Source organism: Colias eurytheme, chromosome 26, assembly GCF_061535395.1.
Source record: "Colias eurytheme isolate Ceu_HAF_F1 chromosome 26, ilColEury1 Martin Lab GWU primary, whole genome shotgun sequence".
Classification (NCBI taxonomy): domain Eukaryota; kingdom Metazoa; phylum Arthropoda; class Insecta; order Lepidoptera; family Pieridae; genus Colias; species Colias eurytheme.
In genome coordinates, this window is record NC_143005.1 from 1,434,692 (window position 1) to 1,578,870 (window position 144,179).

The 144,179-nt window shown below is 33.1% G+C and overlaps 5 protein-coding genes across 6 annotated transcripts; 3 read left to right on the forward strand and 2 right to left on the reverse strand.

Annotated features, from left to right (window-relative positions):
- The first annotated feature begins 31,607 nt into the window (after positions 1-31,607).
- LOC149897023 (uncharacterized) lies at positions 31,608-35,460 on the forward strand. The gene has a single exon (XM_090116948.1). It carries the CDS (start codon positions 32,211-32,213, stop codon positions 33,726-33,728), a length of 1,518 nt encoding a protein of 505 aa, XP_089973074.1. The 5' UTR covers positions 31,608-32,210; the 3' UTR covers positions 33,729-35,460.
- Positions 34,097-84,848, forward strand: LOC149897024 (uncharacterized). Its single transcript, XM_090116945.1, has 2 exons — positions 34,097-36,035; positions 83,964-84,848. Exons 1-2 carry the CDS (start codon positions 34,097-34,099, stop codon positions 83,978-83,980), a joined length of 1,956 nt encoding a protein of 651 aa, XP_089973071.1. The 3' UTR covers positions 83,981-84,848.
- On the forward strand, positions 64,407-107,440 carry LOC149897025 (uncharacterized). 2 transcript variants are annotated; one of them, XM_090116946.1, is made up of 2 exons: positions 64,407-64,521; positions 105,169-107,440. In XM_090116946.1, the coding sequence occupies exon 2, from the start codon at positions 105,204-105,206 to the stop codon at positions 106,953-106,955; it is 1,752 nt and encodes a 583-aa protein (XP_089973072.1). In that variant the 5' UTR covers positions 64,407-64,521; positions 105,169-105,203; the 3' UTR covers positions 106,956-107,440. The 2 variants fall into 2 exon arrangements, with proteins under 2 accessions (XP_089973072.1, XP_089973073.1); XM_090116947.1 differs by lacking the exon at positions 64,407-64,521 and adding an exon at positions 99,339-99,435.
- A 15,458-nt stretch (positions 107,441-122,898) lies between these two features.
- Positions 122,899-125,113, reverse strand: LOC149897026 (uncharacterized). Its single transcript, XM_090117021.1, has 2 exons — positions 123,640-125,113; positions 122,899-122,921 (listed from the first exon to the last, which is right to left on the reverse strand). Exons 1-2 carry the CDS (start codon positions 125,111-125,113, stop codon positions 122,899-122,901), a joined length of 1,497 nt encoding a protein of 498 aa, XP_089973147.1.
- A 10,741-nt stretch (positions 125,114-135,854) lies between these two features.
- On the reverse strand, positions 135,855-141,061 carry LOC149897027 (uncharacterized). The gene is made up of 4 exons (XM_090116950.1): positions 140,975-141,061; positions 140,348-140,505; positions 136,457-136,582; positions 135,855-135,950 (listed from the first exon to the last, which is right to left on the reverse strand). Exons 1-4 carry the CDS (start codon positions 141,042-141,044, stop codon positions 135,858-135,860), a joined length of 447 nt encoding a protein of 148 aa, XP_089973076.1. The 5' UTR covers positions 141,045-141,061; the 3' UTR covers positions 135,855-135,857.
- Between the last annotated feature and the right edge of the window lie 3,118 nt (positions 141,062-144,179).

The window sequence follows — 144,179 nt, forward strand, 5'->3', positions numbered from 1 at the left end:
TTTCGTCTTGAAGAAAAAAAACTACAAGGTTGATGAATTCGGAGATTTTTATGTATATTATTTTTAATAGCAGAGTTGCGGGCAGAAAGCTAGGTGACGATACTACATGTATAAAGGTTTATAACGAGGTAATTTATGACTTTGTTTTTGCTAGAATTTTATAACCTATCGAGGCTTGATTATACAGTCAAGATTTATGATCAATAATATTTTTTATTGTTTTATTGTATAGGAAAAGATCTATAATTATTATTGTTAACACCATGTCAAGGCAATAACAAAAATATGAGATTTTTGTAAGCTTTTAATGTTAAACATTTTCATTATAATATAGAGGTCCACCCCGGTTTCGCTCGTGGTACATGTAAACGTTTTCTGTTCATAAGGACCATCCTCGTACTTCAAGGAATATTATAAATAAATCAACGAAATCGGTTCAGCCGTGCTCGAGTTTTGCGCTTAACAACACATTTGTCGATTATTTTTTGTTATGTAGAAGATGTTACCTTCAATGAGCTTTCCCGGGCAATGAATGAAATAAAGATACACAAAAATTAGACATTATTTTTATTGAGAATGTCGTATCGTATGTACAATGCATTTCCAGAAAAGATTTATATTTAATTTTGTTTACAGAAGAGGTACAGCGACATACTTCCGAATATACGATAGCCAAGACGATAGCTCGAGCTTTTTTCCTCAAAAAGCCTTACAACGTCAAGCTCGTGTACCATTTTCTCAACGAACAGAGGCGTGGAAGGAAAAATTAATTTCGCCATTTACAAAATGTCCTTAAAATTTCGTAATTAAGAATTTTTCTTCGTTACCTCCATCTACTAAATCAGTAGATTTACAGCTTGAATTATGGAGGTCGCCTTAGAAAAAGGCTACCAAATAATTTTATTTTGTAGTAAATTTAAAAGGCCTTATCTAAAGAGGTCCACGTTTAAGACGGTGTTTTTCGCTGAATTTAATTCTAGCGTCTGATTTAGGCATTTTTGGGGTGATTCAATTTGAAGATTTTTGTAAGGGCTTTAATAATTTCGATTATGAGAACTTGACAAATAGAAACTCGGAGTTTTTCTTTCTGTTAACATTTTACGAAGTGTGTATATTTATGATTATGGCTTGGCTCCGAAATTAATCAATTTGAATGGTGTTTTGCCGTTAATTCGAAAGTATTTTTGCCAGGCAGGTTCTTTGGTGTTTTTGATTAACATAGAAGAAGTCTTGAACATATTTAGTTTTTAACAGTTGTTATAAATTATGAAATTGCTTCTAAAATGTGGTCATAACAATGTATATACCTAGCGATAATGCCGCATACATACTTGTGTCTGTTTGTGTTTCTATCTGTGTTTTATGTAAATCTTGTGTGTGCAATAAAGAATTATCTATCTATTTATCTTTATATTTATTTCCTTTATATACATTTATTGATGTTATTATGAATACTGTTTACGCAAACGTCTTGAATCTCTAGAGATCTATCTGTTAGGACTTATCAACGCAGTTAAGCGCTAGAAGTCCTACAGACTACATAAGCTGGCGATCAGTTATGCATAAGTAAGTTTAGCTTCTGCATGTTAAGCTAGTCGTAGACTATAGACTTCCTTAATAAATGGGATTGCAATGTTAAACCAGTTTCGTACCAGAGGTATATTATAGAGAGAGATTGATGATTGTTTCTTTGTTTGAATTGTATAGGCTGAGAAACTACTGAACCGATTTAAAATGATCTTTCAATTTTAGATAGGTATTCTTTTAATAATATTCTAGGTACATATTATCCCTGGGTGACATAAGCGATACTTTGTTTTTATTCAGAGTCTAAGGGCACAGGCACACGATGCGTTGCGGCGCCGCACCGCAAAGATTTCACCGTGTCAGTGGGCACACGAGCGGTGCGGCGCCGTAACGTTGTTATGTCGCAGCGGCGTCGTAGCAGCGTTGCACAGCGTGTCCTTCCTTGTGACGCAAAACAACTGAGCGGTGCCGCTCCGACGTCGCACCGCATTCACCCCTCCCCGCCTCGTCTTGGTGGTTACAAGTCCGATGCGGCGCCGGAGCGCATCGTGTGACATGCCACAGATATTTCTATGTAAGATGACGCAGTGACACCGCTCCGGCGCCGCTTCGCTGCCGCAACGCATCGTGTGCCCCCGCTCTTACTGAGTGAATCAGGGATGAGCGAGTATGACTTCAAAGTTACATATAAAAATCATTTTTCTTTGCAAATTAATGTGAAGAGAGTCATATACAACCACATATACAACAATACTTCAACTGCAACTTGCAAGTCAAACTCAAAAATCCATTAATCATGTACCTAAAGTTGTTTTAAATAGTCAGCAACTTTTTTATTACGTTTAAAATAATTAGTGACTTCCGAATTTTACTACGTAATTAGGACAATCCAGTCGCACAACAATAAACTGCCTACGTTGCTCGTGTATACCGGGCCTTATGCTAATAAGGGAGTTTTACATGAAGCGGCCCAGCTGCGGGTTACTGCGTATTTACATAAATATTGCAGGTCCCACCATTGCGTTGTTTCATGCTCACAGGTATTTAGAATAAATTGTGGCTGTGTAATTGAAGTTTCAAGTCCAATTGGACTGTGGAATTTTAGTGAATCTACTTGGATGATATTTTGAAAATGCTAACACATTACAAAATATTTTTCAAGTGGACATGCAGCTTAGCTTTTGTTATTTCTCTTATATGTTATAGTCTTACAAATGTGTAGGAGATAGACGTTGTATTGACCGTCGTTATATTATTTTTGCTAGAATAATATGTTCCACCAGTTCCAGTTCCACTTACATTTGTATTAATCAAACAGCAGTCTATTCCAATTTATAAGTCAGCTTTGTTAAAATTCTGCGTATAAAATAACAATAAGTGATAGGTATACAGCTACCTGCGTGTCACCATTGCGATCACTGCACAGAGAAATATCTAAAACTAGCTGTTCCCCGCGGTTTCACCCGCAGTGCTCCGCTTCTGTTGGTCTTAGCGTGATGATATATAGCCTACAGCCTTCCTCGATAAAGGAACTATCTAACACCGAAAGAATTTTTCAAATCGGACCAGTAGTTCCCGAGATTAACGCGTTCAAACAAACAAACTCTTCAGCTTTATAATATTAGTAAGTATAGATTAGTATAGATAAGTACGAGAAGACAGTTCCTATTAATCTATATAATTATATAAAACTCAAAGGTGACTGATATAGTGATCTATCAACGCACAGCCCAAACCACTGGACGTATTGGGCTGAAATTTGGCATGCAGGTAGATGTCATAACGTAGGCGTCCCCTAAGAAAGGATTTTGATCAATTCTACGCCCAAGGGGATAAAATAGGGGATGAAAATTATTACCATGAAAACTTTTCTTTTCCACGCAGGCGAAGCTGCGGGCAAAAGCTAGTATAAAATATATGGAGTATCATTAAACAATACAGAAGAAAACATATTAGAAAAACAACAACCATGACGTCACTACTGTACGGAAAATTTCAACGTTAGTTCCCATTTTTCCTCATACACGATTTACTCATGCATGGAATTAATTAGGTACTTTATTTATCCCAAAGGTCCTGCCAATTTAATCGGACGAATTGACAATTGAGTCATTTCACGGTCCAATTGAGAAAAGCCGAAATCGGGCTATTTGGAAGATCCCCACATCATAATTTAAACCGATTGATTGGTGATTAATTGCAATTTTATCGTGAGTCATTGTTCTTTTTGTATAATAATAAATGGAATGCGTTTTAAATGTTTAAAACTACGCAACGGATTTTGATGCGGTTTTTATAATAGATAGAGTGATTCAAGAGGAAGTTATATAATTTATTAGTTTTGGGACAAAGCGGGCGGAACCGTGGGCGGAAAGTTAGTCATGATTAAAATAAATAGCAAGCTCTGTTTTCTTGACGTTTACGTGTTTAAATTAAAAGAAAAATGCTCCAAACCCACATAAAAGTAAAATGAAAAAAAGAACACAATAACATTACGTAATTTAGCACAAACGCTGATATTTTTCGATTGTTATTACACCGAAATCAAACGCCACAGTTGGAAATTAGTGTCCCTAATGAAAAGCACTAGTTACAGACATTTGCATCTAAAAGGATGGACCGTGGAATTTGCGAACGGTGTATAAATTTATACGAAACTTTTAACAATATTAAGTACGAAATTATATAGCTTTATGCCGAATTGGAGATAGCTAATGACGTACCTTTAGTTATTTGAATTATGCAAATTTATAAAATGAATTGTTTAAGTTTGCAAGGGAATTGGATTATTTAACTTCTAACTGTGCCCAGTGGTTTTACCATTGCTCCGCTCCTATTGGTCTATGTGATGATATATAGCCTATGCATTGACTCAACCTGTTAGTAATATTCATATTATAAAAAAAATTGGGTGTTATCAATAATCATCACTTCAATAATAACGTTATTGATCAATTTTATTTCGGAAAAATACAATTAATAGCTGTGTTTTACCTGAAAATAAAACACATATTAAATACTTACCTATATTTGAAGCTTACTTCATTGAGAAGGTACCTAGCTTTTTCCGCCTATTTTGCCCTCTCTTTCCGTTGTATATATGCTATCTCTCTCGCACACCTCTCCACCAGGTGGCGGGGCGCACGATAATGTGCGGGCGCTGGATGTTTTTTCATTGAGTCGAAATCCACAACAGGTGGACGTTAAGTGTAAGCTTCAAATATAGGTAAGTATTTAATATGTGTTTTATTTTCAGGTAAAACACAGCTATTAAACACTTGACCGTAATTTGAAGCTTACTTCATTGAGACCTGTTTGTTACCCACCTGGTGTACAATGTGACGCCAATGTGAATTTGAATACATAAGTAATTACTTATTTCTTTATTTGAAAGAGTAAGGTGTGCAGATAGTATACCTACTAATAAATCACACAAATTTTTATATTATATAATATATTAACAATCCCAGATGAAAAGTTAATCAAATAAGAACCAAAAAGTTAATCATAATGATTAAAAGTATTAGAACGTATGAGATTGGTTCAAGCGTACCTTAGTTAACCTTTTGGGCTTGAAAAGTTAAAGTTACTACAATTTTCACTATCTTTAGCGTAAATCTGCGAAAGCGCCAGTACCTAACGACTTTCAATTACGCATTTAGATTTTACTTACAAAATGAAGCAACAGCTGATCCCGACGAGGCAAAAATACCTCAAACTCAAACCTTTATTTATTCAATTAGAACTCTGCAGAAGCATCATTGAATCATCTTAACATAGAATTACCAAATGTCTCAACTCACACAGTTTTAACCCAACCTGCTACAAGCGGACAAGAAGAGACCTTGGTCCTTACTTTTGGGGTCAGAAGTAAATTTAAAAGGTCACCCCTTGAATAAGGCAATAAAATAACAAAACAGGTAAATGGTTTAAATTATAATACAGATTTTTAACATCCAACTAAACCGTGCGGTATCTTTTAATGTTTAGAGCCAACGTCGCAATCATAATCTAAACATGGCTGGTACTTTCAGTACAATGCATGAATTATTTATTTAAAACTGATAGGTCATAAACTCTGTACTGGAAACAAATATACTGAACTCAAGAGACTAAAATGATAAAGAGCTTATCTGTGTCCCAAAACTGCAATTACTACAGCTAAGTACGTTACTTTTAATCAATTCAGTTTTAAGATATAATTATGATTTACATCAGAACTTATATACCGAAAGTCTCGGGACTACATAACGTGACTTATTTATAATAGTGTTTGTGCATAACACTAGGCAGTCAACAGCTATACGAACGTCAGATAGGAAAAGAGCCAAATTTATCCAGTCAGTAATAAAGGATTTTAACTATACTTATTATAATTCAACCAACTACTACTAGCTACTCCGTACGTCTTTTGGGTAGACGGAGGCAAATAGGATTTTTATTCCAACTATATCATTTGATATTTTGAAAATGTACTCCACATTTTCATACCGTCAGAGTCATTTTGCAGATTATAGTGGTGCAGCACTGAACACTGTCTATTAGGTGACTGGTGCTGCTGACCGGGCCTTCAGTTCCGCTTTCCAGAATACCTTCACCCTTCTAGGTGCTACTACTACTGAAATAGCGGTACTCTATCGCGTCGTTCAGGTCTCTAACTGACAGGATTTCTCATATTATCGTAACAACCTCGCTCGTTCTAATGCTGGGGCCACACTAACGGGAAATGCCATTAATTAACGCGATAATGGACGTTAACTTTAGGTGTAGCCAGTATTATTTAACAACGGCATTAACATTGCCGTTTGGCGAGGCGATAGCTTTATCGCGAGAATTAACGCAATGAAGCGGTCACACTACGTCCATCTTGCTAGAATTTTAGTAAAATTAACGCTGTTTTTATCGCCAACAATCGGCATTCACGTTGACCGTTCAAGTGTAGCCACTCACTTAACGCCTTAAAAATTATCGGAATAATTATCGCGATAAAGGGCATTAGACGTTAGACGTTAGTGTGGCCCCAGCATTACGAGAACAAATTATCGCCAAGGAATTCTGCTGCAGGATAATGGCAAGAGAGATTATAAGCTTAACTATGCATTATTATGCTCGGGAATACGGTGGATTTTGAATACTATCGTCGTCTGAAAGTATCTCCTTTCGATTAACTTCATTAAGGATGCAGATCTGATCCCATCTTTGTTCCGTAGGAATGCTACGACAGTCTAAACGTTACACTGGACAAAGAAAATTGCCCTAAATATAGTCGGTTGTTCCAACATCCGTAATATGGCTAGCCTACCTTGCTAGCCCTTGATTGTAACTGCTACCAATGCAGGCATTGCTCTCGTGTTGTCCACAGTTGTGCGAGTGCAAAAATGAAGAACAGAGCTCGTGGGGAGCTATGTCCAATGAATCTGTGTTAAGATTATGACAGTATAGGACAGTTAGCTGTGGATGCGAAGACAGGACATTACTTTATTCATCCGTAAACACGCGAGGCAGCCACGGACAGCGATATAGCAAGAACTAAACTAGCAAAGTTTAGTTCGCTTACCAGACTTATATTTTAAAAGCCGTATAGTCTGTACCTACTGCATTTCATTTATTGCCCCCCCCCCCCCCCTCAAAGCAAAGAAATGAACAGTCATTTGGCAGAGCTTTCTCGTTAGGGTAGGGGTTCCAAGTAATATCTAATAATAAGAGGCTTTTGTTTAGATAGATTGACTTTCCGTTATTTATCCTCTATCCTATGTAACTCAACAGTCAGTATTCTCAGTATTCGTTGAGTACTTAAACGTTTTACGTAAATAGTTGTATATAACTTTATTATACAATAAAATAATCCTGGTGGGATGACAAGAAACTTGTCTAAAAAAACGATTATCCTAATCCCTCAGCGATTTATTGTTTGAGCCCTGAAGAAAAATCTCATGGGTGCAATAATGAGGTCAAATGGGTTGAAAAACGAGTCAAATAAATTGCCTACAAGACCGGGCAACTAAAATAGGCCTATGAGAGGTCAAATATACGTAATCAATCGTTTGAAATTTGAAATTTGATTTTGAATCAATCGTCATTTGTTACATTCAATCGCTTTGCGATTAAAAAATCTCTTCCGATGTTTTTATATGAAAATTGGTCGGCTAGTGCCATTGAATGACGATACCAAACATACCGTTGACACAAGGCTTGGTGACAATCCTCGAAACCACCGCCACAAATCATCTGCGAGATGATATTTGATCCGACTCGCCTTCCTTTGTTGTGAATAGGCTTTACATTGGTAAATACGATTTGTTCAATTCCAATTTCCATAATTGGTAAACCAATGGTGGTTTCCTGATTCCTGAAGCGTAAACTTTTAGGATACGAAGTATCAATTTCATGCGCCCATTATTTGACGTCTCTAACCTTTATTGTATTTATTAGGTCATATTACTATACTGCCCACTGTGAAGAAGATTTCAAAACCTTTTTTCTACCTACCTTAGAAAAGTGAAGATCCGATACGGTCATATCCAAAACTTCTTTCGTGGGTCCTCGTTGACGAAAGCAAATATCTATGATCATTTTAATGATCAATCCTTTGTATATTTGCACCAATCGCCATCAAAGCCCCGCGAGGGCTGATATATATTTGCACCATGTCTCCGTGAGGTACTGTTGTAGTCAAAGCCCCGCGAGGGCTGATATATATTTGCACCATTTCTCCGTGAGGGACGGTTGTAATCAAAGCCCCGCGAGGGCTGATATATATTTGCACCATTTCCCTGCGAGCGACAGCTGCGCGAGGGATGTTTGTAACTAGAAATAAGTACGGCCTGCCAAAAAATGCTTAAGAGACACCCTGCGAGGGTGGATTTGACCTGGCTAACCCCTGCGAGGAGTAGTGGCCACATTTATGTATTCTGCTTCGAGCAAGAATACACCTTAGTGCTAATATAAAATTAGCAGTAAATAATCATTTAAATAATATAGCAATTAACAAGGTCCTTTAACTTATTTTCCAATGTTAGCGACAACTGTCCAGGATGAATTAATAAGAATTGATTTGACAATGGTAATTAATTATTATGTTTATATAAAAAAGAACTAACTATTTAATAAATTCATAATTCAAATCAATTCACTAAATTTTAAAATGAACTTCGATTCATATTTATTTTTGTTCATGCAATCGATGTAACATTTAGTTGCTTTATATCCGTTAACATTCCTTACGAACGCAACCATACCGTCGTAGGACGTTATATTTAATTGAACAAAATATTCTCCACTCACCCGCAATTTTTTACTTTTTGTCAAGGTGTACAAGTTTATAATATTATTCTAAAACGTTAGAAGTGAATTGTAAATCCTTTGAAATAAATGTATCTAAATCTAATTTATATTAAGGTATCTCGATAATTATTATACGATAACCCTTTCAGCACAAGTTCAGTAAACCAAAGAATTTAATTGTAAAATTTTGGTACTTACTCGTTTAAACAAAAAAGTTGCATCATTTGAATTCATTTGATTCTGTTTAAATTGTGTAAATTGTTTAAATTGTTTAAATTCATGGTACGTATCTACTATACATGAGCGAATCCATCATTATTCAGTTGAGCGGTAACTCCCGTACGATTTATAAAATAATATCACAACATGTTCTGACCTGTCGTGACTCGTGACTTCTTGGAGCTGACTCATCTCGTTCGATAATTTTTAGTAATAAACTATTATAGGAATTCCGAACCGTTCCTAGTGATAACGACAATGTAATAAAGTCGTAGCAATGGATTGTATGCCTGTAAAGCTTTGAGTTGGCTCATATCCATACTAAGTAGGTATTAATTGTAATTTTTCCAAGAAAAATTCACTTGTAACCTTGTAATAAAAACACATTATTAAAAATGACATAAATAATTAAAAATATCTATATACAAGAGAGGGTATTTGATATATCTAGTAATATCAAATAATCACAAAAGTAATATTAACGATTCGAGTAAAGCCGAACGGTAACACCGTTAAAATAGCTTTACTCACAGTATTAAAAATTCAAATATTAATTAGTACATATTGCATAATGAAATATTTCAAAAGAAAAGTTACTATTTCAAGTAAAATGTAACGGTTGTATCGTTAATTTTAAATATCTTTATTCATGCTATTAAGTATTTAAGCATATTGAAAAATAAACTATTGCTGAAGGATTCATTAAAAACCTCAGCATTTTAAATAAAGTCCAACGATTATACCGTTGACTTTAAAGATTTTTACTCATTTTTAAGTAAAATATTATTAGAATAGATGTAAAAATAACTCACTGTACCGATCCGACGGGATACACTTTTTAACACTTTTAGCACTTGCTTTAAGCAATACTTAATAGCACCAAGGTTGTAGTCTTGTAGACAACCTTCTCGCGGCGGAAGCTAGACGCCAATGAAAAAACATCCAGCGCCCGCACATTATCGTGCGCCCCGCCACCTGGTGGAGAGGTGTGCGAGAGAGATAGCATATATACAACGGAAAGAGAGGGCAAAATAGGCGGAAAAAGCTAGGTACCTTCTCAATGAAGTAAGCTTCAAATTACGGTCAAGTGTTTAATATACTATAATATACATGCTATAGATAACTCCATCATGGTATGGCATGTACCTATTTCACTATCACTCACAAAAATGAGTATGGAATATGGATTCAACTGAAAATTTTAAACGAATTATTACGCATACAAAGTTATACTATCTCTAATCTCTATATATCTACAATAAACATACCTACTAGGCTACTTAGTAGTCATACTTATTATTATCTATACTAATATTATAAAGAGGAAAGGTTTGTATGTATGTATGTATGGTTTTCACGCATAAACTACTGGACCGATTTTGATGAAATTTGGCACAGACAATCTTTAGACCCTGAGAAAGAACATAGGCTACCTTTTATTGCGAAATATGTACCACGGGCGAAGCCGGGGCGGACCGCTAGTAATATGTATAATATAATGAAACTATTCCACGCAAATTGCCAACAAAGAAGTAACTCAGCGAAAATTATTTGCACAGTAAGTATTTGTATTACAAATTGTTGTCTGAGTATATTACAGTACAATATACGAAATATAAGTTAAACGAACTCTAGACAATAATAGAGCTGTGTTTTATAGACCTCGCTGAATTTACGCAGTTTAATTTAGCCCCGAAATGAAAATAGCTTTGTATATTTTTATTGTGGAAGTTATAAAAAATGACATAATTTTTGTTAATTATACTTATGTTATTAAACAAGATTGTATGTTATAAAGAATCAGAATTTAAATAAATTGCTCAGAATTATGTTTTATGTTATGGCGCTGCGCCTCTATGCAGTATATTTGTTCGACTCTATTAAATTGAATCTGACCTCTGTTAATTACTAGCAATGTTTAAACTTAAGAATATAAAAGTTATTATTCCTTTATGTCTATAAATACAAAAAACTACGCAATCGATACTAAAATTATTGTCTCTATTTCTACTCAGTTGAACTACTAAAAGCCCGCCTTCTCTATACCTTCTTAACTCTATACAAACGTCAAACACTGCATTACTTGTTGCACACATAAGAGCATGTCAAACAGAGAAGCCTCGCTAGCGGTCGACAAAGGCCTCGAATTGCTGTCAAATTGTTTGCTCTACAATGAACTATAATTTAATATTACCTCTAGGTTGTAGGGTTCACGTGGTACATGGGTAAATGTTCCCCATGAATCCCAACTCATACATACAAAGTACATAGTACATACTTACTATTTATTAAAGTGAAACAATTATTACATTGTCTCAAACTTTTTCGCCTGTGTGTTGCATCACTACATAGTATAAAACAAAGTCGCTTTCTCTGTCCCTATGTTCCTTTGTATGCTTAAATCATTAAAACTACTCAACGGATTTTGATGCGGTTTTTTTAATAGATAGAGTGATTCAAGAGGAAGGTTTTAGTATATAATTTATTAGGTTTTAGACAAAGCGGGCGAAGCCGCAGGCGGTAAGCTAGTGTAGAAATATAACATAAAAATTTTGTACCCTTGTGTTTAAATTTTCAGTTAAATGTCTATAATGTAAAAATAATTTGGAAAATCCAAAAGTGCACGCCTCATAATTTTTTTTTAATAAATATTTATTAATTATTATTTTTGTTTATTTAATAACAATTAAACCACATCGAATCAGACCCTGAAAAATGAAAGGGTTCTATTCCTGAGCATACTCAAGCGTAAGAGAAAAAAAAAGACTCGATTAGTAAAGTATTTCGGTCGCTATCGTGTTAACAAGAAAAAGGATCCGCACATACAGACACACGGACGTCCAAGACAGAACTTTTTTAAACTGTTTTTTAACTAGTTTAAATAACAAAAATGACATCAAAAATATCATGAACGTTAAAAATAGTGTTTTTTCTTAATATGTGTGTGTATGTATTATCTTACAAGTGCAATGTATGATACATAAAGACATTTTAAGTTTGAAAAATCAGATGTTTTGCGCGAAGTGACAGTAGTACCCACCTCAACGCTTCGCTTATGAGGCGTGCAAAAAGTTTCACTTTTAGCGTGGTTTCATTAACCCACACTTCTTTTAATAATAAGCATTTTCTAGTTCTGAGCTATCATCGACACATATTTTTTATTTATTAGTCTCATCATCGCACTTTTGACTTTTCAATCATAATACCCATACTCTACAATAGAGAAGGCTTATCAAAACCTCACTTCAAAGAACATTTAATTTCATATAATAAATAAATAAATAAATAAATATTATAGGACATTATTACACATATCGACCTAGTCCCACAGTAAGCTCAATTAAGGCTTGTGTTGTGGGTACTAGGCGACGATAAATATAATATTTAATTTAATAAATACATATATATAGATAATAACACCCAGACCCAAGAACAAATAATTGAGTTCATCACACAATTATTTGCCCTGACCGGGGATCGAACCCGGGACCGTCGGCTCAGTAGGCAATTTCTTTACCACTGCGCCAACCGCGTCGTCAAATAATATCCTAGATAGATAATATCCTATACCAATAACTTTTCCTATAATAAACCTCTCCACTAAATCATTCTCGTTTAATAGCTTATTAAGAACTTCCATACAGTTTCAAAATGCTCCTTTTGCCTTACAAATGAACGATATAGCTGACTGGACAAACCCCTTAGTGACCACGCGGTAAGCTCGGCTTGCAAATTTTGTTGGCATGAATCTGGACGTAATAGCTTATAACACGGGAATATAGGAAACACTATACTCAGCGATATTGTGCACTTTGGGCACAAAAATGTGGAAGAAGATTTAATTTGGGATAGATATTGTTTTATGCCTTTTTAGATGGGTGCTTTTATTCTAGGTATTTTTGTGGACGTGAGTAATGGAGAGTATTTAACATAATATAATAAGTGGTTTTTGCTAATTTACCTTCTTCAGTGGTTGCCTGGAAGAGATCGCTACTAAGTGATAAGGCCGCCAAATAAGTTGTTCTGTCTTTTTCTGTAAATAGTTCTAAGGTTTCCTGTCCGTATGACTTTATTGAAGTGTTAAATAAATAAATATTTTGCTATATAACTACTACATATTGAGATATTAAATAATACCTGCGAAGGTTCGCGTGTACTTCACAATATGCTTTAACAAAAAGGTATTAAATAATTTCGAAATTTTAATATGTTTGTGTTGGCTGTAACTGTCTACTAAAAAATAAACACACCAGTTTTCATCTTCACGCAATACTTTAATATTTTTTTCTTCATGCAAGTAAACATTTATCAATATTTATTAAGAGTCAAACGCTCACTGGCCATACCATTAATCGCACGGTGTCACAGTTAAGAATTATTTTACAGAGCTGCCAAAACTTTCTGAACATGGAGATAAAAAATACTTTGAACAGCCAAGAAACAAAGATAAATAAAGAGGATCTTGCGGTTGATAAGGATTCGGATCGTGTTAACTATTAGTTTGCGATAGAAAAAATCCGAACTTTATTTAGAGAATTTTCCAATTTTTGAAGTGAAACTTCTGTGCGCGTAAAGAGTAAAATTTCAAGGTCGTGTCACGGCAATACAGTCACGTCATGGAGTAAGGCGGAAATTTTGACATCTTTAAATTTTGCGAACGAAGTTTCAGTTCTGACACTTGTGCTCGGCACACACGCTCTTTTTTAAAATGCGTTTTTTAACCAAAAAGTCGAATAAGGCATTTATTAAGCGTTATATAAAATCAATAAGAACTCAATATTTTAATATTCCAGATAATTCCAGAAAACTTAATTTACCCCTATAATTAGCAAACTTGAAATACGTACGCTTTACGTATTTCAAGTTTGCTAATTATAGGGCTTTAACTCATTTGCGAAATAACTTCCTTTAGTACGGGATATCCGATAGTTTGAATAGTTTTAGATTCGTAAACAACTTTAAGAAAAATGTTCGTTACGCAGTCAGCGAGTTCGAATCTTCGGAGATAACTTGTTTTATTATGTAGATATATGTTTGCTTTGTTTATGCACAGTGATATTGTCGTATGAATTTGTTTATTCGGATAATTTATTCGGATAAAGTACGAAAATTTATTCATTTTCGCTCATTATTAACTACAATTTACAAGCGTACCTATTGCAGCGGCTTCGTCAATCTATAACGTTAATACATTCTTAATACACACGTGTGTCGTAGGCCTCTGAGACAGAAAATATTTTAAATATAAAAGTCAGTTATATGTATACGAGTTGGAGTCGCGAGTTGCAAATAAGAGAATTATTCATAATGTACTTATTAGTCAAACCTTGTGGCGTGTACTTTTTTATTTTAAATTCGGCTGTGGTCCAGTGCGCCTCGAGGCCGCCTTCCGCCGCCTCTGCTTGATACAATACCATCACAGTATATTTGCTACAAAAATACCTACGTCTTTATAACAAACTGTTCTTAGTATACACTTTTACGTATCAATTTTAGAACTCCATACGTAAATTGAGAGAGAAAATTGATATGCGCAATATTTTTGGAATTCCAGAAATATTTACGTTCTATTCGTCGAACTAAATTCTGCTCGATTTACGTTCATTGCGTACGGAGTTCGAAAGCAAAGCATTAACCTGATTCTGTATCAGTTTCTAGTAAACTACAGAAAACTATGACAAAAGTTTTATTGTGTGTTATTCAGGGTACAAATATTTATTACCATGTGTTCACATTATGTAAAATTATAATGTAATTAGCTGTTGCCCGCAGCTTCACCTACGCGGAAATGATAAATTTTCATGGTACAAATTTAATTGATCAAAATCTTTCCTTATCGGATGCCTACGTCCTAATATCTACCTGCATGCCTAATTTCAGCCCGATCCGTTCAGTGGTTTGGGCTGTGCTTTGATAGATCACTATGTCAGTAACCTTTGAGTTTTATATGTTTAGATATTATTTTAAAAGAGCATTTACGCGGTTTCTTACCGATTCTTCTCCGCAGAAGCTTTCCAAATCGGTGGTAATTGGAAAAACTATGTTATGACGTTTAAAGTGCTTCTAGAAACAACTAATTGAATAAATAAAAATTTGAGTTTTAGAATGTTTGAATAGGACACGTACCATGTCTGCAGTAAATTTAATACAATGAATCGTGAACCATTAGCTTGTGAATTTGTAATCAAGTACTCCGTTTGCGGTGTGAAATTACTCTGTCATTTGCATTAGTTGATTAATGTTGATAGTTCGATCGATTGAATTGTTTTAGGTCACCTGCGATTAAGAAATGAACGGGAGTTATTCTAATAAAATAAAACGCTTGATCGACAGACAAGAACAAGAACTATATTTTTAAAAACCGAACATATCAAAACCTAACACACATCTTGCTACATGTCGCTACTAAATAGTTCGTATATGAGTGATATTGTCGATATAAAATAACACCCCTACTTATCGCAATATTCACTAAACAATCATATACAAAATTATTCTATACAAACTATGCCAAGAAGCAACATAAATTTATAATGTTTTGCTGAACATAAACTTTTAGTAAGAATATCAGCTGGCATATCAGCTGTTGGCAAATACAGCACCTTAACAATTTTATCTCTTACTAGATCACAACAAAAATGATATTTAATATCGATATGCTTTGTACGTTTATGAAATGCTGGATTTGCACACAGCTTCTGCGCACCTTGGTTATCATTAAATATGCAAATAGTGTACATCTTATTGGTTATTTCATATTGTAATTCCTTAAGATATAATGCTTCTCTACATGCTTCAGATAGACCAATATACTCTGATTCAGTGCTAGAGAGGGCTACACATTTCTGTTTTCTACACTCCCATGATATTACACCATCAGATAACAAAAAACACATTCCAGTATATGATCTCCTATCTTCAGAGTTAGAAGCCCAATCAGCATCTACATAGCCTGTTATTTCTGAATTACCTTCTTTACAATATTTTATTCCATAACATTTAGTTCGTTTTAAATATCTTAATACTCTTTTTGCATATTCCCAATGCTCTTTTGTGTGACAATTATTAAACTGACTTAAAAAAACTTATAGAGTAACTAATATCTGGCCTAGTTAAGACTGACAAGTACATCAAACTACCAATTAGTTGTTGATAGGGCACATGACTATTTGCCCCTACTGGACCTTTATTTACATTTAATTTGACCTCCATCGGAGTATCAACAGTCTTACAATCACTTAAATTAAATCTGCTTAAAAGTTGATCAATATAAGCTTCCTGACTCAAAGTTACATATCCTTTATCTTTATTGAAGATTACATTCATTCCAAGACATAATTTAGCTTCACCTAAGTCCTTAATGCTGAAATTATTAGATAAAATCTGTTTCAAGTTATTAGTTTCAATTATATCATTGGAAAATATAAAGAAATCGTCGACATAGACTGTCACAATGGTCTTACAATTATTAATATTCTTTGTATACATACATGGTTCTATTTTTGACCTTTTGTAACCATTACTGATCAAACAATTATCAACCTTTTTATTCCAAGCTCTAGAGGCTTGCTTAAGTCCATAAATGGCCTTTTTAAGTTTCAATACTTTATGATCTGAACTACTACTATTATAACAATCTGGCATTTTCATGTAAATGGTTTCCTCTAAATCACCATTCAAGAAAGCAGTCTTGACATCTAAATGGTGAACATCCATACCTAACTTTACAGACAACGCAAATTTTTTTACAGGGATTGACACTTGATAGTAAGACTGATATATCAAAGTCATCATGTGTTGCATGCTGTGAGGGGAAGCAGAGCCGCTTACCTTTTCCCAAAGAAGGTAACAGAAGTACTGAGTTGCTACATATTGTGCATACTGATCTCTGCGGACCAATGGAAAACCTATCTCTAGGTGGTTCTAGATACTTTATGCTGTTCATAGACGATTTTAGTCGTATGACATACATTTATTTTTTGAAAAGTAAAGATGAGGCATTAACATGTTTTCAACAGTATAAAGCAGAGGTTGAGAATCAACTTAATTGCAGCATAAAGATCTTGAGAAGTGACAACGGGACAGAATTCTGCAACAGTAAGTTTGACAATTTTTTGAAGTCGCATGGGATCGTACATCACAAAACGAACCCATACACTCCCGAACAGAATGGCCTCTCGGAACGATATAATCGGACTGTCGTTGAGAAAGCCAAGTGTCTACTGTTTGATGCAGGTCTCGAGAAAAGGTTTTGGGCAGAGGCGGCACACACAGCAGTGTACTTACAGAACAGGACTGTGACCGCATCATTAAATTATAAAACTCCTTTCGAGATATGGACAGGCAGAAAGCCTGATGTAAGTCATCTTCGTGTTTTCGGTAGTACAGTCATGGTACATGTGCCGAAACAAAAGAGATTAAAGTGGGACAGAAAGTCTGATAAATGTATCCTTGTCGGCTATTCCAATGAGGTCAAAGGGTACAGAATTTACAACCCGAAGACTAATGCCATTACTACCAGTCTCAGAGCTATCTAATGTGTCTTCTTCACAAGGTACATATAGTTCACTGCTGTCATCTGTGTTCGAGCTCTCTGATTGTTCAAGTGAATCTTCCTGAGGTGTCAAGTCTTTTTCCTCCACTGGAACCATATTCACTTCATCTGAACAATTTTCCTGTACCTTCAGATCACTCTCTGTCTCCATCTTGACATGACCTAGACGTCGATGCCAAACTTCACTGGACACCATCACTGCAGCCAATGAACAACACTCAGGCATGTTTAGTTTATACACACCATTCAACAGACTCGCTGTAGCCACTAATACTCCAGCTTGGTTGAAAATCTGACATCCATTATTGTTGAATGAAACTTTGTTTCCTTTTGATATAAGTTGACTAACAGACAACAGATTTGTAGTCAACTTCGGCACGCATAATACATCTTTCACTGTAATATCGTATTCACAGGCATGCGTCTTTGTCGTAATCTGCACATCTCCAGTACATACTACTGGTATTTTATCTTTATTTGCCACGACAATTTCTTTGATCATAACATCTCGCGACACATTTGACAACCATTCTTCGTTCGCGGTAAGATGAACACTCGCCCCGGAGTCAATATACCAGTCACTTTTACAAAATTCACCATTCAGGAACACGGCGCTAAACGCGTTACTTCTTGTGCGTTCATTTTTATTTGTATTCGACGCATTTTTGTCCGAAAATGTACACTGATTGCGATAATGTCCTGTTTGTTTACATTTGTAGCATCTAATGACTTTTAGTTTTGACTTTGACAAGTTTGACATCTGTTCAGTGTTACCAACATTCCGTTTCATCTTATAACTCGCAAATGCTCCACTGGAATTGGAAGCGCTACTGTCTTTGCCATTTCCACTTTCTTCCATGTCCAATAATTTTGTTTTAATGGCGTCTGATGTCAATGGTATGCCGCAATGCTCAATCGCCATTATCATAGGGGAATATTTTTCTGTTAATCCCGCTAACAAAAGCGATGCGACCCACTCATCATTGATATTAAAGCCCGTACCGCTTAATTTTTGGCTTGTTTCAATGATTTGTGTCACGTACGAAGTCATTGAAGCACTATTTTCGAGTCGTATTGAAATCAAACTCCTCAGCAAACTGATTCTTCTCGTGAATCCTGAGTCATCAAATAGGTTCTTCAATTTCTTCCACAGCTCATGTGTCGTTTGTACACTTTTTATATGCACATAAAGCGACGAATCTATTGTCATGATCAGCTTAGCTCTGGTTTTCGCGTCACCTGCTGCTCCTATTTCTGCTGGTACAGTCTCCGACTTGATGCAATCAGACAATCCCTCCAGCACCAGAAAATTCTCAGCCGCAAAAGCCCATTCGCTGTAGTTTTCACGTCCTTTCAATTTAGGCACACTAACAAGATAATTCGTCGTCATTTTCAACTAAAAAATCTGGGCCCATAACCTCTAATAAAATAAAACGCTTGATCGACAGACAAGAACAAGAACTATATTTTTAAAAACCGAACATATCAAAACCTAACACACATCTTGCTACATGTCGCTACTAAATAGTTCGTATATGAGTGATATTGTCGATATAAAATAACAGTTATGGCTTTTAATCATGTTTACGGATATAATGGAATATGGGTTAGGTTATATTATAAAACTGAAGAGTTTGTTTGTTTGTTTGAACGCGCTAATCTCAGGAACTACTGGTCCGATTTGAAAAATTCTTTGGGTTTTAGATAGCCCATTCATCGAGGAAGGCTATATATCATCACGCTCAGACCAACAGGAGCGGAGCCACGTGGGTGAAACCGCGGTTGAGGTCACAAGCAAATAGCAAAACACAAATAATAATAATTGCCACCAATTCGGATCACAGTACCTACAATGAAGACCCCGCAAGAAACTATGTAGTTGCTCATTTCATCAAATCGATAATATAACATTTTTCGTTTAAGTAGACAATCAATCCAAAAGCTCCAATGAGAATTATAAAACAAAATGAGATTATTGGCCCACAGTACCTTATGGGCCCACTTCACAATGGGCAGCGTTGGGCGAGTAGAGACAATCACAATAGCGTAGAGACCTATGATCGGCCGTCATTGTAGATGTATATTCATAATCACCCTAATGGTGGCAAAGGTCGATCATTTATTGGGCCAAAGTTGCCCAGTGTGAAAAGGGTCTCTTACGCGGATTACATCACCGCGATAATTGACCAGGGGATTAGGTTCGAAGCCTGCTAATATAAAGGTAGATTACGACCTAAATTAATGTTTTCCTCCGATCGTTTTCTACGTATTGACCTGTTATAGTTTAACTTTCATTGGAATATTTATAATTGGATATAACGGTTAAAGGTATAATGGAATCTTATTTCGCCTGAAGAGATTGATAAAATTAATTTATGTTTCTAGAGAATATTGTTTCTCATTTTTTAATATTTAGTTTTACAGCATTCATATGCTTTGATTTTTAAATAATTGCTCAGAGATCATGGGTGGCCGAGGCGTTGCCCCGGTTTGGCAAAAAGTTGTGGGTTCAAATCCCAGCAAATGATCGATTTTTTTTATATTCTTTAAAAATTTATCATTTATATTGTCACACAATGTTATATATGTTTAAAATAAAAATTGTATGTTTATACAATCATAAAAAGCTCCTCTTTTTTATTCTTTTGAAGATTCTAACTCTTACATTATACGAGTACTCGAGGACGACAGGACTAGATGCCGTATCTAGTCCTGTCTATCAAGATACAAAAACCTTCAAAGCTAGTAGCTTTTTAAAATAAGTCCATCCGTATATTACATCCACGTTTAACTTATATAATCCAACAAAGGATATCGTTCTCTATTCGCTTTAATAAAACGATATTCACAATTGAGCTGAAAAATTAGATCTCGAGACGGAGTATTGACTTCGAGATCACACCAGCCGACATTTGAAATAGATTTCTATTGAAATACGATTTGTTTGAGTGGAAGGGATCGTTCGCTATGTAATATTGGTCAATCGTCTGATTATTGTGGAAAATTAGTTTATTTTTAGCCTTTGTCGCGTGTGGTTTCGTTTTCTATTTTTAAACTTATTCTATAATTCAACTTAAATAATACTTTGTGTTCACAAAATTGTGTTCTAAACTATAATTACCTAAAGTTATTCCTATAATGTATTGATGACACTAACAATAAAAAAAATAGTTTTTTTTTTCAGTTACATTACGAGCGGATATGCAGTTAGCGTGGAAAGGGCGTATAGCATCATAATAATTGTATAGTTATCATTCTAACAATTATATGAATATTAAATTTATCTGAAATAAATTAAATAAATAATATTATTATGTATTTTTCCCTCATTTCCATTTCTAAATTTCATCGAAATCGGTGATGTGGTTGTGACTTGCGTATGGTCGTAAATATTATGTACTTTCGCATTTATAACAATATTAAGTATAGATGTTGTTAGCAAAATACCAAATGCACTTATTCCATTGAACTTAAGTAATAATTATTCCAATTCAAGTGAAATTCACTTCTCACTTTACAGAATCCGTTTTTACGTGAACTTTCGCGAAGTTTTCAATTTAAAAATGCTCCTAATTAAATTGGATTTAGCTCAAGTATGATAACCTTCGTTTTCGCTATTTAAACCCGTGGAGAGATTAATTAATTTCCTAGTATTTGTAATTGGGTCAATTCAGACTGGATGAAGTTTAGACTAATGAGAGCATGATACTAATGATATTTGATGTTAGCCTTTTATTGTAACTAGCGGTCCGCCCCAGCTTCGCCCGTGGTACCTACATGTTTAAACTATCCTATCTCTCAAGTTGGATCGAACTGCACATGGTGTGCGAATTTTATTATAATCGGTTAAGTGGTTTAGGAGTCCATTGAGGACAAACATTGTGACACGAGATTTATATATATTAAGATTATAAAATTGAAGCTGAATTACTGAAATAATTATTATATTATGTTAGCTTTCATAATGATTATACTATTTTGGATATATTATAAGACTAGCTTACCGCTCGCGGTTTCATCCCCATTGTCTATGTAGTGATGTGTTTTACGCAACGATAGATGATTCGGTTTTTAAATAGATAAAGCGATTCAAGAGGAAGGTTTTAGTATATTATAATTTATAAGGTTTTAGACAAAGTGGGCGAAGCCGCGGGCGATATGCTAGTCATCTATAAAATATCATCAGCATCTTTATCGAAATCTTCGCAATTTCATTTCACACTTTAGCAGAAAAATCACTTATTTAAATCGCTTAATTGTAAATTAAAAGGATGAAGCGAACAAGAATAATTTTGCATACAAATGCAATATCTACGAACTATTCTTGCGACGTTTTAGTTATTAGTTGAATAGTTCGATAATGGCTCTGCCATTTTCCGTAATATTTCGCACTTTGATAGAAACGCTCATCACATTAATAAAGGCAATTAGGAAAATTACTAAGACTGACGAAGTAACCGTATTTATAGACGCGACTTGAAGTGTTATTATTAAGGTAGAGTAATTGAAAACCAAGACGGCGTCTATTTATTATTAATAATGAAGTAACACAAATAACGTATCTTCTATTAAAACACTAATGAGATTAATACATTACTAATCAAGGGTATTAATTATTAGTATTATTTAATTAATATATATATCATTAATATATCCGCCTTATAAAGTATGAGTTGTTTTGCAGGAAAACAGTAAAAATTAAATAACACAAAATATAGTAGCTGGCAATGCTCTGCTACTCATAATCATTACGCATAATAAAATATCATATGGAATGAAAACATAATTATTTTATAAACACATTAATACATTCAATAAACTGTTCAAACTTTAAAACAGAAGAATAATACAAAGAAACACGTACAAGAACATTCAATTTAAAATCACATATAAACAAGATTAGAAAATGAAATACCCTCAACCAGACACTCAGCACAAGCTTTCAGCCTACAACAAGAACAATTTATTACTTAATATAATATTCAAGAGCCTGGACTATAAATACGGAGCACATTACGGGGACGCCTAAATGATAAATGGCTCAAATGTATTATATTTCACACATTACGAACACTACCGCTATCCTAACTATCTCTAATTTTGCTTACATCTTCTACGTCTGTGATCTTACTATTATACCGCTATTATTACATCGATAGGTATATATATCTACCACTATCTGTTTTCCGCGGTTTTACCCACAGTGCTCAGCTTCTGTTAGTCTTAGCGTGATGATAAAATATATTATATTATAGCCTATAAGCCTTCCTCGATAAATGGGCTATCTTAAACGGAAAGAATTTTTCAAATCGGACCAGTAGTTCCTGAGATTATCGCGATCAAAGAAACAAACTCTTCAGCTTTATAATATTAGTATAGATTAATCTAACACGTATTCCACACTTACCCAATATTTACAAGATTCAAGATTGAAAAGGCCGTTAGTTTAAAACGTTTTTCGCACAAACGCCGTTTTTATACAAAGTAAGAGCGACTCTCCAGCGCAGAGTACAATATTTTAAAAATATTTTTCGAAGCCACATTTTTTGTTATCTGCATTGGCTTTCCATACAATTTAGCCTCTCTGATGTAACGATGTCGCAAAAATACGTATTTCCCGAACATTCTCGAAATCGTGTGAAGCGTCGAATATGAACTGATTTTTGTTCTAATCGAGGTTGGTTTGATTTTGTTTGAACTAAGGTTTGAATGCTTTTATCTTTTTGGTAGACAGTAATTGTGCACGAAATGAATGCTGTATTTTTGTTACATTTTTATGTTTGATTGTCGCGTTATAAACAGTTAGGGAGCATAATTTCTTTAGAAACCGTTATATGCTTCCAAGTTCCATTTAGACTTATTTTTTTCATTGAAAAACATTTATGTACTGTCATCAGATTGTCTCAAAGAATATCATGTTATTTATTCAATAAATCTGACGATAGCCCATGATTAGTTATATCATCATTCATTTAGTTATTAAGCTATTGCATAGCTTCTATCGCGGGCCTTGAGCGCGGGGACCGAATCGAGAAATTCCGTAACGAAAAAACCTCACGCTCTCCTCTCCAACGGGCACGGAGGTGTGGCTTGAAGGCATAGCTTGCAATAGCTTTACCGCGGCAGTCCCCGAGTGCCAGAGGTCTTTTTTTAAATTTATATCCTGTCTTTCCAACTTAGGTTTAAGTCTAGACTAGTGTTTAGTCCTGTGTCTAGTCTATAATATTAATAATCACTTAGCAGCTACTTGCAAGCGCTATATTACTGCTTGAAAAAGCCTTAATAAAAATATCCGATGCCCTAATGACTGATCCTGTTTCAAAGACCTTTGTAATTTCATGCCTTCTAATATAAAATATAACATTGTTTGATGACTAGTGAGTCCTCCCAGCTTTGCTTTTAAATATAATTATTATGTAAGTACTTTCTTTCCACGGTTTTGCCCGTGAAGACAAAGGCAGCATAATTTCTCGTTCCCATGATATTTCCGGGATAAAAAATCTTATATCATTTATCAGACCTGAAACTATCTTCGTACCAAATTTTTATCCAAATGTGTTCATTTGCTTAGGCGTCATGAAGACAGACAGAGAGAGTTACTTTCCCATATATAATACACATTAAGTATAGGTTAGAAACATTAAATATATATTGCCAATATTGACAGACTTGTTGCTTTAGCTTCTAAAGACATTTAGGTCACGCAGCGATGGATTTCCCTGACATCATATTTCATGGGAAAATGTTTCGGCAGCAAAAACTAGGCTAAATGATAAGCAGCTGTCTTTTAGGATGAATTATTGGCAAAATGTATTCAAACGTTGACTGTATTAAGTGTTAAAATATCGACAGTTTACGCATATTTATATATTTAAAATATTGCTAAGTAACTATAGCTTTAAAAGCTCACATCGTTAGTTACGTAATAGTCATAATGAGAGATAATCCCTACTATATTAATATTATAAATGCGAAAGTAACTCTGTCTGTCTGTCTGTGTCACAGACAATCTTTAGACACTGAGAAGTAACATAGGCTACCTTTTATCAAAACACCTCGCGAGCGAAGCCGCGGGCGGAAGCTAGTATGTAATAAAAGTTATGTTTCTAACTAACATATTGAGATAGAGCAAAATTTATGGCAGGACTCTTAATCCAATTAATTGGCAAAAGTTTTGTTCTATACGTACCTATTAATTTTTTTATTCAAGAACTTTGAAATTCAAAGCATGTAAAAAATAAGTTTTCTAAAAATACAAGCAAATCTAGAGTAAAAGCAATTGATTATTTTGATGTGAAACTTCTTTAATTTCAATGTTGTCATGGCAATGCCGTCACGTCATGAAGTAATGCGACGATTTTGGTACCTTAGAATCTTGCCAAAGAAGTTTCCCTTCACGACATGTGTGCTCGGCACACACGCTCTGTGCTCTAAAATCTATTGTATATTATGACGTCATCGTTTACTAAACGCATACATACATAATCAAAACACTCAAAAACATATTCTAGCGAAATCGGTAAAGAGATTTAATACTTCCATGATGCATTACCACTGTACGAATGTTATTATTCTACACGAGTTTCATTTCGAGCATTTTTTGTGACGTCCCAAGAGACGGGGCCTTTTTATGAAAAACTTATGAAGTATTTCAATGTACATCCGAAATGGTCGGCTTTAATTTTTGGGGCGTGTATTTTTTGCTAGCTTTCGCCCGTTGCTTTTTCCGTGGTTTTTCGAATAGATTGTTTGTGATGGATGTGGTATTTAGCTTTGAAGTAGTTTTTGGGCAACATCACGTTTTATAGTTGTTCTTTTTAAAGAATATTATTAATTTTCAATCCTTAGTTTAAACTTATTAAACTACCATTTCAAAAATGTATTCTAATTGCTCCTATTTGACAGTTTACAGGTGACATATTAATATTATCATGTAAAACTTTATTGGACGGGTATATTTTAACTAAAGATTGAAAAATCCAAAGAGGAATATTTTTTTGTTTTTTTTACGATTTAACTGATTGATTTAAACATTATTTTATGATTTAAAAGCTAGTTACATGTTTTCCGAATTACATACGTGAAGTAAAAGCAAGGAGCTAGTTATCTAGGTATAAATACTATATACTTAAACATTTTCAACACCAGTTTAATGAATGTTGCTGAAAACATTTAAGTATTTTGAAAAATGTAGATAAACATCAAACGAGTGAATGTGATGTAAATAAATAATAAATAATAAATATTATAGGACATTATTACACAAATCAACCTAGTCCCACAGTAAGCTCAATTAAGGCTTGTGTTGTGGGTACTAGGCGACGATAAATATAATATTATTATAAATACATATATAGATAATAACACCCAGACCCAAGAACAAAATAATTGAGTTCATCACACAAATATTTGCCCTGACCGGGGATCGAACCCGGGACCGTCGGCTCAGTAGGCAGTTACTTTACCACTGCGCCAACCGTGTCGTCAAATATCACCCAAATATAAATAAAATATCACCCAAGACTCGTAATCTCTTATATATAAAATTCTCGTGTCACAATGTTAGTCTGCATACTCCTCCGAAACGGGTGGACCGATTCTCATGAAATTTTCTGTGCATATCGGGTAAGTCTGAGAATCGGCCAACATCTATTTTTCATATGTACCACGGGCGAAGCCGGGGCGGACCGCTAGTCTAAATATAAAATGACGTGATTTGAAGAGATACTGTAAAGCAAAGTTATTTCAATACAGGCCTATTTACAATTTACTGCCTGATTACAAGGGAATTACGAATATGTCCTTCAAGTGAAATATTAATTTTCAAACTGAAATAGTATTGACTTAATAATATTCATAATATAATAATTATACTAGCTGTGTCCCGTGGATTTACCCGCATTGCTCCTCTGCTATTGGTCTAATCGTGATGATAATATAAAGCCGATGCCTTCCTCGATAGATGGACTATCTAACAGTGAAATATTTTTTCAAATCGGTCCCGTGGTTCCTGAGATTGCGCGATCAAACAAACAACTTCTCCAGCTTTATTTTATTAGTACAGATCCTCGAAGGAAATTCTCAGTAGGAATCGCGAATACAATACAAGTTTATATTTAGATAACGGTATTAATTCCGCACCGCATTTTCACCTAAACAGTTCGGTTGAAGCTATAAACAGGAGTTAAAGACTTTGTTTCGGTATAATAGAAAGAAATCTGGTTAAATAACAGCGGGGAGGAAATCTGCGAGACAACCTAAATCCAGTATGACGTGGCTAATGCTGGCGACATTGAAAAACTGTAAGGTGGGTTTGAGGTGAGGGTACACTGAGTTATTATATTTTAATAAATTTATACTACTAACATAAAGCGCATCACACACGGTGAAGATACTATGTATAATATTTTATGTTAAGATTCTCTAATATAAAATATTACAGTATCTTAAGGTATCCGGTATCAGCGTTCTGACCATCATTTTTCTTTTTGTCATTGCGTACTAAGACCTCTGTAGAACCGCCATCCTGTTACAAATGACCCGAAACACTGACACAAAATTTCGGGTCATTTGTAACAGGATGGTGTGATGTGCTTTAATGTATGTGAGGATGGGATTTTGTTACTCTTTCAACCAAAGCGGCTTTCTATAAATTCAGTACAGATATTATGGATTTTAATTTCGATAAGCATACTTTTATTCTCTAATGCTTAACTCTAGCTAGTTACTTTATAATGAAGGTCTTTCTCTACGGTATTTGTGTACTTAAACTTACAATAAGCAATTAAGCATGTACGTTTTGAACGAAGAGAAGGATTCTATTCTCTGGTAGAATGATACATTTTCGGTTTAATAATGATCCATTGATAGAAATCCGAGTGCTAGTGTCTATTTTAGATTGTCGAGTGCTATTGTCTATTTTAGATTGTGTCATATTGCTAAATTAGGTATAATTGTGTACCGCAAAAAATATTATTGATGTTAAAAAAATGCCCATTGTACCCAAAACCTAATGCGTCAAACCTTATTACGGCCTCACGCATGTTGAATACATTCGCAAAGTTTACATGACGTTCAATGGAGTTATATATTTATGTCATTTCGGTAACTGACTTTGTACATGAACAAATAAAATATGTTAGCCATAGCGCCTAATGTTGTTTGCTTCGAAACTTGTCGAATGTTTTTTGTAATAAAAATATATCGAAATGTACTGGAAGGCTGTATTTCTAGGTATTTTACTTATGAATTTTGTAGATTGGATTAGGGTTTGCAAATTGGTGAAAAAACGATCGTGATTTTTTTTTTGTTTTCTTTTTGAAGATATTGTTATGCTCTTCAGCGATGAAAATGATTATTTCTAATGTGGACTAGATTATGGAATATAATGTAATACAATTTACCCTTGGGTTTTGTTAAATGAGAAAAGAGAAAGTGAGATACAACGGAGAAAAAATTAAAAGCTATATGATATATGAAGCTTAATTTATTTAAAATGTGGATATTTCAGTATACTCAATACTCATCTTTCTTTACTATCAAATGCAAAAGTGACTGACTGACTGGTCTATCAACGCACAGCCCAAACTACTGGACCGATTGGGCTGAAATTTGGCATGCAGATAGACACGTAGGCATCCGCTAGGATTTTAATAAATTCAATCTCTAAGGACATAAAACAAGGGATGAAATTTTTTACGACGAATTTTTTTTGACTACGTGGGTAAAGCTGCAGGCAACAGCTAGTTTATAATAATATTTCAATCCACAAACGTGTCTTAAATCAACTTTTTATAAAGGTAACATAAGTATGCCTAAGTAATATCGTAACTTATTCATGTAGCCTTGTTTGACTTTCTCAATTAGAATGGCCCGTAACAATGGCTGTAAACATTAGTTTAGTACGTATAACTGTTGCTTTTTATTCCACTTACGTATAATTTACCTTTGGAAAAATATAAGTTAAATAAAATAAAAACCTACATTATCTATTACATTAGAGAATCTATGTAAAATAAATGAATTTGACTTTTTTAATGTTAGATAGTAGGTATAGTAGATGTTAGTAGTTGTACCTAATTAAAAAAAGACGATCAAACTATGCTTAGTTTGATGTGGTTTTTTTTTATTAGATTTCGGTAGACTGGACATTTAGGTACCTTCTTCACGGAAAATATAAATCAGTGGCTATGAGAAATATTTTTCGTAATTGAATCCACATAATAAACCTAAACACAAATAATAAATGCGTTAATTAAAAATGACAAGCAATTTAGACATAAATAAGAACCTCATAAAATCAAATTCGACTTACAGAAACATTATTACAAAAATGATTCCGTAATTCATTCATAAGTTTTCACCAACATCGATTCGCGTATCAGACAGTAATTAAGGTTAAACGCCACAGTAATTTATATTTAAATTTAAGCTTTGGTTATAATTTCGATGTAATTTCGTAGCATATTAAGCCAATCATAATTTAATGTCACTTTGATAAAATTATGCGAACGAAATTGTTTTATAGCGAAAATGTGTGATATTAAATTAATAAAATATGAAAGATTCTCTGTTTTTTTAAAGGTAGAAATTTGATTTTGGTCGTGAAGGATTTGAAATAAGGATTCATTACTTGAAAGAAGAGATCAATTTGTATACAGGTTAGATATTAAATTTCAATAAAAAAAAACATACACTAATTAATATCTCTATTGAGAATTTCTTGTCAAATTACAAGTACCTAAATCATAAACACTCATAAAACTGTTCTTATTTAATTTCCTAGAACACACATTGAAAATATTACGAAATATCACAGATTCTCGACTAAGACCGTTGTCATTCCATCTTATAACGAATACAAAATTCAAGTTCTAGATCACTGTTCAGTATAATAACGTTCCTAATCGTTCCTAAAATTCACGAATTTCATGCGTAAGTTGTATAAAATTATAACAAAGGTCTGGCAGATCTTGGAAGGATGTTATATTAAAAAATCGGTCAAGTGCAAGTCGGACTCGCGATTTAGGGTTACGTGGAAATAAGCTACAGAGCAACTGCAAAAAATGGGTCCGCCATCCAATTTATGACCATGCCAACCGTTGTTTAAGCTTTATCTCTTATTATTATTATTTGTTGATATAGGGTCAGCAGAAATACATTATACATCACTTTCATGAGATACAGCCTGGTAATAGATGGACAAGCAGAGAAGTCTCAATAGGTTTGCGTTTTTACTCTTTCATCACGGAACCTTAAAAAAGTACTAACTCTGACATGACAATGACATCGGTCTGGCATGTATGGCCTGTCGACAATCTGACCTCTTGCCTTGAGGTCTCGAAGGGCACGGGTTTATGATGGCGTGTCACTTTCGACTGATTTACCAAAGATGTTGGCTTAGAGATTTTTTCCTTCTTTATATACGTACGATATATTTTTTGGTGATTAAAAAGTTCTTTGGTTTGGTTTTTTTATGTATGCTTCTTTGGATTTAGGTTGAGTTTTGATAGTTTTGTAAGGCACATATTAGAATACAAGCCCGCATAGGACAAAAATATGGGTCAAATGAACCACCAGGGGATATATCTAGAACGATAGCAGAGCAAAAAATAATAAGATTCATCACTATGCCGACACTTGTAAGCTGTCCAACTGAGTGCAGATGAGAATTGAAAAGTACAGGTAGACTCGGTAAATTTTGGTCATATATTTTTGTACGGCATTCTTAACCATCGATAGATCCATTAAAAATAATAAGAAACCGCTCAGTGCCGTACAAAAATGGTAGTCCACCAAGTCGGAATTTTTATTTAATTTTCGAGAGTTACCGGGGGTAAATTTGGTCATTTGACCATGTACGGCATCTGTGTCATACTATTGCTATACTGCTTTTAATCCATTATTCCGCAACGCCGTACAAAAATCATGGGGACAAGGGGAAAAATCGAGAGTTGTAATCCCCTCTCTTTCCCCACTCCAGGGGGTCATTTGACTAAGTACGGCTTCGGTTCCAAAACATTATCTAGCACTCAAAAGTACTATTAAAAGCAATGCCGTCAAAAAATAATTGTTCTTTTAAATGTATACCAATAATCATCTTAATTTCATCGAATTCTTAATATAAAGAGCTGTAAGGTCATTTGACCCTGTACGGGAACTTTTTTTTTAACATGATATTGTAAAATTCAATTGTTGTATAGTATTGCCGTTCAAAAGAAACCGTTCTAAAAAAAGTTATAGAGAAATGCAAAACCAGAAATTTTGTTAAAGTTTAAACATCGTAGATTAATGAAATATAATAGTTTTCTACACTTTATCAGTTGTTTTAAATAGTATTAACATAGATAAATTAGGAAAAAACGATGCCGTACATTTTTGTGCAGACCACATCTTTTAGGCTGATGAAAGCGACGAAAGCTACAATTTTAAGGGTGCTTTATGGCCATTTGATACAGTACGGCATTAACATATTTTTACCCAACTACGGCAAAGCAAAAGGAGGGTTATGGTTGTTTACAGGTCATGTATGTATGTTCATCTATTCCCTCGTAACTTCTAAACTACTTATCAGAATTCGACAAATGACATATCATTAGAAGCGTCTGAATTGTTCACTGGATAACCAGCGACTAGCTAGCTAAAGGCTATATGGGGTTTCACAAAATCTAATGTGGCGCCCTCTAGCGGACAAAACATACAGAGTAAAAAAATAAAGTTAAGATAAATATGCAGTGTTTGGTACCATTTGAAAGCGCTTTACTTGTACATTTTGAATATGTAAATATTACTAGCATTTGCTTGTGACTTTACCTGTATTCATGGACTGATTGCATATAATTCACATCTTTTCGTTCATAGCTTTTTTATTAGTTCATCAATTTAACGGAGTCCATTCCACCTGACTGTCAATTTCCAAGGTGATAATTAACCACCTCGAGCTTCTTAATATTAATGTATATTTATATTTTATTATTAAAATATAAAGCAAACATTTCGTTATATGGATTTTTTTCAACAGATGTCAACAGCTGAGTGAATATCAGCTCCTTAGTTTTAAATTCAAAAATCATATTAAATTCAATAATTACTTGTAAAAACAGTATAAATTAGTAATAGTTAACTATCTTATCAACGTACAAGTGTTATTTAATGTGAAATACGTATAATTACGTGACTGAAGCTGCGTTTTGTATAACGTGGATGTCAACGGCAACGGAAATTCAAATTCGAATTTCTTCTTGGATAAAACCAGGGGAGTACTAGTTTTAATATATCTTATTTATAGATACACACAACATTCACATTCATTTAAAGTTTAAACTAATAACACTGCTCATATTTTATGAGTAACGTCACAATAAATACATGAGCGCATAGTTATCGTCTCACTTTGCTTGACAAGTTGGAAGCAATTTAGAGGACAAAAACTAATAGCTCCAGACAAAATATACTTCAGTTCTAATACAAAACCTATATCTTATCCATTCACTATCTACTCTTTTCTTATAATTAAACCATATTAAGCCTATCTAACACAAGCAAAATTGTTTTAATTTTGTATCATATTATTATATATACAATTTTTAACATCTATTTCACCTGTTTCAGCAACTAAAATTACAACATGCTGACCCGCAAGGCAGTGGCCAAAGATATGGAAAACAAACTAAAGGCCACACTACAGGATTTAAAGGCTTCTCAATCCCTGTGTGAACAACTCTTGCTGGAGAGAGAGGAACATGAGGTAGAAATCCAGCAAATAATAAACAAGAATACTAGTCTGAAGGCCGAGCTAGCTGAACTCCACACTCAATATATGGACAGCCAAAACAAATGCACAGCCCTTCAAGACCTTGTTGACAGCTTCCAACAGTGTTCCAATGACCACGAGAAGGCTCTCAGTCGTATCGCTGAACTGGAATGCAGTTTAATGGAGGTTCAGGAGGATAACTCCAAGCGGCTATGCAATTCATCCAACAGTCTTTTTGGTGAACTGCTTGAATGTGGACAGTTAAGTGGTTTTGAAAACAGTAGAAACATTAAGTTCAATTCACACAACAAATTGAAAAAATATCTTAGATTAAGTAAGTTTATAAAACGTACAAAATCAATTATTAGAAATAGATTTTCATGGAAAAATGTAGTACAATTACAAAATAAAAATAACAGTCTTGTGAAAGAGTTAGATAGATATCATAGGGACTTAGAACATTATAGAATGATATATGAAGTGGAAACTACTGAACTGAAGGAGAAAATAGACTCATTAAATGATACATTACTTGACCTCAACCAAAAATATTCTGCTGCCCAGTTACAAATTAATGAACACATAAAAGAGGCAGATTACCTAATTAAGTTAAGCAATGAAAATATGGATCGTTTCGAATCTCTAACCAATAACTATGTATGTAAGTGTTCAATAAGTGACAATAAGCAACAGTCGCCCCATAAGCTAATTGACTGCACTGATATACATAGTATTCAATCAACGGCAACAATTCCATCTACTAAAACGAAACATCTTTCCACGCAGGAAATTATTGTGTTGTCAGACAATATTGGTCAGGGATTTGGCGCTTTGCTTAACAATTTGGGGCATAAAGTAACTAATTTTTGTACTCCTAATAGTTCATTTACATATATCATGAATTCATTAGATAGTTTTACTTTTAATGAAAATAGTATTGTTATTATATTATATGGAGATAGTTTTAAATTAAAAAAACATGACATAGATATAGGATTTCAAAAAATGTTAAAAATTAGTAGTGAGACAAAATGCAAATTTATGTTGTGTACATTACCATATTTGCCTGGTTTGACACAAAATCAATATAAATTTATCTATAATATTAACTTGAAATTATATAATTTAACAAATCATCATAGTGATGCATTTATATATTTTGACATAAATTCTTGTATTAAATCTTTTTGTTTGACAAAGAATACAGTGTATCTGCCATTTAGATATAAGAGAGAACTTGCTATGTTAATAGCATATAAAATTATTAACCAGTCTGGTACATGTTTAGTATCAGACCCTGGATCTACTATAATTTTATGTAGTAGTAATTATATACATCAACCTAGTTTAAGTGTTGACAGACAATCTAGCCCTAAGCTAGATTTAAACTAGTTTATAAGACAACAGCTAAGCAGTCTTTTTCTATTGTGCATCAAAATATTCAAGGCTTGGCTAGCAAATTATTAGAAATAGAATTATTTTTAAATCATAATAGAATTAAAATATTTTGTGTAACAGAACATTGGCTTAAACAATGTCAGTTGTTAATAAATATTGATAATTATAAATTAAAAAGTATATACTTTAGAACAAACGCTATTCATGGAGGTTCTCTTATTTTTGTACACAATAGTTTAAAATGCAAGGAACGAACTGACATTGTTAGCCTTTCTGTAGAACGGACCATTGAACTGTCCTGTGTGGAGCTGGAGCGTTATATTATTGTTTGCGTTTATAGACCCCCTTCCAGTGACTATAATATGTTTGAGACAGTCATGGAAGAAATATTAAAGCGTTTAAGTAGGAGTAAAAAAAAAGTTATAGTATGTGGTGATTTTAATATTGATATACTTTTACAAACACAAACGGCAACACGAATTGTTAATTTGTTTCAGTCATTTAATCTGTATAAACTTTTTAATGAACCCACACGAATTACACCTACTTCTGCAACCTGTATTGATAATATATACTGCGACTGCAACTGTTTAGAGAAAAATATTCTCAATACACTCACTTCGGATCACTGTGGCCAGAAAGTAGTTTTTGAATGGGATTGTTTACCTGAATTTAAAAGAATTAATGTTAGGCCTATAACTAAAAAAGGCATTAATAAATTTAGAGATAATATTAATAAAAGCCTGCCCGTACTGAATGATCAATCCTGTCATAATAATCCTTGTGAAATGTTTAAAAATCTTTTTAATTTAGTGCATAATGAATTTGAAAAAATATTTAAAGTTAAATCTTTAAATATTACCAAGGATTTACCATTTAGTAAATGGGCGACACCTAGCATACATAGGTGTAGGATCGTTCTTTATGAGTTATATGGTATGAAGCAATATAATAAAGACCCATCTTTTCTTAGTTATGTTAGAAATTACTCAAAAACTTTTAAAATTGTTTGTTTTACTGCGAAGCGTTTGTATATCAGAGATAAAATACGCGACTCCGATAATAAAGTTAAAACAGTTTGGTCTATTATTAATGGTGAAATGGGTAAAAGCAAATCAAGTAATACCATAAAACTTGTTAATAATGGCATGGTTATTGACAAAAATGCTGATGTTGCGCTTGCATTTGAAGATTTCTTTAGTAGTGTCCCTGCTAGCATTACTAATAATTTAAATTCGTCTTCAGCACTTGCAGAGACCTTTTTGAGGGACCATGTTGCGGGGTGCAGCACATTATTTGAATTGCGACACGTAACTGCTAATGATATTGTTACAGCCTTTAAGACACTAAATTTAAAAAATACTTGTGATCTTTGGGGAATGTCCGTAAATTTAGTTAATAATATAATAGAAAATATTGCGAACAATTTAGCTTTTATATTTAATAAGTGTTGTGACTATGGTACATTTCCTAATTTATTAAAGCTTAGTAAAGTTATACCTCTATTTAAGAAAGGCGATCAAGAAGACTGTAACAACTATAGACCTATCTCGATTTTACCAACATTAAGTAAGGTATTCGAAAAGTTAATATTAAACCAATTGACTAGTCACTTTGCATCTAATAATTTGCTGCACACCAAACAGTTTGGTTTCACAAAGGGGCGCTCAACCACAGATGCTGGAGTTGCACTACTAACACATATATATAAGGCATGGGAAAACTCAAAAAATGCTTTGGGGATATTTTGTGACCTCTCCAAGGCATTTGACTGCGTTGAACATTGTACCTTATTGCGTAAACTTAATCACTATGGGATTAAAGGACAAGCTCAGAACCTCATAGCCTCATACCTGCATGATAGGATACAAACTGTAGTTGTTAATGGAGAACGTTCTAGCGGTGCGTCAATTAACATTGGTGTTCCACAGGGATCTATTTTAGGACCCTTCTTGTTCTTGGTATATATCAATGATCTACCTTATTATTTACAGGATAGGTGTGAAATAGTTCTGTTTGCAGATGATACCTCATTAATATTTAATGTGGATAGGCATGACCCAAATGTTGACGAAGTGAACAGTGCTCTTTTACACATATCCGACTGGTTTACTGCTAATAATTTATTATTAAATGCCAAAAAAACAACTTGTGTTGAATTTTTACTACCAAACGTTAAAAAGTTAAGCAGAAATATTACCTTGAACGGGGAGGTATTACACCCTACAGAATCGACTGTATTTCTTGGGTTAACATTGGACGAGAAACTACAGTGGGGAGCCCATGTCAACACCGCTGCAGGTAAGCTCAGTTCAGCAGCATATGCAGTCCGAAAGGTAAGGCATCTCACCGATGAAGATACAGCTAGATTGGTTTATTTCAGCTACTTTCATAGTATTATGTCCTATGGAATTCTACTATGGGGCAGGGCAGCAGATATAGAAACTATATTTATCTTACAGAAAAGAGCCATTCGTTCTATATATAATTTACGTGCTCGGGACTCACTAAGAGATCTCTTTAAGAATACTGGTATCCTTACTGTACCATCACAGTATATATTTAATAATATTTTGCATGTACACAAAAACGCCGACTTACACACAAGAGTAGGAGATAGACACTGTTATGGCACAAGGAACAGAAATAGAATTGAAATGCCATTTTTCCGATTAGCTAAAGTTAAAAATTCATTTATGGGTCAAGGTATACGCTTTTACAATAGAATTCCTCATAATATTAAAGAGTTTAGTAGTTCTAAATTTAAAACTTATATAAAAAATGTACTAGTTCAGAGAGCGTACTACAGTATTCAGGAATATATGGACGATAAAAACCCATGGAGGGTTGTCGCGTAAAAACCACAGGACAGTTCTTTGGCATGTTATTACAATACTTATATGTTGTTACATATGTATTTTGTAAAATTGTAAAACTGACATGATTTAAAAGAGCAACTATGGAGTTTCTTGCCGGTTCTTCTCCGTAGATACTGCTTTCCGAATCGGTGGTAAATTTTAAAATATGTAATGACGTTTCAAAAGTGCTTCTTTAAGAAGTCTAATTGAATAAATAAATGTTTGAGTTTGAGTTTGAGTTTGAGTTTTCTTTTTCAGATTTTTCCCCTTTGAACCAACGAAAATGTACGGCACATGAAAAAATATTATCTATGCATAAAATACTTTAAAAATAAATTTATTTCGTGTTGTGTCAAATGACCCCCTGGAGTGGGGAAAGAGAGGGGATTACAACTCTCGATTTTTCCCCTTGTCCCCATGATTTTTGTACGGCGTTGCGGAATAATGGATTAAAAGCAGTATAGCAATAGTATGACACAGATGCCGTACAGGGTCAAATGACCAAATTTACCCCCGGTAACTCTCGGAAATTAAATAAAAATTCCGACTTGGTGGACCACCATTTTTGTACGGCACTGAGCGGTTTCTTATTATTTTTAATGGATCTATCGATGGTTAAGAATGCCGTACAAAAATATATGACCAAAATTTACCGAGTCTACCTGTACTTTTCAATTCTCATCTGCACTCAGTTGGACAGCTTACAAGTGACGGCATAGTGATGAATCTTATTATTTTTTGCTCTGCTATCGTTCTAGATATGTCCCCTGGTGGTTCATTTGACCCATATTTTTGTCCTATGCGGGCTTGTAGTCTATATGTTTTTGGGTTAAGTATGTTGATGTAAAATGTTAATTAGATTAACAAATATATGAAAACTTATATACGTTCTCATGTAACTTCGCAAAAATGTAGGTAAATAATGTTTTCTTTAACAGTTTTGACAAATTAAATTCATGAAAAGGAGCTCAGCAAACCTTTTCAATTCCGGCTTTTCATTTACTTTAGTCTTCTTTTAAATGTTTTGATCTAGTTTTTGCTAAATAAAATAATAACAAGTAAAGTTTGTTTCAATTAACAAGAATTAAGTATTATTTTAAGTAGTTATGAATTTATCAAAGAATTTTTTTTCTCATTTCTAAATAGTAGTTAGGTTAATTTATAAACAAAATAAAGAATAATAATAGTTGAAAAAAACTAAAAAACACGCTTTTTATAGAAAACCGAACTAAAAAATAGAAAATTTTATCAAATTAGTGTATTGTCATCGGTCCTCAATAAATCTACAAAGTTTGAACGAAATCTGGCCGTTTAAAGTGGGTCAAAATCGCGCCCAAAGAAGTCGGTTACAAACAAACATACAGGTGAAGCTAATATAAAGCGTGTAAAATGGAATGTTGTTTCAAAATTTATATTTTGTGCATAACATCACTTTGATTATAATAATATTATTTTCCACAATATTGTACAACTAAAATATTTCGGTATGAAAAAATACAACACATCAAAAATTCTTGTTTATAAAAATACGAATAGAGGCAATAAAAATTTTTTGAATATCAAATATCTGACATGAATTCTAACATCATCGTTGATATATAATATTATATAATTATGATAATAGCTGCGCTTCGCGGTTTCACCCGCTTAGCACCGCTCCTGTTGGTCTTAGCATGATGATATAATATAGCCTTCCTCGATAAATGGGCTATCTAACACCGAAATACTTTTTCAAATCGGAACAGTTGTTCCTGAGATTAGCGCGTTCAAACAAACAAACTCTTCTTCTTTATAATATTAAGTATAGATAATTAACATGCTAAATGTTGATATTATAAGACTAACATGTATATTCAGATCTCTATGTTTTAAATTCCGTTTGACATGTCCCTAATTTGGGTCATGGTTTTTTCACTAATTACATGTAGTTCCTATCGGACAGAAACATATTATAGTAACTAAGGGATAAGGTCCCAATCCCCACTCGGTCAAAAGTCAATGCACGGTCCCTTTTCGCTCCATTAAATGATTGCCAAGTATCAAGACATCGGTCGACCTTTAGGGTACCTATTGTTTTGGAAAAATACAGACGATGTGTACTAGATTCTGATTCTAAATGAAAAACGTTAGATGCGGGATATTTTGTGTTAAAGGAATAGCAAAGACAGATTAAAAAATAAGTCAACAGGGTGTTTTTGAAAATTAATTATTAACAATACGTATTAAATAGCGTTTATATACACACAATTTGGTTCGAAAATTAATACATTATTACTTAATGTTCAATTACTTAATGCTATTTTAAAAATAGAGATAAAATTACGCACAATAGACGAATCGAGATGTTGTCTTAAAGGTTTAGTTTAAAATATTGGACAACACTTCAACTAAATATCTTATCTTTCTGAAATATTTAGTTTCTTAATTTCTTTAGTACCTCAAATACAGAAATTGTTGTTACCATACACTTTCAGTCCATTTGACCAAGGGTTTAAGGAAGTGCGATCTTTATTCATAACCCCTGGCATTGTTTTTGTTTCGGAAAACTTTCTTTAAGGCCAACTTTCGTGTGCAGTTGTTTTGTCATTTTGAGGTAGTTAATATTTTCTTGGCGAAAGGTAATCTACGTCTCTAGATATACCTAATCAAAAAGAATCATTATGATTTCTTGTTGTATTACTAAATCGTATTGTATTTCTTTTTATATATTTTATTTAGACAATGTGATAAGAGATTTAGATTACACCAGCATTCCACCCGTGGCTTCGCTCGCTTTGTTTAAAAACCTTCCTCTTGAACCACTCTATCTATTAAAAGAACTGCATCAACATCCGCTGTGTAGTTTTAAAGATTTAAGCATATTACAGGGACAGAGAAAGCAACTTTTTATTATTTATGTGGAGTGTTTTTTGGTGATGTTTTTATACGAGTAGTTGCATAAAAATATTAACAAGGCAATTAATTTGAAATACGTAATGTATGTACGTATTTAAATAGCGAATCTTTTTTTTTTTTTATGTCAGAGCAAGCAAAGGGGCAGGTGGGCCACCTGATGGTAAGTGGTCACCACCGCCCATAAACACTTGCAACACTAGAAGTGTTGCAGGTGCTTTGCCGGCCTTTTATGGACAAATAAGCTCTTTTCTTGAAGGCCCCACTGTCGTAGTTGTTCGGAAACACCGCAGGTGGCAAATTGTTAAACAGTTTCACCGTACGCGGAAGGAAGTTGCGGGTGAAGCGGACAGTGGTGGAGCGCCAACCATCCAGATGGTGCGGATGGAACAGATTTTTACGGCGTGTGGTCCGGTGGTGGAACTGTGCGGCTGGTAGTAGATGGAACAATTCCTCAGAGCACTCCCCATAGTAGATTATGTACAGTATACAGAGAGACGCAACGTCTCTTCGCACTGACAGTAAAATGAAACTGTTCGTAAAATGGAGGTATATGAATTATTCAATTGTTTCTAGGCACCAAAATGTTGCCCTCAATGAATAAATAATGCGTTTGAAATATTATACGTAATATTTTTTATCTCGTAGCAACGCAGTGGATAGGAGTTAAAAATAAGACTCTTTACTGGTTTATTTAATCCTCAGTTTAAAGTATGTTCAAATGGTCAGAACAGGACAAAGTATAAATAGAACAAACGGGAAGTAATTGCTACTCAAATTAAAAAAGAAATCAAATCAGTCAAACGACTGTTCACCTCCTCGAAAGTTGTGAGACAGAAAACCGAAAAATACAGTTGTACTTATTAAGAACCTTCTTTTATTGAAGTCGGTTGAAACCTCATCTTTGTGCAAGGATTGGTTCAATAAACTTAGCACTAGTACGTGACCGTACAAATCAGAAGATCAGGACTGCATAGCTGTCGGAAACAAAAATGCAGCTCTGCTTAAGCAAGACGCACGCATTGACCAAACGAATATAGCACTTACGTCACACATCCCACGGTTCAATTTTACCACAAAATCTTCGAGTGTAACCGATCCAGGTCTACGCATCTAGACTTACCTCAGTTCACCGAACGTATTGATCATAAACCCCGTTTTACATTTGTTGATTAGAAAATGACCCTAAGGGAGTACCCTCATTAGTTACGACCTCAGAGTGGTTAGCATGTGGGTCATACCTCTTGAGAGCCTAATGACACTCATTAAACACAAGGTTATTCTTTACAAAGATTTTAAGTAGTGTATTGTTGAACCTCGAGGTCTTTTATACTTCTGTTTTAAATAACACGGTGTTTAAGGTTTTCCAGTATTATAATTTAAACTCAATGGTACACAATTTTTGTAGGTACTTAAAAGTAGTACAACGTTCTTACTGACTGGTTCAAGTACTTCTTAATTACAGTACAATAAATTTTCATTTTGTGGAATTTATGTTTATTCCAGGTTTTGATAAACATCTTTTTATTGGATAATCTTTAAGCGCCATATGTTTACCATGTGTTTCTTTTCCTGTGACATAAAAAGAGTTAAATTTCTTGTTTAGTTTCGTTAAAGCGTGATGGTAAGTTTAATCTTGTACTACTTATAGATGAAGCCAAGTTGAAAGTTTCTCAATGATTTGACTCACGGTAAATAACCACTCGATAAAAACTTTTTCCAATTTATAGGTCCTTGACCGCCAATTTTAACAGCGTTGTGCGTGTAAGCCATTAAAAAAGAAGGTCCTGGGTTAAAAAAAGGTTTCCTTCAGTACTGAAGATTGATCACTATTTGTCAGCACAAAATTGATTAGTGTGACATAATATATGAAATAGCAATATCTAAAAAGCAGATTTTAAACCATGCTCAAAAGAGACAAAATAGAAACGAAGTAAATTCAAAAGTACGAAACTCAGAGCAATAAACCTATAGAGTACTTGTATCGAGCGTATACAATTTACATATATTTGTTTCTCTCTATCTAAAGAAAACGTCGTATGAAAGAATGAGATAGCTATAGACTACAAGCTACGTTTCAACATAGTCATGGCACCATTTTTACTATAGGTACGTATTTAGATAGATAGAAGGTGATAGTGATGGGATGTGCTTCAATCGATGAAATCGTGAATGCATTTTGCATTTACGGTTTCGTGAAATAATAAATAATAAAAAAAAATTAATCATAAATTTCAGTTGAATACATTATTTGTTTAATCCTACGAATATAATAAATGCGAAATTATGCGAGAATGGATAACTTTCTCTTTCACTGCTGAACCGATTACAATGAAATTTTGTACATACACACATAGGATAGGTTTTATACCGGAAATCCCACATGAACGGGAACTGTACGGGATTTTCTTTAAAAACGCGGGCGGAAAGCTAGTATATTTTAAAATCAAATTTAAAACTTGAAATGTAACTAATTTAAAATAAAGATCAATAAAGTTAAAGGAGTGAGGAGATAGGCACAGTCAGCATGAATTTTAACAAGTTCATAAAAGGACAGTCTTAAAGAAAAACATTTTCCTTACATCCTACTAATAAAGCGAAAGTTTGTGAGGATGGATGTTTGTTACTCTTTCACGCGAATACTACTAAACCGATTACAATGAAATTTGGAAAAATTACTTTTGATCCCGTAAATCCCGCAGGAATGGGAACTATGCGGGTTTTTCTTTGAAAACGCATGTATATTAAGTATGTATTTCAATAGTAGTTTCTCATCTATGAGAACTGTCATTTAATCAACCGTTTAATTTTCACATAGTTACACATTTAAAGTAAATGTGTAAAAAAATTTCCAAATAAAAATTCACTTACACACAAATGTATTTATTATCTAAAGGAACAAAAAAAAACGTAAGCGTAAGATTGCACAATTCTTCTAGAGTATCTATCCATCTTGATAACATCATATTGATAACATGCAGGCTCGACACGACGGCGTCCGATCTACACGTCTCATGTTTTATACCCATTTTTTATTTAGCTCTGGAAATCTAAAACAAAATGAATTTATTAATAATCTAAAAGAGAAACAACAAACTAAACAGATAAGTCAAATAAAACAACCACGTGGTATTTTTTATTTTCCTGCTGTAGAAAATTTACATCTATTATTTGCTACAACAACTACATATAAATCTGATATAAGAAACAAAATAAATAAATCAACGTTAATATGAAATAGATTTTTTGTCATAAATCGATAATATACGCTAGATGTGTTACAACACTACGGTGGTAAACAAAATGCCAAACGTGATAATATTGTGACATTTTTTAAAAATTATTTAATTCTTTTGTATTCCACAACCCCATAAAGTGGGTAAATGTTACAGTTACAACATAAACTTCTAAAAAAGCGCTTGATAAAACCTTCAAATAGGGTTAGAACATAAATATTTATCAATTTGCTGAAAATCACTTACCGATGGAAAGATATTTTTTCATTGTTTTCATCCAAAACTCCCATTCGACTAGTAATAGCCGATAGCTAAACATACAATAGTCATTTTAGCACACTGACAAATAAAAAGAAACACTATACACTTTATATTTTCTAAATATTTCGTTAAAAACACTTGACGCACTGAGCCCACCAGCTGGTTGGAAAACAAACTGACTGCCGGCGCGCTACGTTTGAAGACAGTGCAGATACTCTATCGCTATCTCAATCTGACTTATGCTGTTATTGACTAAGAGTAAGTAGATTAGAAAATATGTATTTTGTTCTGTCTCAATATAAGAACTCTATAGGTTTATTCCTCTGAGGTACGAAACATAAACAACCATAAAGAACATGTAATTACAGAGTAAAAATAAAACCGGCCAAGTGCGAGTCGGGCTCGCGCACAAAGGGTTCCGTAGCAGCAAATATAATAAATTATAGTACGACATAAAAGAGATGAAATTAATTATTTTGGAACTAATTCGTTTTTCATTATCTGGCAACCCTGAATTGGCAATGTAGCTGTCAAGTTGAATAAAAATTTGTTGTTTTTTTCGTGAAGTGGAGAATTATTGAGATAAAATTGTTATTTAGAACAAGAAATTTAAATAAAAAAGGAGACATCATGAAAAAGGTTAAACGTAGCGGTGTCCGTGATGTGGTGTATAAAGTTTTTATTCGGTGTTTGTCCGAATTTCAAGCTGGAAATTTATTGACTGATTTGGAAAACGTTTAAAAACGTACAGCAGAATATACCGGTGAGATTCCATTTATTTTTGCTCAGTACTACGTAAAATAGAATATTCCATTAGTGACGAGTGTTTAATGTATGTATGTATGGCGATTATTACGTTTTCGCAATTTAATTTGAGGTTATTTGTATGTAAACAAAAACTAGTTTTTATAGTGCGACCAGCACAATTTGAGTCAAGAAGTTATATCCAATCCAACCAGCCTCAAATAAAGTACCTAGTTTAGATTTTACTACATAGTATAGTGATAACTGTTTTCATACAGGTATTAATCAATCAAACCATATGAAAAAAAATCATATTTACTGTATCATATTTACAGATACTGAAGATGCCCCGTACCCTCTTGCCAGTACTTCGAAACAGAGTGATGATCAGTCCTTTGAAGGAGTAGAATATTTAGATTTTGATTAATTATATTAATGTACAAAATTTATCTACAAAAAAAATAAAAATATGTGGTTTTCAAATCGCCTTGTTTTTTTCTACCCGACGGACCCAGAAAGACGGTAATGTGTTTGAGCTGCATGTATGCTTGTTTGTTTGTATGTTTGATTCTATGTGCGCCTCTGCAGTCTAAACACTTGACCGATTTTTATAAAATAACTAATTCCAAATACATTTAAGTAAAATTTGACCTAGGTAGGTCAATTAAAATACTAATGTATTTTTGTCTTAAATTTACACTATTGCTACAATGAAACAATTATAACGGTTTAAATCGCGGTATTTATTTTAGATTATATTATATAGATTTTTGGATTTTTATTCTATAGTATCAAGATCGCTTGCGTCGCAGTATCAGTGTTGCTATATGAGCGACGGTGGCGCCCTCATTTATTTTCATCTCTTTTGTGTCGCACTGTACAGTTAAATCAACCTATCTCAAAAACTATAAGAGATACTTTGATCAAACCAAAAATCGTTGAAAGAGTTAATTAGCATGCATCACCTCTATTTTTTTTAGAATTTTATACCCCGTAGTTATAAAAATAGAGGGGGGGGGACATACTTTTTACGACTTTGAGAGCTGATATCTCAAAAACCGTTCACTTTAAGAAAAATGTTTTTTAGAAAACTTTATATCATTTTAAAAGACCTTTCCATTGATACCCCACACGGGTATGTACATCGAAAAAAAAAATTTCATCCCTCAGTTACATGTATGGGGGGCCCCACCCCCAATTCTTTTTTTTACTATTTAGTGTCATATTTTTGTAGCGGTTCATACAACACATATTCCCATCAAATTTCATCACTGTAGTACTTATAGTTTCCGAGTAAATCGGCTGTGACAGACGGACAGACGGACAGACGGACAGACGGACATGACGAAACTATAAGGGTTCCGTTTTTGCCATTTTGGCTACGGAACCCTAAAAAGCACCGCAGTGCTGTATAAACTGAGCTCCCTTGAATTTTTGACGTTAAGTTTTAACAAAACAGCGTTTAATTGAATTTCCAAGGACGTAAACTTTAAACAAGAATCAATTTGGTTTCAGCGGGAGCTCGTAAAACGGTACGGAACCCGATAAAGACAATTAATCCTTTATCCTCGAAGTTACAAATCAGGGATCCGCAGCTAATGTCGTTTGGGACCGAAACTTAGGAAGTTTGGCTAGCCGAATGTTCTAGATTTTATTGAATTTAATTCTATTTTCAAGAAAGGTACGAATTATTTATGTAAATTGTGGAACGTTATGGCTTAAATTAAAGGTGGGAATACTGCTAAGACGAGTATAAATCTTCAATAATTAAAGTTTTTAATTAAATATTTAAGTCAGAATGTATTTTTAATTTTCATAAACTTAATTTCGAAAATCCTTCAAAATGAACTATGAAGAAAAAGGCGAAGGCTAGAAACTTATTCATTATGATAACATTATCCCCTGCACAGTTTTCCATTCCTTGCTTTACTGACCGCAGTCTGCAGCATCTAAAGTTATATGGTAATAATATAATGGTCAAATTATACTCTTCATACCATATTTCATTCTTTGCATGTACTATATTATATTTGATTCTTGTAGCTTAAAGTGGCTTATCATCCTTTCTATTGTACGATTCTGAAATAAGGATACTAAAAACTGAAGAGAAATTCTGCTAACGGACACAACGCTTATAAGGATACTTAATATGTCACGTGACGTCATGAACTTCGTTTCTGATATTCTTGTTTCATAGATCGTAACTATAACAATATCATCTTCACTGAATGTAGCAGAGATGATTGGAGCGATATCCAGTTTATGTACTAAGATATATAAGATATTTAATTTAAATTTAATTTGATTTAAATGAAAAAAAATATTAATAGGCATCTAGAAGATTCACGCAAAGTAAGATCGCTGTTTTAGCGCCAAATAGTAGGTTAATTACCAGTTCAAATATTTGTACACTTCACCGAAAGGCTCTTAACTCTGCCTGTAATATTAGCTTGGTTTGGGCGAGTTCTCGGTGTTTTGGATTCCCTTGTTTTGATCCTTGGGCCAGGAAAAGCGCGGTTACTGGAGCGAAATTATTCCTTCTTGTGCTTTATCCTGAATGTTAAATGTCTCATGGACTAAATAGGTCTACTACTTCGATAATTTGATATGATAGAGTCACTTGTCTTTGGTTATTATTTGTATGATATAATATGTACGTACACGGTGGTTTTGGTGGCACTTGTGAAATACAGAGGGTACAATAATATAATTATTTAATCTGTTATAGTGATGAAATATAAAATTATAAGCGAAGACGAAAAGCAAATCATTAACGAATTAATAAAATTTTCCACTATAATCATATCTTCTTATTTTTTTTTATGCGTTTTTAGCGTATCTTATAACAATAAGTGAAACGAAACAGAACCGATAACAGTAAATTTGATTTAGAATAAATCAGATTTCAAAGGAAAATTATTAGTTAAAGTTCATTTCATAGCCACACAGAAAGTACTAGTACGATCACAGACATGTATTTGTCTGTGAGTACGATTAATTAGTAATTAACTCTTCTGTGTTTAAATCGTTTAATCCTCAATTAGTTTTATAAAATCCTTCAAAAGTGTAAAGATAATTAAAACTATTAACTACACTGAGATATTATGTTTGTTAGCCATTAATTATACAGCTCTATAAGTTTGCTACTTGATTAGCGGCCTTTTTATAAAGTTATGGTTTAGATACTTTTTTATTTTCTTTATTTACGAACAAGCTTTTCCTTTATCTACTGAATTTTGCATAGTTCCTTGGACAATATCTGACACTGAATTTAATATTTAGTTTTATAGAATTCAAATGCTTTAAACAAGAAATTTTAAATAATAGAAAAAATACTAAATTCTAAGTCGCCCCGGAAAAGCGACAGACGCGGGAAGGCGGGTTCGAATCCCGCCTCGTGATATGGTTTTTCTATTCTTTAAATTTGTAATCTTACACTTTTCAGGCGTAAATCTCCAAATCATGATTGTAATATGGTATTTTTCGTCATAGTTAGTGATAATAATAATTTCTTAAAAGAAACTTAATGTCACACTGAGAGGGAAATAAAAATAAATTGCCGATATTTCTCAACCACGAATTGCCATCGCTTTCATAGGCATGTAAAAGACCTTTTGTCGGCCTGTTTACCAACTCGTAAAATTTTAGCCATGCAATACTATACTCTAATGCTTTGTAATAGAGTCTAAGTTTTCTAGCAAGTTTTTGTTACTATGTTGTATCCTAGATCGTAGGCATCATAAAGTATTATTACGTTAAAGATGATAGAATATTCCAGAATTATAGTGGAGGACTTTGTCGTTTGCATAAATAAATACGTTTTGGGTTCGAGTCTTGACAGAAGCAAATGTGTTTCAGTCGTATTGGCTGAAAATGTCCAGTCAAACTATTGTTTTGGTCAGTTTAAATTAAAAATTGTTATAATATTGCATATTATATTTTTTTCGAAAGTCATAAAAATCAAAATTACTTAAATATTAAAGTGACGTATGTGTGTAAACACTTTTTTAAGCTTAACATTTATGATAATTTTCTATTTCTGGTCATAGGTACCTATTAAAATCCAAAAAGGGTGTCAATATAATAAAACAAACAAATTAAATCGATAGATAATTTTAACATAATTTACTTAATTACCATGAACAAACATACACACTGATCCTCATAATGTTTATTATTGTATCTAAATATAGGAAGTTTGGGAACAGGAATTACAATGGCTTATTAACTGTGTCAATATTATGTTTGTTTATTTAAATTTAAAACTTTAAAACTTTATTTATTAAAACTTTTTGTACACATACAGTAAAAATCTTACAAAATAACAATGCAATTTGTCTTTCTTAATACCTTATACATAGTTATATATATTGTAAAACGTCTTTTTTAATGATTTATACAGAAAATTTTTTTTTAATTATAGGAGCTTAGAATAGAAATATTGTTATTAATTAAGCTAAACAAACATGTAGATATATACTGTGGTTATTGTTACATATTTAAAAGACAACAGAAAAACATGGGAAACAAAAGTAAGAAAATATAAAATTTCATGGAAGAAAGAGCATATCTTTCGACGATAACAAGAATTGAATAAAATGTATAAACTAACAGTAAAAATTGTATTTATTCTTCTGAATACCGGTATCTTCCTACTTCCTTTTCCTTCCTACTTCTAATATCAGGAACATACCTTGATAAACAAATCTATACTTTTAATATTAAGCTGAACGGTTTGTTTGTTTGAACGCGCTAATCTCAAGAACTACTGGTCTGATTTCAAAAATTATTTCGGTGTTAGATAGCCCATTTATCGAGGAAGTTTATAGGATATAATTATATCATCACCCTAAGACCAACAGGAGCGGAGCAATGGGGGTAAAACCGCAGGGCACAGCTACTATTTAATATCCAGTACCTTTCTGCCCGCAATTTTCTTCAAAACTTCCTTCCTCGCTATCCATTGGTGAAAACATAATGAAAATCGGTGTAGCAGTTTTCAGTTTAACGCCTACATAGTTGTCAGGTGACTATATTTTACAATACGTAGTGATTATTCTTAAAATATTGCACCGTTCTTGACAATGCTAAACTAACACTTTTCTGCTATAATCCTGCCGTACGGCAAGGCTACCTTAATAGCGTTACCTAGGATGAAATATTAGCTCTTAAATACCATCTACTGTAAAATTATGACGCAGCTCAACGTAATTGAGTTCAGTAACTAAGATAAACTGGATTATTCCAGCGCGTGGGATGAGAGCCGCAGGCATGAATTTTAATACAGCTGTTTCGTATTTTTGAAATTTTAACTTGGTAATTTTGTTGGAACTATTGGTGCGGTGTTTCTGAGGAATTTTGAGAATAGTTTCGATTGAAGTTTTGCTGGGTTTGTTCATTGAATTACGGATTTTATTGCACTTTATGAAGTCTCCTCTGAATTTGTATTTTTAATGCTCTAATCTCAGGAATATAAAACATGAAATATAGAATTTAATTTTTATAAATAAAAAAGCAAATTATCCCATAATACTAGGTACGCTATACGTTATTACGTTCATTCAACTGTAAAAGGTATATAATAATACGAGGCACAAAAACATCAAAGTTCGAAGGCAAATAAAATGAATGATTCAGCGTATCTTATAACAATGTATAATTTTTTTACTTGTATTTGTATTTCTATCCGCCTCCTTGGTACAGTGGATGACGCGTGAGCGTAAAACTGAGGGGTCCCGCGTTCGATTCCCGGTGGAGACGAAGAAAAAAAAATGTCTCGGTCTGGCAGGACACAGAAGGCTGATCACCTACTTGTCCCTAAAGAAATTCGATCAGTGAAACAGATACAGTATAATGCATCTGCCCCTTACCCCACTAGGGGACATGGGACTCCACTGTATTTCTATAGTATTTATACACTCTACTAGCTGTCCCGGCAAACATTCTGCACTCTTATCACTTTATGAAAAACTAGCTTCCCGCCCGCGGCTTCGCCCGCGTTTTCAAAGAAAAACCCGCATAGTTCCCGTTCCCGTGGGATTTCCGAGATAAAACCTATGTGTTAATCCAAGTTACCCACTATATCTGTGCCTCCAGTGAATAAGGGAATAACTCAAAAACAGCACTTTTCAGGAGAGACAAAAAACTATATATCAATACTAAATCTTTATTAATTCAAAATTTTAAGCTTGTATGTGTAAGATATGATGTTAAATGACGATTGCCTAAAATGATGGATAAGGTAACTTATACCGTTAATCACACCCTACTTATACCGTTTGGGTCATTCGAAAAAATGGGTTAGGACGCAGCTAGAGATATGACCTTTTGATATGTTGTGTATTTTGACGAGCTGAATCCAATGGTGCAATAAAAACCAAAGGGAATAACTCGTCTTACTCCCTTATTCACTGGAGGCACAGATATCGCTCATTTGCGACAAGAACGTGTTAACGAGCATATGTATCGTTATGGAATAATGATACAGTAGAATCCGTCGCATCGCGCTCTACTTGCTGCTAAAACGCGATATTTCTAGCTCCAAAAATGACCGAGTTATGAGGGAAAAGGTCGGCGACTATCGGTTTAGCGAAATCTCTTTTTGCTCTTGAATTTAATGCAAGAACGGTTTAAGTCAGTTGTCGCTGCTCCCTTGAGAAGGAAACTGCTGCCCGATTGCGGTAAAAACGTAACAGCTTATTGTATCACGGTTCTGCTGAAAGGTAAGTACAGCTTTTTGTTTTTTTACTGATTTATATTTGCAGCTATAACGGGACATTTGGATGTGGGTCATTATTGTAGTAAAAATAGTATTCGCATGCTACGGTTTACATAGGATTGTCCCGTTGTTGCTGAAATAAACAATGTTTTTTGTTGGTTAATTTAAGATGTTCCGTTACAGTTGATAATAAAAGTACAAAATGTTTGGTATTTATGTTGGTTATCTCAAATTAACACATTCTTGATAAAAAATAATACATTTTTACAACGAATACGCTACAATGTTGCATTATAAATGATAAAAATGTTGTCTGATTACTTAATTTATTTTTCAGATGGAATCACGGTCTAGGAAGCTTGTAAATCTTGTACGAAAAAATATTCATTATTTTATTTTACATTCACTTAAGTTAGAAAAACGAAAAGATCATACCGATTCTCGAAATACAAATGAATTAAACAATCAATTTATTTTATAGCATAAACGAGTAAAAAATACCACTGAATAAAGAAAAATGAAAAAAAAATATTACAAATCAGTTAAAAATTGCAAGACAGTCCTACGAATCGAAAGCATCACAAAAAAAACTGTGCCGCCCCGTCAACTAAAAGAGAATCCTGCAAGGAAACCTGCATTATCAAGTGTCAATTTTTTTTTCCTAAGAACAACACCGTGAAATACTGAAAGATTACTGGAATTTAGGAGAGATCAAGAAGCTGTCTCGAGACAAGAACCTGTGATTTGTTTTGCTAATATGTTTATTTGATTTATGTTTGACCGGGACCCGCAATAAAGATTAGTTTCCTAATATTACTGAGATAAGCAAAATATAAAACAAAGTCGTTTTCCCCGGCCGAATGCTTGCCGTTTTGCAATTTTGATGCAGTTTTTGTTAACAGATAAAGTGATTCAAGAGGAAGGTTTATATGTATATTGTATAATAGCATCCAATATAAGAGCATCCATAAATAGGTGAATGAACTGTTATTTTTGACGTTTCTAATGTGATGTTGTAAATAATTATTTTCCGCCTGCATTGCAAACGAATTCTGAACCCTACGAGATTTATCAAAATAATTTACCTACTAAGTATTTAACACATGAAAAAGTCTTCAGAAAAATCGATGGTATCAGGATTGCACCCGTGCGAATTCGGGGCGGGTCGTAATATTATAATTGCCAACGTTTGTGAGTAAAAGTAAAACAAAAAATATTAATGTCTGGTTATAATTGTATATTTTTTTAAATGTGTATATTACTTGTATTTCAGAGAAAGTTACACAATAATTTCGCAAAAATATCTTTCATTTTGTAAAACAAAGTACAAAAATAAAAAGATTTCTACTACAGTAACACGTTTTAATTAAAATTTCCAATACATTTAGATTACTGATTATCAATAAAACGTAACAATACGACATAACTTGTAAAGTTTTAGATTTTTATTGAATTTTTTTTTTCAAGAAAAATGATACATATCTGTTTGTAACGCAATACTGCACACTTTTTACAAGAAAAACGCAACAAGAAGGGCCCTTTCTGAAATAAATAATCATAATAAATTTAATAACCGACTTATTGTTCTGAATACAATTTGATTCAAAAAAACGAGAACGTTTTAATATGTTGTATTGAGCTGAATAGTCTAAGCATAATAATTAAAAAGTTACAAGAATTTTAAACTTTCAAATGCGTTTTCCCAACAATTGAGATTTTGACTTTGTCACGTTATAGAAGCAAATGAGCGATATGTGTGCTAAATTTCGTTGTAATCGGTTCAGTAGTATTTGCGTGAAAGAGTAACAAACACACACATCACATCCTCACAAACTTTCGCATTTATAATATGTATTTATAGTAGGATTGTTCGACATTATTTTCGAATTATAAAATGTATGAAACATATTAAATACCTATTAGATTAAATATTTCAAAGAAAGACGTTACTTCTAAGAAACTATGAAAATATTTTTAATACCTTTATTTTCATTCATTTTCGTAGCTACGAGTTATTATTGGTAAAAGAATATAAACACAATAATTTAAAAGTTTAAAAAGAAAAACTTTTGTAAACATTTTCTTCGAACACAGTAATTATTCGATACTATCTAAATCTAAATATAGTAATATTTTTCAACTTCAATATTTTCAAAACGAATTATTTATATACCAAAGATATTTTCTTTCTTAGCGATTATCGAATATCCGATTTTTTATTGATTGTATGTTTGATGATTGTGGATGTTTACACAGTACATATATCAAAATATATGTACTGTGTAAACATTTAAGAGTTTATTTGTTCCGACTCATCTCTGGAACGGCTGGACCGATTTTGACGAGACTTTCACTGTCAGATAGCAGTTAATAAGGAGTAACTGAGACTACTATTTATGCTGATATTTCATAAGGTCTAGGAACATTAGGACTAAAAGGGAAAACTCATTAACGGTGGATGCAGATAATGCTATACGAAGAAAATAAAACCATAGCAGAGATAATTCACGGTACACTAACATGTCATGTTAAAATCTAACGTCACGTTTCCCGCCATAATTCCAAACGATTAAATTATTTGACCGCAAGCAGCAATCGGATAAAAATCGATGGAGCGAACGTGTGGAACAGAGAAAGACGTGGAGACGTCCAATTCGACAATAGCACAAAATATATTTCCTGTAACAATCAAATTGGCAATACTCCAGCTATAAATATAGCCTCTGATCCTGGACAGAAATATCTCTAATAGACTATAAATGTTCACATTTACTCATAGAATAACATACATTTCAGATGCGAGTCATTCAACCTTATCAAATTAAATTTTGTGTAACTCCAGCCTACTCCACTCCTTATATGACCTACCTGGGTCCGCCCCAGGTAGGTCATATTTTTGACGTGACAACGTCTTATAATTCGATAGAGCCGGCTGCACGCACGAAAAAACATGACTCATGCGGCGTTACCTCGCTCTGAGACGTTCCATGTAAGGCTTGAAGTGCAAGCGAGAGCGCGGAACGAGCGACAAAGAAGCACAATCGGACGTTGTCACGACGTCACGTTCAACTATCGTCAGTAAACCGACTTTACAGACAACCAATTTTTTTAGTCATAAAAAATCATTAAAATATGCTTAGTTATTCTTGGCTCATAGAAGATAGAAGTGAAGAGAACTATAAAAAATATTCTTATTGAAAATATTATCGGTACGAAATAACATATTACAAAGCATTGCTAGACTTCCACAATTTTATACAGCGCTTTTTGGAAAGCCATCTTTTGTTGTGTCCAATGCTAGAGTACCTATCATTATTTAAATTGTTCAACAAATTGTTCAAAAAACATGCATCTTTTTAAGTCTAGAGTAATCAGATAATTAAAAAACTAAGTATAAAAAAACCTGAAAAACACGCACACAAATCATGAAATTATTGTATTGTCAATCGATCCTTGATTGTACAAAGTTTGAATTAAATGTACCCGTTTAAAGTGGATCGAATTCGAGTCTAAAGGAGTCACTTATCTACATACAAACATACAGGAAAGCGTGTTAAAAATAATGATAATATATTTTTCCTCCCATAATTAAAAAAAACAGAATCTCATAACAAATGTAGCATAAAATGATCACAAAAATGTATCAAAGAATAAACTATTTAAAGACGTGGGACGGGTTCTATAAATACATCGAAACTTTGATCAACGCGAGAAAGTAATTTCAAATTTGTAAAGAAATGCGTGACGTGACGTGTCTATAATTGGTTTCAGTTCATCTAATTCTTTGGCACATTGTTGAAAGGGTTTTATTATGCCATGTTCATACTGTCCGCGTTAAAAACGCTCCTTTTCGGGTTCCATTTTTGAAGCGAAACCTGAGCCGCAAACGCTCCGCTTTGTAATATTTCACATGTGCCATGTGATCTTTAACATGCACTAATTTTTGAATATCTGACATTTTTATAGTGCAATGCACTGGCTTACACTTTTGGTTATCTCACGTGGTATGCATTAATGTAATTGTATATTGTAGCGTTGCATGGCAATCTATGTCCAAATATTGGATGTTGGGTAATGGGTAGTATTATTTAGTAGAAGGTTACTTATATCTGTTTTGTTTCAATGTAAATATACCAAGATACTAGACATCGTATCTTACATTGATTACTCGAAACAATATAGGTGAAGTGTTTGACAATGTAATAAAACTTACTCTTCACATCATCATCATCATTACCAGCCTTTGATTGTCCACTGCTGGACGAAGGCTTCTTCCAATGCACGCCACTGAGCCCGGTCGACGGCCCTCTGCCGCCAATTGAAGCTTTTATTAGTTTGAGTTGAGATAGAGTCTTATGTTATGTAACATATTATATCAGTAAATATTTATTTGCGTTACAATCAATAAGCATACGTAAACGCAGCGCGTGTGAAACAACCCGCGTTATTGTATACCATTCGAAGCGCGGTTCCTACGATTTTATTACAGAGTTATGTGTTCCAGTTTCCTTTGTAAGTTTCCACTTGAAGGTTTGTTACAATGTCGACTTACAACCAATTAACAGGCGTAATTCTTGTAATGTACGTTGTATTGTATCTTGCTTTATTGACTATTGTTCTTTTAGATATTGTTTTTTTTCAGTAAGCTATTTCCGTTTGTGCGGAATTGAGGATATGTTCGAAAATTGATTCCTGAAAAAAAAATTCTTTTTCTGTACAGTGTTGTATTGATAATAACTTTACTAAGATACACTATGCAGTGGAGATGGGCAAAGAAAAGATTTAAAAAAAATGTATGCGTGTACTAGAGTACACACGTAAGAAGTGAAACTTCTTTATGACCTTAAACATGTCACGAGTATGGCGTAACACAAAAATGTCACGCGTACGGCGTAACGCAAAAATGTCACGCGTACGGCGTAACGCAAAAATGTTACACTAAATTTTTGTCCAACCCCGATAAAGAAGTTTCACTTCAATAATTTACATAATTTATAAGGAAGAAAACAAGATTTCATGGACAATGCATGTCTATACTGATTTTATATAATTATTAATAGCATCCAACAATGTATTGAAACAAAATAATACAAAACAACAACATTATTGCTATATAGTGTTTGAAAATATTTCATTAAAACATACCTAAATTTAAAACCACGCAAATAATCACCAATAAAGTGAAAAGTCTTAAACCACGACGCACCTTCATTGAATTAAAATACATCCAACCAATATCTCGATACGATCGCTTCTTTCATACAATTAAAGTGGATAGAAATTCTATTTTCTCGCAAGTGCTGAGAAAATTATTACATTTTTACACGACCCACGCTAGCGTCGTCTGTTTTCTTAGTTTTGCGAGAATTCTAGTTTTTATAAGTAAAACTGTTAACGACTTGCCTGGATAGAATTGAATTGTTTGTTATTATTTGGGTTGCGATTTGGTTGTGTTTGATTTACGCTTTTTAGGTGGTTAGGTTTTTCATTTTGGTGTCATTTTTTAAAAGTTCAAGATAGTGTTATTAAAAATATATAAAATGTTGTGTGGTTTTATGAAACCACGGTAAAAGTGAAACTTAGGCACAAAATTATCGTATTTGTACGATAATGACTTACGTACGAACACTGCTTTATACCTACTCGGCAGCCGACCGTAACGCGACATGCGCTACACAGACCAAAAAGTTTGAGACGATGTTATAAAAGTTTCACTTTAAAATATTGTTGTAAATTGTAATATTTAACATTCAGCAACGATAATGTATAAAGCAAAATTAAATCGTGATATAAAATTAGCTAATTATTTTTATGACACGATTAAAATGAAAGAATTCTTTATTTTCAGGGTTTGGTAAAGATTTAGATTTAATATATTGTTCTGTAAATACAGGTCTAATATATTGTTTACATTCAATAAATATCTTATATATAAAAATGAATCGCAAAATGTGTTGGTAAGCGCATAACTCGAGAACGGCTGAACCGATTTCGATCATTCTTTTTTTATTATATTCCTTGAAGTACGAGGATGGTTCTTATGTAGAGAAAACGTAAATATGTACCACGGGCGAAGCCGGGGCGGACCGCTAGTTTACAATATTTTTTACAAAGGCTAACATTAAAAGAATTTACGAACGAAAAATAATATCAAAGCAATACGATATTTATTTAACTGCATTCTACTGAACACGGAACACATTCACCGAAGTGGATTACAGCTAAAACTGTCGTTTTATAACGCATTTAATAAAAGCGAAACCTTTTAATATGAAAATATCAGTGAAAAATAACTCGCGCCATGAAAATACTCTTTTTTCAAGCGCTGTGTATTGACACCGTTGTTTTATTTACTATTTTTATGACCATATCATGTTGTGTGACATAGAATTTTTAGTTCATACTATTTTTTTATGGGAGGAAGTGTGAGGAATTTTAACTTGTATTGGTTGACACGGATCGTTATTAAATGAATACATTTTTAAGCTTCTATTTTCTAGGGAAAACGTTATCGGTGTTATTACAAAAACTTAAATAGACTTTTTATTATAATGGTGAAGAGTTTGTTTGTTTGAACGCGCTAATCTCAGGAACTATTCCAGTGGTCCTAATTATCAGATTTGAAAAATACTTTTGGTACCTATTAGATTGCCCACTTATCGAGGAAGGCTATATAATATCATCCCGCTTAGACCAATGCGGGTAAAACCGCGGGGCACAGATAGTCGACTATAAAGTCAGTATAATTTCAGTATTTATACTCTAAGAACAAGCATATTTTGTATGTCACAAAGTTAATCTCGTGCCTTTTATACCTACGAATCTATGTTGATAATACTGTGATTTCAAAGACTAAAATTGTTACATTGTAATATTATATTGGTGGTAGTAAGATAAAAAAAAATGTTGCGTGGTTTTATGAAACCACGGTAAAAGTGAAACTGTTCGAACCACGGACATGTATCAAGATAGACTAAGCGAGTGTATGTACTTCCCGTGTCCAAACTAAGATTATGAAACTTACTTGACGCTGGCCTACACTCAGTCCGCGCTTGCAGTTCGCCAAGGAAAGACGTGAAGCTGAATAAAGTAAAATGCCGAATTACGCCGTTATAAACTGTAGAAACTCCACAGCTGTGAGTAGCCGAGTTAGCAGAGATGTTCCCTTCCACCGGTAAGTAATTTTCTAATCAGAATATGCACTATTTATTTTTAAATCAAATTAAGAATATCTGTGGAAAACGATCGTGACAAACACGGATACCAAATCATACGAAATGATTCGGAATACATTGCGGCTTTTACTTGGCACGGTAAAGATCGAGTCGTATGATAACAAGCAATGAATAGCGTCTTCTCATTTTTCTGTTCTCATTTTTCTGTCCAATTTTGTGGTTAGTGATGTTCATTTGATGCAACAGTTCTCGATTCTAATCGATTTTATAATCGAACAGAAAAATGATAATTTGAAGGAGCAATTTTTCAGAAAAAAAGGCATAGATTTTTTTTGTCAAAACTCCTTATTGCTTAGGCTATGTTTGTTTTTTCAGTTTTCCAAGTAACCCGAACATAAAAGAAAAATGGATTGATGCAACGGGACATAAAGATTGATTGATTGACAGTTTCATTACTTTCTTTCGATGGCCTCTCTAGTACGTAGTGCACGGTAACTCAATGGGCATATGTAAGAAAAAGCTAAAACACATTAGTTTACTTGTTAGAATATTAAAAGGTTTATAAATTTATTTTATCATTCCTCTGTCTATGGTAATTATCATTTTTCTGTCTTGAATCGATTTAGTAATCGATTACGATTCATTTATTTAATTACCTCTTAGACATAGATCTAGTTTGATCTGATTTCTTTCGATTTACTTCGATGGGATAGGACGATACTAGAATCGCCGCGCGAGTGGCGTCCTAATCGATTTAGCGTAAAATGAAATTACCATCACTAAAAAGCGCTCGTGACGTCATAACGCGTCAAGGTCAGTACAAAAAATATGACACGCTTGGTTTTCATACAGATCGCGGTACTTGCGTAGTCTATCTATGTCTGTGGTTCGAACGGTTCCGAACACTGCTTTGTGTAGCGCATGTCGCGTGACGGTCGGCTGCCGAGTAGGTATACCTACTCGGCAGCCACGATACACGCGACATGCGTTACACCACGGACATGTATCAAGATAGACTAAGCGAGTGTATGTACTTCCCGTGTCCAAACTAAGATTATGAAACTTACTTGACGCTGGCCTACACTCAGTCCGCGCTTGCAGTTCGCCAAGGAAAGACGTGAAGCTGAATAAAGTAAAATGCCGAATTACGCCGTTATAAACTGTAGAAACTCCACAGCTGTGAGTAGCCGAGTTAGCAGAGATGTTCCCTTCCACCGGTAAGTAATTTTCTAATCAGAATATGCACTATTTATTTTTAAATCAAATTAAGAATATCTGTGGAAAACGATCGTGACAAACACGGATACCAAATCATACGAAATGATTCGGAATACATTGCGGCTTTTACTTGGCACGGTAAAGATCGAGTCGTATGATAACAAGCAATGAATAGCGTCTTCTCATTTTTCTGTTCTCATTTTTCTGTCCAATTTTGTGGTTAGTGATGTTCATTTGATGCAACAGTTCTCGATTCTAATCGATTTTATAATCGAACAGAAAAATGATAATTTGAAGGAGCAATTTTTCAGAAAAAAAGGCATAGATTTTTTTTGTCAAAACTCCTTATTGCTTAGGCTATGTTTGTTTTTTCAGTTTTCCAAGTAACCCGAACATAAAAGAAAAATGGATTGATGCAACGGGACATAAAGATTGATTGATTGACAGTTTCATTACTTTCTTTCGATGGCCTCTCTAGTACGTAGTGCACGGTAACTCAATGGGCATATGTAAGAAAAAGCTAAAACACATTAGTTTACTTGTTAGAATATTAAAAGGTTTATAAATTTATTTTATCATTCCTCTGTCTATGGTAATTATCATTTTTCTGTCTTGAATCGATTTAGTAATCGATTACGATTCATTTATTTAATTACCTCTTAGACATAGATCTAGTTTGATCTGATTTCTTTCGATTTACTTCGATGGGATAGGACGATACTAGAATCGCCGCGCGAGTGGCGTCCTAATCGATTTAGCGTAAAATGAAATTACCATCACTAAAAAGCGCTCGTGACGTCATAACGCGTCAAGGTCAGTACAAAAAATATGACACGCTTGGTTTTCATACAGATCGCGGTACTTGCGTAGTCTATCTATGTCTGTGCGTTACACAGACCAAAAAGTTTGAGACGATGTAATAAAAGTTTCACTTTAATAAAAGTCATGGTTCAACTAAGTACAGAGGTTTAAACAATAGATATGGATCTATTGTTTTGTAAACATGTTTTGTAATAAAAAAATACGTTTACGTTTTAGACCTGGTTCTTAGTTAGTTCGTGTTTTGCAATAAGACGGTAGATGTTTAAGTTTTAAGGAATATGAAGCAATTTGAATGTGGTTACATTTAATATTAAATCTTGTACCTAGCAATGTTTAGTAGATATAGCAGTTGTCTAGATGTCTAGTTCTAATGCCGTGCTTAAATTTGTAGCTATGAATTTCAAATTAGTTATCAGCAGTAAATAACTAATTTTAGTTGCCTTTGCTATCTCTGTGGTGTCTGGTAAGAAACATCTCAACAAAACCAGTTCGCAAGACCATCTATTAAAAGAAGATACATATAGAAACAGAAATACATAAAAAATTAACGTAAAGTTACTCTTATTCTCCATTGGAGGTTTCTAAATTTAATGAAGCTTTCTATTTAGTGATTGAATACTATTTATTTATTTTTTTATTGTATGACTAGATTTCCGCCCGCGGCTTCGCCCGCGTTTGCAAAGGAAAACCCGCATAGTTCCCGTTCCCGTGGGATTTCCGGGATAAATACTATCCTATGTGTTAATCCAAGTTATGTGTGCTAAATTTCATTGTAATCGGTTCAGTAGTTTTTACGTGAAAGAGTAACAAACATCCATACATCCATACATCCATACATCCTTACAAACTTTCGCCTTTATAATATATATTAGATAGGGAAGCGCTGGACCACGATCACGCTTGATGGTAAGCTGAGATATGGTCTATGATGGAGCGCGCTTCCCTAGAAGGTACCCGTTCACTCTTCGCTTGATTTTTCATCTAAAATTGAAACAGGTACCTAACATCAGGGAACATTTAAATAATTAGTATATTCACGCTCATTCAGAACTTTATATTACAATGGAAATAGTTATCTATACTAATATTATAAAGAGGAAAGGTTTGTATGTATGTATGTATGTATGGTTTTCACGCATAAACTACTGGACCGATTTTGATGAAATTTGGCACAGATAATCTTTAGACCCTGAGAAAGAACACGGCTACCTTTTATTGCGAAATATGTACCAGGGGCGAAGCCGGGGCGGACCGCTAGTCACATATAAAATGCGTTCATGCTATAAAATTCCGAATCGCATAGTGCTGATGTATATCATGTATTTTTAACGATCAATTTAAAATACTGGCAAAGAGACAGTTTTATCTCAAAAGTAAGAACATTTTTATTCAAACAGTTGTGTACAACAACCGTATAAAATAAATTTTTATAGTATACTAGTGGTCTGCCCCGGCTTCGCCTGTGGTACCTACATGTTTAAACTATCCTATCTCTCAAGTTGGATCGAACTGCACATGGTGTGCGAATTTTATTATAATCGGTTAAGTGGTTTAAGGAGTCCATTGAGGACAAACATTGTGACATGAGATTTATATATTATAGTACCTATATAACATTTAATTGCAACCTTAGTGATAAATTATTTAAATGAATACAGTATTTAGATTCATATAACCTTTACATAACACGCGCGAGCGTTCGTAAAAAAGGAAAACCTTTGAATTCATAATTATTCTAAAGACTTCGCGTGTAAGCTTAAAGCTCCTTTAGTAATTCCGTTTGCCTTTCTTTAAATATACCAAATATACGTTGCGTGATTTTTTTTGTCTATATCTGATTTTGCTCGAGAGTATTAAAAATCAACCTAATTCAATTTTTTTTTTCATAGCATTCTTTTTCTTAATAAGAAATTTTTAAAGAAAATTAAAACCAGGTGGGATTCGAACCCGCGTCTTTCTGATTAACTTTGTTTAGATTCAATGTTAATCAATGAATAATAACTGTAAGACAAAAATAAGAGGTCAAGGAAGAAATTGTTTGCGTAAACTTCGAGAACGAAAAAAATTCATTGGAGTTGAGAAATTCGAGTCTTCGACAATTCATAATATTATTATAAAGAGGACGCAAATTGTGTTGTGAAGTCAGTTAAAAATCTAACTATAAAATACTTAAATTACTTGTGAAAGTTGAAATTAATATTACCTTTATATCCGCATTCTTGTAGGAAAAGAATACATTGTTACCTAATGCAGTGTGTATAATTTTCATATTTTGCGAATATTTATAAAAACTTATAGAAGTTACAAGCTTCTCTTTCTTGCAATAACGAGAAAGTGATATTTTTATATCTACCTAATATGCATTCAGCAAGCAACTGAATTCAATTCTGTTCAACCGTTTCGTAGCTAGAGGAAGATCAACAAGATGTTCTAAAATAACCAGAAAATCTACGAATAACGTTTTATTCGTAGCAGAAAACCAAGTTTACGAGATGTGGAAGTAAATGAAGTAAAATAAAACAGAGATAATACAAATTTATATTTATTTTAGTATCCATTGCACAAAATTTTACATTTTCGGACAGATCCGATATCTTTTGAAAACATAACAAAATTTATTTGTTTATCATTACCAATATTTAACAAAACTACAACACATTATTTTGTGTGTTTATTGTACGTGAGTATTAGGTATACATTCAGTAATTAAAGACTATTCAACGCATTTTAAACGAGATTTATTCACTATAGCGTTTCCCCGTGACCACGCTCACTTATCACTGTAGGTAAAGTTTTCGAAACTTCATGTTAAATCATAATATACTGAATAAATCGTGTTTAAAATACGTTATGAGTTTTAATTTCTACAACAAGATCCTTACTAACGTAAATTAGTAAACTTAGAGAAACATTATACATTAGACAAGATTAAAAATAATATCACTTTTTCGTTCATAATGTTCGAAGCTATTTATATAATACATTGTGTATTTTACATTTCTATAGGTTAAAAAAAAATACAAATGACAAAATACAGTCATCACAGTATATTAGAGTATCATTAATCTTCTGTTCAATACAGACGAAGCTTAGTTCAGTTCACCTTTAATATATCAGGGTATTGAACTTGTACTGGAACGCTATATTAATGTATTTTTTATATTTGTATGCTTTGACATATGAAATATAAAACAACTAGCTGTGCCCCCCGGTTTTACCAGCATTGCTCCGCTCCTGTTGGTCTTAGCGTGATGATAGCGTGATGTGAGCCTTTAGCCTTCCTCAATAAATGGGCTATCTAACACCGAAATAATATTTCAAATCGGACCAGTAGTGCCTTAGATTATTGCGTTTAAACAAGCAAACAAACTCTTCAGTTTTATAATATAAGAATTGATTTAAAACATCTTCATACATGTAAGAAATAAGAGGACATCTATAAAAAGGTAGAGCCTATTGGTATAAAAATCATATTACATATTACAAAACATGTGATACAAATGTGAAATTCTTAATCAGAATATATTTTATTGACTAGGTACTTGTATTGATCAGACAAAAAACACATAGGTACATATCGAATTGTCCTTTTAGAAGCTACATAACAGACGAACAATATCATGAATATAACGCTCCACTATTGAGGAAGAGAAATATTTCTTAACTTATTAAATTATATGCAAAAATGTCAACTCAAAAGAGGAAGTAGGTCGAATCCAATATGAAAAATTCGATTATCCAGAGACACGACGAGAGGTAAAGCCAATAAATTCTGTAAAAATTATAGAAATCTGAGCCTTTCAGAGGATTAATGCATTGACTTTTCCTTGGTTTATTACACCTTGAATATCATAAAGGAAAAATCATTTTCCCTGTAAATTTAATCTAGGTTTCTGTAATATTTATTCAAATGTTTGTTGTTTATAATAATTCAATTTGCTTACCTATCCACTATGTTTTTGTATAAGAAGAATAATTCATTAAACAGTTGCGAAACTATTGTAAAACAAATAATTGTTGGATCGCAAAAAAGCACTCGCTATGCTTTGCATGAGTCGTGCAATAAATATCTCAGGAAAAGATAATAATATTATACTAAAACAATACATATATTATTAGGTATTTATGACGTATTTTGGAACCTAGTAAATAAGAATACAAAGTTTTCCTGGAATCCAAGGAAAGCTTTATCTATACTAATATTATAAAGCTGAAGAGTTTGTTTGTTTGTTTTTTTGAACGCGCTAATCTCGGGAACTACTTTTCCGATTTAAAAAATTCTTTCGGTGTTAGATAGCCCATTTATCGAGGAAGGTTATAGGCTATATATCATCACGCTACGACCAACAGGGGTGGAGCCACGGGGGTGAAACCGCGCGGAGCAGCTAGTAGTAAATATAAAGCTTTACAATGGTCGAATAAAAACTCTCAGTGTTCAACGTAATTAAAGGAAGCTCAATAAGTACAGATAATTAAAATTGAATAATGAAAGTAGAAAGAAAATTGACTATTTAATAGTACACTACGTTTTTAAATAATTTCAGGGCAAAAACCAGTAATCATAACATTTTTGACTCCACAGACATTTGATTAAATTCTGACCATTCGTACACCACAAGGAACATTTAATCAACGTGAAACCTTCAAAAATATTTACATGCATGTAATTTATGCATTGCGCAGTACAGGGTGTGATATTTTTATGGAGTCTGATACCATAGGCGGGGGTTGCGCGGGGCGGTCCCGGCACAAGCGACTCGGCTGCCGCGCTGTGCGAACGTGCCCTAAGCGCTAACTAGTGATGTGTCGTGATGAGTGACGTTTGATAGTGTTGTGCTGTGTACCAGGAATACGTTCCGTATGGTGAGTAACGGATTTTTATGGTGATATTTTTTTTTCAGAAAACGTTGATTGTAAAGTTCAAGTTGTCAAGTTCAGGTTCATATTGCAGGTGGTAATGATATTTTATTATTTTATTGTCCGTGTTATTAAATAATATTTACTATCAATTTATTTATTGTAAAAACAATGCTTTAATTATCTGTTATTGCTCAATAATCATTAAAATATGACAATAATTTTTTTAGGCACCAAAATCAAATTAATAATTAATTAGTTTATTCTTATAATAAAATACTATTATTTATAGGGACAGTGTACATAAAAAATAAAATCTGAAAGTTAAAACGAAATTAAATATTTTAACAAGAAGATAAGAGAGCTCTACGATATCTTACTCGAAAATGACGCTAGGCAATTAAATAAAATGGAAACGTGCAACAATTATTAACTTTTCTTAATTTTCATTCATATTTTTTAAACATACTGTATTTTTGGATTGCTTGCATAATACTCCGCCTCTTAACCTACTTAACATTTAAAATCGTATCGTAAAAAGTAAAATTAACTGGCAGTCCTCATACTATTTATAATAATAGTGAGACAAATAATAAATAGTAGTATTCAATCGCCTATTAATAGTCACATAAATAATATATAGTAAAAAATAATGTAATTATTTTAATTTTGTAAATAATATTTTTATTATTATATAAAATTATTATATATTATTAATTATTATTTACAAATCCCATCATCTTTTACAATGATCTTTCTTGTATCCCATAAAGATTCGGAATCCCATTTTAGGAAACGCATTTCCCACTAATACTTGTTTGTGATGTCTGTCACTTGCAGGTGACGCTTTTCTTTATCCGACTTCGCTAAAAATAATGACGTGTTATGGTTAGAAAGCTAAAAAAACGGGGTTAAGCAGGGGCGAGCAACTAGTATTTAAAGGTATATAATAATAAGAAGACTACATCCATTATTATAAAAGTAATATAATAATATTTTTCATTTACAATTAATCAAATTAGTGTGACTATAAGGAGATTTTTTCATAAATTCAATCAACAGTACAATATAACAGCAGATTTAATCCATACTAATATTATAAATGCGAAAGTAACTCTGTCTGTCTGTCTGTTACTCAATCACGCCTAAACTACTGAACCAATTTACATGAAATTTGGTATGGATATATTTTGATACCCGAGAAAGGACATAGGATAGGTTTTATCCCGGAAATCCTACGGGAACGGGTTTTTCTCTGAAAACACGGGCGAAGCCGCGGGCGGAAAGCTAGTATTCAATATATTTAGAAGCCTCTTTTTTCAATATATCTTTACATATTCTTTCATCCTATTCAGTCAGTTGGAAAGATATTGCTGTAAGAGGTACAACCAAAGTCTACGATTATTATCTTTTGTACTTAAAGAAAATCGTTTTTTCATGTATTTATTGCACGAATATTTACTAGAAGCATGTTTACCTATACAGTAGTGAAGTCCCGTATCCCCGTAGTGGGGTAAGGGGCAGATGCATTATGCATACATCTGTTTCACTGATCGATTTTCTTTAGGGACAAGTAGGTGATCAGCCTTCTGTGTCCTGCCAGACCGAGACATTTTTTTTTTCTTCGTCTCCACCGGGAATCGAACCCAGGACCCTCGGTTATACGCTCACGCGTCAACCACTGTACCAAGGAGGCGGTCAAAGACGCATGTTTAATAACTATTAATAATAACATAATAAACGATTAGGTTATATTTCATAACACTTACACTTATCTTTCGGTAGGTAGATCTTTATTTTATTTTTATTTTATTTTATTTTTATTTATATTTATTTATCTATTTACTTTTAATATGAATAATGCATATACATTATCATACCATATTAGTACTTATTTTTGACTTAGAAACATTTAGAAACAATATTTTCTCATGAATATTGAATACTGAATTCATGAAAAGTGAAAGCTAAAGAAATAAATTTTCATTATAAATAATTGCCATAAAACCAAAAGTGTCAAATTTAAATTTTCATTGCTGCTTTTAAAAATGCGGGAAATTCCTAAAATTTTCCTTTTTATAAATAAATCAAAATACTGTAGTTTTAGTAATTGTCGCATATCCACGCGTCGAGGATACTTCATTGCGGCAGTACTCTAATGATGTCAGTGTTCATTACAAAAATGATATCACGTAAATGGAATAAACTAAAAGCATAATTATTATTGTTAAAGTAATCTATCTATATATGTATCTATATCTATATATTATATAAAATTCAAAGGTGACTGATATAGTGATCTATCAACGCACAGCCCAAACCACTGGACGTATCGGGCTGAAATTTGGCATGCAGGTAGATGTTAGGACGTAGGCATCCGCTAAGAAAGGATTTCCTGAAATTCTTGCGGGAACGGGGAAAAACGGGGATGCACGTACAAAGTCGTGGGCGGAAGCTAGTCTATTAATATGATTAAAACAGAGCAACTATACAGATTAGTAGTGAGACAAAATGCAAATTTATGTTGTGTACATTGCCATATTTGCCTGGTTTGACACAAAATCAAAACAAATTTATCTATAATATCAATTTAAAATTATATAATTTAACAAATCATCATAGTGATGCATTTATATATTTTGACATAAATTCTTGTATAAAATCTTTTTGTTTGACAAAGAATACAGTGTATCTGCCATCTAGATATAAGAGAGAACTTGCTATGTTAATAGCATATAAAATTATTAACCAGTCTGATACATGTTCAGTAGCAGACCATCGATCTACTATAATTTTATGTAGTAGTAATTATATACATCAACCTAGGTTAAGTGTTGATAGACAAACTAGCCCTAAGCTAGATTTAAACTAGTATGTAAGACAACAGCTAAGCAGCCTTTTTCCATTGTACATCAAAATATACAAGGCTTGGCTAGCAAATTGTTAGAAATAGAATTATTTTTAAATCATAATAGAATTAAAATATTTTGTGTAACAGAACATTGGCTTAAACAATGTCAGTTGTTAATAAATATTGATAATTATAAATTAAAAAGTATATACTTTAGGACAAATGCTATTCATGGAGGTTCTCTTATTTTTGTACATAATAGTTTAAAATGCAAGGAACGAACTGACATTGTTAGCCTTTCTGTAGAACGCACCATTGAACTGTCCTGTGTTGAGCTTGAGCGTTACATTATTGTTTGCGTATACAGACCTCCTTCCAGTGACTATAATTTGTTTGAGACAGTCATGGAAGAAATATTAAAGCGTTTAGGCAGGAGTAAAAAGAAGGTAATAGTATGTGGTGATTTTAATATTGATTTACTTTCACACACACAAACGGCAACACGAATAGTTAATTTGTTTCATTCATTTAATCTGTATAAACTTTTTGATGAGCCCACACGAATAACACCTACTTCTGCAACTTGTATTGATAATATATACTGTGATTGCAAATGTTTAGAAAAATATATTCTCAACACGCTAACTTCGGATCACTGTGGCCAGAAAGTAGTTTTTGAATGGGATTGCATACCTACATTTAAAAGAATTAATGTTAGGCCTATAACTAGAAAAGGCATTCATACATTTAGAAATAATATTGATAATAAACTACCTGACCTGAATAATCAATCCTTTCATAAAAATCCTTGTGAAATGTTTACAAATCTTTTTAAGTTCATTCATAGTGAATATGAAAAAATATTTAAAATTAAATCTTTAACTATTACCAAGGATTTACCATTCAGCCAATGGGCAACTCCTAGTATACACAGATGCAGGAACGTTCTTTACGAGTTTTATGGTATGAAACAATATAACAAAGACTTGTCGTTTCTTAGTTATGTTAGAAATTATTCAAAAACATTTAAAAAAGTTTGTTTCACTGCCAAGAGTTTGTATATCAGAGACAAAATACGCAACTCTGACAATAAAGTTAAAACGGTTTGGACAATTATTAATGGTGAATTGGGCAAAATCCGATCAAACGATAGTACCATAAAACTTGTCAACTCTGGTAGGGTCATTGACAAAAGTGCTGATGTTGCGCTTGCTTTTGAAGATTTCTTTAGTAGTGTCCCTGCTAGTTTAACTAAGAATTTAAATTCGTCTTCAGCGCTTGCAGAGTCTTTATTGAGGGATCACGTTGCTGAGTGTAACAAATTATTTGAATTGCGACACGTGACTGCTGATGAAATTGTTAAAACCTTTAAAACATTAAATTTAAAAAAAACCTGTGATCTCTGGGGTATGTCTGTAAATTTAGTAAATAATATCATAGAAAACATTGCCAATCAACTAGCGTTTATATTTAATCAGTGTTGCGACTGTGGTATATTCCCTGATTTACTAAAGTTTAGCAAAGTTATTCCTTTATTTAAAAGTGGTGACCAAGAAGACAGTAATAACTATAGGCCAATTTCCATATTACCAACTTTGAGCAAAGTCTTCGAGAAACTAATTTTAAACCAATTAAATAGTCATTTTGCATCAAATGGTTTACTGCACGCCAAACAGTATGGTTTCACAAAGGGGCGCTCTACCACTGATGCCGGAGTAGCTCTTTTGTCACATATATACAAAGCATGGGAAAATTCAAAGAATGCTTTGGGGATATTCTGCGACCTTTCTAAGGCTTTCGACTGTGTAGAACATTCCACTCTATTACGGAAACTAAATTTTTATGGTATCAAAGGTTTAGCTCAGGATCTCATAGCTTCATATCTTCAGAACAGGGTACAAACCGTTGTCGTTAATGGAGAGAAATCTCGCGGTGCGCCGATTAACATAGGTGTTCCGCAGGGATCTATCTTAGGACCGTTTTTGTTCTTAGTGTATATTAATGACCTACCTTATTATTTGCAGGATATGTGTGAAATAGTACTGTTTGCAGATGACACCTCATTAATTTTTAATGTGGATAGACATGACACAAATGTTGACGAAGTAAACTCTGCTCTTTTACGCATATCCAATTGGTTTAATGCTAATAATTTACTATTAAATACAAAAAAAACAAATTGTGTAGAATTTATCCTCCCAAATGTAAAAAAGGTGAAAAGGAATATTATTTTAAACGGGGAGGTATTATACCCTGTGGAATCGACTGTTTTTCTTGGTTTGACATTAGATGAGAAGCTTCAATGGGGGGCCCATGTTACCACCACCGCTGCTAAGCACAGCTCAGCTGCATATGCAGTTAGAAGAATAAGGCATCTCACCGATGAAGAAACGGCTAGATTGGTTTACTTTAGCTACTTTCATAGCATAATGTCCTATGGAATTCTGCTATGGGGCAGGGCTGCAGATATAGAAACTATATTTATATTACAGAAAAGAGCCATACGCTCTGTATATAATTTGCGTGCTCGAGACTCACTAAGAGATCTCTTTAAGAATACTGGTATCCTTACTGTACCGTCGCAGTATATATTTAATAATATTTTATATGTACATAATAACGCTTACTTACACACAAAAGTAGGAGATAGACATTGTTATGACACAAGAAACAGAAATAAAATTGAAATGCCATTATTCCGGCTAGCTAAAGTTAAAAATTCATTTATGGGCCAAGGTATACGCTTTTACAACAGAATTCCTCATAATATTAAAGAGTTAAGTAGTTCTAAATTTAAATCTTATATAAAAAATGTACTTGTCAAGAGAGCCTATTACAGTATTAAGGAATATATGGAAGATAAAAACCCATGGAGGGTTGTCGCGTAAAAACCACAGGACAGTTCTTTGGCATATTATGATAATATAATATTATGATATTATTACATATGTAATTTGTAAAATTGTAAATCTGACATGATTAAAAAGAGCAACTATGGAGTTTCTTGCCGATTCTTCTCCGTAGATACTGCTTTCCGAATCGGTGGTAAATGTTAAAATATGTACTTAATGACGTTTCAAAAGTGCTTCTAGAAGAAGTCTAATTGAATAAATAAATGTTTGAGTTTGAGTTTGAGTTTGAGATCCTTGCTGGCAGTTGGCAAATAATTTTAATGTATAAGAACTATTCAGAAACACTCCTAAAATAACTATAGTTAAATTATTTTAGAGTTTGAATAGATCAATATGAGAAGTAATATCTGTAGAAGTTTTGGCTACGAATTTATTATAAAGTAGGTACCATCAAATATGCGAATTGAAATTATTTTAATTGTAAAGTTTGAAGACAGTTATAGGTATAATAGTTTTGTACGAATTTGTTGAATTTACATAATATCTGCGGGCTTCTCAGTTATGAAAGCTTTTATTATATTTCTTACTAGCTTTTGCCCACGGCTTTGCTCGCGTTATAAGTATTATAATTAATTAGGTATCGTATTTATATTTTACTAGAGGTCCGCCCCGGCTTCGCCCGTGGTACATATTTCGCAATAAAAGGTAGCCTATGTCCTTTCTCGGTTATCAAAATATCTTCATACCAAATTTCATGCAAATTGGTTCAGTAGTTTAGGCGTGATTGAGTAACAGACAGACAGACAGAGTTACTTTCGCATTTATAATATTAGTATGGATTATAATTAATCAAAGTGCTTTCTTAGCGGATGCATACGTCATAAAATCTGTTTCATACAAACTTTCATCCCCTATTTTATTCTGTTAGGGGTAGAATTTATCAAAATTCTTTCTTAGCGGACGCCTACCTCCTAACATCTACCTGCATGCCTTTCAGCTCGATCCGTGGTTTGGCCTGTGCGTTGATAAATCACATGTCAGTCAGTCAGTCACCTTTGAGTTTAATATATTTAAAAGATAATTGAATAAAATTGCCAACACGTAATAAAATACGTAAATTAATATAATAATAATTGAAACCATTATGATACCTATTTGATATAAAATACACAATTTAGGGCCGATTTTTCAATGCTTGGATAAAACTTATTCATCGAATAATGAATAAAACTACCATTATAAGAACGTAGGTAGGTATCTATTCTAATTTCCTGTATTTGAAAGTTTGCGTGACATTTTAATATTATCGTGTAATACTTTATTGGACGGATAATTTTTATCCAAGCATTGAAAAATCGGACCTTAGTCAATTATATTCATTTATTTAACTAGAAGATAACAACATGCTATAAACCAAATCTTCAATAAATCACACTTCATATTTTTATTCATTCAAACCATTCATTCACTTCGTATCTAACCTCATATATCCATACTACTCTCATGAAGCATTTCAATTTGAACGAATAAAAATGTATTCGATATTCGAATTTAAACCGCGAAATAGAACATTTAATTAAAAACCGCTAGCCGAAGTTCGAAAACTCTTGTAATTTAAAGCGCTTATAAGAGGCAAAAGGTATGAAAGGTGAATGAGTTATTTCGTTCATTCGTTCAACGGTTAAGGATTGATTGATCGGCTTTAGGATCTGAATTCTAGATTTGAATTTAATGCTTTACTTTGATGTATTATGATGAATACAGGATGATAGTATATTTTTGTTGATGGTGCTACATTACGTGGAAAAATTGTTTTAATGTGAAAATAATCTGTAATGCGAAATGCGTTTGGTATGTGAAGCAATTCAATTATTATTTTTGTACAAAAGTTATTTTGTAACGTAGTATGCAGTTTTTTAAAATAAGTTTCGGATTAGGTTTCATAATTTTTTCGTGGTAATGTAACTTGAATTTACTACTAGGTATTTATTATATATTTGCAAGGGACAAAAAATTTATTCACTATTTGTCATTTTTTATGAATTGCAAAAAATGTGATTGATCATTTAAATTAATATAGAAACGTGTGCATAAAGCTCTCTAACTGATAATTAACGAAATTGGTTAAATCACTCGCAAAATCGTTTATAAAATTCATACAATTTTCGCAAACCTGTTAAAATAATTAAATATACCGATTACCTTTCTATCTTGAATTGAAATCAGTTTAAGTACGTAGTTATTCTGTGAATGCCATCTCAAGAAAAACGGTCAAGTGGAACTTAATTAAAAAACAAGCAGAATGTATATTTTTATTGAATCTTTAGTAGATACTTATCAAAGCGTTATCTATTTAAGCTGAAGAGAGATTTATTTTTAAAGAAATTGAAATTCATTTTGAGAAGATTTATTAATTTGGGACTGTGTTTTCTTTAATATCATATTTTAATTTTTAAGGGCCGATTTTTCAATGCTTGGATAAAACTCATCCGTCCAATAAAGTATTACACGATAATATTAAAATGTCACGTAAACTGTCAAATACGTGCAATTAGAATACGTTTTTAAAATGGTAGTTTTATACATTATTCGACGAATAAGTTTTATCCAAGCATTGAAAAATCGGCCCTAAGTTGTCTAAGATGTTTTTTAGTTTCAGTTAAAATTAAAGTCATGATTATTATAATTTTTCAATTTACATTTGTGGTTTTATAGAATGAATTTTGGATAAGAATTAAATATAACTAAGTATTAATTTTAGCTTTAAATTATTATACTTGTTATTTTTTTATGTGTATGTGCTGTGAAGTATTTAGTATCGTAATTGTAAAAACTATAGAAGAACTTTATCTACAACTTAGTAATGCTTAATAATTTCATAATATTAATTGAAATATCTCTAATTTCATTATATTAATTGTTAAATCAAACACAGTTTAAACAAGATATATTAGTGCATGGAACTGGGAACATCATTTATTTATTCAATTAGACTTCTTCTAGAAGCACTTTTGAAACGTCATTACATATTTTAATATTTACCACCGATTCGGAAAGCAGTATCTACGGAGAAGAACCGGCAAGAAAAAAATTAATTATTAATCACAGTTTGTTACAGTTTTGAGGTTTTGTAATTATCATCTTTTGTCATATTAACATTGTTAATTTGTCATTTTAATTTGTTTTCTGTAGGTACATAATTGCTGACAGTTACAGTTTCAAATTTACTAGCCTCCCGCCCACGGCTTCGCCCGCGTAGTCAAAGGAAGACAAGTTGTTTGCAAGCCTATCCTATGTTGCGTATCTGTAGCTATCTTTATAACAAATTTTATCCAAATCGGTTCAGTGATTTAGGCGAAATATGGAATTACTTTCGTATGTATTATATTAGAATAGATTGTTAATATATTTTTGCTTGTTTACACATTTATTACAGCTACTATTTACAGTTATGACGATTCGGAAGTTCTTTAAAGAGACAAAGTTGCAAGAAGAAATGTATTTGATAAACACAAACAATCGTTAAAACAAATTATAGGAACTGTTCATTGCTTTTCGTTTGTTAAATAAAAGCTTGCTACGTTGGAAATGTTTGAGAAAATTCTGGAAAAACTTACACTAATGGAGTTGAAGATTCGAAATAAAATGAACAATTCTAATAATATTCTTTTCAGTTTAATTCAATTTAAAGTTGTTGTTTTAATTGTTTTATTATTATTTCGCAAGGCAATAATGTCGTGTATATTTTGAATCATAAAAATGGTTGTTTTTAAAAATAACTTGACTTTTGATTGATTGTAATTAACTACTAACTTAGATTTTTATATTAGCCGAGTGATGTTATTTAGGTTTTTTGAAGTAAAACTATCGGGGTCGGAAACTTCGTCTTGATCCTATCTATATATCGAAGTCTATCTATTTGGCAAATTTCATTAAAATCCGCACAATTTTTACACGATTCAGTAAACAAAACATGAACTTTTATATACTAGGTACTAGGAATTCAATCAGGGCAACCGACACAGTTCAATATTTGAAATAAAACTAATCCATACGTATGTATGAACTTAAAATTGGATGTATCAAATAACGAAAGCTCCATCACAATTAAATCGGTTTGAACGGAATTGTTTTAGAAAAATGTTCGTTTTATTTGAAGTAGAATATTTATTTAGCAGTTCACAGCCCGCGGATTATGGGCACTTCACTTACGTTATATTGCAATATATTATATCTCATGCAAATATTATTATCTAACTAATATTATGTATATGTTTGTTTCTCTATCAAGCGAAAACCACTTAACAGATTTTGATGATATTTGGCAGTGGTGTAGCTTATGAACCAGAATGTCAATTATAAGCTATAGAAATAATTCCTGTCGAATCGAATGCGATCGAATCCGTGCGGTTCTAAAGCATGTGACTTTTCTATGTATAAAATTCTCGTGTCACAGTGAAACTAAACTCCTACAAAACGACTGGACCGTTTCTTTGTTTTCCAAAATAATAATATGTAAATAACTGCGACGCAAATTATTTTTCATGCCAATCATGATAATAACTCATAACTATTTTATAGGCGAAAGTTTGTATGGATGTATGGATGTATGGATGTTTGTTACTCTTTCACGTAAAAACTACTGAACCGATTACAATGAAATTTAGCACACATATAGAGGGTAACTTGGATTAACACATAAGATAGGTTTTATCCCGGAAATCCCACGGGAACGGGAACTATGCGGGTTTTCCTTTGAAAACGCGGGCGAAGCCGCGGGCGGAAATCTAGTAACTCATAATTTTCTGTTTATAACAGCTAGTAAACACATTAGTTACGTATACATATATTTTATAAATATCATCAATATAATATAGGGTAAAAGTGGGATAGATGCCGCACTAGGATAGATGCCCCATTTTCAAAAAACCTCACTTCCCAGAGTCCTGACTACGAATTAATGATTTAAATAGGAGCTCATATCACCCCGAACCTCGTGTACGCATGAGCTGTTGTTTGGTGAAGACGTGTTTCGCTAGTGCGTGTTATAATATCGGCGGCGAACTTCACGAACACGTTAAAATTTAAAAAGGTTGATATTTGCCTTAGCATTACTTTATAAGTATTAATAAATTTCACTATATTTCTTATTATGTCTATACACTGGTTCATTAAGTACAAATCTAAGTAAAAATAGTGGCTCTTTTGTTTTTATTTAATAAAAAAAAATACTGGGGCAGCTATCCTTATCAAAGAGTATAGTTGCCCCTTTTTTTTCGAGGGATAGATGCCCTTAGGGGCCTCTAAGGGCATCTATCCCTCAATACATATGTACATGTTATTATCGATAATCACAGGTACTGTTTATATTTTTACCTGATTGCGTCAGAGGTTTTCTCTATGTTAACCGATTTTACTCGTTTAATTTGCTTTTTTTGTTATGTTTACTTACTTATTAATGCTCTGCCCTTATACTGATTGTAGGAGAACCACACCACGAAAATACAAACGAAATGAAGGAGGGCGAGCGCAAGTATATTCTTGGACAACAGAACAACTATGTGAACATGACATTTGCTGGTTTATCATATAAATTTTATTAGATTTCGCTTTTATAGAGTATGTAAGGCATCTATCCCACTCTGCAGGCATCTATCCTCCTTAGTATTTTCATGGTGGGGCAACTATCCAACTAGGTAGGCATCTATCCCCAAAAAAGGTGTTCTACAAAAATATTTATTACACATTATCTATAAATGATAGGATAAAAAATATATATAGTAATTCAAAACAGATAATTAACCTAGCTATATTCATACAAAGTGTTCGTATAAGATTCATGTTTTTAAAATTATGAGGCTATTTCAAAAAGTGGGGTATCTATCCCACTTTTACCCTACTTTGGTGATGGCACGTCGATTCATCTAAATTGCGTGACGTGCCGATGCGTGAAATATCATATTGACAGAACAAAAATGACTGATGCCATATTATATTTTGACACTCAATTGCTACGAAGAAGAAGTAATTGAGAAAATATAATTGGAAAAAAAAGACTGGATTTCGGATTTGGTGAAATATCTTATAATTTAAACAAAATTCCCTGAAAATCGATTTGCGTGTATGTCATGTATTGTTTATGAATGTACTTTATTAAATTGTAAATTATAGACTATAATTAATATTATAAATGCGAAAGTAACTCTGTCTGTCTGTCTGTTACTTAATCACGCCTAAACTACTGAAGCAATTTTCATGAAATTTGGTATGGATATATTTTGATACCCGAGAAAGGACATAGGTTACTTTTTATCCCGGGAAAATGACGCAATCCCGGAAATCCAACGGGAACTATGCGGGTTTTTCTATGACTGCGCGGGCGAAGCCGCGGGCGGAAACCTAGTAGGCCATAAATTAAGTTCGTATCATTGTTTAATTGTTTTGTGACTTTTTGCAACTATTAAAACGCAATAAAAAATAACCACAGAACAAAATGTCGTAGTAAATAACTTATAAGTCCATTATAATGCTACAGTTCATATTCTATAGATGATAAAAAGTTTTATTATAACACACAATAAGTAAGAAATGTAAACTGTATCAAGAAACTGAATTGGCCATTGAATAATATAATATTTCTGACTTTCTACATACGAGTAACATAGAATCTCATACAATATGAAGTTACTAAGTATCTTCTCCATTGGTTCGGAATTTTTCTTTGAAAACTTCTTAGAAATAGTTTTCCCAGTCTATAAATATAAGAATTCAATTCAAATTCTTATCACACTGACAAGCTGACCCGGAAAACTTTGTACTTCTTCAGAATTATTAGTTGCTTCCATAGAAATGTTTTTTTAAGGCTCATTTTTAACCAGCTTTCTCTCACGGCTTAGCCAATATGAAATTTGGTTTTAAAAGAATTACTATTGAGTTTTCGCTCAGAAATTATTTCTGGGATAAAATCAATTTTATGATAAAAAATTGTTTTGACGTTCTAAACAGAAAAACGTGTTGATGTTTTTTAAGCACATTTGAGCATAATATAACAAGATGCACTTAATCATCGATATTTGAAATCAAGGACATTCAGATAAATTATATATTTTACTAGCTGTGCCGCGCGGTTTTACCCGCGGTTTGCTCTGCGGTTTGCTCCGCTCCTGTTAGTCTTAATGTGATGATATATAGCTAGCGTTCCACAAAAAATGGGCTATCTAACACAGAAACAATTTTTCAAATCGGACCAATAGTTTTTTTTTTATATATCAGAGCAAGCAAAGGAGCAGATGGGCCACCTGTTGTTAAGTGGTCACCACCGCCCATAAACACTTGTAACACTAGAAGTGTTACAGGTGTTAGTTCCTGAGATAAGCGCGTTCAAACAAACTCTTCAGCTTTATAATATTAGTATAGATAGTAACATCAAGATCAAACAGTACTAATCAACAAGTCAACGACGAAAAGATAAACCGAACATAATATTATGAAATACAATCCAATCGAATTATTTGAAACACAGCGAAGCGTGAAATTACACATTTTAATCATTTACTTTCAAAGGAGTAGGCTCAAAGATATTTGGGGTATTGTTTAAGGGTTTCATACAAAATTTTGCTCAAAGGCTTCAAAAGTTGTATCTAGATTATGTTTTCAATGAGTAGGTTTGAATTTGATGTTTTTCGCTCAAGACTGGGATTTTGAGAAAATACACAATTAATATTAACCTTTAACCAGTGACGTGAAAAATGTATAACACTATACGGGACATGACGTCTGACAGACTACTACTTTCAAAGTAAATTTTAGGCATAAAATGTAATATGTACGTATCAAAATTGTGTTGATATTTAACCATCGGTATGTAATAAAAGACACAAAACTAAATACAATCAGCTTTTATTATAAAATTAAAGAAAAAACAGTCATTAACTCTATCTAGTACTATTCAGCCTTAATTGACTTGAGATCTCCATTTTAGCCTTTTAATTGACAAAACACAAGTAACATTTGAAATTTAACATTTTTTACTTAAAATCTAATCAATAAAGAAACGAAAGAACAAAACAGCACTTCTGAAAACAAAAATATAAAAAATTTGACAACCGCTCAACTTTATATAAATCACTGGCAATTTTTGCACAGGGGGCGAGAACATTGCAAGCAAACGGGATTAGAACACCCGACACACGTGTAAATTGTCATTCTGTGTAGTTTAGGTGGACAAACCCTACATGCTCTTCGTTTACCCTGACTTGGCTCATGACTTTGGTCACCTTCTTCGATCATATCATCCCCCAGAACTCGCTTTATCACTAGTCGTAACTCCCTTGGATTGACTGCTGATGACACGTCTTTGCATATGTGGTATCACTAGCAAACGGGCTAATGACTTCAAAAAATCACCTCTATCGGCAACCTTAGGTTGATACATGTTGTATAATATATAGGCGTTCATGCCGCTCAAATCAATAATGCGGTAGAATAAAACCATTGGCCACCTTCTCGTTCGGCGGCTGCTGGAATAATTGGAGCACTTTTTATCAGCTTCGTCTACACCACCTTTGGTTGCATTGTAATAAAGAATAATTTCAGGCTTTTTAGTATCCTCATCAACTTCGTTGTTGTGATGCATTGAAGACACAAATATCACAGCTCTATTTTTTTTTGGGTACGTACGAGCACAGGGTCTTTTCTTTCGTGAAATCGTGAAACGTGATATTTTTTTTCATTGTACCCACATAAGCCAGTGAATTTGTGGCAGACAATTTACGTTTCCTATGATTTTCCGCCATTTTGCACTGAAAAACAAAAAAATGGTTTAAAAAACATTTGTATGACAACTAGGGACATTTAGCCTGACAGACTCCTTTAGATTTTGTAAGTGTTTTTACTCACGTGTTTTACAACCGACGACAAGTCCGCTTCGTTCCCCGATCGTTTTAGCACTAAAACAGAGGCTACTGAGAAGCGGGGTCGCGGCAGGCGGGGGGAAGTGACCAATTCTGAGAATTTGTAAAACACGCGACGCCTGTGAGACTCCGCGTCACTAGTTAAAGGTTAATAATATATATAAGGATTTGTACGTAGAAAGTTCAATTTTCTGTTTGCAAGTTGAAATATATAATTCTTATATATTTTGTTCAGAAATTACAATAAGGAAGGCAATTATTGAAGTGAAACTTCTTTATCGGGGTTGGACAAAAATTTAGTGTAACATTTTTGCGTTACGACGTACGCGTGGCATTTTTACGTTACGCCGTACGCGTGACATTTTTGCTTTACGCCATACTCGTGACATTTTTAAGGTCATAAAGAATTTTCACTTCTTACGTGTGTACTCTAATACACGTATACATTTTTTTTAACTATACTTGCGATAATTCTTATTAAAATAATTATTTTATTATAATAATAATATGTAAATATTTACTCTACCTAATTTTCTTCATTCATAAGATACTTAACGCTTAACGCTCTTATATAACATTTACCTAAGTACTAGAACAAGTTAGTTATACGCATAGCAACAGGCAAAAGAACCTTAAAATATATTTTAGTTAAGAATTTAAATAATGTCGTTTGTGTAAAGACTGTCTCTAGAGAAATCAAAGGTACTTACGTAGAATTTGATCAGAGAACCGAGATATCTTAAGCGAAAGAGATTTATTGTTTAAATGCTTTAAGTAATGTCGTTTGTTCTCAAATACTTGCGATTATAAGTGGCTGATATGACTCGAAGCTTCTATATACATTTGTATGGAGTGGATCGTCTCTTAGCCGATTCAACCAAGAATAGGAACGTCAATGACCTAGCTGTGTTACCTACATGTCATTTGAAAACCCCTTTTATGTTTATAACATAAATTCAAATGCAAATTCTTTTATTAATTGCTTGAACACGTACATAAGATGTTTTGTATTACAAAGTATTGGGTAACAGTGTTCGCCATGTGAACTGGCATGCAATCGTTATTACTTATTACATATCGATACCTTTATAAAAAATAATTTAACTTAATTGAAATAGTAGTAGTAGTCCCAATTCGATTAAATACCTGATAAAATTATGTCTATATTATTCTAATGTCACAGTTTAAAAATGTCAGCGTGTTTAAAAAAAATAACAAATAATTATTAATCGATAATAATTATACTCTATTTAAGACTATATGCTGCACGATGTAGCTTTTGCTTAACAAAGACAATTAATTGGTTTGAATTCAAAGCTATAAGGTCACAATATGGCGCTAAGTCAATTTTATTCTTAGTTGGATCGCATAGTATTTTAGAGCAGGATAGTGACTCAATATTTCACATAGGTTTTTTAGAATCAAAATTCTGATATGTTGAGCCTAAGTTTCATTGTTGTCAGTGCTTTGGTCGATTTTCTATCGCCAGATGGTTGTAGTTAATGACCCAACAATACAGTGGCTAATGTCCCTATATAAATGACGCAAAAGGATCTGGGTTCTATCTTCAGTACGAGGAAATGTTTTAGTTCATACCTACATGGTAGAGTCTGGTGGTTCTTAATAAAATAGGTTCTAATCTTAATACTATTATAAAGGCGAAAGTTTGTAAGTATGGATGTATGGATGTATGGATGTATGGATGTATGGATGTTTGTTACTCTTTCACGTAAAAACTACTGAACCGATTACAATGAAATTTAGCACACATATAGAGGGTAACTTGGATTAACACATAGGATAGGTTTTATCCCGGAAATCCCACGGGAACGGGAACTATGCGGGTTTTCCTTTGAAAACGCGGGCGAAGCCGCGGGCGGAAATCTAGTACATAATAATATTATAAAGTATTCTTCATAATTATATTATTCATATTTTTTTTTAAAGTACAAATTATAATTGTAAACCTTTACAAATAAATTAAATATAAATATTTTGCACAAAAGGCGGCCTTATTGCTGGACAGCAATCACTGCCAGGCAACCTGGAAACCAAGGAAAGTAAGTACGAAAGTACGTATTTACCTAAAAAGAACATATATTATATTATTCACTTAGGTATTATGACTGAGTTTGACGAAAAAGTACATAGATTAATAATTGACACGTGTTGCTCATAAACTTACTCGCTAGAAGTACTTAGTATAACTACCAAACTCCAATTCTCGATACACGCAATATCCCTCATAACATAATTAAAATCCTTATAATAGATTGCTGATTACACTACCAAACTTCCTTGTCTCTATTTAGAAACAAGCAATGTATAATTAACAAGAATTACTATCTTATTATTTCGCCCACGTCTTCCACAAGCGTGTAATAATACATAATTATTATAATTCAACACCATAAATTAATAATAACAACAATTGACTTGAAGAATTTATCATTTTCAAAGGAATAAGGAAGACGTCAAATTTACGATACGGGTATAACAGGAAAATTGGTTGTGTAGATTTTTTATTTGATCAATAAAGGTTATCGTGGTTATTATTTTTTATTCAATAGTTAACTATGTACTTATTTTACTACTTTATTGAGTTAGTTTAAGATAGGTTCCTAATAATTTTATATATGTACAATAGATTAAAGTATACCGTGAAACCGTCATCTTCCTAATATTTCCCTGAATATAAGTCCTTTCAAGGATTTAAAAGTGTGGCGATAGATATAATAACCAAATTTGATTCCTTATCCTATTACAAACACAAACAATATAAGGAAAAATAAGAAGGAGTTTATTTATCTTCAAATACCGGCAAAATACCTATTATACACCAGTACTATAAGTGTTGACCTCTTAACATCAGGTCCACCTACTCTTTTGCTTGCTCTACAATAAATAAATAAAGTAATGTAACTTTATAAGAGCAAGTTACACTGCTGCAGTTTAAAATGTCTTATTAAATAATATTCTATAATAATTATGAATCCCCGTAAATATCTAATTAATTTACATAAATTCGCTTAATTTTTCACATAGTAAGTTTGAAGCTTGACATGTTTAATTTTACTAAATTGTACGTTTTATCGATAAAAAACATAATATTTCCCATACATTTAATATAACTGAACCGTGTGCAAAAGTAGAACAGGCTCCAACTATTTGAGACAGCAATAAATTTTACAATACTGTTTAAATCATAGGATTATTATCACTGTTACAGATACATTTGATAATGTGTTAGTTATAACTTTTTATAACTGTGAATAGATTTTATTAATAAATTTGTTTTATTACTGAATCTATCAGCTTAGATTGGAGATAGTTATTGATATTTTTCTATGATTAGACATTAAAAATATTTGTTCGTTCAATATATTTTATCTTCAAGATCAATTTTATGAATGGATCACATTTATTTATAGGTAATTCGATTTCATCTATTTTCATTAAAATATATTCGTTTCTTTATTGATCCTCTAATTTTTCTTTTGCTCATAAATTTAGAATAACTTAATAAGTTATGAAAGTGTATTCTTTATCGTTAAGAATTTGAAATTAATGAAACCCTAATATGAGGCTTTTTTTTAATAACACGTAAGTAATACTCTCATATTTTATCCATTCTTGTGTTTTAATTATTGGTCACAAAATCTAATACTATTCGTTTATTTTACTAATATACATATCTACTGTTTTATATAACAGCTATTCTCAATCAAATCACTATTTTCATTTAACTACATACTCATATCAATTCCGAAATTGTTACGAACGTTACCTAAAATAACATTAGACTTTCCAAAGCTTGATTTCTGGTAAACTTGTTCTAGTTTGATAAATCAACTTAATTTATTCTACACTCAATAACTCAGGCCCCGGAATCACAGACACAATAGAAAATCTATTGTGTCGTGGACCGATCGGGCCGTTCGGGGCTCAATGGGTTAAATATTTTTCTACAATGTATATCGACTCATAAATTTCTCAGAAATTTACCAAAGTTAATGTTCATGTTCTTATATTATGTTTATTGTTTATATATGGATGTTTTCGTTTCGATTCCAAGAAATTCATTCACGGCTTTTGTTATAAATAGGGATGTAACGATACATGATTTTGCCGATACGATACCGATACCGATATTTGTAGTAATGTATCGGCGATACCGATACCGATACCGATATCGATGGCTTGGTAGAAAAATAAATAGTGAAGTAATTATGCATAAAAAGTTACCAACATTTAACAGAGACAACTGTTAATCGTATTCTTTTAAATAAAAATGCCAAATCAAAAAACAACAAAACCATTTATTTTAGTATAATTATTTTACGAAGTCAGTTAAACTTTAAGTAATACACATACAATCAGTACCTAATAAAAGTTTACTATTGGTAGAGTTTTTTCAGAAAACAAAGTACGCACGCGCGGGCGGCCTCCCGCATCGTTCATTGGGCGCGGGTTTTTGAATTATTTGATATCAAAAAAATTGGTTGTTTGTAAAGTAGGTTTACGATCGAGATGTTTACGTGATAACATAATGCAGTGGAGGCGCTCGAGATGAAACGGGAGATCGGTCCGTCTCTCTCTCGTTATACCTGCGATCGCGCTCGTGAGGGTTTGGTGTGACACAAGTTTATGAACATGTCACCCGACTAAAACGATTTAAAAACACCGGCCAAGTGCGAGTCGGACTCGCGCACCGAGGGTTCCGTGGTAGTAAGTTTAAAATTATGAAAAAAAATATATTATGTGATGTAACTAAAAATTTATGGTTTTCGTAATGTAATAAAGTTGAACAGAGATATTACCTTGAACGGGGAGGTATTGCATCCTACTGAGTCTACTGTATTTCTAGGGTTAACATTGGACGAGAAACTACAGTGGGGAGCCCATGTCAACACCGCTGCAGGTAAGCTCAGTTCTGCTGCATATGCAGTCCGAAAAATAAGGCATCTCACCGATGAAGATACGGCTAGATTGGTTTATTTCAGCTACTTTCATAGCATTATGTCCTATGGAATTCTACTGTGGGGCAGGGCTGCAGATATAGAAACTATATTTATCTTACAGAAAAGAGCCATTCGCTCTATATATAATTTACGTGCTCGGGACTCACTAAGAGATCATTTTAAGAATACTGGTATCCTTACTGTACCATCACAGTATATATTTAATAATATTTTGCATGTACACAAAAGCTCTGACTTACACACAAGAGTAGGAGATAGACACGATTATGGCACAAGGAACAAGAATAGAATTGAAATGCCATTTTTCCGATTAGCTAAAGTTAAAAATTCATTTATGGGTCAAGGTATACGCTTATACAATAGAATTCCTCACAATATTAAAGAGTTTAGTAGTTCTAAATTTAAAACTTACATAAAAAATGTACTAGTTCAGAGAGCGTACTACAGTATTCAGGAATATATGGACGATAAAGACCCATGGAGGGTTGTCGCGTAAAAACCACAGGACAGTTCTTTGGCATATTATGTAGTTAGGTAGATATAAGTTACATACTATGTAAATTTATTGACATTATTTAAAAGAGCAACTATGGAGTTTCTTGCCGATTCTTCTCCATAGATACTGCTTTCCGAATCGGTGGTAAATGTTAAAAATACTATGTAATGACGATTCGAAAGTGCTACTAAATAGTAGTCTAATTGAATAAATGAATGTTTGAGTTTGAGTTTGTTTGAGTTTGAGTTTTCCTTTATCTATGCTATAAGAATTTGCTTCGTAGCAAATTTCAAGATTCTGAGTTCACGGGAAGCACCCTGTAGGTTTTGATTCCCTTGCAAGTGTCGAAAATTTGCGGCATAAACGGCTGTATCTTTTAATTACGTTGGCTTAGAAGTTTGATTGTTTCACAGCTTCAAGGGACAGTAGACCTGAGTAATTGACATAAATTTCAGCTTCATACCTCCACCCGTTCCTGAGAAAAAGGTCCTTGACAGACGGACGGACGGACAACAAAGTGATCCTATAAGGGTTCCGTTTTTTCCTTTTGAGGTACGGAACCCTAAAAACGTTATCACGTTAAAAATTAAAAAAATTCAAAATTATTTATTTCTTTCCTTTACATAAACAAATTTGTGATTGGAACACTCCTTGTAAGCAAATAAAATGCTTGTGTCAGGAGGTTCCGCTCTTCCTTAACACTATTACAGAAACAGAAATAAAACAATATGAATGAATACAATGCAAAAACATAAAAGAAAAGAAAGAATTTAATAAAAAAATATCGGTATCGGTTGATTTATTATCGGCGATACCGATATATCGGCCGATATATCGGTATCGGTATCGTTACATCCCTAGTTATAAATAAGAATTAATTTAAATAGTTTATGTAAATAATTACTTAGTTATTTAAATATTCGATTATTTCTGATCTCGATTCTCAATGATGGCTTTATTTTCTAGTGATTTCCTACATACCTATCTCCTATCAATATTACACAGAATAAGTCATTATCAAATCCAAAAGCACAGATTCTGAAAATGTCAATTTGCAGGAAAACTATCAAATAATAATACAACGTGCTGCGTTCATTAAAAACTTACGCAATCACAAATCGTTGTTTTTAAATTTATCACGTACTCCAGTCAGCATTAACGCCTTACCTACTTATATAACACGCTGAACAATATTTAGTACGTCACTCGTTAGACCGTGACCCATTTCGAGATATTTCCGTGCGTTCGTATTGTTTAGTTTAGTGGAAGAATAAAATCGTCGGTGTAAAGGAGGTTGGCCGTTAAATATTTTTAAACGTCTGGATTTTATGCGTTTATTTTGAAAGCGATACTGGACGATTGTTTAACACATTTTTGTGGTATCATTTTTTATTTTTAGACTAGCCTATTTTGTTTGGAATTAAAATACATATAATTAGATGTAGCCTTCGTTATCCGGAAAAGATACTCTTATTAATTACTGGCTTTCCGCCAGCGGCTTTGCCCGCGTATTTGAAGGAGAACCCGCATAGTTCCCGTTCCCGTGGGATTTCCGGGATAAAATCTATCCCATGTCCTTTCTCAGGTCTCAAGCTATACCTGTACCAAATTTGAAATCTATGCAGTACTTTTTGAGTAAAGCGTGGACATAATACAGACAAAAATTCTTAAATCTAGACGCAAGTACAAATAGAAAATCAAATCTTTAGTTCGTGTAACATTTATTTAGTTTCATTGTTATTAATTATAGTGTAACTATAAAGGAAAGCTTTGCAGTAAATATAACTGAAACGCAGACAAAATACGTTCAATATTTATACGATAGTTTTAAAGTAATTTATTACAGGCTGTATATACAATGTTTTTCGCAAATTAATCAGTCTCGGTGCATATTGCATATGTAATTTACGCGAACGCATTCGATTGACATGGAGGGGAATTGTATTAATGATAAAATTATTTACTTATTTGTTTTTGCGAAATTTATTCAGTTTATATAGTTGAAAGTATATACTTACCATTTTCTATGTTATTGAGACGTTTATAAAACAGTAATTTCTTCAAATAAAGTGTTTGGATTTTCATTATTACTCGAGCATTACTAGAAATGAAATATAACTTAACAGCCTAGTAAAATAATTAATTGTTAATTCTTTGTAGATATTCGAAGTACTAATAATTAGGTTTCTGCTCGCGACTCAATTCACGTGAATATTCAAAGTTTATGGAATTCCGAACATATATTTTTGTCACGTTTTATCTTCTTAAGACATAGATTTCAAAATTCTCTTTTTAGTGCTCAAGTTAATCTTAAGAACTTGTGTACGTTGTGTAACAAGTAGTGTGAATAGTGCGTTATATAATTCAGTCTGTCAGTAAGAAATATATTTCCTGTTTTTTATACTTTGAAATAATGCAGAAGCAATGTGGCTACCCATGTTCTGTCAGAATAAGATTTAAGAAGCAGAAAATAGACAACATCTGGTGGCCATGGGATGTTAAAAATGCGTGCGTAAGTGCGTAAATATAAAACTAGAGCCTCTCTTTAAAACTATGATATAAATGTATGAATAAATAGTACATTTACAATACACAATTTATGCACAAACAATATTATTATGTTCTTATGTTGATATTGAGATAACATTAGAAACTGCTTACTACTGCAAAATACAGAATTGTTGCAATGCAATCCTTTATGATTATGAAAATCTTAAAATATTAGTTGAGCAATGAACAATTATAAAACCTTTACACAATAGGTACATTAATAACTTCGCAAATTACGCAACCCAAATAGGATTACCGACTAATAAAGACAAAAGAAAATGCTAACGCTCACTCATTTACCTACTTACATGATAACTACGTTGCTGTCCCTACTCAGCTCAATGTTACAGTGCTGTAACGGCTTAATGTAGCCACTGAAGGACGGTACGGTCAGCAACGAAACAAATATTTTTTCTTAATCTATACTATAAATATTAGTATACGGTACATGTTTACGTTTTCTCTCCACATAAAATCATTCTAGTACTTCAAGGAATATTATAAAAAAAATTAACGAAATACATAGAGCCTGTCCTCGAGAATTGCGCTAAGCAACAAATTTAGCGTTTCATTTTTATATTATACCTAGGGAACAATATTAAAAAGCTGAGGGTATGATTGTTTTTTTTAACAATATTGGAACCTCGGGTTTTTTTTATTGGGAATAGGTTAGTGCCTGACCACAATCTCGCCTGATGTTAATCTGAGTTGTGGTTTAAGATGGAAAGAATAAATGTAAAAAATTAATGGTTTAAGATGGATGGGTTTGAAAAAAATTACAGATTGTTGTTAGATAGTCCATGTCCAGGAATGCTACATATTATCATCAGTATAAGACCAATAGAGGAGCGGAACAATATGGGTAAAACCGTGGGGCACAGCTAGTTGAAGTATAAAATTCGTATTCGTAAAAGGTATTTTGGTAAATATGAGTATAACATGCTCATTACGAATTAGGTCATGCCTTAATTAGTTGTTATCGTTCCTTCACGGTATTGTAGGGTAAATACAGTTAATTATAGAAATATGCTTAAAGGAATTTTACTACGAGCGATGTTATTTTGTCAAGTGACTATCTATAATTCTTCTCTTCTTAAAGTGCCTTCTCCTTTGGGAGGTTGGCGATCATTAGGGCTATTTCAATTTTGGAAACCGCTGTTCTGAACAATGATTTAGTGCTCTTCCCAAACCACTGACGAAGATTTCTGAGCCATGATATCCGTCTGCGGCAAGGTCTCCTTCTACCTGCCACTTTGCCCTGCATGATTAGTTGAAGGAGTTCATACTTCTTGCTGTTACGCATCACATGACCGAAATATTCGAGTTTTCTTTTCTTGATTGTTGTCAGTACCTCTGTTGTCTTTTGCATTCTAGCTAGCACGGTGGTATTTCGTACACGTTCTGTCCAAGATATTTTAAGCATCCTTCTATACACCCACATCTCAAACGCTTCCAGTTTTTTGGACATAGTCTCTGTCAGCGTCCAAGCTTCCATACCATAAAGGAGTACAGAAAAGACATAGCATCGTGCAATACGTGTCCGAAGCTTAATGTTAAGGCGTCTGTCGCATAGAACTCGTTTTAACTTAGTGAAGGCACTTCGTGCTTGCTCAATCCTACAACGAATTTCAAGGCTATGGTCACCTCTATCATCAACCATTGTGCCTAAATATCGAAATTTGGAAACACGTTCAAGAACTAGACTATTGAGATATAAAGGTTGTGTGTAAAGCTCTGGTGTTCGGCTAATTGTCATATACTATCTATAATATAAAAATGAATCCCAAAATGTGTTGGTAAGCGCATAACTTGAGAACGGCTGAACCGATTTCGTTAATTCTTTTTTTATTATATTCCTTGAAGTACGAGGATGGTTCTTATGTAGAGAAAACGTAAATATTATGTACCACGGGCGAATCCGGGGCGGACCGCTAGTTGTGAATAAAATTGTTACTCGTGTAAGATTAGTACTTTTATTGATGGAAGCTTTTTGTAGGTAATTACTAGATTAATTAGGTATTTTTTAGGTTTCCCAAAAATATTACTTCAGGTACCTACAACATGAATTGTAAAGGTTTCATTTCTTAGGAACCGAAAAATAAAAAGAAAAGAAGGCTATCTACACAGATTCAAAGATTTTGTATAGATGAATATTTTATTAAAATCATGAGATAATTTGTATTTGAGCAGCTTTGATAATATAATAAGCAAATATTACGTTTATTATATAAAAAATCCCGTCTTTTCACACAAAGTACGTATACTTTATAAGTATATAAAAATAGTTTGGAAAATCCAAAAGTGCACGCCTCATAATTTTTTTTAATAATTATTTATTAATTATTATTTTTGTTTATTTAATAACAATTAAACCACATCGAATCAGTCCCTGAAAAATGAAAGGGTTCTATTCCTGAGCATACTCAAGCGTAAGAGAAAAAAAAAGACTCGATTAGTAAAGTATTTCGGTCGCTATCGTGTTAACAAGAAAATCCTCCGCACATACAGACACACGGACGTCCAAGACAGAACTTTTTTAAACTGTTTTTTAACTAGTTTAAATAACAAAAATGACATCAAAAATATCATGAATGTTAAAAATAGTGTTTTTTCTTAATATGTGTGTGTATGTATTATCTTACAAGTGCAATGTATGATACATAAAGACATTTTAAGTTTGAAAAATCAGATGTTTTGCGCGAAGTGACAGTAGTACCCACCTCAACGCTTCGCTTATGAGGCGTGCAATACATATTTTTATATACCTACTAGCGGTCTGCCCCGGCTTCGCCCGTGGTACCTACATGTTTAAACTATCCTATCTCTCAAGTTGGATCGAACTGCACATGGTGTGCGAATTTTATTATAATCGGTTAAGTGGTTTAGGAGTCCATTGAGGACAAACATTGTGACACGAGATTTATATATATTAAGATATAACTTAAGTATGTATTTTTAAAATATATTGTATCTAATTTCGTTGATAACTCTACAGTTCTACACGCAAATTATGCTCTGTCAGCGGAAAGCCCAAGGTGCATTAAGTACTTGCTAACCCGACTTTTAAAGAAAAAGGTCACTTCGTTTTGTAACATCTGTTTATGTCTCTTACAGTAAAAATAAAGAAGTCCTTGAATGTTACATTAGAATTAAATGCATTACGACAATCGCTAATCCATACTAATATTATAAATGCGAAAGTAACTCTGTCTGTCTGTCTGTTACTCAATCACGCCTAAACTACTGAACCAATTTTCATGAAATTTGGTATGGAGATATTTTGATACCCGAGAAAGGACATAGGCTACTTTTTATCCCGGGAAAATAACGCAATCCCGGAAATAATGGGATTTATGGGATGGGATTTTTTCCTATGGGGGAACGGGAACTATGCGGGTTTTTCTTTGACTGCGCGGGCGAAGCCGCGGGCGGAAACCTAGTATATTATAATGCAACTATAACTGTAGTTTCAACATTATTAAATTAATGATCAATTTATTTTACTTTCTACGCTAGATATATATAATTAAATTGATACATTTTTCATTCTTTTAACTGTTTATTTATTCGTTAAAACTTAATTCCTGAATACTCTGAATCGACATTAAAATCTAGATAGGTCTAAAAACAATTCACAAGCTTAGCCTAAAACAATATTTAAAATCTTTCCCTACAATTTTATTCATTTCAATACGCCATATTCCCATTCATAGCTCTCGTCAACTTTATTACATTACTAGCGGTCCGCCCCGGCTTCGCCCGTGGTACATGTTTACCTTTTTTCTACATAAGAACCATCCTCGTACTTCAAGGAATATAATAAAAAAAGAATTATCGAAATCGGTTCAGCCGTTCTCGAGTTATGCCAACACATTTTGCGATTCATTTTTATATATAAGATTATCCCAATTCAACTCACAAACGAATTTATAAAACCTATATCATGTTCGTTGTTACTCAAAAACCATCCGCAGTGTATTAGCATCATTGAAATGTTATTATCACAGGTTGAATATCGTTAGATGTCTAAATAGCACAGACTAAACAAAGTCAGATGTCAAAATACCACAGAATAACAATGTCAGAAACCAAAATGACTTCATTATGAGAGACATCGTTCGTGTAATCCAAATTTTTAAGGCTAGATGCATATATGTATTAATAAATAAATAAAATAAATCTTTATTTCACCTTTGTTTAATCTAAAGGTGAAATAAAGATTTATTTTATTTATTTATTTATTTATTTTATATGTGGTTTTAAAATAGTATAGGGACACTGGGTAGTTGGTCGCGTTCATAATATTATTATTACTGATCAGAAAAACAGGTGAGAATTGCATAAACCAATAAGAGACATGTAGTTATCTCTTTTGCTATACAAATAGAACACATTACACAAATCTATACTTAATATTATAAAGCAGAAGAGTTAATTTGTTTGTTTGAACGCACTAATCTCAGGAACTACTGGTCCGATTTGAAAAATTATTTCAGTGTTAAATAGACCATTTATTGAGGAAGGCTATAGGCTATATATGTACCATAAGCGAAGCCGGGGCGAACCACTAGTCCTTTATAAAGTTAGATAAATATAACATTTGGGAGATAAAATGGATAAACATAGATCGTTACGTCATCCCGCAATGTAATTGAGTGAAGCGGATCAGGCGCACGTAATTTACTGCGGTTTAATTTAAGAGCGTCAGCGATTCGGTGACTTTAAAAAGTAATATATTTTTAAAAGTGGTTTAGAATGTTCAATTCCAATGCTCACTTTCTTAAACTATTAAGGTATAAGGTAAGGAGCTATTATGGGAACTTGCATATTTTTAACCGACTTCAAAAAAAAGGAGGAGGTTATCAATTCGGCCGGTATGTTTTTTTTTTTTTTTTTTTATGTATGTACACCGATTACTCCGTGGTTTCTGAACCGATTTACGTGATTCTTTTTTTGTTCGATGCGGGATGGTGTCGAATTGGTCCCATAAAAATTTTATTCGGATAGGCCCAGTAGTTTTTATTTTATGAGCATTTTTGTCTGTATTTGTAAATGTTGCAAGTGCAAGTTTGAAGTCGGTTGTTTTTAACGCAGTTATTGACTTGTAGTTCTATGTAAAGAAATGACGAATAAATGCAAGCATCTCTTCTTTCCTTTCACTTTGAATAGCTAGCTAGAATAACTCTACTTACAAGTACAAATTGAAATTCAAGATAGAGGTCATCGGTAAACCTATTCTTATGAACAGATTCTTTACTTGAAATTGAGGAGTTAACAAAAAATATGTCAATTAAAATTATTTATTCAAATCGCTTATAACTTGCGCCACACCGCAATCACCATCGTTTGAAATGTAGATGACGTGATTTTTCGCAAATCAAAGTGTTTTGTTAAAACCAATTGGGTGAATATTTGACAATTGGTTCAATTGAATAACGATAATAGAGATTTACTCGAAATTGTCTCATTTCTTTTGTTATTCGAACGAAACGTTTAGGAGAGAGGTGAGAATGGAAATTGAAATAATTGCAGATATTTTGGTTATGAATGCGTTTTCTGAATGGAAATACGTTAATACTTAGGTATAATATAGGTAGCTCTACTTCCCAACTTTATACAACAGGAAACACTTATAATTTACTCCTTTCTTAAATACAATATTTCAGTTTTACAGTTATTTTTCAAGATCTTGGATTCATATAATATTTTGCTAAATATGACTATCTATACTTAGAAACCTAGATGAAAAAATTTAATATTTTCTCTACCATATAAAATAACCCAGTGAAGACAAACAGAATTTTGTATCTATTTATTACCTACTAGCTTTCCGCCCGCGGCTTCGCCCGCGTTTTCAAAGAAAAACCCGTTCCCGTAGGATTTCCGGGATAAAACCTATCCTATGTCCTTTCTCGGGTATCAAAATATCTCTATACCAAATTTCATGCAAATTGGTTCAGTAGTTAAGGCGTAATTGAGTAACAGACAGACAGAGTTACTTTCGCATTTATAATATTAGTATGAATCTATTCTAATTTTATAAAGCTGGAGAGTTTGTTTGTTTGAACGCGCTAATCTCAACTACGGGTCCGATTTGAAAAATTATTTCGGTGTTAGCCATTTATCGAGGAAGGCTATAGGCTATATATCATCACGCTAAGACCAACGGGAGCGGAGCACTGCAAGGCACAGCTAGTTTTAAAAGAAAATTACTATTGAGTACGAATTTTGACAATTCAACGTTCAAATGTGTGGAGTAATTTAATTTAAATGTGTGGAAATTTCGAAATAATATGACACAAAACCAACACGTTTATTTATTAAGAATTAACCCAGAACTGTCATTAGTTTATATCTTCATCTATTTAATTAAATACCTGTCATGTTTGTGTATTTGATTTACCTATTTGTGTTAAGTTTATTTATGGTTAATTCGTTTAATTAGGGAAGATTTCTCGTTCGGTAGATCCCAGAAATAGAATAACCACAAAACCGATTTTAATGTAATGTAAATTATCACGTGACTGATTTAATATTATATAATAATATTTACTACAGTTGACAGTATTACAACATAGTTAAGTAAATATTATGATTTAAATACCCTGAAATTTTTATTACTGAAATCACCTAAACTATATTATTTCAATGAATGTTGGTCTTATTCCACTTAACATAATCATTGAAAATCATCGGACTCTATACCGCCCGCGGCTTCGCCCGTGTTTTCAAAGAAAAACCCGCATAGTTCCTGTTCCTGTGGGATTTCCGGGATAAAACCTATCCTATGTGTTAATCAAAGTAACCCTCTATATGTGTGCTAAATTTCATTGTAATCGGTTCAGTAGTATGTGCGTGAAAGAGTAACAAACACACACACACACATCCTCACAAACTTTCGCATTTATAATATTAGTAGGATTTATCCTCATTTCTAGCTTTCTTTTATTAGAACTTTTAACCTCTATAGAAGCTCTAACATTATATTATAACAAACAAAACAAATTGATCTAATTACTTACAGAGAATGGATAATAAATTATATTTCTATTTCATTTGATATCCATGTTTCTTTGTTTCTGATTCAATCAACCGTTGCATTGGTTTTCCATTTCATAACCCATGTTTTAATTAATAATTATGTTAAGAACTTTGTATATTTTCTGCCTGTTTTGTATAAAGGAATATGTGTTGGAAATTATCTTTAGTCTTGTGATATTGTTTGCGTTTTATAAAGGTATGGAGTATGGATCCCATAGAAAATGTTTTTCTTAATTATTATTATTATTTATTACACACTATTATATAACATTTACTATTACAATTGTTATTGAAGATGTTCACATTATTTACCTACGCAAGAACATCCGATTTAGAAGAAAAAAATCAATGCTTTAAAAAAATCTAATTGACGATGGTTTGGAACTATTATTCGATATAAAAAAAATATTACCAAAATTAACAATTCACCAATCGTCCTAGTCAATTAATAAATCACTTTAATTAAAGACAAAGATGGTTAGATAGAAACTGATTACGAATTTTTCCCAAAAGACGTGGTTGACGTGACTCTATTAACGAATTAATTGGACCGCCTCCACTGGGTCCACCCTTTACGTATCTCGTGAAATGAAAAGAGTTTTGAAAAATGATGTTCTAGAGTCTAGAACATCATTTTTTTGCTACTATAGGTCTAGATTAGAGTCTAGAATCTAGACTCTAGTACCTGTAGTTGCAAATAAAACAATGTGCGTGAATAAAACGGGTGGAATTTTCTTGATGAATATTGTTTATTATCGGTGCTCCGAATTTGATTTTTTTTACGCTATTTACGCTACAATATGTCCTTTACAGATATTGTATTTTATTTTATACGCAAAGATATACCAGATCACATATCTATAGCAAAATGTCTGTACAAAATAACGCATGTGAATCTCGATATTTCCCGCCAATGTTAAATCATATGAGAGCAGTAGACGGTACATGATTTTATTTTCCGCTACCTTCGGAAATGTACTGCGATATTTTAGCGTCGATTTTACATTATTCGGTCGAACTTTAATCGATTTTACGTGTAGACTGTTATTTCACGACAAAGTATAATAAGCAGTTCGTTAATTTTTAACCGACTTAAAAAAAGAGGAGGTTCATCTTATCTTTAAATATTAAAACAAAATATCACCCTAACTCATGGAAAAAAAGAAGTCGAAAAAATCTAAATTCCAACTTTACCTTTAATCAATGACATAAAAATACAGATACAAAAACCACACCAAAATTCAATTAAATCACGCCATAACAGTATTTTATACCGCTCGCACAACTACATTCTTGATACGACTCCCACTTCGTAATAAATAAGTGTCCCAGTTATTTTTTTCATAACAGAGGAATGTAACTCGCTTTCATTATAATATATGAAACGTTATTACGTTACAAAACAATGTTAGGGGAATTTCAAAAATATTACATGTTCGGAGTAACTCAACCAAACCCAAGGTTTTAAATCAATATTTGGGTAAAAGTAATTTCTAATTCAATAAATGTTGTGATAAACTAGCAGTGTCTCGAAGTTTTACCCGCATTGCTACGCTCCTTTTGGTTTTAGTGTGATAATACAAAAGGCTATAGCTTTCCTCAATAAATGGGCTATCTAACAGTGAATAATTTTCAAATCGAACTCGTGGTTCCTGAGATTAGCGCGTTCAAGCAAAACAAGCTCTTCTGCTTTATAAAATTAATAACTATAGATATTAAACTATTGCAATTATCCATTGTTTGGTTAAGGGATGTTTATATTAACCCTGGGCCCTAATAGATAGTGATAAATTTGCATACCACAAACAATAGCAGAAAATAAACATAAATTGATGAATTTTAACATACCCATATTAATGAATAGTTTATTTCTGCCTGCATATTGTATGTCATCCTCATCAAATCCGTGCGTTCTTGCGTGATGCAAAAATATACGAAGTAATAAAAATTATTGACTTTTTTCCTTTTTCGGTGCACAATAAAGTACCTACTTTTGTTTATATCTTTAGGGTGATTCCAAACACTCATTTTCAATGAATCATTTTAAATCACAGAGTATTACTTATAATAAATTTCCCAAAAAACACACGCAAATACATTCACAAAGGCTCATACATTCAGTTGTATACGTGTAAATGCGTTGTGACATTGTAAATAAAGGCAGGAATACAATTTCTTTATATCATAACAGGCTATGAAACATGGTTATTGCACGTCTAGACATCTAGGTGTTAGTTATGGCCTTTCCGGACTGGATGTATTGGATTAAACCGGTTTAATTATTCCAAATACATGACACGATATTTCACTGGTTTTAAGGTGATATGTACTGTACTGATTTAGATCTTTCGTAAACAGGATAAATCTATACTTATATTATAAAGCTGAAGAGTTTGTTTGAACGCGCTAATCTCAGGAACTACTGGTCCGATATGAAAAATTCTTTCGGTGTTAGATAGGCCATTTATCGAGGAAAGCTTATAGGCTATATATCATTACGCTAAGACTAACAGGAGCGGAGCCACACGGGTGAAACCGGGAAGCGCAGATAGTGTATTATAAAGTGGAAATCGGTTAAGATACTCTCATTTCTTGGTGTTTTTAATAAATATATGTTTCATGAATTAATTATGTTTATTGCATATGAATTGTATTGTATTGTTGATAATATTATACTATTATGATCCCGAGAATTTTCGTTACGTGGGAAATGTATGAAAAATATTGAAAATATGCTAAATAGTTTTAAAGTGCTCTTCCAATTAGGTACGTATTGCAAATTTCCATACTGAAAAATGATCTATTTTATACTTATAGATTAAATCATGTTTTAGTTGTAATTTTTTACATAATAACAAAATATCATATCGCTCTAGATCCTAAACCAATATAGAATAGCATAAGTAGGCTTAAAATAACCTATATGGGATATTAATCCCATAAAAATCCCACCCACGTAGCTATTAACTGGTTAAATTATGCCCAATTGATTGATAAATCAAACATAATTTCATAGCGGATGCCCATCCGCTGTGTTATGATTTTGTCTATAAAGGTATACAAATATAAATAAATAATCTGTTATAATGAGTGTAAACCTGATGGTCACGAGTTAGTTTTATAAATAAATTTAATTATCGGGATATTAGTTTATTTCTATAGGTATTATATTGCACTATAATAATTTTGGAGGATGTTAGATTGTATTGGCGTTGCTATTGCCCATTGTTTTGAAATTCAGGAGGAATATTATCTCAGCCGTCTTTCTTCACGAGATGATGCTATATCTGTCATAGTCCCATCCCGAAACACATATCAACTAAATATTACATTATAATTGTGATAATAATAATATGTGAATCAAAAAATCGTAGATTTCTTGTCCTCCGTGCACTGGCTGCGTTTCGGTGACCTCTTTGGGGAAACCGAGGGTTTTGTCTGTGCGATACAGGATCAGGTGGTTAAGACGAACAATTATCGGAAGTACATCATAAAGGACGGGACCCAGGACTTATGTCGTATGTGTCACCGTCCTGGAGAAACTCTCCGACATGTTACTTCCGGTTGTTCCATGCTTGCCAACTCTGAGTATTTGCACAGGCACAACCTAGCAGCCAGGATTATCCACCAAGAGCTCGCTCTGAAGTATGGCCTTCTTGAAGGAAAAGTGCCTTACTACAAGTACGCGCCGGAGCCAGTCCTGGAAAATAACCGTGCCAAGTTGTACTGGGATCGGCCCATCATCACAGACAGGACTATTCTAGCGAATAGACCTGATATTGTGGTGATGGACCGAGCAACTTCTAGGATTTTCTTGGTAGACATCACTATTCCACATGACGACAATCTTGTTAAGGCCGAGTCAGATAAACGGCTCAAATATCTGGATCTGGCGCACGAGGTTGTCGAGATGTGGGACGGTGTGTCTGCCGAGATAATCCCTATAGTTGTGTCCACCAATGGGCTGGTTCCTGCCTCCTTAAAACAATATTTAAGGAGGTTGGATTTACCAGTAAAGCCCATGACAGTGGGGATACAGCGGGCAGTCCTTCTGGATAACGCTCGGATAGTCCGAAGGTTCCTCACTCAGTCGCCCTAGACTCCGGCCGTCTGGCCACTCAGCCGGAGTTTTTTTTTCACACCGCCGCGAGGCGAGATACTTGCCCCCCATATGTGAATCACGATCTAAATGTAGTGTAATATATGAATGTGATGAAAGTGAATCTTTTTTTACAAATGTAATAACTACTTAACTAATATTATGTGTACAACGGAGATAATTACATACTTATCTCCGTTGTATTTAAAGCTTACATAAGCTTTAAATATGAATACATTTTCTTTTTAAAACACCATTTAAAAATATCATCATGTCAAAGATTTCTTTCACCCGCTATTATCAGCATGGAAATCTCGTTTGAAAAATTACAAACGCAAGATTTTTACGTAATACATCTGTCTACATTCAAAAAATAACAGCATTTCATTCATCTTTCACCACTATCTCAGTACAATATTTACGTACATTACTATAAATACGTTTCGCTGTTCAAACGGGGTCATCGCCCGGAGTAGCCGCTAGATGGCGTTGTGCCAAACACACTACTCTGCGCATTACGAGTTGCGCAATGCAATTACGCGATGCGGAAATAAAATGTTCATGTGATGTTATGTTTGATAGGAATGTATGATTTGTGTGACTTGTGAGATAGCAGTGTGTGTGTGTGTGTGTGTGTGTGTGTGTGTGTGTGTGAGTGCGTGTTCGTGGGGATGCGTGTCTTTGTACGACGTGAGTATGGGTATGCGTGGGATTATGCGAGTGTGGGAGCATATTATTATGTGTACGCGCGGTTGTGTGTGTCAGCTACACTTCTTAAAACTTAAATGACACATTCGTTAGTAATCTACAGTATTTAGTTGTCAGAAATCTCAACGACTACAATCCCTTGAAATAACGCTTTAAAATCTTAAAACGGGCTTCAGAATTGTGTGATAGAGTTTCTTCTCTGAACATAAGAATTTTTGCCTTAATCTTGAAACAATTTATTTCTGTTGTATGTTATACATTAGGTTTATTCACTTAACATTTTCTATGAACACAGCTTAATACAATTTCCTCGAAATTCCAGGAAGGCGGAAAAGTTTTGCAGAAAATTTGCAGACTTCAGATCTCTTGGCTATAATAAGTGTGTCAATCCATCGACAGTCTCCATAAATTCTCGGAAGTCGTTTAAAAGTACGATCTTTTATTCTTGAAATATGATTATGTTTTATAGATATAACTTTTATGTATAAAATTGCCATTGCTGTGCTCGTTTCTAGAGCCGTACTATACATAATATGAAATATTTGATTAAAGCTATTTTTAATACGTTTGTTCTGAAAATAGGTTTTTTATTATAACAAAGAAGCAATTTTTGCGCTCAGCCTACTAATAATAAAGTGTAAATTACTTTTCATTTTCTTAAATTATGCAGAATATAATAAACTTTGGCATTAAATAATATTTTCATAATTTTTAATTGTGATTTCTTATCTAGAATGAGTAGCTTGCAAAAATAATCAATGATTAATTAATAGTATTTTAGCTGGAGCCATCGGTTTCACTTGTGTGATACCAGTATACGAAGTAGCCTATGTGATATTCCTGACTATACAAAATTTGTCTTCTGACTAAATTTCATTCAGTTTGCATGAAAATCAAAACAACCGTCCATCCATACAAATTTTTCTACTATCACTTCGTCATATTAATAATATTAAGTCGGCTTGTTATAAAAAGAAAAAAATGTGTGCGTGTACTAGTGTACACACGTAGGTAAGAAGTGAAACTTCTTTATGACCTTATTTTTCAAAAAATAATTTACTATATGCAACTTTACAGAAATATGTCGAATCACGCGTGGTAGGGATAAGAGCAAGATGGCGCGTAACGGAAAAATGTCACGCGTAACGAAAAAATGTTACACAAAATTTTTTTCCAACCTCGATAAAGAAGTTTCACTTCAATAAAACAAAGCTTTTCAAAATTTTATTCACATACATTAAAACATGTCTAAAAGAAACAGGTATACATATCACATCACTAAAACAACCGACCTGACATAATACCTAAGTTACAAGGGATTCTGTCCTATACAAACATTTCAACCTACAACCTACATTATAATAAGGATTATATTCATAGTTTTAAACCTTTGTTATCACACAAAAGTTTTATAATAAACATGTTAATAAAATTATCATGTTACGTGAAATTATTTTAATTAAGGGTCGAATATTAAATACATACATAATTACCTTTATAATAATGATTTGTGCTTTTATGGATTACTAGCTTACCGCCCGCGGCTTCGCCCGCGTTTTTTAACCCGTTCCCGTAGGATTTCCGGGATAAAACCTATCCTATGTTCTTTCTCGGGGATCAAAATATCTTTATACCAAATTTCACGCAAATTGATTCAGTAGTTAAGGCGTGATTGAGTAACAGACAGACAGACAGAGTTACTTTCGCATTTATAATATTAGTATGGATGCAAAAAGGTTTATATTTACGTTGTCATGTAGTTATACTATGTGAGAATCCTAAAACTGTTTTTATTTCGTCAAGACTATCACTTGTAACAACATATTCTTACACTAGCTTCCGCCCGCGGCTTCGCCCGCGTGGTGTTTTGATAAAAGGTAGCCTCTTCTTTCTCAGGGTCTAAAGATTGTCTGTGCCAAATTTCATCAAAATCGATTGAGAGGTTTAAGCGGGAAAGCGTAACAGACAGACAGAGTCACTTTCGCATTTATAATATTAGTAGGGTAATCCCTACTAATATTATAAATGCGTAAATTTAGTAGGGATTAGGTTTAAAGTTAAAATTAAAAAAATGTTGTGTGGTTTTATGAAACCACGGTAAAAGTGAAACTTTCCGAACACTGCTTTATACCTACTCGGCAGCCGACCGTCACGCGACATGCGCTACACAGACCAAAAAGTTTGAGACGATGTAATAAAAGTTTCACTTTAAAACAAATCTTTACAGAAAATCTGTATCAAAGATATAACCAGTTAATATTTTAACAAAATATCTTTTTCTATATACTTTATAAGGAATATTTTCCACCAGGGAACAAGGTATATAAATAAAATTGATGTTCATACGACGACATAATCCCAAAAGCTTTGATGAAGTAATATTAAGGCATGTCTATAGCAACTTGGGGATTATTATTGTTTCTTAGCAAAATCATATACTTAAGAAATATTCTTCCTTTGATATTTAGAGCAGGCTCCAAGGAGATGTTCGTTTGCATAAATAGCGGACCTAAATCTGACTTCTGATATATATTGTATAGATCCCAGACATCCTATAAACAGATGTTGCCAACCAGTTTTGTGGTCCCCTTCCCCGCACCCCGGTAATTAAATATGGCATACAAAGAAAAAAATAAACATTTCCAAAACATGCCGCGTGGGGTATCAAATGAAAGAGCTTATTGAGTAGATCACGAATATATAGCATACTATAACATTTCTTACACTTTCTCTAAGATTTTTTAGAAAATTTACGAAAATGGTCCATTTTTGAGTTAACTTTAAACCACTATAGATTGAAAACTCATGAATATATTTTTTAAATTATTATTTTAAATAATTAATAATAGTCCATTGTTTACGATTCAATAGTTCATACAGTGAAATAGTTGCATGGGGGAGTAGGGGAAGCATTCAAAGATGGCGAGTATATTTTCAAGTTTATGCCAGAAATAAAGGCCTAATACAAAAATATCGGTGTCAGGGCTTAGAATAATTATCTCTGCACTGTCGTTGTGTTTGACAGAATGAAAAATATGGCAGAACATTCTTGAATCAGCCTCTTAACTTCATCAGCCTCTTCTAAACTTGAAAATATACTCGCCATCTTTGAATGCTCCCCCCACTCCCCCATGCAACTATTTCACTGTACGAACTATTGAATCGTAAACAATGGACTATTGTTAATTATTTAAAATAATAATTTAAAAAATATATTCATGAGTTTTCAATCTATAGTGGTTTAAAGTTAACTCAAAAATGGACCATTTTCGTAAATTTTCTAAAAAATCTTAGAGAAAGTGTAAGAAATGTTATAGTATGCTATATATTCGTGATCTACTCAATAAGCTCTTTCATTTGATACCCCACGCGGCATGTTTTGGAAATTTTTATTTTTTTCTTTGTATGCCATATTTAATTACCGTTGTGGGGAGAGGGGGACCACAAAACTGGTTGGCAACATCTGTCTATAGGATGTCTGGGATCTATACAATATATATCAGAAGTCAGATTTAGGTCCGGTATTTTTGCAAACGAAACTCCACTGAGAGTCCGGTCTAATTAGTAAATAAGAGTGAAATATAAATATAAAGTAAATACTAATTCTACTCTTGGTAATTTATTTGTTACAACAAAAAAAACTCATTGCCTGTCAAAAACACTTTTGATTTCCAAAATCTGTTAAACGTTTTTGACCGACGCCTTTAATGAACATAAATATTTTGACCTTAGAGTTCTAACAGACGAACGGCAAGTTGTGAACGGCAGAAGGCTACTTACTACGACGGCTGCCGTCGACAGGCAAAAACGGATGCCGTCAAACGTCAAACGCCTGCAGTTTGCCGTCAACACTGCAAGCGTCGCCACTTGTCGACGGCAGCCGTCGACATATTAACTGCTGCCGCCAACGTGCCGCCGACTGCCGTCGACATGTGGCGACTACTGAAGTAGCCTCTGCTGTTCGCAACTTGCCGTTCGTCTGTTAGAACGCTAAAGAATTAGAGAATCCTAAATAATATAAAAATAGGTAGGTGTTAGGTAATATATCGGCTAATATAGTATTAGTAATATCTACTATACTAGTACAAATACATTTCAAAATGGTAACTTGAGATAAACCTTTGATAATAATTTCTCTTCTGAAACACAATAATACTCGAACAACAGAAGGAACTCATAAAGTCAATGTCTGAATACATTGTATTCGCTCGGAAGCAGACTAACTTTTAAAATATTACCACCAAAAGTAATTAAATAAAACATAGTTTAAAAGGCATTGCACTTGTTCCATTTTCATTTTAAACGAAATATTTACTGAGTGCAAACTTACAACATTAACCTGGTAAGGATACCATTATGTCTTAGCAGTATTTCTTCCAATGTGGGAAAGAGATGGCGCTTGACAAACAATATAGCGCTGTCACTTTTGCACCCTGGAAATAATACTGATTTAAAACGGCATAGTACGGGGTAGGGCTTATTCAGAACAAGTGAGAATATTATACCGGGAGTGTTATTCAAGAAAGTGTAAAATTTGCATTCTGAAGTTGGGCAGAAGTCGAGCGAAAATGCTGCGCGATTTATACTTGTATGACCTATTTCGGGTTTTGAACTTATTGAATTATAATCCAGTTTGTACAATTAAAATAAGTCTTTTAATTATTATTTTATAATAAATTCAGTATAGTTCATCTAGAGAATGATTAGCAGAAGACAGTTTTAAAGTGAAGACAGATTATACACATATATAATTTTATAATTGAGCACGTAATGCAATGTTATATATACGTAGCAATGTATGTACTACATCTACTTAAGAAATCACCTTAGGAAATCCTGATAAATCTGTTAAATATTTCAATTATCCATCAAGAAAAAGCAATTCAATACTTCGTCTAGTCAACTAGCATAATGTGGTATGAAATCACAAAGACAGTTTGCTACTAATGATTTCTTTTTCCGATTGTATCGTTTAAAAAATAATATATGTTAATTAATCTATTTAAGATTGTATTTGATTGAGTGAGAAGATATTAACCACACCTAAGACCACACCTATCCTGTTTTTGACGTGACAACGTCTTATAATTCGATAGAGCCGGCTGCACGCACGAAAAAACATGACTTATGGCGTTACCTCGCTCTGAGGCGTTCCATGTAAGGCTTGAAGTGCAAGCGAGAGCGCGGAACGAGCGACAAAGAAGCACAATCGGACGTTGTCACGTTCAACTATCGTCAGTAAACCGACTTTACAGAGAGTTACAGACAACCAATTTTTTTGCTAATAAATTCAAAGGACTGGTCATTAGTATACTGTCCAGTAAAACTGACCATATCCAGTTAGTTGCAATTAGTTAACTCAATACCCTATCGTGACCATAACCAGAACGGCCGGACAAGACAGATAACCTCGCAGAACCATTAATCCCTCTAATCTTGACAGAAAACCTCCGGGGAGGGAGGCATTTATCAAAACAAGAGGCTCGGAGTGCATTTGTTACCTAGTATCTAGTATGTGATAATTAAAGATGTTATTAATGTTCGTTTTCTGTATTTTGGTCACAATGGTGCAAAAATTGTGTATGAAGAGGATTATTTTAATTGTGTTTTGATTACACTGCTTTGATGCTTTTTACTATTTCGACTTATGATTTTGGCCTGTTAATTGTAATAAAAGACAATAAAAATGTGTCGTAGTAAATATAAACAATTGTATGATTTTACAATAAAATATCGGTATAACGAGAATAAAAAATATAATGTTGTTTAAATATAAATAGGTGGAGTTAGAATAAAATATATATGTAATTAAAACATCCGACGTTTTCCTTCGTATTATGATTATCTTATTCTGTTCAAAAAATTAAATTACCTACATATTTATGAAACCTTTTAGAAAGTTTTTGAATTCTTACTAATAGTAATAACGTTAATTATACAAACTTTTTTAAATAAAGCTTATCTTCATAAAATTATTTAAATTATATGAATATTAAACCGAATTATATAATCATTTGATCATAGTACCTTTATTGATAGATCGTTTTGTTAAAATAAATGATAATTGCACAAAGTTATTAAATGTTGTTAAATGTTATATCCACTCTATGCCTGTCCAGTATTGTATGATCCCAATGATTAAGCTACATTTCGTTGTTACAGGCATCCCACCGATGTAAACACAAAGTCGAAATGAGATGAGTATGCGCGTGTCGTGGGCCAGGTGGTGTTGGATAGTTATCTTCACCACGTGCACAGCGAGGACTGCTAGCGACTGGCTCGACTGCGCCCACGTGTCCACCTGTCGCTGCAAGTGGTCCTCCGGCAAGAAAACCGCCACGTGTGCCTCTGGTGACCTTCGCCGACCGCCCACACTCTCGTCCGACATCCAAGTCCTCGATCTACACGACAACCCCCTCAGAAACTTACCACAAGAAGTATTCTCGAACATTGGCCTACTAAACTTACAACGACTCAATTTGCGAGCGACCAAACTTCGCTCTATTCACGCTGACGCGTTCTTGGAACTGCGAATTCTAGTCGAAGTCGATCTCGCTGACAACGATCTCGCGTTGCTACCCAGAGATATATTTAGAGGGAACGAAAGGTTACGGTTGGTAGTGCTGAGCAATAACCCTTTGACTGCGTTGGTAGCCGATCAATTTCCGACGCTGCCGCATTTACGAATGCTATTATTGGACGGCTGCCGATTGAGAACAATACACACAAATGCATTACGGAATTTGAAGTCTTTAGAAACTATAGATTTACGTAGGAATCAATTAACATTCCTGCGTCTAATTACATTTTCATTGCCCGCTTTGAAAACCATGTCCTTATCGGGAAACCCGTGGAGATGTGACTGTAGATTACGTGAATTTAAAGATTGGTTTTTAGAAAGTAAATTAGGTACAGAAGAATTAGTTTGCGTGGAACCTTCCACGCAGTCAGGGAACAAATGGCGCAACGTGCCTAGTGAAGTAATGACTTGCCCGCCTGAAGTTAAATCGAGTACTTTAGTTGTAAGGGCAGAGGTGGGTGTAGCGGCAACATTTGGTTGTTGGGTACACGGTATACCGAAGCCGAAAGTAACATGGTTGTTTGACGGAGTAGATTTACATAATAGCAGTGTTGATTGTGACATGGAAGAAATTGATACGATTGTAGAGGACGATAATATTGAGGAGAGAGTACCTGGAAGTGTTAGATGGGTAAATATTACTCTTTATAACGTCACTTCTAGTGCCGCTGGTGAGTGGACGTGTTTAGCTAAAAGTGTAGCAGGAGAAGCTCGTGCTGTAATAAGTTTGGTATTACCAAGGCTGCAAACGGCGACTGCGCGAACAGCACCTGGAATTCCACAATTACTGGGCGTAGTGTTTGGCGCTTTAGGTGCATTAGCTGCCCTAGGTTTTATAGCAGCAGTCGCGTGTTGGCATTTACGAAAACGAACTGTACCACCAAGTCGAAGCTTCATGGACCAAGAGAAACGTTTAATAGATGCGTCTGTAGTTGTTAGTTGTGATCGTTCGATTGCGGACATGGCCTCACCGTGTGATTTTGAATTAACAGAACGCTTATCAGATGAACCCCCTAGAAGTTGTGCGTTTGATCCTGTACATATTACTATAGAAGGCACTCCGGGAGCTTTCCCTCCTCCGCCAGCGGAGTTCGCAGTACCAGTCCCTTATGGAAATATATTTATATCAGTGCAAGTAGCTGGAAGAGGAGAGCATGGGAAGTATCCCGATTTAATAGGAGGTGGAGCAACTCTGCCTAGACGAACACGAACTTGTTGTGGTGCACCAGCATATGACAACATGGGTCCTCGAGTGACAGCAACGGGAAGCTCAACCTGGTCACTACCTGGAGCGAGTGGAGAAAATGAACAATCAGAAACCCCCGTGCTGACCTTACCGCCACCGCCACCCGAGTTTGTTTCCCTTTAGCCCAGGCCCCTGGTACTAGATCCCTCTAGCCTGAGGTGACCTGGTACCCTACATTTTACGAGTCAATTAGACTAATTCCCAATTTTATTGTATTAAGATAATTTTGACGGATAATTAAAATTGTAAATAATGTGTGCGCGATGTGAGACATCCTGTGAGATTTAAATAATAAGGTTGTTATCGATATTGTATGATAATTGAATCTGTAAGCAAACTTGTTATTCGTACGTTGGGATGTTGACTTGAGAAAGCATTTAGTCTCGATCCATTTGTTTACTAGTTGTTCCTTTCGTCTTCGCATGTTGTCTTCCCAACTTTTGTAAATATTGTTTATTCGTGTTATACACTTTTCCCAAATATAAGACTGAACCCTTTGTCTTATTTTCGTCTCTCTTTGTAACTTATGTATAAAGCTATACTTCACTTAGGCAAATAGCTTTTAATTTTATTTGAAAGCATATAATGTAAAATAAACCGATCACATTATGATGCATTTTGTAGTTTTATTTCTACCTCAATTAGACTCAGAAATAATTATAATAATTTTCAGTAGACAAACCTAACAATTAAATTAAATTAAAGGAACATCAAGGCACCGTAGCAAATACTCTCATTCTAGCAAACTACACTTTACGAAATTCCTTTCTTTATTGGACATTAGTTGAAACAAACGACAATATTGAGCTTCAAATAATTATTACATACCATCCGAGTTAGACCAAAAGACCTTCGAAGCAAATCTTGGCAATTTGAAAGGAAATCGGCAAAATTAATTTCGGCCAGCCAAACAAAGTCGACATTTTTTGTCAGTAAATTTTGTTCCGCCATAAAATTAATTCTTACGCTCAATTTAACTGCCAAAACAATTTGTAGCGAGCGCAATAATGCCTTTGGCCTAGTTTGGTAAACATAATTTTCAAGATTTCATCTTAGTTCCTTATATTATTGGGGATTCCCCTGCATTGTGACGTAAGGACCGATTTTATCAGTTTATGTAGATTGAACACATTGACTCTTGTTTTTATTTGCTCGTGTCCTTTCTTTTGTTTTGACAGAAATATAATACAATGTGCCTACGGATTGCTGCAGAACATTGTGAACAATGGAGGACGTAAGTTTGATTTATATTTTACTGTCTAGAATCTAGATGTAAAATTATTTTTAATTGTATTATGTATGCTCAAACACGCTTTGCAAACTTGTGAACTGAATATTATTGAAGCTACAGAAGAAATCGAACATCAAAACAGAACATTTACCTTTATTTTACCTAATAACTGGATAAAACGTGACGTAATTTTATTCATCACTAGCTTTTCACCCGCAGCTTCACTTGCTTTGTCTAAAACTTAACACATTATATCATAAAGCCATATGCTTCAAATAGAATCAGGCTTTTTAATACCCGAGAAAGGACATAGGATACTTTTTATCCCGGGAAAATGACGCAATCCCGGAAATCCCACGGGAACGGGACTACTATGAGGGTTTTTCTTTGACTGCGCGGGCGAAGCCGCGGGCGGAAACCTAGTTATATACATTTCATTGTAATCGGTTCAGTAGTTTTTTCGTGAAAGAGTTACAAACACATACACATCCTCACAAACTTTCGCATTTATAATCCCTACTAGGTATATTAATATTAGACCTTGAGACAGAACATAGGCTACCTTTTATCAAAACTCCACGCGGACGATGACGCGGGCGGAAGCTAGTAGTAGATATATTAAAAAACCTGATCAAAATTCGTTGTGTAGTTTTAAAGATCAAAGCATACATAGGGACGACAGATAGCAGGAAGCGACTCTCTTTTGTACTCTGTAGAGAATTATTACGTGTGTAGGAAGAACACATTAATTTCTATTTTGAGTAATACCTATAAAAATAATTTTCTGGAGAAACAGAAAGAATTTCATTTATTTAAAATTGATCTACATTTGATCTAAAATTATCAGTACCTAGTACTTATAACAAGACGAAGATTATTTTTAGAACGTAAAAGGTCAATGTGAATTGTTCTTACATCATTTGTGTGTGCGGAGCATTCTCAATTGTCAAATGACATGGGTTGCTATAAAGTGGTCTAGTTATTTGCCTTGTTTGACGAGAACGTCTTAGTAAAGGTTCTAGAATATTCTTCAAATGTAAATCACTTTTTTTTAATATAATTTATTTAAAAGTTAAAACATTCGAGGTAAAACACGTATACAGAACTACTTAACCAAGTCAAGGCCAAGAAAATATTAGAAAATATTTTCTCATTCCAAAAAGGTCAGTCAAAGTATGAATAAATAAAGAATCGAAATAACTCGCGTTTAATTAAAAACCGCAGATGGAATCTACATAATTCCGCACTTAACACTTAAATTCCCGCCTGTAGGGCCATCAAAATACTCATTAAAAGTTTACAATGAACAGACAATCTAAAATTTGGGTCATGCTTCTTACACAATTAAAATTTAAAATACCCAATGTGCCACTAGCTTTAAATCCTCGCCGAAAATTGAGCAAATCGTTAGCTAGAATTCACTGGTGAAATTCAGCTTTTATTTCGAATTAAATTTGAACAGGGATTATACTATTGTTGATTATAGATATTTTCTGTAGCAAATTGGTTTATGCTGAAGATGCAGCATGCATATTTTTCAATAATATAGCATATTTACAACGTACATACAAATTAACATGAAAATAAATATTAAAACCGTAAAGTATTCCTAGCAGTTTCTATCTAACACCTTTCCTTTCAATAATTAAAAAGTGATATCCACTTTATAAAAAGCTCGTTATTCTTAAATAGAGAAGAAAGGAAACATTTTTAAAGATAACAATGAATATCATAAAGTTGCTTCTATAAGGCTAATTAATTACACGATGAAATACTACTACAAATACGAAAGTTTGTGAAAATTAATGGTGTCTTATTACTCTTTAGTAACGATAACAGGCATCAGCAAACTTTTAGACATAAACTACACTTTAAAATATAGATATAACTAGCTGTCCCGGAAAACGTTGTCCTAACTTTTATCACTTTATGAGAATCGGACAAGCCGTTTAGGAGGTGTCCGCGACACGACAATTATATGTTTATTATATTCATTTAATAGTTCTATAGGATTCAAATGCTGTATGTCCTTTATGCACATAAAACCGAAATTAAAAAAAGTAGGTAATTCGATCGTTAAGGTGATCGTTAAGGTGGTAACTTGCTAGGCGTTGCCACGGTATGGCAAAAAGACGCGGGTTCGAATCGAAATTGTTGCTATTCTTTAAAAAAAATATTTTAGTAAAATATTTTTTTTAAAGAAAATAAAATAATTTGGTAAAATAATTTTACCAGATATAATTTTAAACATCAGATTAAAAGTATATTTCTTACTAATTAACACATTTGTAACAAATATACATATCATCAATGTAAAAACAATTCACGTATTCATGAAGCTATTTATTATCTTTTTAATTATTGGACGGTATCCACACTGTATTTGAACGAGTCCACTGGGTCGACAGCAAACAACGGGTCAGCAAATGTTTGATGAGGGTAGATGTGAAATAAATTAAAATTTAAGCTAATTTCGCTGTAATGCAGTTTCAGCTGATGAGAGTAAAGATATAATGTAATGGTAAAAATTTAGTTAGTGTAAGTAGTAATTACTGAACAGTATTACTATTTAGTAATCTGTGGTAATACTAAAAGCAAAAAAAATAGAGCACGCTGGGAAATTCTGGGAAAATTATATCCTTGAGGGAAATACCGTACATTTATTATTATAGTTCCTAATTTGTTTTTCTGAATCTGTTTTTTGTGTTTTTACATACACACTTTAGAATCATCATTCATAACACACAGTAATTCACCACTTATTATTTCAGAAAAATATTAATCCTGAAATTGTGTGTGAATCTCGGGAAGACCATTATTACCAGTTTTAAAATGTTCGTAATGATTTAAATTATTTATGGTAGAGTTTCGACCACGGCTGCTAGTTTTATTTAGGTAAATGAAAATGGTAGGTATAAAATGTAAAAAAAATCCTATAAAATGTCACACTTTAAATTTTTCAATATCTTAAACCAAATGTTTCAGAAATGTCATGAAGTTATTTAATTTTCTTGACCGTTTCAATTTTAACACCTATCCAAGAGAAGGTAGGAAACTAATAAATAATATAGAGTTTTTAACAAGTTTCTGGAACAAAACTTAAGTGACACTCGCGTTCAGCTTACGGCCACTTTGTCGCCACAACTTATTAGGCTAAGAGCTGCTGGCTAAACCTCTGCGTTTATTAGTTTAGCAAAGATAATATAATCTACCTGTGAACAAATTTTATTTTTATCAATTTGCTTCTCTATAAATCAGATAACAATGACTTTGAAACACATTATGCATAAAGAAGACGATAAACTTTATTTGGTAGATGGAAAATAATCTTGATATTTACACAAAGTGGAGTATTTACGTATAAAAAATAGAGCCAGTCAGCACAGTCTGTAGTTTATCTTGTTATTTAAAATTTGTATTTAATTTCATCTTTAAAATGGTGCATATCGAGATAAATATTCGCAACAGTACAATTATTAATCTATAAGCCGTATGTTATTATTTCTCCAAAAGTATTATATTGTATCGCATGTACTACACAGACACTTAATATTTTTGAACTATAGAAAATTGACGTTGACTCTTAGTCTACATGCAGTATTTCCATATAATATTCATGAGATGTCTGTGACGAGCGTGCCATAGACCCTTGACACGGAAATGGCTTCCTACAGTATATAAATATAACATTTTACGGCTATTTAAAACACCGGCGTTAAAACTATGAGCGATGTAAGTTTTATCATGTTTTATACTCCTTTCTCTTAGAAGCAAAAGAGAATCGAAGCCCGGTTTACGTTCCAATGTTTATATTTATATAAAACTAGTTTGTTCCTAGCTTCATACTTTTGCTTTTTGCCTGCGGCTCCATCCCTATTATAAAAGTACAGCACGCTGCGTAAAAAAGTAGCATTAGATATTCTCTCTAGCCACAAATAGCCTATCTCCAGACACAAAAATCATATTATAAAATCGTTTCGTTGCGACGTAGAAGAAAGATAAACAAATACACTTTCACATTTAAAATTTCTGTAATAGTTAGATTGTTAGAAAGGACATCAAAAACAAAAAAAAAATATAGAAATTAGAGCTAAAGAAAGATTTTTTAAATCCGTCCTACAGATTTTGTTCATTTTACAAGTATTCAAACAAGCACTCATTCTCCTTTCTTGGATAATTCAGGCCTTTTTAAAAATAAAATAGTGTTATAGATAAACTACGGTAATAATATAATAATTAAATTATTAATTTTTATTATTATATTATATTATTATATTATTTATTATGAATTTCACAAATACTTTCAAACGTTTTGAATTTTGGAGGGGCGCGCCATGTTTCGTCGTAGTTTATCTCTAAATAATACCAACGCGAACGTTAGCAAAATATAATGTCGATAATATGAATTCCTTTTCATATACGCCTTCCACCAGTAGTCTCTGACGTCTTTGAAACTTATTTCCTTTGTCCAGAATGTATTGTCGTTTATTATTTTCTAAGTTAACAGATTAAATTGGCTAAAGTTTATAGTTGAAAGTTTAAAATGAGGACAGAGAAGGAAGAATAGGAATGTGATTCTTTACACTAACCAAAATTAAACAATTATAACACTACTAGCTGTGCCCTGCGGTTTTACCCGCAGTCCTCCGCTCCTGTTGGTCTTAGCGTGATGATATATAGCCTAAAACCTTCCTCAATAAATGGGCTTTCTACCACCGAAAGAATTTATCAAATCAGACCAGTAGTTCCTGAGATTAGCGCGTTCAAACAAACAAACTCATCAGCTTTATAATATTAGTATAGATTAATGCCTATAACATTAGACGTTACGATAATTGCACTATTATGGTCCTAGAATTTCCTAATTCGCCATTAATATTAAATATTCAAATACCATTAATATCTACGGTTATCCTTACCACACTACAAGGGAATTTCTGTGTTCCTATTTGAACTTATAGAACATATTTAGTAGTTCATTGCCATGCATGATTTGGTTGAACTTGAAATTTTTCTGGGAATCTGTTGACCAGAAGGTGAACACACGATTGTCTGGAAGAAATCGCTGCATAGCGATAAGACCGCCAATTGTTTATGCATTTTTAGGTTAAGTATTATAGTAATAATTCTAAGAGCAATAAACTATTAATAAGTAAATAAATATTGAAACAATAATGTAAACAGCCCGCTACCGCTAGTTTTCATCTAGAAACTACTTCAACTACCACTGTTCGTGTCTCAGGAATGTGTGAGATAATAATCAGCCAAATTATACACCCCTGCAAAAGAGAATATAATTTTCTATCCATCGGGGATTCTCTCGATAATAACAGCTACCACCACTGATCCAAAAAGCTCCCAAAACCGATATAAACTGATTTAGAATAGACCTGCCAACTCGCAAAGCTTATTTAAAGTACAGAAGGACACTTATAAAAGTGACAATGTTTCCCTGAGGTCGCCGTGAGATCGTTTAGCATAATGTGTTTAGGGATTACTGAAAATTCTTTGCTGACGTTCAAAACTTTTGAGGGTGTAGAAATTATGCAAAATTGCTGCCTTAAGGAAATATTATGCGGAAATCAAGGGGATTGAAGCCAGTGAAGGGGATTGAAGCCACCTTGTGTGTGTTTTCTAGGTAACGGTTCAGTAGGTTTTCATTAATTTTGTTATTATGGGCATACAGAAGGAAGGTATTAACCATTTCTTAAGTAGCTTGATGAAAAATTTACTTTTAGAAGAAATGTGTGTATTTTAGTAATCTGTTACATTTAATATTTCCAATAGACATTGAAAATTCACTTTTGACGCTTGTTAATAAAGAATAATTTGGAAAGTCTCGGTACATTCGTTAACAGTTTTCCTAAGAGTATCTAAGAGGTGATTGATTGTATAGATTTAAGGTTATTAATTACTTTACTAAACTATGACAGTGTCGTTTATCATTTGCGAACTAGTCTATGAGCTATTTATAATTATGTACAATTCCCGCCAATTTCAAAATTCTTCAAGTAACAGTATTTATTATTTAATAATTTTATTATATTAGTATTTATTGATACTTTAAATTTTCGAAGGATTGGTAATTAAAATTTATTGAATTATTACATACGATTATAAAATTTAATATTTTAATCTTATAAATTTCCATTAAACAGGCTTGAATATAGTTTAATGTGACTATATTTATAACACAAAATAAAATAATTAATGTATTACATGCCTGAGTTTTGTAAAAAAGAGTGTAATCCATATTCCATGCATTATTACAATACCTTTTTAATCTACTAAAGTACTCCTGAAATTTCATTATCGGGGTATAGGTTAGCCGTAAATACAAACCGGTATTGCCACATTTGGGCTTTGCATATATTTTGTTTTCTTTAGACCCTTCCAGTATACAGATAGTATGATTAAATTCACACGATGTCTTCACTGTGGTGTATGTAATTAATAACATAATACACAGATTGAAATTAGAAATTTATAAATTAAATTTTGATTTTTAAAATATTTCACAAAGATACATAAATAAATGAAATGTATGTTGTAATAAAATGTGGACAGTTATATTTCTCATGTGAATAATGTAACAGTAAGCTAGTAAAATACATTTATTAGTAGAAGTTGAACCAAAAATGTAAGGTTAACAAAAATAATAATCAATCTATTTATACATTCCCTAAAAATATTCATATAACGACTTAATTGTGTCCATAACTTCCTTTTTAATAAATATCATAAAACCGTGAACTTTTATGTCACGGAAATTCATTAACCTAAGATCAAAGCCGAATTATTTCAAAATGGTTTATTTCCAGTGACTTGTCTACGTTGACTATTCGCCCAATGCCGCCTTTAATTACTATCCGTGCCCCGTGGTTTACCCGCAGTGATCCGCTCCTGTTAGTCTTAGCGTGATGATAGCCTATAGCCTTCCGACAAATAGGCTATCATCATCAACATCGAAATAATTTTTCAACCCGGACCAGTAGTTCCTGAGAGCCTTCAAACAAAAAAAAAAAAAAACTCTTCAGCTGTATAATATTAAGTACCTATAGGCTATGACTGTAATACATTTCCGTACCTTATTGTACACTTCTTATTATTTTGCAATTTCTGTATTCGATTCATCATTTTAACGTTCAAGTTTCATTAGATAGATTTTATTGGTCTGCAAATTTGATCCTTATTTTAATTAGTATGCACTTTTAATGACTTGTGTCTTCAACACCTTTACTTTGTTTTACTTTGCTGAACGTTAAAATTGCTAAACATAATTGCTTTAAAATGGCTCGCTCAAATAATTAAATCTTAAATATTTTTACTCTGTAGGTATTTATAAAGTTTCCTCACATTTCGAAGTTACTTTGTAAACGAACGATGTCCAAAGTCCCTGGAAAGAAATGCTAATATATTTTTGAAGTGAAACTTTTTTAGGCGCGTTGGGCGTAAAATTTCAAATTTCAAGGCAATACCGTCACGTCATGGAGTAAAGTGACGATTTTGGTATCTTTGAATCTTGCCAAAGAAGTTTCACTTCTGACATGTGTGCTCGACAAGCACACTCTTTTTAATTTTAATTTGTTGATTAAATAATGAAATTAATTCTAAGTAAGTTTTGTATCAGTTGACTTAACGGACCTTAGGGAAATTAAGAATTAATTCAGAGATGGCTAAAGTTTCGTTTATTAATGAAATGAAATTAGATTGAATAATATAAGAATAAATAAAAAAAAAAAAAAAAAATCTTTATTTGTTTTAAATTTTTTTACATAATATTGTTACATATGCTGCATTGAACCCCACACTAGGATCCCCTGTGTTGTGAGGCTCAATCTCTTTCATCATATTACATAACAGAACAACAAAAAAGAAATATATATATATATATATTTTAAACAAATAATTGCCATTTTAAGTATTGAGAGTGTGTGTGTGTGTATATGCGTACGTGTATATGTGTGTGGGTGGATATGTTTATTTTAATATTCAGTAAATGTTTAAGTTTATATTTTAATCAAGAAATTATGGTAACGAGATTTTCAGTTTCTAAGTAGTTTAGATTAAATAGCCAATTTGTAACAAATTTTTTACAACGGAACTTGGTCATAGGAAAGATATTTAGTATTTTGTTCATTTTGAACTTTGATCAAAGTCTTCGAGAAACTAATTTTAAACCAATTAAGTAGTCATTTTGCATCAAATGGTTTACTGCACGCCAAACAGTATGGTTTCACAAAGGGGCGCTCTACCACTGATGCCGGAGTAGCTCTTTTGTCACATATATACAAAGCATGGGAAAATTCAAAGAATGCTTTGGGGATATTCTGTGACCTTTCTAAGGCTTTTGACTGTGTAGAACATTCCACTCTATTACGGAAACTAAATTTTTATGGTATCAAAGGTTTAGCTCAGGATCTCATAGCTTCATATCTTCAGAACAGGGTACAAACCGTTGTCGTTAATGGAGAGAAATCTCGCGGTGCGCCGATTAACATAGGTGTTCCGCAGGGATCTATCTTAGGACCGTTTTTGTTCTTAGTGTATATTAATGAGCTACCTTATTATTTGGAGGATATGTGTGAAATAGTACTGTTTGCAGATGACACCTCATTAATATTTAATGTGGATAGACATGACACAAATGTTGACGAAGTAAACTCTGCTCTTTTACGCATATCCAATTGGTTTAATACTAATAATTTATTATTAAATACAAAAAAAACAAATTGTGTAGAATTTATCCTCCCAAATGTAAAAAAGGTGAAAAGGAATATTATTTTAAACGGGGAGGTATTATACCCTGTGGAATCGACTGTTTTTCTTGGTTTGACATTAGATGAGAAGCTTCAATGGGGGGCCCATGTTACCACCACCGCTGCTAAGCTCAGCTCAGCTGCATATGCAGTTAGAAGAATAAGGCATCTCACCGATGAAGAAACGGCTAGATTGGTTTACTTTAGCTACTTTCATAGCATAATGTCCTATGGAATTCTGCTATGGGGCAGGGCTGCAGATATAGAAACTATATTTATATTACAGAAAAGAGCCATACGCTCTATATATAATTTGCGTGCTCGAGACTCACTAAGAGATCTCTTTAAGAATACTGGTATCCTTACTGTACCGTCGCAGTATATATTTAATAATATTTTATATGTACACAATAACGCTTACTTACACACAAAAGTCGGAGATAGACATTGTTATGACACAAGAAACAGAAATAAAATTGAAATGCCTTTTTTCCGATTAGCTAAAGTTAAAAATTCATTTATGGGTCATGGTATACGCTTTTACAACAGAATTCCTCATAATATTAAAGAGTTTAGTAGTTCTAAATTTAAAACTTATATAAAAAATGTACTAGTTCAGAGAGCCTATTACAGTATTAAGGAATATATGGACGATAAAAACCCATGGAGGGTTGTCGCGTAAAAACCACAGGACAGTTCTTTGGCATATTATGTTAATATAATTATTATGATGTTACATATGTAATTTGTAAAATTGTAAAACTGATATGATTAAAAAGAGCAACTATGGAGTTTCTTGCCGATTCTTCTCCGTAGATACTGCTTTCCGAATCGATGGTATATGTTAAAAATATGTACCTAATGACGTTTCAAAAGTGCTTCTAGAAGAAGTCTAATTGAATAAATAAATGTTTGAGTTTGAGTTTGAGTTTGAGTTTTGTTGTATAAGTAAGGTCCCATGAATATAAAAGCCCTGCTACCAAAAGACATGTTACAGCAATGTTTCCTCCATGTAGGATTTCTTCGAGAGCGCTCGTTCGAATAGAATACTATAGACATTTTAATCATTGTTTATTCATTAGTTTATTGTACTGCAACATGTCCATTTTTATGTAATTGAAAAAAAAAATGAGTCTCAAATTATTTCTGTATGAATAAGCAGTCCACTGATCTAAAGTAAAGTCGTCGGGGGCGCATAAAGCAAAATAACCAATCTTCTATTAGATGATACGTGTAATATGCAAGACCAAATCTAAAAAATAAAATATATATCAAACTAGATGATATGTTCAACGATTCTGTTTAATCAAAAACATAAAATATTAAAATTTACTCGATAAAAAAAAATCACCAAGTTAGCTCTAATTTTCACACTTTTACGTTTTCTACTTGACATGGTAATACTTATTATGATTTTTTTTTCATAAACAATTATATTAAAACATTTGCAAGATATTTGTCAGAGCATTTTGTGTAATTACTTTTAGTTTTGGTTTTATCTGCGATACACCACTTTTATCGTGACAAAATCAAACGTTTATCTCGAGAAAAAAAGAGCGCCAAAAGTGGTTTATCGCAGATAAAACCAAAACTAAAAGTAATTACACAAAATGCTCTGACAAATATCTTGCAAATGTTTTAATATAATTGTTTATGAAAAAAAAATCATAATAAGTATTACCATGTCAAGTAGAAAACGTAAAAGTGTGAAAATTAGAGCTAACTTGGTGATTTTTTTTTATCGAGTAAATTTTAATATTTTATGTTTTTGATTAAACAGAATCGTTGAACATATTATCTAGTTTGATATATATTTTATTTTTTAGATTTGGTCTTGCATATTACACGTATCATCTAATAGAAGATTGGTTATTTTGCTTTATGCGCCCCCTTAATTGCCTTAGAATGTACACTTTGTAACACCCAATATCTACCATTGAAGTTTCACATAACTATAATATTCCTAAACCCCGCGGTGGCACCCGCGTGGCTCTGCTCTTGATAGTCTTAGCGTGAAGATATTATATAGCTTATAGCCTTTCTCGATAAATGGGCTACCTAATACCGAAATAATTTTTCAAATCGGACCAGTAGTTTCTGAAATTAGCGCGTTCAAGCAAACAAACTCTTTAAAGCTTTCTAATATAAATATGATAATATTTCCTCTCCTACCTGAATATTCCTTTATAAAATATATCGGATTATTCCACTGCAGCAGTTCCAGCTAAAGACCGCTAGACATTGACAAACCGAGAAATAAACAGAACATCCTCGTTTCATTTTGAGCGAATCTGATTGAAATTGCTGAGTGAAATAAAATGATTGGGACAGGGCCGTAATGGGCGATGTGAATTTTAATTTATTCTAATTATATTGTAGCAATTTTGTTAAGTGAGTATTGTTTTCTTATGTTATTCTACTGATAATCATGGCCAGATGATGGTATAGGCACAGACTAATAATAATATACTACGTATGTATAGGTATATGTTACTCAAATTAATAAAACAATGATTACCATAATATTTTTTCCGTCCGCACCGGCTTCGCCAGCAGTTCCTATATATCAATTGGAAGGTGAAATCTTTTAATAATAGATCCAGTAGTAGGTATATTAGTGCGTTAAAATAAAATAATAAATTCTTCAGATTTTTATTATTAGTATATTTTACAAAATTAATCATATTTCGTGGAAAATATAATAAGACAATAATTTTTCTTGAGTTTGATTCTATAAACTCTCTATAATATAAATATATAAACTATACTCGTATTTATTAATTTATGTCGGCTAGAAAAACAATTCACATCACATTTTTACCAAATTACCAAAAAAATATATCATCTTAAAAATGAAGGTGTCAGTTCGGCCCTGTACAAAACACGTACTCTTCTCACAAAAGGAAAATAGTTTGTTCCAATAGTTAGATTGATTTGTAGCTCAAGCATCCTATATCCCGTCGCTTGAAGTTTTTCAGTATTTTATTGAAGTGATAGAATTTCACACTTACGCCCGTAAACACAAAAGGAATCGAAGGACCATAAATTTTAGTTTGTTGACAATTTTTGAAGTTATGGAGGGGTGAATAAGGGTTATTATGCTATATGAGTTAATGTTAATGTTAATTAATTCTGGGTAAGTGCTCTACATTATACTTACTTACTTACTTACTTACTTGTATTTTGTAGGTATCAATATATCTTGAGATTTTCTTCGATTGAATTCATCAATTCGTGTTCTACCAACTGCACCACACAGTGAAAAAGTGTTAACAACGTAATAATAATAGAGTCTTGTTTCATTTAATTCAACATACATTTTTTCTAGAAGTTTTACATAAAAACGACTATATCTTTTTAAATAGGTACTTAATTAAGAAAATATAAACTGAAGTTAAAAACTTTTGACGCGAGTCCACAGAGTAAGAAGCAATTATTTTGAAACGTAGCGCCAGAAGACAAAGCTTGGCTTTTCTGAAACAGCGTTTAATGAGCGCTTTCCACATATCATAGTGCTTTGTGTAGGCTAGGAGATGGTGCATAATTTAAATATGATGAACTGGAATCATAAGACAGGTTTTGTTTTGGATTTTATTACAGGTAAATATATAAGCCATGAAAATGCGAGTGAGATGTATGCCTGTGTTTGTTTTAAACATTTTATAATACATATTTCATTATAAAGTAACTAGGTACTATCTAATTAATTACTAACTGTTCACCTAAGATTATATTATAATACTAGCTGTTGCCCGCAGCTTCGCCTGCGTGGAAAAGATAAATTTTCATGGTACAAACTTTCATCCCCTATTTGATCCCCTTGGGGGATGAATTTTCTAAAATCCTTTCTTAGGGGACGCCTACGTTATGACATCTACCTGCTTGCCAAACTTCAGCCCGATACGTCCAGTGGTTTGGGCTGTGCGTTGATAGATCACTATATCAGTCACCTTTGAGTTTTATATATATAATATAGATATCCTTACATAAACTAGAATGTAGCAAAACACAATACAAACACATCTAGTTTGTATAATAATATGTACAATATATTATCAAGTCCAGGATCAAGTACACATCCGGTAAACGAATTTTTAAAATGGGTCCAGTAGTTACTGAGATAAGCGCGAATAAACAAACAAACTCTTCAGTTTTTATTAATATATAGATTATACCTAGATTTCTCTTCAGCATCTCATTTCAATGTGATCTAGATTTGTCTAAGGCGTTGCGGTTTACGGTCTCAGCAGAGATATTGTCATGAATTGTGGATTAGTTAATGTGCCTTTAATTATCTGTGTATTGTTTGTGTTTTAAATTTTAATTAAATATCATCATCATCATCATCAGCCCATATATGTTCCCACTGCTGGGACACGGGCCTCCTATGAGGGTACAGGCCATAATCCACCACGCTGGCCAAGTGCGGGTTAGCGGATGACACATATCGTCGAACTTTTGATTCTTCGACATGTCGGTTTCCTCACGATGTTTTCCTTCACCGTTCGAGCAGTGGTGATGTTACAACATGCGCAGATAAATTGAAAAATCAATTTATTTCCTGCGCGCTCGCCCGGTCTCGAACCCCGGACTTATCGATTCGAAGTCCGAGGTCTCACCACTGAGCCACCACTGCTCTCGAAATAAGTTTAATTAAATATAAGTTTAATTAAATATAATTAAACTTATTTGTGCTTTTCTTTTATATGTGATTAGACATTGTGAAAGTTTAACTTTAATCTCGTATTGTTAACGTCGTTCTTTTCATAAGGTCTTGGTGGGCTTTTTAAATCATAGATTTAACTAGATACGATAGATTTTTTCGATCTAACAAACAAACAAACAAACAAACAAAAATACTTTATTGTGCACCAATAAATAAAAATTACAAAAGTAAATGTATAAAATAAATAGACACAGTTGAGCACAACAGGCGGTCTTATCGCTAAGACAGCGATCTCTTCCAGACAACCTGGTGGTCAAGGAAAAACAGTGTAAGTATTAGTTTATGGGCAAGAGGTGCATTTATAGTTTAAAATACATAAATAAAATAGTATAAACACAGCGAACATATATACATCCATAATATACCTACATACATATACTTACATAAACCTACATACACATACATACATACATAAAAGTAGTATACGTAGATAAAATAATATAAATACAAAGTACATATATACATCCCTATTATATACATACATATATACACATACATACATATACATATATACATACACATAGAAATGAGCTACTTACTAGTTGAAAAACAGACACATACGGTGACAGCACCAATACAACAATATTTAACTTAAATGAAACAGGTAGATCAGAGTTCATGACTTGGACAGGTAAAATCGCTTCAGCAGTGTTTTGAATGTGAGTAGAGATTGAGCTTCTCTTATGTCTAATGGTAGATCATTCCATAGCCTGATGGCACGCACAGTAAAGGAAGAATTAAAAATATGATTTACATGCCCCGGTACGACCAGACGAGACTTATTTGATGATCGAATTGGGTGTAAATTAGACACAAGGAACTCAAATCTCTCTTTTAAATAATGCGGTGTTTTCGGATCAAACAGAACACAGTACAGGAGGTGAAGGATATGAGTATTTCGGCGAAGTCGAATGGGAAGCCATTTGAGCTTAGAACGAAATTCGGAGACATGATCGTATTTGCGCAAGCCAAACACAAATCTTATGCAAAAATTTTGAAGGCGCTCAAGGCAGTCAAGGTGGTATTCAAAGAGGTCAGGATAGCACGCGTCGGCATAATCTATAATAGGTAAAAGGAGTGTTTGAACGAGCGCAATTTTAGTTGGTATTGGCAGAAAGTTGCGTAGCCGGCGAATAGAACTAGCAGCAGCGAAAACCTTTTTACGCACTTCCTTTATTTGATTATTCCAAGTTAAGCATGAATCGATCCAAATCCCTAAACACTTAATTTCGTTGCGATATGGTATTGCAACCCCATCAACTACAACTTTTGGCAGAGAAGTCCAATCTATCTTGGATACGAAATATTTCGTACCACAAACAATAATTTGTGTCTTATTGGGATTCACGTTTAGGCCATGATTGAAACTCCATCTGACAATAGTGGAAATGTCGTTGTTCATTGTGGTCACAGCATTCGGCAAATCATCGATCGCTGCGTGGCAATAAATTTGAAAGTCATCTGCATACATATGATAGAGAGAAGTGATGTTCTGGGATATTGAATTTATAAATATACTAAAAAGAAGAGGGGAAAGCACACCACCTTGTGGAACACCAGCAGTAACATTAGCCCAAGAAGAAAGAGTATTATCAACTTGGATGCGTTGCTGACGTCCCTGTAGATAACTACGAAACCAATCAATATCTGTTGGAGATATGTTAAGAGAACGTAACATGCTAAGAAGGATGTCATGGTCAACTGTATTAAACGCATTACTAAAATCCAGAGATGTTAGCAACGTTAGTTGTTTTTGATCCATGTGTAAGCGAATGTCGTCAGTGACTTTAATAAGAGCAGTAACCGTGCTATGACCGGGACGGAAGCCGGATTGGAAAGGATTCAGGAGATCATGTTTGTTAAGGAAGGCACTTAACTGCTGTTGCACTAAGCGCTCCAAAACTTTAGATAGGAAAGGAAGAATGGAAATAGGTCGATAATCGGAAAACGAGGCAGGTTTTGAAAGTTTTGGAAGAGGTATAATGTGTGCATACTTCCATGCACTGGGAAATGTATGTGAACTAACGGAGAAATTTAGGATATGAGTTATCACAGGAAGAATGATATCAAGGATTGGGATGATCATATTACGGCTAATGCAGTCACTGCCAACTGCTTTAGAAGTTATTGATAGTACGTTCTTCTTTACATCACAATCAGAAAATTGATTAAAAATGAACGGAGGATGTGTAGGATTAGGATTTGTGGAAATTTTATTTAAAGTTCGCTTTTTAACATCAGCATCGAAGTTTTGCACATGAGAGGAGAAATGCGTATTCAGGCCATCTAAATTTACACATGACGATATGGGATTATGTGAGGATTTACCAATACCAAGGGATTTGAGGAATTTCCAGACTTTGGCAGAGTCGCCGTTCTCGACTGAATTGTGAATGTGGCGTCTTTGTGCATCTCTACATAATGTATTACAGCGATTTCGAATTCTTTTGAACTTTTCTCGAAGCGCGTCACTGTTGTCAGATCGCAGTTTGGATTTAGCATTGGCTTTGGCAGTTAACAGCGTTTTAATTTCTGGAGTTAACCATGGAGCAGGCCGGTGCTTTATTTTTATTGGTTTAAGTGGAGCGTGCCTATCATAGAGCTCTATTATAAGTGCGTTGAAGAGGTCAACCTTTTCGTTGATGTCTTGAGCCTCAAAAACTACAGACCACTTAATCTCGGACGCATCATCAAGGAGACGATCTGCATCAATACCACTAAAATTGCGCTGCAGGATTGTCTTTCGTTTTGGTTTGGGAGGTCGGAGCTTATAGGAGACAAAAATAAGATCATGATAGGAAAATCCCTCCGCAGGACACTGTCCAAACTTTGAGATTTTATCAGGAGAGGAAACTAGGATTAGGTCTAAGAGGGAAGGAGCACAATTTGGGAAGAAATGCGTAGGATTAAGAGGGAGTATATGTAAATTAAAGGAATTGACAATGGATGATAGTTTATGCGAGCGAGCATCGGATTTTAGGAGACAGGTGTTAAAGTCACCCATTAAAATGGTGTGATCATAAAGAGGAACGAATTGGTCAAGGATAATATCGAATTTGTCGAAGTAGTCGACAGAAAGGTGAGGACAGTAAAAGACGCCAAGGAGAATTTTAGAGTGGGAGAGGGTTATTTCAAGTAGGAGATGTTCGGCTGCATCGGTTGGTGGAGGTTGAGGAGAGGAGTTCACAACAGAGTAAGGAATATGCGTGCGAAGATAGATAGCAACACCGCCACCTGTTCTTCCCTCGCGGTCATTACGTATAAGATGGAATCCGGGTAAGGAGTAGGAGTTGGATGGGATGCAAGGCTTAAGCCAGGATTCGGAAACGAGAATGGCGTGGATATGTTGGGAATCAAACGACGTTAATAAATCAGGATAGTGTGCCGGAATACTCTGTGCATTAATATGCACTACATTGAAATTATTAGGGTAAGGAGTAAAATGGGAGGAAAGAGTTTCAGATAAAGGAGTAAAGGATGTACTGTGAAAACTGCTGTCGCTGTCCAGTTCATCGAATGGAAGGGAATGATAAGTGCCATCACTATCAGTATCAACGTTCGACATAATAGTATATGCAATGTAATATGTATAAATAAAATAAATAAATAAGATAAAAGTATATATAAATATATATTTATAACTATAATAATAAAATTTGAGATATTATAAATTTAATAAACAACTACAAACGAATTAATAAATAAATAAATATTAAATACTAACAAATAATGTATAAAATATAAACCTGAATATATAAATATGATTATAGTTTTGATTCAATAAGCTACAATTATTACTCTGACCTTGTACCACTAGCTTATCTAAAAGAAGGCAACACTAATCTAGAATAAATTGATAAAAAATAAAAATAACACAATATTTTGTTCAAGACAAAAAGACACAATAGCAAATTAACTTGAGAGTACAAAGTAAATCATATAATATTATCTACCTTAAAATAAAAATAAAAAGAAGAAGAATAAAATAAAATAAACACTGACTAAAAGCCTAGTAGCTAGAACTCATTAAGACGTAATTGTCACTGATTTGACATAAGTCACAGTAGTTAATTGACGTTTCAATAAAATAAAGTAAACAAAAAGGTGAACAGAAATTAAAATCTAAATTCTAAATAAATCAGTGGGTACTTGTTATAAAAGTTTATCTGATACTATCACTAATTATAATATCAAGTTTTAACTAATCTGTAGAAGAAACATACGAAAGATAGCTCATAATAACTAAAATTAATAGAAAATGCAATATATAAACAGAAACTATACAAAGATATAAATAACTAAGCTTAAATCCGAGTCAAAGTAACACTATATATATGAGAAGACTAAAGTAATTACTTGGCTTTGGGTCTTCGAGCTCTTTGGGCAGCAGAAAGAGGCTTTTTTGACTCCGTCTTGCGTTGCGGATCCGTCACGGCAGCAGGATCTTCAGCTGAGCCACCCACAACAGGCAACTCATCTAGATCAGCCTGAGATTGCAGGCGACGACGCGAACCATCAGGAGCCACCAGCATGATGTTCCCATTCACTGTCCAACATTTTGAGACACCGACCTTACTACGAGCAGCCATAAACAGAGAATGTCTACTTTTTGTCAGAAATTCAGATATGGTGTAATCAGTGCCCTTGAAACCGGTTTTACTATACCAGATCTTGTCTCTTAGGGGTACAGTTTGTAATTTTATTAGTATGGGCCGTGGTTTATCCTTTCTGGCTGAACCAAGTCTGTGACAAAGTGATACCGCGTTGGAATTAATCTCTGGCAACTCCAAGTTTTCGCTGATTACTTTTACCACGGTGGATGTTGTATCTTCCTTGGCTTGTTCAGGTATGCCATGCACCAGCAACATCTTCCGCCGGCTACGCATCTCTTGTTTTTCAAAAAGATTTGATAAAGTTTCGACCTGTATAGTTAAACATTTTAAGGAAGTAACCACAAAAGTGCGAAAAACTTCAAATTCTGCAGCAAGTTTTGCCGAAGGGCTAGAAGATGCCGTTGCAGGTGATTTCATTCCATCTAGTTGCTGTTGAAATTCTTCCAAACGTGTGTTAAAAGCAACTGTCATGTTGACCATTGACTGTTTTACTGTGTCCATTGTGTTTTGTGCCATAATATATTGAAAAGTAGAACAATTTTAAAAGGAAATACTGCTAGCGACACCAGGTATGAAATTTAGAACATTAGTATACAAAATTGAATGAATTTGTAAATAAAATTATTAAATTTAGAATAGAGCTGTTGTAAACACGTGTTTTTATTTTGACACCTACCCTCGAAAAAAAACAAACAAGTAGTTCAAGCGATAAGTTAGTCCACATAATATTTTTTTTTGCCCATACTAGAGTTAAGTTAGCGGTGATAAATTAATAAGTATGAAATTTTATTTAAATATATGTATGTGGTAAGGTAAATTAACAAAATTGTGAGATGAAAACAAATTGTGTTGCCATTTCCCTATTTACTACAAAGACGTAATACGTCATTATTTCTCTAAGGGCCGATTTTTCAATCCTTAGTTAAAATTTACCCATCCGTTAAAGTATAGCACGATAATATTAAAATCACTAATAAAAAGACTAATAGTTACTAATAGTCACCTTTAAACTGTCAAATACGGGCATTTGGAATACGTTTTTTAATGGCAGTTTATGACGTTATTCTACGAATAAGTTTTAACCAAGGATTGAAAAATCAGCCCTAAATAATTATAGAAAAAAACTTCAATATCTTATTGAAAAACATCGAATTAATTATCCCCAGATTCATTGTATTTGCATCACAATTGTTACAATTATATCCTTATTCCATAATGACAAGACACTCAACGTTACCTGGTTTCGAATTAAAAAATAACACTGGGAAATATACGAAAATATTTTATCAGAACTGAATGACAATGAGACGAATAATTAATATCTTTGAGTGTTTTTTATTATAAAAACATTGTAACAATAGACTGAGGGAATGCTGATCTGGCGAAAAACAGTTCGGAATTTTAATTTGAAATTATATTTCATAGTTCATTTGTTAATCGTATCTTTTCGTCTTTTAATTTCGAATTTGCTTTTCTAAATTTAAATAATGAATGTACCTTATCATGTAAGTAGGTACCTTATCAATAAACTTTCGTGTAAAACTATAACCCAAGTAAGGTGGGTGTACCATGGAAGGCCACTCTAACAATTAAACAGTTATTATTCGTTTATTTACTGGATAAATGTAATTAACAAATATTTAAGTAATACTTTGTTTTATTACGTAACATATAAACCACTTTTTTAAATTTCAGATTTGATCAATATTGATTGAACTTAAGTTTGATAGAACTCTTCCAAATGGCCTTGCTAGAAACAAGGCTCCTTAGAAGGCCATTATAATAAAACAGTCATTTAACACTAAAAGTTAATAAATAGCGATTAAATCCATACTAATATTATAAATGCGAAAGTAACTCTGTCTGTCTGTCTGTTACTCAATCACGCCTAAACTACTGAACCAATTTGCATGTAATTTGGTATGGAGATATTTTGATACCCGAGAAAGGACATAGGCTACCTTTTATTGCGAAATATGTACCACGGGCGAAGCCGGGGCGGACCTCTAGTCTACAATAAAAAGAAGTGGTTTATATGTTACGTAATAAAACAAAGTATTACTTAAATATTTGTTAGTTTCATTTTTCCAGTAAATAAACGAATAATAACTATTTATTTGTTACAGTGGCCTTCTATGGTACACTCATCTTATTTTTCCACCCATCTTAGAATTCCGATATCAATAAAGCGAGGGACCGTACTGCCAAAATAGTGGCGCGAGCGATTCGCCGCCGCGTCTGTGATTTCTAGTTCGATCGGTGTTTGTGTAAATAGAAGGAATTTGTCATATTATGGCAATAACTACGAAATTTTAATAATTGGCCTTCGACGGAACATGGCCTTCCATGGTCCACCCACCTTAGTTCCTTATTGAAGTGAAACTTCTTTATCGGGATTGGACAAAAATATTTTTGCGTTACGTTACGCCGTACGCGTGACATTTTTGCGTTACGCCGTACGCGTGACATTTTTGCGTTACGCCATACTCGTGACATTTTTAAGGTCATAAAGAAGTTTCACTTCTTACGTATGTACTCTAGTACACGCATACATTTTTTTTACATTTAGATTGAAATACAAATAACGGTCTGAATATAACCTTTTTAGGAAGCCTTTAAATGCTATATAGATTTTGAGGAATTGATGCTCTTGGTGGAATTATTTCATGTTAAATTTGTCCTTAATGCTTTCAAATAAAACTCAAATTCAAATATTTCTTTATTCAACTAGACTTGTATAAACGCTTTTGAATACATACAATGTGGAAGTTAAATGATAGCAAATTGTTTGATTATTGGAAGGATATTATAACTCAGAACTCACGTAAATATTTATTCTATGATACAGCACATATTTTTTATAATAATATATAGTTTGAACTGAACATTTTAAACACAGGAAGTGTTTTAGTATCACTGTCCTAGAATCTAGAAATAAATTATAAAACAGTCAGAGAAATATCCTGACCCGTGCGGTATTTCAGCGCAACACTATTTTTAATCGTGACAAGTGCGACCGCATTCCTAAACTTTTATATTATAGTAATAACTCTTATTATTGCTAAGAATGTCGTGCCCATAACTGGCAGAACCGGTTACCAGATGTAATAACAAATGAAAAATTGCTTTGTAAAACCTTTATTGCTTCGCTCTTTCGGTATGAACAAAATGTCGTTACGATGTCGTGTCATGTGATCGTTAATCGTGTCTGTAGACTGTGTAGAACATACAAGCAAACATGTTCACAAACACAACTAATCCGATTAAAATTGTGTGAAGAATGAAGCATTTATAACGCATCAAGCGTTAATATTAGTTATTAATTATTACGACAATGAAAGCATTATAAAATGAGAAGTTAATATGCCCAACATGCTCATGTATTTACAATAATCATTAAAATTAAATAACACATAATGTAAAACATAAACTCAAACATTTATTAATTTTATTCAATTAGACTTCTTCAAGAATCACTTTTGAATCGCCATAACATATTTTAACATTCACCACCGATTCGGAAAGCTGTATCTATGGAGAAGAACCGGGAAGAAACTCCATAATTGCTCTTTTAAAATCATGTCATAACTTTAGTAGGTATTTATTTTATAGTATCTTTATTCACGTCGATGTGATGTTTATTTTATTACAAGCATTTCTTGTGATATTTTGTGTAAATAAATAGTAGGTCAAAATGTTACTGAATCAGTCTGTTCTAAGCATTCTCTCCACGAAATTCACGAAAGGTGAGTGATGATAAGTACTTTCGCGTCGCATCACATCAAGTTATATCACTTAAGTACACATATTTTTAGTTCTATATTCAAGTACTGATGTTTTCCTTTATTTCATTAAAAATATGTAACTAGCGTTTCATTGCGGTTAAATTAGTATCTCTTTATAATATAAAATTCGTGTGTGTGTTAGTTAATATACTCATTCAAAACGGCTGTACCGATTCTCATAAAAATTTCTGTGCATATCGGACAGATGTGACAGCAGTATCTACGTTTGCCGGGACAGCTAGTAATATAACTAAAGCCCTTCTATATCCAGACACAAAATATATCATGTAAAATCGCTCCGTTTCGACTATCCAAGACAAACAAACTTACTTAATGAAATTGAAAATAAGTTTATACATTCTAACAATTTGCGGAACAAAAAATTACTTGTAGAAATTGTTGTGATTTGGCTTTATTATTTCAACTCAACTTTCACAATTTATATGGTTGTGTAGACTCTGTTTATTCAAGTGAGTGAGTTTTTTTGGAGTTTATTTTCTATGTTTTCGAGGTATAATAATATACTTAATTTAATTTCTGCTAAAAATTATAAGTTTATATTAAATAACAACTAATTGTATGCACAAAACTATAATCTTGTAGACTCATGACATTGGTTATTACAGTATTTTGTTCCTTTTTTTAGATGAATGATAAATTTTAATTAAGTTTCACATACCTGCAGCTGTTAACCTCTAGGACCTAGGTGATTTTGATGAAATTTTTTCACAAATCAGATTTGATCTGACAATTTGGTATAAAAACTTTTTTTAATCGATGTTGTACGCCTGCTCTTATGACTTGAGGCAATATTAATGTTTTTAATTTTTAGTATAGTCATTATAGAATTTCATTAGAGTTTCATTAGAAAACAAAAAGAAGTGTATAATTCACAATTCTATCTCTTAAATTAGATTGCCGCGATAGTTTCATTCAGGTTCGCTCGTATGTCTCGGACAGGATGTCTGAAAAGGGAAAAAAGTACAAAACTAGACGCTTGTTAACAGCTAAGAGCACTGGGAAACAAAACGCTTACAACTGTCTAGCCCCCCTAGATAAGTGGCTTTCTATTAGCGTAAAGTTCAATAGAATAGATTATGAATGTATGAAATTGACGTTTGATTACGACGACGACGTCGATTGATTACGTCAATCTCATACATTCGTAATCTATTCTATTGAACTTTACGCTAATAGAAAGCCACTTGTCTAGGGGGGCAGATCACGTGAAAACTAATTTTCAGCTGTAATTGCAAATTGCTGGTTGTTTATTCGAGTGTGTTTTTCTTTGCCAAAAGTGACTAATCAGTTACTATATGATATCTAAAGAAACAATCTTGATAAATTTTCTTTAATACTAGCTTTACGCCCGCATCTTCACCCGCGTAGTAAAAGAAAAACCCGTATAGTTCCCCGTAGTCTATATTATGCTCTATAATTTTTAAAAATATTTAGTAGGTAAGTGTAAAATACTAAATAAAAACTTACATTGGTAGCTTTCCATTTATCTTTATGTAAATTCATAAATAATTCATCCATAAAATATCAGATATTATATTCATAGATTATTTATGATATGAATAGGTAATTTCGTAAAAATCAAATTCGATACAATTTTAAAATATTCGTTACCGCGAAAATCTTAATCCCGTTACTTTATTATTTATCTTTGCCTTTTTTTATATTCATAGTAATGGAAATTCCAGGAATTAATTTTAAATGTGACGTGAAAATTTTATTTATATTCGGAATTATGAGTATTTTTGTAAGAGTTTATTTACGGACTCGCGTAAAATATTAATAATAGACTGGCCTGTAATAATAAAATTATCTATTAGTTTTTTCTGTTCTTGGATAATATAGGTAACTAGCTGTGCTCCGCGGTTTCACCCGCGTTGCTCCGCTCCTGTTGATCTTAGCGTGATGATATTATACAGGGTGTCCCACTATTGGTATACTAAGCGCGAGGCGACTTGTAGTTTGGCATACACTAATCACGTAAAAAATACTTAAAAAAAATTTCAACAACAAAATTACGCCAAAAATTTTTTGCTCAATTTTTCCTGTAAATCCATGTTTTCTTCTCTAGTTTCGCGCAGCTGGCATATACCGCTTCTCTCATATGAGCATTTTGTCTATGAAAATATAATCTTAAACAATAGCTCACGTGCTGGTGTCAAAGTTGGGCGGGTTTCTTGTTATGGGTGCACACAAAGAGTTTTAAGAATTCATCTATTTGAAAAAAAAATGCATCTAGAAATTTATAAGTATTTTTTACGTACTCAGCGTATGCAAAACTATAACCTCCTTTGAGCTTAGTATACCAACAGTGGGACACCCTGTATAGCCTTCCTCGATAAATGGGCCATCTACACCGAAAGAATTTTTCAAAACCGACCAGTACTTCCTGAGATTAGCGAGATTAGCGCGCAAACAAACTCTTCAGCTTTATAATATTAGTATAGATTACGAGTATTTTTGCGAGAGTCTATTTATGGACTCGCGTTAATAATAGCCTCTCCTGTAATAATAAAATTATCTATAAGTTTTTTATTTTGGATAATATAGTTAATTAGTTTTAGATTGTCCATTTGTAAAAATATTTTTATACGACGGAAATCCTATCACACCTACAGGTCTGATAGATTTTTAACTTGAAACACTTGAAATATAATTTTCTTCTATTTCGGCGAAGCGTGGGTTTAATCCAAATTACTGAAAATATTTGGGAAACATAGTTTTTGTATGGGCGTCTAAATTATTAGCTGTAACTCCATCTTTTTTGTCTCTTATTTCCAACCTGTTCTTTGAAGAAAATAAGGCTTGTTTCGTACGAAAATTCATCCAAATCGGACAAACATTTTATTTATTTAATGTACATATAAAATAAACGACCTGAAGTTATAAAATTTTTGATAGTTGATAATATAATAATAAAAGAACATTATCTACACTAATATTATAAAGAGGAAAACTTTGTTTGTTTGTTTGTTTGTTTGTTTGATTGTAATGAATAGGCTCATAAACTACTGGACCGATTTTAAAAATTCTTTCACCATTCGAAAGCTACATTATCCACGAGTAACATAGGCTAGGTTTTATCCCGGAAATCCCACGGGAACGGGAACTATGCGGGTTTTTCTTTGAAAACGCGGGCGAAGCCGCAGGCGGAAAGCTAGTATAAAATAAACAACCTGAAGTTAATAAAATTCTTTATATGTAGTTGATATTATAATATGTGCAATACCTAGCTTAAAAGTGGTGCTCCACATTGGAAGTATGCTAAATTTAAGTTAAAGTTCTGCAAATAAGTTATGATTGTTTTGATATTTATAGCATTGTGAATCACTCTCCAGAGAAATCCCTACAAAAATTACTCAAAGTTATGATGACATTTTAATTATTTCCAAATTAAAAATTATTCCCATTTTCCTTCTCGTTGTATGTTTGTTTTTCCCGCGGCTCTCTCCTGTGGCTAAAATAGAAACTTTTTTTATTAATATTACGCCTAAGGTATGAGTCTAACTGGTATTGTTTGATGTATACCTAATCTTAATTCTTAATTATGTAAGAGTATGTCGATTGTCGAATTATTATTTTGAACTAGCGGTCCGCCCCGGCTTCGCCCGTGGTACATATTTACGTTTTCTCTACATAAGAACCATCCTCGTACTTCAAGGAATATAATAAAAAAAGAATTATCGAAATCGGTTCAGCCGTTCTCGAGTTATGCGCTTACCAACACATTTTGCGATTCATTTTTATATATAAGATTATATGACTGCAATTCTGAATGAAGGAGAAACATATATTTTTGAGTACACTATTTGTGAATTGTGATGTATGTAATTGGTAATAGTATACTTACTGTATGAAATGAGAAGGTATATACTTGTTTAATTGAAAATTATATACGTTAAACTTTACATAAAATCGACAATTACTTACAATCGACATCTATCAATTATTAGTCCCGAATAGCACGGAGTTGGATTAATTTGAAATTACATAACTAGATATTTATTTCAAAAGTACGAATTATTATAATTTCTATGAAGAATAAGCCACTACAAGTAGGCTATTTCATTGTTAAATTTAGTTTATATTAAACTAGCGGTCCGCCCCGGCTTCGCCCGTGGTACATATTTCGCAATATAAAGTGGCCTATGTCCTTTCTCGGGTATCAAAATATCTCTATACCAAATTTCATGCAAATTGGTTCAGTAGTTAAGGCGTGATTGAGTAGCAGACAGACAGACAGAGTTACTTTCGCATTTATAATATTAGTATGGATTAAACAATTGAGTATACAATACTTTAGGTTGTATTATGTAAATAAACTATAACGAATGAAGCGTATAAATGTAAATAAAACTCAACCGGCACGTAGGTACATGTAATATGTAAATTGGCCATATGTCTAAAGCTGTAAGTCACTTTTGATGAGGGTACACTGAATAAATAATTAATGTATGCCTTGATACACAAAAGAAATGAAAATTAACGTCCGCAATTATGAGAGATGGACATTTATTTGAAGTAAAAACACATACTTCGATATGAATAAATGATTAATACTTGGACATTTGCAGAACCCTTTTAATTCTGATGGAGAATAATGACAAGTATGAGACAAAGGGACACAGGATTTATTTTCTCTATTCCCAAATTGATACATGTCTTGTACTATAAAAAGGCTCATAAGTACTTACAAATTTTTAATGAATAGAAATTCGATCACGAGGCTGGATTCGAACCCACGTCTTCCGCCAATATTATTTCTATTATTTAAAAAATTATTTTTTTTGTAAAGCATTTGAACCCCATAAAACCAAAATATCAAAATCAAGGCTCAAAGTTCTAAGACAGTTATGAACATAAACATGATCACACTGACACAGTAAAACTAAAAAATTCGTCCCAAAATATATTTTGTACAGAAGAAGGTCAAGGTAATAAGCCTTTGACGCAGCAGTCAGTCACTAAACGCAAAACCAAATGGATCAATTAAAATTAATCTACTATGCCAAATAACTACAACCTAAAACATCCAAAAACTTGGACAATATAACGGTTCTATTTTGACACAAGGTATCATATGACCAAGCATATTATGACCGTAGGAACGTCAGGATCGGAAAGCAACACGTACTATGGCCACTAGAACGTATCAATTACGTATCAAAGCCGTATAATATATCGACATATTGATGGACAATCGTTGACGCTCCGTGCATGCTATGTGACGGTGCTCATCGCTGACGAAACGTCGAAACCATTTAGAAGGCAATACGCATAGTTTGATACTTTTCAATACAAATACTTATTTTTGCCTGCCACCTTCCTGTTACGGTCATAGACTGATATTGTGAAGTCCTTAAAAGATAAGACATTATTTTAAATAATTATACAACGTAAAAGTATTTTAAAAATATTACCAGTGAGACGTATATGTTCAAAAACCACAAGAAGGGTATTAGAAGCCACTAAAAATAGCACTGCGAATGGAATAAAACTTCACAGTAGCTGCTTAGACTGCATACTGCATAGGTTTCCTTTTTAAATGGAATATTTTTCTTGCCGTGCCGCTTTTTCTAATGTTTTTCTCCTACTATATCTTGAATTTAAAAATACGTTTACGTAACTTTTCCTTTACCAATTTTCTGACAAACCTGTGCATAAAAAATGTGTCTGCCGAGCACACGTGTCAGAAGTGAAACTTATTTGGAAAGATTTAAAAATACCATAATCGTCGCCGTACTCCATGATGTGACGGTATTACCATGACGTGATCTTGAAGTTTTACTCCATTCCATACAAAAATTCCATCGATAATCGCAGCAGTTTATTTAAAGGATATCAATTAAAACGCAATGAAAATGCAAAATTTGTAGACTTTATTCACCAATATTCAGTTCTTGAAGTGCAATTCGGGCGCGTACTTGTAAATGCACGATATTATTTCATTCCCCAGCTGACAATTGGAAACCTCGTGATGATTTATCTGTGAATTTTAATCATACTTTAATATTAAATGGTCGAGCACCGGGAGCAGGGTTATATTTCATAGTACCTTCGGAAGTTTATTTGGATTTATACCTGCTCTTATTGGAACTGGTTTATTTTTAAGGTAAACTGTGATAATCTTTAAAGGATTTAACTGTTTATTCAAAGTGAAAGTAGGATAAAAGGAATAATGGTACTGTTTGTTTGCGAACTGACTGATCAATGTCTACGCTATAATAATATAAATTATAGTTATTTCAATACGCGATCTTCTTGCTATCCCGAGAGAAAAATATAATCCATTTATTATTTCAGTAGTTTTTGTCTGATAACTGAAACACTCTATCATGATATTACCCCACAAACAAATTAAATTTAAGCCAGATCTGACCGTTGAATGACAAAGCTGCAAGCGTCCTTCCACCTTACACTTTTGCTTTAGCTACTATTATGTATTCTGTGCTTTTGCGATAATACATTATATTAAGTGATATTAGGTTATACCTCATTATCACATTTTTCAGAAACATCACGCATGTGCTCCACCTTCTTGGTGTTCCCGAGGACCAGCGGCGAGATGGCCACCATGAAGCCGTTTTTGGAATATTTGTTGTTCTTTGCCACGCCGATCTGAAACAGAATAAAATAGTATATGTCATTTGCATTGGAATTAGTTTTTGTTGGTCTTCGAAAGCGATGTTTCATTAAGAAAAATATAAGAACAGATAGGTATAAAAAAAAAACGAATAGTGATGAGGTCGGAGAAGAATGTAGAAATAGTATCAAATTTTACATTCCTCTTATTGCCGATTTTGAGTTCGTCTATGTATCCATATAAATTGATGCTATTGATTGATGAATATTTATAATTAACGACTATACTTTTATATATAACTTAAATATTATTCTATAATAAGAAAATATATAATTCTAGATTCGTCAGTTTAAATTGCATGACCTTTGAAGTCAGCTAAAACTTCGCCGATTTTAAAGGAAACAGTGTGAAATCTCGTTTCCACATTTTTGCAGAGTCAACGTGGTAAAAAGTAAAAGCTTCTTAAGGAATCTAGATTTCTTTTTCAGTTTTAAATTACACGGTGGTGCAGTCATCACGGTATAATTTCCCTTTTTTATTTCTGTATTTCTTTAGGTATTCGTTTATTTAAATTTCATTATCTCACATGAAAAAAAGTCCTTAAAAATATCTTAATATATGGGTGATTATACAAAAATGGGGTAACTTTTGAGGATATTTTGTTTACTATATTTTTTATATCAGATTGTTACAAATTAGGGTGTATATGATAGCTAATCTAATGAATATATTGTACCAAATCGGGCCAGCCACTTTTTTAAGTATATTGTGAGATATTTGAAATTTTCTGGATTTGGCCTCCAGGGGACTGACGAGGCTAACGCGGTACTGATAAACAACACAATATTGTAATATTCTTAAAGAAATTCAATGAATATTACTACAAATCTCTCAGTTTTAATAATGGCACATGTCTTTTAAGTATTAAAATCACTTAGTTACGTTTAAAAATGATAATTAATAATATGTGATACTGGGAAATAACAATGTCTCAATTTTCAAACCAGCCTTCTGACATTTAACGCAACGTGAATATTCTTACTCTCTTACTTAACTTTTACTACTTGGACTTAGTTTTACTTGATATTTCAAGTAATTCACAAACAATAGTTAAACAAAAAAAACGGCCAAGTGCGAGTTAGAGTCCTAACAAACCTATTTTTTATTATGTTTGTAACTAAAAATTTACACTTTTAGCAATTTTTCCTTTATCTGTGTTATAAGACGTTGCTATTTACCAAGTAGAAGTAAACTATATAACAGTTTATAGTAGACTGTATACACGGGAAGCATCCTGTGTGTTTTTTTATTCCCTTGCGAATATTGCATTTTGCGGAAATTTGCAGTATTAACGGATGTAAGTATCTTTTGATTGCGATGCGTTATAAGTTTGATTTTTTTACAGCCCCAAGGTTTCTTAATCTTGAGTATCCAATATAAATTTCAGATTGATTCCTCCACGCGTTCCAAAAAAAACGTCTTAACAGACAAACGGACAACAAAGTGATCCTATAAGGGTTCTGTTTTTTCCTTTTGAGGTTCGGAGCCCTAAAAATCTACCAATATTTATGTTAAAAGTTCTAATTATAGTAAAATTAAAAACCAAAGGCTCGAATGAAACTCTCATCTGAGTTTTCATAAGAGCCCCTTGACATTTTTATAATGTTATTAAGTATATTAATTAACTTTTATGTTATTTTGAGGTAATTTTACTTCACAGTATTATACGTATACGTATTTATCTGATAAATATAAAAAGCTATGCCCTGAAAGCATCAAAATCAATAATCAAAATAAAATAAGATCTTTTTAATAAAATTATTATAGTTTGTTTCAATAGCTCTTTTCTTTGCTACTGTTTCTTAAATGTTTCTTCCCTAGTCAAATTCAGTTTCTTTTAGCGTGGCGCATGATGTTTTAAACTGAAATATAAAATAGAAATGCTTATACCAATAGCAATCAAGATAAAGGTTCTCAAAAACGACAGAATCATCAGTACTATGGGGTCGCGTCAGTCCTCTGGCACGATATCTGACAAAGGACTGATGCCAGCGGATTGATGAAAAGGGACTTAATATGAGGTTATAATCACAAATTATGTTTTTTTGCCTAATTTCTAATATCAACAAACAATAGTTTTATAAATCATAGTTAACCATTTATAAATGAAAATAAAAATCGGATTAACAATAAAATAACGACTCACCATAGGACTGAAATGTTGACTGGCGCAGCAAGATTTTAGAGGACAAACACAACCCTAGCGCTGGTACAGTTATGACGGCCGTCAAAATATGCGGTGCACAAGTAACTTCATGACCAACATTAATGATATACATGAATAATAGTGAAAACGATGACAAAGTTTAATTTTATTTTTTAAATAAAATGGAAAACATTGCGTTATGAAAGTTGTAGTATATAATACTATGTACATCAAAGATTGTAGTGAATTAGTAAGTTTTCTTAAATCGATGATAATGTTTAAACGATAGTCACTTTATTGTTGGTTTTCGGAGTTGTGACATGCCAAAGTACTGACATTTGAAGTATTAATTTATATTTTTTATTCATTTGTATTTTAAATAAAGAAGTGAAATTGAGTGACCGAATAAAGGACGCTTCATTGTTTTAAAATAGATTGTTATTTGAATAAAATATAATAAGACTTTGTTTAAATTGGCTGATGACATCGAGTTACCCCATTTTTGTATAATCACCCATATATAAATCTCGTGTCACAATGTTTGTCCTCAATGGACTCCTAAACCACTTAACCGATTATAATAAAATTCGCACACCATGTGCAGTTCGATCCAACTTGAGAGATAGGATAGTTTAAACATGTAGGTACCACGGGCGAAGCCGGGGAGGACCACTAGTATTATTATAAAATGTAGAGACATATCAGTCAGTACGTTAATAATATTTTCATCCCAATTTATGTGTTTTTAATCCTTATAGAGTCAGGTTGCCTGGAAGAGATTGCTGCGTAGCAATGAGAACCACGAAATGAGACCGTACAAATGGTATCTATGTATTTCATTACATTGAAAAAAATAGTTATTTCTCTTCTAAATTGTTGTAACAAGTATAATCAATGTCAACATACTGAAACCTTTTCGTCACATCAGAAATATCAATGAAAGTAACACGACAAAAACAATAAAATAATAAACCAAACAGGAAAACACACACTGTAATATTGTCGCTTATATCATATTAATTTGTTTTGCTCGTGTTTTTTTCGTCGAGGAAAATGTATGACAAAGCGTCTCTGGAACCAATTATCTTGACTTCTATATGAGTATAATATAATATGCTCCGATAAAGGAACTATTTCATAATAATTGTCTATTAATATTGTTGAAAAACAACGCTTGTTGTTGTAGGAAATAATATCGCTCTAAAAAGCTTTTTTGTATAAATAATAGATGTAAAATGAGAGAAAAAATAATGAATGCTCCTGAATATTCTTGGTTACATAATATAACAATCGGAAATCATTTGCTAAACGTGGTCAAAATACTGGTTCTAAAGACGACCGACGACCAACTGCATATTGTCATTGTTATATTATACTTAGATATTACGAATTATTATTTTTGGTCTTCAAATGGCCAGAACTGGCTAAAGCTAGCTTTTAAACAAAACAAGAACTATCAAAATCGGTTCATCCAGTCGAAAGTTCTAAAGTTATAAACCCAAAAGAAAAAATAATATATTCGAATGAGAACCTCCTCCTATTTTTGCAGTCCGTTAAAAACTTAGCATAAAATTGAAAATAATAAATTACATACTTTCTCCATCAAGCAGCTCAATATACAAGCGGATTTTTCTGGAAACGGCGGTTCTTTCCGAAGATATTCCAAATCATCTTCGGTAGCGTTGATCTTCTCCATACATTGTCGTGCTGTGGCTCGCAATGCCTTGTGGACGACCGCTTTTAAAGGACTGTCTGTGGAAACGAGGAATATTAATATCTATAATAACTCTCTTTTTAATATTGATACAATAAGAGTAGATAATATTATGTTTCTTTATTAATTGTATAATATATAATATTATTTTTATAATAAGAACAGGATAGGAAGAGTAGGTAATGAGAAATGTTTTTTTTTTGTCAGTTTATTATTTTAAAGCTAAGTAAAGTCTAATTATACCTAATTATAATTTTATGTTTGTGTAGGTACACTACTGTGTAATGATTATATGAGTTTTGATTAATTTTAGAATTAATTACAACTAGTAGTAAGAAAATTCTAATTATCTTGCAAGAAAAACATTATAATAATTATATAAGTAACAATTCGTAGATCTATTATGTAATATTTATTTCACTAATCGATCTTCACGAAGAGTTAGTAGTTAATCAATCCTATCTATAAGTAATCTAGTAAATTCTAAAAAAAATATAAAAATCATACCCTTTTCCAGAGCTGTAGCGTAATAAATTAATCCAAACACGCAGATAAAAAGTTTAAATTGCAAGAGCATTGTTACCGACTCAAATGTACTCGAAATTATAACTCCACTATTTGTTTGATAAAATCGTTGTAGCAACTCCGGATGTTATACGATTAACTGATTATTTTTACATTGAGCAATAAGTAATATTTCGTAATTTTATGTAAGTTTATCTTTTCATCATCATCATCATCAGCATCAGCCTTAATTTTCTCTTAATCATACGGATTTCCTATTCTGGCGTTTTCTATATATTAGAGCTTTCTTTGTGCATGCAAAAGCGTTAAAAAAATAAGCCGAATTGCTTTTCTCGAGTTATAATATTTTGGCGATTCATTTTTATAATATAGAGATACTAGCTTTCCGCCCGCGGCTTCGCCCGCGTTTTCAAAGAAAATCCCGCATAGTTCCCGTTTCCGTGGGATTTCCGGGATAAAACCTATCCTATGTGTTAATCCAAGTTACCCTCTATATGTGTGCTAAATTTCATTGTAATCGGTTCAGTAGTATTTCCGTGAAAGAGTAACAAACACACACACATCCTCACAAACTTTCGCAATTATAATATTAGTAGGATCACACAAGTAAGACTTACCGTTGTATAGTTTTAGATGATATAACTTTTGTCTTAGTTTTTAAATATATTTGAAGGTTAAGTATCCATAGTTTATCTTCACTATTATTACTTAAAAATTCTATTAAGTAAAAATAGATTAATGACATACCCATCTTTGTACTAGAATACAATAGAAATTATTATTTAATGAACCTCTAAAATAATTCCTACTTAACATATTTTGGTTATAAAAACGATTTCGCACAATAATATAAAGCGATAAAACGAATAATTGAATCCATGCCATCTTTATTTTATAAACCCACTGAAATAATTTTAATAAATAATTCAACTGATTTCAAGTAGACGCTTCTCAATTAGAATAAATTTTAATTAATTTTCTGACAAATCCAAAGGGAATTATGATGTCAAGTTGAAATTATTTGACGATCTTTGATATTTTAATTTCATCGGTTCGAAACACTTGCTTTTTCGTTTGTGGCGCGTAATTATTTATTTTCCTTTATAAAAAATAGTTAATGTTGAAATTTAATTTGATGAGAATAACTTAACAAATAATTCAACCGTGATTTGTATTTAACCTATCATACTGTAGATTGGCTTGACAATCTGTAACGACGATAATAATAGTCATTCCAATTTCCAAAGATCATTTATTCTGTTTGTCTGTTCGCTGTCAAGGCATCTATTTTAAATACCTAAATAAGCATTAAATTGAAGATAAAACTTTTTTTCAACAATCAACCAATATGTGTTGAAGATATATTAAAATCATCAACATCATTAGTCCATATACGTTCCCACTGCTGGGACACGGGCCTCCTATGAGGGTACAGGCCATAATCCACCACGCAGGTCAAGTGCGGGTTGGCGGAGTAATAATAAATTATGTACATGGTTTTATCCACATTACAATTTTATTAACATTTATATTATACTAGCTGTGCTTCGGGTTCCACCCGCGTGGCTCCGCTCCTGTTGGTCTTAGCGTAATGATATGTAGCCTTCCTCGATAAATGGGCTATCTAATACCGAAAGAATTTTTCAAATCGGACCAGTAGCTCCTTAGATCAGCGCATTCAAACAAATAAATTCTTCAGCTTTATACTATTAGTAGTATAGATTATATAGGTGTTGACGCCTTGTGTGCAAAATTGTTTGTTGCACACACACGCAGGCTCGCGAGTGCTCATCGGCCGATCGCCCCCCCCGGCCCCGCGCGCCTGATTCCGCACTCTCAGCTCCGCAAACCGCAGGTATGTCTTCACCGGCGCAAAATGGCTGCCACGTCCACGTGCGCGATTCCTTCCTCTGTAGTTGCTGATTTTGATCCGGCTCGAAGGACCAAAATGTAGAGGCAGCTCCGCGGCTCGTGCGAACGGTCGACACACGCATTAACTATTGTAATAATTGTTTGTACTTATAAAGACTTCTGTATGTAAATTGCCGAGCATAATTATAAACCTTGAACTACCATTACGACTTATTATTTCATTATTTCACCGGCGACGAAGCCCTAAAGCCGCAACCAGCTTGTACCAACCAACCAAAATGTAGAGGCTGGTTGCGGCTTTAGGGCTTCGTCGCCGGTGAAATAATGAAATATGTTTTTTAACAGTTTATGTACAGACGACACAATCTGAGAACTAGAAAATGATTTTATGAGATTGTATAGCAATAAGATGCTGCAATTAATTTTATAAATTAATGAGAAAGAAAAGAAATAATCTTTAGGTAATGTTTTTAATTTAATGTTATTCAAATGAGATTAACCGCAGTTAAATCTCGATGTAATTGGTAGATAATGATTTAATGAGGTTTCCGCATATATCAATGCACGAAACAAACAATAGATAATAATTGGTAAGGCTTTTAGATCCGCACTAAAGGCGAAAGTAAAAAGCAAAATGAGATATAATTCAAATGAGATTAACCGCAGTTAAATCTCGATGTAATTGGTAGATAATGATTTAATGAGGTTTCCGCATATATCAATGCACGAAACAAATAATAGATATTAATTGGTAAGGCTTTTAGATCCGCACTAAAGGCGAAAGTAAAAAGCAAAATGAGATATATTTAATTAGTTTCAATTGAAATGAATCTGAAAGATTCAATATTAAATTCCTAATGGAAAAAATTGGAACGAACTCACAATAACGCCACTTCCCCGGTTCTCACAAATATCCAATTGAAGTAGGTGCGAGTTCGATGCTTCCAAATCTGGTGACTCTCAGCTCCGCAGACCGCAGGTATGTCTTCACCGGCGCAAAATGGCTGCCACGTCCACGTGCGCGATTCCTTCCTCTGTAGTTGCTGATTTTGATCCGGCTCGAAGGACCAAAATGTAGAGGCAGCTCCGCGGCTCGTGCGAACGGTCGACACACGCATTAACTATTGTAATAATTGTTTGTACTTATAAAGACTTCTGTATGTAAATTGCCGAGCATAATTATAAACCTTGAACTACCATTACGACTTATTATTTCATTATTTCACCGGCGACGAAGCCCTAAAGCCGCAACCAGCCTCTACAATAGGTATTATAACATTATTTATTTTACTATCAATATAAACATATTTTCATA

Excerpts from the sequence above, each read along its gene's own strand:
- LOC149897023 (XM_090116948.1), top strand. The coding sequence starts at position 32,211 with ATGCTGACCCGCAAGGCAGTGGCCAAAGATATGGAAAACAAACTAAAG.
- LOC149897024 (XM_090116945.1), top strand. The coding sequence starts at position 34,097 with ATGTTTGAGACAGTCATGGAAGAAATATTAAAGCGTTTAAGTAGGAGT.
- LOC149897025 (XM_090116946.1), top strand. The coding sequence starts at position 105,204 with ATGAGTATGCGCGTGTCGTGGGCCAGGTGGTGTTGGATAGTTATCTTC.
- LOC149897026 (XM_090117021.1), bottom strand. The coding sequence starts at position 125,113 with ATGTCGAACGTTGATACTGATAGTGATGGCACTTATCATTCCCTTCCA. Across the intron at positions 122,922-123,639 it reads TGGCAGTGACTGCATTAGCC|ATGGAGTTTCAATCATGGCC; the intron begins GTAATATGATCA and ends CACTATTGTCAG.
- LOC149897027 (XM_090116950.1), bottom strand. The coding sequence starts at position 141,044 with ATGCTCTTGCAATTTAAACTTTTTATCTGCGTGTTTGGATTAATTTAT. Across the intron at positions 140,506-140,974 it reads CGCTACAGCTCTGGAAAAGG|ACAGTCCTTTAAAAGCGGTC; the intron begins GTATGATTTTTA and ends TCGTTTCCACAG. Across the intron at positions 135,951-136,456 it reads CTGAAAAATGTGATAATGAG|ATAAATCATCACGAGGTTTC; the intron begins GTATAACCTAAT and ends TAAAATTCACAG.